Raw genomic sequence first — 144,179 nt, 5'->3', positions numbered from 1 at the left:
GCACTTCTTACATGATGTCACCTCCAGCTGTAATGTAACGTATGCTGCACTTCTTACATGATGTCACCTCCACCTGTAATGTAACGTATGCTGCACTTCTTACATGATATCACCTCCACCTGTAATGTAACATATGCTGCACTTCTTACATGATGTCACCTCCACCTGTAATGTAACGTATGCTGCACTTCTTACATGATGTCACCTCCACCTGTAATGTAACGTATGCTGCACTTCTTACATGATGTCACCTCCAGCTGTAATGTAATGTATGCTGCACTTCTTACATGATGTCACCTCCAGCTGTAATGTAACGTATGCTGCACTTCTTACATGATGTCACCTCCAGCTGTAATGTAACGTATGCTGCACTTCTTACATGATGTCACCTCCACCTGTAATGTAACGTATGCTGCACTTCTTACATGATGTCACCTCCACCTGTAATGTAACGTATGCTGCACTTCTTACATGATGTCACCTCCAGCTGTAATGTAATGTATGCTGCACTTCTTACATGATGTCACCTCGAGCTGTAATGTAACGTATGCTGCACTTCTTACATGATGTCACCTGTAATATAACGTATGCTGCACTTCTTACATGATGTCACCTCCACCTGTAATGTAACGTATGCTGCACTTCTTACATGATGTCACCTCCAGCTGTAATGTAACGTATGCTGCACTTCTTACATGATGTCACCTGTAATGTAACGTATGCTGCACTTCTTACATGATGTCACCTCCAGCTGTAATGTAACGTATGCTGCACTTCTTACATGATGTCACCTCCAGCTGTAATGTAACGTATGCTGCACTTCCTACATGATGTCACCTCCAGCTGTAATGTAACGTATGCTGCACTTCTTACATGTCACCTCCAGCTGTAATGTAACGTATGCTGCACTTCTTACATGATGTCACCTCCACCTGTAATGTAACATATGCTGCACTTCTTACATGATGTCACGTCCACCTGTAATGTAACGTATGCTGCACTTCTTACATGATGTCACCTCCAGCTGTAATGTAACGTATGCTGCACTTCTTACATGATGTCACCTCCACCTGTAATGTAACGTATGCTGCACTTCTAACATGATGTCACCTCCACCTGTAATGTAACGTATGCTGCACTTCTTACATGATGTCACCTCCTCCTGTAATGTAACGTATGCTGCACTTCTTACATGATGTCACCTCCACCTGTAATGTAACGTATGCTGCACTTCTTACATGATGTCACCTCCACCTGTAATGTAACGTATGCTGCACTTCTTATATGATGTCACCTCCAGCTGTAATGTAACGTATGCTGCACTTCTTACATGATGTCACCTGTAATGTAACGTATGGTGCACTTCGTACATGATGTCACTTGTAATGTAACGTATGCTGCACTTCTTACATGATGTCACCTGTAATGTAACGTATGCTGCACTTCTTACATGATGTCACCTCCAGCTGTAATGTAACGTATGCTGCACTTCTTACATGATGTCACCTCCAGCTGTAATGTAACGTATGCTGCACTTCTTACATGATGTCACCTCCAGCTGTAATGTAACATATGCTGCACTTCTTACATGATGTCACCTCCACCTGTAATGTAACGTATGCTGCACTTCTTACATGATGTCACCTCCACCAGTAATGTAACATATGCTGCACTTCTTACATGTCACCTCCACCTGTAATGTAACGTATGCTGCACTTCTTACATGATGTCACCTCCAGCTGTAATGTAACGTATGCTGCACTATTTACATGATGTCACCTCCAGCTGTAATGTAACGTATGCTGCACTTCTTACATGATGTCACCTCCAGCTGTAATGTAACGTATGCTGCACTTCTTACATGATGTCACCTCCACCTGTAATGTAACGTATGCTGCACTTCTTACATGATGTCACCTCCACCTGTAATGTAACGTATGCTGCACTTCTTACATGATGTCACCCTCCACCTGTAATGTAACGTATGCTGCACTTCTTACATGATGTCACCTCCAGCTGTAATGTAACGTATGCTGCACTTCTTACATGATGTCACTTCCAGCTGTAATGTAACGTATGCTGCACTACTTACATGATGTCACATCCACCTGTAATGTAACGTATGCTGCACTTCTAACATTATGCCACCTCCCCCTGTAATGTAACGTATACTGCACTTCTTACATGATGTCACCTCCAGCTGTAATGTAACGTATGCTGCACTTCTTACATGATGTCACCTCCAGCTGTAATGGAACGTATGCTGCACTTCTTACATGATGTCACCTCCACCTGTAATGTAACGTATGCTGCACTTCTTACATGATGTCACCTTCAGCTGTAATGTAACGTATGCTGCACTTCTTACATGATGTCACCTCCAGCTGTAATGTAACGTATGCTGCACTTCTTACATGATGTCACCTCCACCTGTAATGTAACGTATGCTGCACTTCTTACATGTCACCTCCACCTGTAATGTAACGTATGCTGCACTTCTTACATGATGTCACCCTCCAGCTGTAATGTAACGTATGTCGTATCTTAAATCAATACATTAGATTAATCACAGTACAATGAGGTTGTTATCTGGAAGGAGGGAAAGATCATAAGTGATAGAATGGTCTCCTCATCTGACTTCCAATATAGCCAGCAAGGAATAAACGTGCAGTCAAGACCACAGAGTTCGAATTCAAACTCATGTATTTATTGCAGAGAGGCCAAAAGGTGAAAATGCATCAGTTACATACAGGGATTATTCATCATTTTTCATAAGACATGATTGTACAACAAGGTTGATGAGGTTTACATAATCATAGCCCATTCACGGTGGCTCTTCACATCAAGACAAGTTTGCACATAAAACTAGTCATGTTTATCAATGGAATAGACCATCTTACTCTTTGTCACCACATGATTAAACCTGGTCTAAGATAGGCATTTTACTCTATTTATCACAAACAGTGATTATTCTATACAGTTTTACTCATGTAGCGGCAAATAGCAGTACAGTCTGTGGCAGCGGTGGAGACCAGCAGACCCCCTGGTATGGTGGGTGCGTCTGGCGGGCCTCCTGAATTAACACTGTGTTCTGTCTTAAATACTCTGGTTTCCCACCAATCCTAGCACATTCTAATAATACGTTTTGTCCAATTAGATTTCTTGATTCTATATATGGAGTTTTCTCTGTTCCTTGGGTCCCAATTAGATGATCTTCTGGGGGGCGTCCCGCCCCCCTGTCTCTCCTCTGGGTGTGTGCTGTGGTTTCTTGAAGAGCACAGAGTCTTAACTCTAAAACCTTTTCTATATTTGTATGGTTAATGTAATAAGTTACATATATATTCAGCATTTACCCAATGTGGAGTTGTCCATATTTTAATACCAGATTTCCTATATAAAGTATGCTGAATTAATAGTTCCTTGGTTTTAGATTCTAGCAAGCTTTACAACCAGAGTGAAATAGCTTTATTACTTAACCAGTTTGACATTCCTAAATGGTATTCAAATCTTCTTTGCTCTAATACCTCATATAGATTACTATGATCTTGTTATTATTCCAATATTGTTTTTCATTCTAATCTAGTATAATGTAATTATATTTTCCTTAGCCAGTCTGTGACCTCTGATCTCTTGTTAGACCAGCTGTCTCTGCTCCTACATTTACATACAGTCAACTCGAGAAGGTGTTGTTTGTTCTCTAGATTAGTCATTGCTTGAGGGGGGGTTTGGAATGTCCGTCTCTTGTAACGCCAATAATATCACCTTTGGCTGAGCTCTGAAAATCCATTCTGCTTTTGAAAGGTACACCTCCTTTTGCATTTATGGCTTTCTAATATTCACACATATTAGTTATGAAATTCACAGTCAATGTTACCACATTCCTCACTTTGACAATTAACATTGTCATAAACAGTACATTGACTTGATTTCTTTACATACTAACCATACAATATTTTTTCATTTTTAAAAATTAAAATCATACATTTTTTCCAATTTTCTTTTTTCTCAATTTTCTCATTATTCTTTGGTACATACCATCAATGAGCTTTTGCTCCTCAAGGCTCATAGCCAGAGGCCCACCTTTTAAACAACAACTTTGGATTTGTTGAAAATTAAAACAATTTTTTATCTAAAAATTACCAACTAAAATATAATAAATCACATTTAATACCCAGTATTCTTAATCTACATAAAGTTGTTTCCACATTCTTTTATATGATCTGGTTGAGAGAAAACATTAGTATCACAATATTCATTTTACATCAATTTCTTTCTCCTGTTAATTCTTTCTTAAACAATAGTTCAATCACATTCTGCATAATTCATCAATTGGCTCTCCCCTCTATCCTCCCCCCTTTATGACCATATAATGGTCATAATCTTACCACCTTGGTCTCCACAGCTTCAGTTCGGACGGGGAAGCAGACACCCAAAAGAAAAAATTTCACTATCCATCCTCACTTTGACCCTAATCCATCTATGTGTATGTCCTTACCCTGCGTTGTGTTAATCTATCCGCCCTTTGTCTGTGCCTCCTATCAAATCACATGTGCACAAAACAAAGACCATCAGTATCTGTTCAGTCACTTCCCCGTTCCCTACAGTCCAACCAAAACTTCATAATTCCTCAGAGAATCTTGTCCACACATTTTCAGCTCAGCCCTCAGACCGGCTCCGAGCCCCACCTTAGTGCCAAGCAGCCAACGGCTGCAGCCATGTTTCAGGCCAGGTCACATGCTCCAGGTCTAGTCATCTATTATCCCATGACAACCCGTCGTCAGACGATTCTTTTAGCCTGGAAATTTCTCCAAACCACATCTGTTCAGTTATTACAACCTGGCCCCCCCCCTTTATGGGGTTCTGTAGCGGGCGGGGGCAAACGCATACAAGAATCCCCTCACCACAATCTCGCAATTGCCCACCATTGGACTGAAGAGAAGCAGGGAAGATGAAGTTCTACGTTACCGAGTCGTATATTCTAATGTAATGTATTCCATGCGTCCTTGATCTGCATTCCCCCCCTCGACTGAGCTGTGAAGAAACAAAGCACAATGCAAATTCTTTTACACAATATTTCAACATACTTTTAAGAGAAGCCATCTTGATAATCCATACGCAAATGTGATGGAACTACTTAGCTCATTTGACATCCTGTTCTGACGTCCTTCAGCCTCCATCAGTTCTCTCCCCTCTCACCCAGACCATGAAAAAAATGGATTTTAAACACAAAAGAAAAATTTAACAAAGTCAATAACACACACCACTCTGTCGTGGCATCCACACTCATGAAATATCCACGCATATTTAAAAACATTAACGGAATAAAAATAACAAGCTCCAAACATCACATGCACTCATCCTTTTCACTCATCATCATCATACAACTGTTCCATTCAAACATGTCTCTGTGACTTGACAGTGACACCTCTGAGCCCACATCGTCTCCACAGGCACCCCTTCTCCATACAGGCCTCATTCAACCACATCCAGTCCAGAAAATTACAGATAAAAAATAGAAAAGAAATCTAAGAATTTTAATTCAATACCTCATCCATACATAAACTGATTACTCATCAGTGGCTGTTAACTTCTAAGACATTTAAAAGAAACAAAATCAAATGAAAGTAATAAATCAAAATTACCACCGCTTTTAAATTTTTTTAAAAAACAAAATACACTCTTTCATTCAAACAAACGATACCAAATGATAAGCGATAATAATTCCAGTTCTATTTGTAGTATAGACCAAGTGTGTTGATATCCTTCTCATTCTGATAGACAAGATAACAGCCTTACTACTCATTAACATCGTTATTGTTTTATTTTACCTAGATATGACTTATACCAAAAGTGGTCTGCTGGCTCACCCAGCTGACATCTGATCCCGACACAAGATCTAACATCCTGTCTATTATTAGGCCTTAACTAGATAACAGAATCGGTTTACTACCTGTCATCACCAGCCTCAATCATTCACTGAAATCAAAAGGACATAGACACGCACTCACACCCCACTCAACTCATCCTCACATTTCTAGGTAAACACTCAAAGACAAAGCCATTCACGCTTGTTTCACTCATGCATCAAAACTCTCATTCAACATAACGCACAACCACAACAACACATAACTCATTAGTCCTCATTCAATTGTTAGTTGTTTCTTCCTCCCTTCTACCTCTAACTCAGGTTACTCGTTTTCTGCTCCCCTACTCTCATTCCTACGAAGGGTCTAGTACCCCTTCTCAACCTGAAGTCACCCCGGCCTACTAGAACCGCGATAACCTCAGGCTATTCCTTCAATCAAATAGTCAGCCACATCCAACGAAAATAACCGCATCTGAACTGGCTCCTATTCTAATTACTGTGCTCACCCACTCTCCCTGTGTCCTGAATTAGCCCCCTCCTGTCTCACCTTCCTGTCCACTTTCTATGTCCCCTGTTGTAAAAATACCTCTCCTGTTATCTTTCACCAACTGTCCTCCCAATCTTCACCTCTGACCTGTCTTCCTGGCCGTTTAACTGTAACCATCTAACAACAGATCCTACCATCCCCCGTGGCATACCATAAACAACAGTTGCATACCATAAACAACAGTTGCATACCATCCCCCCTGGCTTGTGACCTACGCATACATTCTCTCTTTAGACCCTGTTGGCCCCCCTGTAAACAACAAAAGGGTTAATTACACACGCTTTTCCCCCCCAGGGGCAGCTGTCCCCAGAGTTTAAAAGTAACACATTTGCCTGTACCTGACAACAGCCAAACACAGAAAAACTACGGACTAAATAGCAAATTATTACAATTATTTGTAAACACAATCATTTAGTCATCAAAACAGCATATAAACAAGTCCCCCGTCACTAAATTATCCGGCTTCATGACTGGGCTTGTATCAAATTCCAATATAAAACATCAGCTTATGCAAATCAACAGTGTTATTAAAGATTTAACAAATTACACAAGCATAAACACCACATCACTTCTCTAAACACGTGCACAACCTAAACAGATTTCAACATCACATTTTAACACATCTTTCAAGTAATGTTACAAACACAACATTTCATCAAAGGCCACTCATTCAAGAAATAAAACAACATACCCAGAAGTGGTTTCAAATGTGCTCAAGCCAGGTCTGCCCCGAATGATACTCACACACACATATGTTATGTGATATATATTGTTCCCCTTATTAAACAGATTTGTACTTGGGTTTGACACCTGTATGAATACGCTGGTGTGTCTTTAAGCTAGTAATGTGTCTGAAGCTCTACTCACACTGGTCACAGGGATAGAGCTTCGCTCCTGTATGCATGTTCTGGTGTGTCTTTAAGCTACTAATGTGTCTGAAGCTCTTCGCACACTAGTCACAGGGATAGAGCTTCTCTCCTGTATGCATGTTCTGGTGTGTCTTTAAGCTAGTAATGTGTCTGAAGCTCTTCTCACACTGGTCACAGGGATAGAACTTCGCTCCTGTATGCATGTTCTGGTGTGTCTTTAAGCTACTAATGTGTCTGAAGCTCTTCTCACATTGGTCACAGTGGTAGGGCTTCTCTCCTGTATGAATACGCTGGTGTTTCTTTAAGTGTCCAGACTCTCTGAAGTCTTCCCCACATTGGTCACAGTGGTAGGGCTTCTCTCCTGTATGAATACGCTGGTGTCTTTTTAAGTTTCCAGAGCGACTGAAGCCTTCCCCACATTGGTCACAGTGGTATGGCTTCTCTCCTGTATGAATACGCTGGTGTGTCTTTAAGTGTTCAGAGCGACTGAAGTCTTCCCCACATTGGTCACAGTGGTAGGGCTTATCTCCTGTATGAATACGCTGGTGTCTCTTTAACTCTCCAGACTGTCTGAAGCTCTTCCCACATTGGTCACAGCAGTGAGGCCTTGACTCAGCCATTATTGTATTTGTTGTTGGGGAACAATTGTATCTGGAATAGAGAGAAACATTGCAATGAAGATTTCAGATCTGTAATTCCGTATTGTTTATATATGAAGCTCATCCCACATTGGTCACAGCAGTGAGGCCTCGACTCAGCCATTATTGTATTTGTTCCACACTCAATTACAACCCGCTCATCGGAGCTACTCTGTTTCAAGGATAGAGCCGCAGCACCACCGAGGAATTTACCTAAAGAAATCAGGATTCACAGACGGGGCAATAGAGCTGGTGTGACCGTAAAGGAGAGGAAGACAAGGGAGAAGAGAAGATTCAAGCCTTACCTGCCCTCCGTTGTTATGGGTAACGTGCGGTCGCTGGTCAACAAAATAGATGAGATCTCAGCCCTGGTTAATAACCAGCAGGAATACAGAGAAGCTAGTTTATTGTACTTCACGGAGTCCTGGCTGAACGACAACATCCCGGACAGCAGCGTGGAACAACAGGGGTTCACCATGGTGCGAGCTGACAGGAATAAACAGAGTGGTGTAACCCCGGTCATATCACGGTTAAAGAACGTATATGTTCTCCGGACATTGAGCTGTTGGCCCTGAGCATGAGACCCTATTACCTACCAAGGGAATTTTCACATGTTATCGCAGTCACTGTTTACACCCAGTGCAGCGGCGGCGCAGGCGTGTGACGTCATCCACTCCACTGTCGCGGGGTTACAGACAAAACACAGAGGCATTCATCATTATAAACGGCGACTTCAACTATGTCAGGATATCCAGATCCCTGACCAATTTCATGCAGTATGTCACACAACAAGACAACACCACAGACAACAAGACCCTGGACTTACTGTATGCAAATATCAAGGAAGCATACAGCCACACTGCCCTCCCCCCGCTTGGCAGCTCAGATCACAACCTGGTCAGACTTGATCCAATATATAAGCCTGTGATCAAACGACAGCCAGCAACAACTAGGCTTGTCAAGAGCCATATGAAATCAGTTTTATTATTTTCCAAATTCCATTTTATTTTTTCCCAAATTCCGTTTTTTCCGTTTTAATATTTCAGAATTCTGTATTTTGCTTTTTATGCTCATTTTACCATCAGAAATAGTGTCTAATAAGTGGGAATGAATAAATGTCCACAATTGAATAAGACATAACAGTCCATTTAATGTTTTTAAGTGCTGCAACTCAGAAATACAGTTCAATTTTACACAATATTTGTCTATATCTATTATATTGTGATGAAATATAGTAATGCATAATTTAGGCACCTTTAGTTTAGTTTATTTCATTTACAAAGGACAGTGTATAATGACAATCGTTTGCATTAAACAAATGGATGGGTGCACTAGATTTAGCTAGAAGCTATCATTTCCATCTATAGTCCTTTGTACTGTAACGTTACATAGCTATTTAAGTTTATTTAGATTATAAAGGGCAGTGTATAATAGGGTGACCATATTTTGATTTCCAAAAAAGAGGACATAGCGTGGAATAAACTCGCCGAAACGGTAAAGTGTGCCACGGGCACGCCGTGATTCCGATCCGCGTGAAAATATTTACGACAATATGTGTCTCGAATTTGCTCCCACGCGGCGCGCAAAATCGCGCAAGTCTTGTTTACATCAGGGTCCCCCATTTTCAATTCATCATAAATGTACAGTTCCCTCCCCCTTGTATATATTTACTGTATGTCACAAATGTAACAGTACTGCTTTGAGGTCTTTCTCTGGTCTGCATCCCCTTAACAATTGTGTGTATTGAGCTGTACTGTACCCATTCTGCAATCTGTTAATAAAGTTTTCAATCAATCAATCAATCAAACCCGCAGTGCAATACTCCAATTCAGCCATTGGGTGGGACGGTCACGTGACCCAAATCAGCCAATGGAAGCGAGGGTCCTTAAAGTGTGGGTCCTTAAAGTGTTGCGGTCCTGAGAGTGTTGGTGCTGTCGTCTTGCAGCTGGATACTATTGCCTCACAGCGCGGCCATCAGCGCGCGGCCCAGAGAGCGCCGCTGGCTCTGCGGCTCTGCAGCTGCATGCTTCTCCAGGAGTCCGGTTGGATAAAAAGTTGCATGCCTGACATAATCGGCATGTAACTCGAGAACCGAGGCACGGATTTTGGCGATCCAGATGGCATTCGAACGGCAACGAATAGCGCTTTAATTCGGTAATTTATATGTTAGGCGAAAAATGCAGCCCCGAGCCTTCAGATGCTCGCAAAGGGCCGTGAAACTGAAACTGAAAAACAATGAAACCCCGGACATTTCGATGAATTAATAAACCCCCCCCGGATGCCCAGGACAGGGCGTGAAAAGAGGACATGTCCGGGCAAAAGAGGATGTTTGGTCACCCTAGTGTATAATGACAATCGTTTGCATTAAACAAATGGATGGGTGCACTAGATTTAGCTAGAAGCTATCATTTCCATCTATAGTCCTATAACGTTACATAGCTATTTAAGTGTATTTAGTTTATAAAGGACAGTGTGTAATGACAATCGTTTGCATTAAACAAATGGATGGGTGCACCAGATTTAGCTAGAAGCTATCATGTCCTAATGTTACATAGCCATTTAATCACAATAGTGTCGCAAGTGTTTTTGCGGGTCCAGTCCATGGAACGTTGACAGCATTTGCAAAACACCTTAAGCGACTGAAGCATAAAAGCCATTAGGATACTGCTCTGCTATGAATTTAGGGCTTATTGCGGAATTTCTTAGCTTTTTGACGACATTAACACCGAAGTAGCCAGACGCTTGAGCACTGCTGTGTTGTGTGTAACCCGTTCTAGCGTCCCCACCTCCCCGGTCGCGTGTGCACCAAACGTTCCACCCAAAAACGGAATTTCAGTCCAGATTAGGCCAAATTCTGCAATATTCCACGTTTTGCGGTTGATTCCATTTTTATTGGTTAATTCTGCGATTCCGTCCGTGATTCCGTGAACGCAGATTTCATATGGCTCTAGGCTTGTCCCACAGTGGTCGGAAGATGTTGAGGAAGAGCTAAGGGAGGGCATCAGCTCCACAGACTGACCTGTTCCAACGGACCCACGGTGAGGACATCAATGGACTCACCGAATGTATAACTGATTATATCAGGTTCTGTGAGGAGAGCATCGTACCCACTAAGAAGGTACGCTGCTTTTCTAATAACAAACCCTGGATCAATAGGGACATCAAATACCTCCTGAACAGGAAGAAGAGAGCCTTCATGGCTGGGGACACTGAGGGGGCCAAGATTGTACAGAAGGAGCTCAAAAAAGAACTCCGAGCTGCCAAGCACATCTATAAGGACAAGCTGGAGGGCCAACTACAGGCAAACAACGCTAGAGAGGTGTGGGGAGGGGTCAGGAACTTCCGACAACAGAGCACGGCCGTGGAGGGGCCTTGAACGTGCAAATGAGCTGAACCGGTTTTTCAACCGATTTGACCTGACAAACCCCCCCCACCCACCCATCCGCACCAGTGTCCCCCACCCCCCACCACCACCAGCGATAACAGGCGCACCACCCCACCCCCGCCCACCGCCACCAGCGATGACAGGCGCACCACCCCACCCCCGCTGATTATCACTAATGACCAGGTCCGAAGGCAGCTCTCCAAAATCAGCGTGAACAAAGCCAGAGGACCTGACAACACCAACCCCAGGGTGCTCAAGGCGTGCGCTGGACAACTGGCGGCACCATTCCAGCACATTTTCAACCTCTCCCTGAGACTGGAGAGGGTGCCTCAGCTATGGAAAACCTCCTGCATTGTCCCGGTGCCCAAAAAGGGGCGCCCAAGTGCCCTCAATGACTACAGGCCGGTCGCTCTGATGTCACACGTCATGAAGACCTTTGAGCGGCTGGTCCTGCAGCACCTCAAGCCCCTGGTGAGTGACTCCCTGGACCTCCTGCAGTTTGCTTACCAGGCAAACATTGGTGTGGAGGACGCCATCACCTACATGCTCCACAGGGCCTACACACACCTGGAGAGGCCACGCAGCTCAGTGAGGATCATGTTCTTTGACTTCTCCAGCGCATTCAACACCATCCGGCCACTGCGGCTAGAGGAGAAGCTCACTGGGATGCAGCTGGACCAGGGAATGGTGGCCTGGATCACCGACTACCTCACCAGCAGACCTCAGTACGTGAGACTTCAGGGCAGCCAATCAGAGGTACTGGTGAGCAACACCGGCGCTCCCCAGGGTACCGTGCTGTCACCATTTCTGTTTACCCTCTACACCTCCGACTTCCACTACAACACAAGGACGTGCCACCTGCAGAAGTTCTCCGATGACTCCTCCATGGTCAGCTACATTGTGGATGATGATGAGGCTGAATACAGGGCTCTGGTGGAGAGCTTCGTAGGATGGTCGGACAGTAACCAGCTCCAACTCAACGTCAGCAAGACAAAGGAGCTGGTGGTGGACTATCGGAGAGGTAGGAAGGGTCCCCCTTCTCCCATAATCCTTGGAGGGGAGGAGGTAGAGATGGTGGAGTCCTACAAGTTTCTTGGAGTTCACATGAACAAAAATCTGGACTGGTCGGACAACACTGAGGCCCTCTACAGGAAGGGACAAAGTAGGCTGTTCTTCCTGAGGAGACTCGTTCGACGTGTGCAACGGACTGCTGCTATCTTTCTACCAGTCGGTTGTAGCCAGCGTCCTCTTTTTTGCTGTGGTGTGCTGGGGGGGGCAACATCAACCCGAGGGACTCCAGCAAGCTGACCAAGCTGGTGAAGAAGGCTAGCTCAGTAGTGGGTGGTGAGCTGGATAACCTAGAGGTGGTGGCTGACAGGAGGATGAGGAAAAAGCTAGAAGCCATCTTGGAGAACCCCTCTCACCCCCTCTACGAGGAGCTGCCCAGAATGAAGAGCACTTTCAGCCTAACGGCCCCAGCACACTGCTAACGAATGAACACGGACGGACGGACGGGCGGCTGCCGCTTCACTTCCGCTCCCATGTTAACGGACGCTACTGTGCACACTGGCCGCAAGTGGGAGCGCGGCTCGCGGACGGCAAGCTATCTTTTCTGCTTCAATCGGATTCGAGGCGGCGCGGGAGGTGTGCGCCATGCGCATTGTCACAGAATGCTCTGTTGAATGTGCATTCCTCTGTCCGTGCGCGGCGCCTTATATACGTCGGAGGTGTGCCTGGCCAGGCGCGCGATCCCGCACGGAACCAGTGCGTGAAATTCATGCGCGTTCAATGTGCTACGGCCGTAAGACTCATCCCCCCCCCCCGACACACCACAAACCGCCTGGGCCGGTCCTACAATAAAGGGCTTGGGCGGCCGAAGCGGCCGGTTCTGCTGCCAGGGTTATCACGGTCTCAGCTCGGGACATGAGAACTAGAGACTCACATCAACAACTACCTTGGTTCTATCTTGATTCTTTGCACTAGAGACTTCATAACACTGGTCTATCTTGTGTTTGTACCTTTATATTACTATTTTATAGGGATGCCCCGATCACGTTTTTTTGCCACCGATACCGATCACCGATCGTCTATGAGCCATATCGGCCGATAACGATCGTTTTTGGTATAAAAAATATATATATAATTTAAAAAAAGATTTATAAAAAATATATATTATATAATCATACTTGTAGTTGTATTATCTGCGAGACATCGCCACCACGCAACAAGTCAAAATGCTTGCTATCTGCAAACAGCTCCACTGTCTGTGTGTACTCGAGTAGCCTCCAGCTACGGCCAGGATTCTCCGGCGCTGCAGCTGGACCCTATTGGTATAAATCACATTCAGCATGTCCTCAGCTAGAATACGCATCGAATCAATGTTATAAGACATTGATATCAGGAGCCATCTGTAGCTACTGCTAGCCGGCTAGATAACGTTAAGACAACGCCTCAGTGAACTATTTAGTTTAGAGCTAACGTGAGCTAACGTGAGCTACCGAGTCAACAGAGGTAACTTATCATGCACTCTACTATTGCTGGAGCATTTGTTGATATCAGCAGCTATTAGTAGCTAGCCAGCTAGATAACGTTAGACAATGCCTCATGTATTAAACTAAAAGTGAATAGTTGACTGGGTCATTTAGTTTAAACAGTAACGTTAGCTCGGTAGGTAGCCAACGTTAGCTCACGTCGCATGCACTAGAGCAGACTGTTGCCGGAGGCAGCTGGAGCCTCTTGTTTACATGGGTGCGGGAGGGGCAGGAGGAGGAGGGGCCGTACGCTGCAGGCAGCTCTTGTGTGTCTGAGAGAGAAGTCAGCAGTGAGATCTCCGCTAAGAATTGGATCATGTTTTACGATCGGTTTTGACGATCGGCGAAAATAAAGCATTATCACTAGGGATGCTCGATATTGGCTTTTTTACCGATACCGATATACCGATATTGTCCAACTCTTTTTTTTTTTTATATTTAATTTTTTTGCACAAATCTCTCCAACATTCCAAACATCTCTTTCCACATCATCATATTCAATTTCCAGGATTTGCCTTTTTCTTTTTTGTAAGAACATACAAAACATGTAAAGGACTCATACAAATACATTAATAACTGACATGGAAAATAAAAAAAGACTTACGAAAAAAGAAACATACTATACTATACATTATGCGTATACATTCCTGATATATATACCTTGCATGTAGACCGAACTACCTTCGAGCAGGTATGTGCTGCATCCTCTATCGGGATGCCACCCTCCTCCATATTGCATGTGAGAGAAAGCGCCCCAGACATATGCAGTTGTGCATGATAACATGCATGCACGCATGTCTCCGACACATGTATGTGGGTACGTGTATCACGTAAGCATGTGTACATGCCTCATATGTGTGTGTGTGCATCTTCCTGGTATGTGACTGTACTCCTATCTCTTGTGTGTGTTTCGTATCCATGTGTGCCTCTGCCCCCTATGTGAGTGTATATCTCAGATGTGTATATATATGTGCGTCTCAGCTACGTATGTGTGTGTATCCTATATACATGTGTATCCCCCTTATGTGTCAGTGAAAGCTTATATTTCAACTATGTGTATATGTAGGTATGTGTATGCCTATTTCCTATAAATGAGTATGTGCATGTATGTGTGCCCCTGACGTGTATACCTTATCCTTGTGTATATATTGTCCAACTCTTAATTTACAATACCGATATCAACCGATACCGATATATGCAGGGTTTCCCCCCCCCCAAAAATTTAATAATTTCAGGTAATTAACATTACATATCTCTTGTTGTGGAATTAACAACATTATGCATACTTTTGACAATAAATAAAATCAGAATTTGTTCTTACTTGCTTGCCTGGGTAAATAAAGGTTATAGAATTTTTTTATTTCTTTTTTTTAAACAGATACAGATATTTTCCGATATCACATTTTAATGCCGATATCGGCCGATAATATCGGTAGGCCGATAATATCCGACATCCCTAATTATCACCAATCTCATATTTATACTGAATATCAGCCGATACCAATCGCTGGCCGATCGATCGGGGCATCCCTACTATTTTATATTACTTTATTATTATTTATTATTATTATATTTTATATTACTATTGTACTGTACTGTGAATCTATGCATCCCCCACCCTGTACCCCCCCCCCCCATGCTGCTCTGACACCTGAATTTCCCCTAGTAGTCCATGGGCCAGACCAGATATCGGTGCCACTCAGGGTGAATAAACTTACATATAATTTTTTCAAAGATCTATGTCTGTAGATGATATTTTTGTATGATAGCCCTTCCAGAGTGGTAGCTTTATCATAATTATCAAGTCATGAAGTATACCTACCCCCTCAGGAAATTGCATTTCAGATGCTGGTGCATATCCTGTTTAGACTCATGTAGAGGACATCTGTCAATGTTTCACAATATTGTGTTTGGTATCATTTTAAAGGGGACTATGTCATCTTTCATTCAAGCTAAGATGTGAATCTTTCTGACCAATATAGAGGTCACTGGAGCTCTTTGAACAGTCAACAACACACATTTCTACATGATTTTCGCCTAAATGATATACTATATTTTAGCCTTGTGTCATCTAGGAGCAACAGAGACACAAAATACAATCTACAACACTCTCAGGACCATAAGGATTCAGGAAATGTATAATATGCCTATACTATTTCATTGTTACAGGTCATTGTGAGCCTTAAATTAGAAAAGCAGTATTAGGCTCCTATTAAAGAACAGCCACTATAGTCTAGATGGAAACATAGGTCCACCTGCATAAGGTGGATTTTTTTTCACCACCTGTTTATTAATCCTTGAAGTGTCTATTTTAAGATTCTGACAGGTAACAGGTTGGAATAATGTCCCATGGGGTTTATTTTTAACCCTTTATTACACCTATCCTGAACCAAAACCTGAAAAATAAGAAGAAGAAAACAGCATAACTTTTGAAGTTAACAACATATAGAGACAAATTAAAACATGTTCCCAAACAAGTTTGACCCAAGGAATTCAGTACAATTGTTATTTTTAAGATTCAAACACATCTTGATTACATTTCAGGACAGAAAAAGCAAAAAACGCTGAAAAAACATATCACATCTCTATTTTCCCTTTTTACTGAAATGTAGTGCATTGGACAAGATCGATTTAGGTTAATATTGGAAATAATATTGTAATAAAGATTGTCTCCATGCTGTTATGCCCTAAATATTATAGTTTTGCATAAACAATTATATAGAGACAAATTAACACATTTCCTCATGCGATTTTGATCAGTGATTTATTTATTGTTAAGGTTCAAACTATATGCTTTCATATGCACTGGATACTATGGACTGGATATCTTCTTTGCTGACAACATTCAAGTCTTTTCTTCTATTTGTATTTTGTACCCTAAACTACTAATCATCATCATCATCATCATCATCACTAAAACTATTGTCAAAGTCTATCTCTTCGATCTCCATGAAGTTGGCTCGCTGTACATGTGGGATGAGACAGACCTTGGGGGGAGGCAAGCGTTCAATGTCTACTTTGGAGTTTGCATCCAGGACTTTATCAGCACCCATCATTTTGTGCAGCATCTTGGCTCACACAGCATCAACTGACTTCATCCGACCACTGCCATCCATAATGCATGTGAAGGACTCCATCTCCTGTTGGAGCTCATCTGTTACCAGCGACAATGCGCCAAGCTGACTAAAAGCCTTCTGGAATCTAGGGTTCTTCTGCAGATTATTCAACAGATTCACCTGTCTCTTTCCTTTGAAAGCGCTGGCACAGTCCTCTCCAGAAAAGTCATAGTATCCCAGCAGAGTGCTGCAGTACTCTGAGTCCAGAGACTCAGCCAGTTCGGACACATGTATTAGCTTGCAGTGCCAAGGTGCCAGTGCCGTGGTCCAGGTATCTGGAGAGGTTGATCATGCTGACATGGTAGATGAGGATCATCAGTATATAGAGGTTGGTCATGCTGACATGGTAGAGGAGGATCATCGGTATATAGAGGTTGGTCATGCTGGTAGAGGAGGATCATCAGTATATGGAGAGGTTGGTCATGCTGACATGGTAGAGGAGGATCATCAGTATATAGAGGTTGGTCATGCTGGTAGAGGAGGATCATTAGTATAGAGCAACAATATTCCATGCATCGTATTTTCTTTTCTCATAATCGGGTCTTTTTAATGATAATTTTTACATTATTACATCATTATTGTTATTGTTATTATTAACAATATTATTATGATGGTTGTATCAACCCTAAATCTGAGTTGGGGGGGGAATGCAATGCAGACAAACAGCTGCATACAGTGCGACCATTTCACTCACATTTGCCCATTCATTTTTGGACACATCACACACCATCGAGCTATGTGCTGTCATAGCTCCACCTACAGGCCTAATGGAGAACACCAGGAGAACACCAGGATGTGAATGGAGGGTGAATGTGAGGTATATCATGTAAATAAGTTTTGATTGATCGCAAGACTACACTGTAAAAAAAAGTAATAATAATAAGTTACCAGAACTTAAAAATATTGAGTTCAGTTACTGTGCATTAAGGTTTTCAGTTTTCAATCCATAATAAGTTAACAGAAAAATAAGTACACAACCACATTATTTCAACCTAATAAAACTATGTTTATTGTCATTGTTTTAAGAACACAAGTTGACTTGGTAATACACAAGCAGCATTGTTTTGATAGTCTGGTGGAATCTCTCCAGCGCCCCCTGGGACTCTGGATGGTAGGCAGAGGAAGGGCAATGCTGGATAGACAACTGTTGGAGGACCTGAGCAAAGAGACGGGACATGAAATTAGACCCTTGATCTGACTGAATAACTTTTGGTAGGCCAAAAGTCGAAAAAAAACCTAACCAGAGCTTTGGATATAGCTGGGGCGGTGATCTGGCGTAGAGGAATGGCTTCAGGGAAACGGGTCGCTGCACACATAATAGTCAGAAGGTACTGGTTCCCTGTCTTAGTTCAAGGGAGGGGACCAACACAGTCAATGAGGATCCGCTCAAAAGGTTCCCCAACAGCAGGAATAGGCTGCAGAGGAGCCTGAGGAATCTTCTGGTTCGGTTTACCAACAACCTGACACACATGGCACGGGCGGCAATATTGTGCCACATCTGACCTTAAACCAGGCCAACAAAAATGTCTTAGCACACGATCATAAGTCTTCCTGACTCCCATGTGACCAGCAAGATCATGATCATGTGCTAGATGCAGTATATCAGGACGATACACGGCTGGAACAACAATCTGAAACACACTGCCCCAGTCATCCAGACTGGACAGGTTAGGTTTTGTCCACTTTCTCATGAGCACGTCATTGCTAACAAAGTATCCTTGAGACGTATCCATCATTGCATCCTCTAAAACCGCCTCTTCAAAGAGGGACGACAAGGAGACATCCTTGTTTTGCTCTAGTATCAACTGCTCATGAGACGGTATCACCTTACCAAAACCCTCATCAGGGCCACTTTTCAACTCAACAAAGAACGTGTCACTAAGTGTCATATCACAATCTGAGTTAACAACATCATGGGTGTCACGTTTGACCTTTGACATTGCGCGTGTTACAGCACACACAGGAAACACTCCTGGATGTTTCTGTGCCAGCTCATCAGGAACCTCAGAAACTACAGGGATGGGAATTACAACTGGAGTAGCCAGCACTTTGCCACCGGCCAAATCGTTCCCTAGAATGAAGGACACACCCTTTATGGGGATGTGAGAACACACTCCTACAACAACATTGCCCGATACTAAGGGAGAGTTTAGCGAGACCTCATGCAAAGGGGTATTCACAAAGCCTCCTCCAAAGCCCTGAACAATGGCACCGGAATGCAATGAAGAATCTTCCGAAAATGGCAAAATCCCATCCAGAATGAGAGACTGAAAGCTCCTGTATCTCTCCATATTGTAATAGCCTGCTTTGACCCTAATGCACCAACCAGGGAAACAAATCCATCCATCATAAACGTTGAGGAGCCCTCTAGCTCCCTGTCTGCACCTTTGATACTACGCACCCCACCCTCTAATGTCGGCATAGGTGTCCTGCCCATGATTTCTACCAGAGCCACAGTTTTTACATTCTTCTGCTTAAGCACAGGGCACCCAGCAACGATATGACCAGGCTCCTTACAGTAAAAACAGATAACCCCCTCTGGGAATGCACTAGCAGAGCCACCTTGCCTAGGAGTCGAAGTAAACCGACCAGCAGACACGGGTGCCGGGAACCGGCTCCCCTGAAAAGGACGCCTACCCCTGGACTCAACACGGCCCTCCTCTACAAAGACAGATTTGTGTGTCAACACAAACTCATCAGCCAAGACAGCAGCATCGCCTATCTGCAATACCTTACGCTCATTTAGATGTGTGGAAACGGTATCAGGAACACATCTTTTAAATTCCTCTAGGAGGATCAACTGTCTAAGCTGCTCTCTTGACTCTGCTCTCTGAGAGGTGCACCACCTGTCAAACAGGTTCTCCTTCTCTTTTCCGAATTCAACATACGACTGTCCTTCCGACCTGCGATAGGCTCTAAAACGCTGACGATAGGCCTCGGGGACCAACTCATAAGCCCTCAATATGGAAGCTTTAACAAGCTCATAGTCGGCACTTTGTTCAAGGGACAGAGCAGTATAGGCTTCTTGCGCCTTACAAACAAGAACACACTGCAGCAGCAGCGTCCAGGCCGTATCAGGCCACTTCAACGTGGTTGCCACCCGTTCAAAAAGGGGAAAATACTTTTCCACATCCCTCTCAACGAAAGGAGGCACCATCCTAATATTTTTGCTGAAATCAAAACCGGAACGCGACTCTGAATGCAGAGCACCCGCCTGCAAGACAGCGTGCTTATAATCAAGCTCCTTCTGCGCACGTTCGTGCTCTAAGTCCTTCAAGTAACGCTCTTGTTGTAGCTGCCTCTCCTTAAGCTCACGCTCCTCTCTCCTCTCTCTCTCCTTAAGCTCACGCTCCTCTCTCCTCTCCTCTCCTCACGCTCTTGCTGTAGCTGTCTTTCCTTAAATTCTAACTCTCCAAGCCTCCACTCACCCTCCGCCACCGCAGATAGCAGCGGAGACACGTCAGACAAAGGAGGCTCCTCCACCCCCGCCGCAAGCACCTACTCCCTAACGAGCAAAGCCCTCAAAGCAGTCAAGGCAGTCGGTTTCAAACGCTTCTCACCGGCAGTAAGCTCCACCTTGTAGTGCACAGCAAGCTCCAGAAGCTGTTCCTTGGAAAACCTTTCCAACAACTCATCAGAACAGATCAACAAAATCCTTCACGGAAGCCATCTTTACTGCACCAGTGTCCTGCTTACTTTAGAGTCACCAAAAAACTGCCAAAAGCACCCTAGCATACACACAATCCACCTAAAGAACCACTAAAGAACCACTAAAGAGCCACTAAAGAAACTCTAAAGAACCACTGAAGAACCACTGAAGAACCACGAAGAACCACTGAAGAACCACTAAAGAGCCACTAAAAAACCACTGAAGACACACTACAGAACCACTGAAGAACCACTGAAGAACCATAAAGAATGCTAATGCCAATACTAATAACCACAAGGAGACGCGGTGGAAATGTGTGCTCTACTGAGCGCACCTTTCTAATTTGCAAAAAAAAAAAAAAAAAAAAACCACCCTGAAATAAATAGATGTGCCATATGCGCAGGAGGTCAGGTGCTAACAGGTAGGCTATCCAAACACTCAAAACAAACAAAATAAATAGAACAAACAAATTCAAACAGGTGCCCCTTCTAACCTGATACTTACGCTTCTACATCTAAACTGCAGTCAAAACGGCCCACCACATGTCTACCCTAAAAAACACTAAATCAGGCCCTACCACACTACCTGTGTTTTCTGGCCCCCTATCCTACCTACCCTTAAACTAATGCCCTGTAGACCTAACCCTCTTCAACCACACCTGCTACCAGCCAGAGATCATATTTGACCATCCACCCGTCAAGTACATGGTATGGTACAAGACAAGTAGATGGTACTAATCACTTCTCTGACTGCCCCAGGAGTATGTGGTGCACAGGAAGCTAACCAACAACCAGAAAATAATGTCCCTATCTACATGTGGTGTGCACTGAACTATATATTTTAACAGCATTAAGAAGTCACATCAAATTACAAACAAATAAGGGCATACTCACCTGTTTGATGAACGGCTCCAGCCCCCACGTTACACAATATGTAACGAACACCACCCACACCATAGCACCATGACACACCATGCAAAACCAAAAAAAAAAAACACCAAACTATTTCTAGGGGTAAATATCCCGGACGAGCGCCCAACTGTTACAACCCTGGCTCAAAGGCCTATGAGGAAAACCTCTGTGGAAAACCGACACCAAAACCTGTGTTTAACCCAAAAAGACTACTTTAACAATGAAATACTGATACAAACTAAAGAACCAAGAATAGAAGAACGTGATAACTCTCTGTTAACCCACACTCCTCTAACCACAGACCCTGCATGTGTGACTCAAGGGCTGGTTTTAACCTAACAGCAGGTAACCAATCAGCAGCAATTAGCTAATTAGCAGCCCTCACCTGTATGCCCAGTGACACAGGAGGAATCAGGCTCATGGTACATAACAACTACAACAAGTCATTAACTCTGCATCTCTTTGTTAACTACAACAAGCTGCCGTTTGTTATTTAAGATGAGGTCGGACTCGGCACTGACAGATTCAACTTCAACTTCAAATTACTTTATTTTCCTTTCGGAACTTCATTAGTGCAGTGGTTAAAATACAAACATACAGTCACAATACATACACTCACTACTATAAAAAAACACCAGCTTCGTTAAAACTACAGTAAAAAGACCACTATATAAAAGAAAACACCAACTACATTAAAACTACAGTACTTAAAGCATGATAAAATCAGGGGTGCACCGATATATCGGTCGGGTATTTGACTGCCATCGGCCTATAAGCTCAAATTTGCCGATGCCAGTGGCCGATAAATGTCCGTCAATTTGTGTCGCGTCAATCTGGTACACACGTTCAAACTTTGAAAAAATTAAAGCAACTAACTGCCTACTCCCCCGCCCCGACGTTCTGCAAACTGTCACAAGCATTCTGGCACTAGCTGAATCTGAATTAGATTATTCGTTCTACTCACATCATACATGTAACGTTAAGCTAACGTTTTTCCAACAACGATAGCTAGTTAACCAACACTAGCCAACTACTGCGAAAACTATTGCCAAACTGATGATATCAGGAGCTATCAGTAGCTAGCCAGCTAGATAACGTCATGTATTAAACTAACGTGAATAGTTGACTGCCACTGCGTAATTTTGTTTAAACAGTAACGTTAGCTCGAGGTGCACTCGACTGTTGCCGGAGCATTTGTTGTTATATAGTTACACGTTCAATAACATCAGCCAGCATTGTTGGTCATTCAAGAGCCCGTACTGAATTGTACCCATTCTGCAATCTGTTCATAAAGTTTTCAATCAGACAAATGTATAGAAAAGCTTTTATTATAACATTCTTTGCAGTAAAATCATTATGCCTCGTTTGGTACTCCTGCGGACGCTGGTATCCTACTCGTGAGCGGCGGGGAGCTAACGTTATTAGCTACGGTATGGTTGTTGTTGATCTCTCGTGTAAATCAATGGCGGACTTTCCGGAAGTAAAAAAAAATTATAAACGCTTGACAATTGGTGGTAAGAAAAGCAGGGCGGGTGCAAGCGGTGTGACGTAATTGGCAGAATCGACTGTCAATCAAAATTGTTCTGTTTGATTGATTGACTGATTGAAAACTTTATTAACAGATTGCAGAATGGGTACAATACAGTACAGCTCAATACAACAACAGTGGACTGGAGGATGAAGACCAGAAAAAGACTTACATAAGGGTCCTCCATTTTCAATTCAGCAAAACATTTAGAGACATACAAATATACAGTAGTTTCATAAAAATGCTAAAATGCTAAATATATGCAATATATAATCTAATAATCCAATAATCTAAATCTAATATATAATATAAAAATGCTAAATGCATGGGTCTTTTAATGTTAGCTTGCAAACTCAAATACTGTCTTGGTAAGCCTCATAATGAATTGTTGGGAAAAAAGGAAAAACATTGTGATGTGTATCATGTATCGCCGAAAGGTCAGAAAATATCGTGATATCATATTTAGGCCATATTGCCCAGCCCTAATCGACGGCCTGAGGGCATTCGTTTGTAATGGATGTGAAGGGTGTGTTGTCTTCAACTATTTGGGAGGCCTTCTTAACTGTCCGTTTCTTGTGGATGCTGCTGATTGGCTCCTGGTCCTTCCCAATGATCTTACCGCTGATTAATGGAAAGTTCGGACCACAAAGCGCCTGGAAGGGTTAAAGAATGACGCACTTCCAATTGGTAACGGCGATGGTCTACCGGCAGCTGAACCAGTTAGAGTTAAGTCAGCTACGTTACTTGTATCTTTTTGTGTGCTAAGTGCCAACGCTAGCGTTTTGAGAGTTATAGCGTCAAGAATTTAAGTACCCTAACTTTTCCGTTTTTAATAGCACTTTATTGTAAATCATCTGTTACGGACTCTGTCCTTATATCATTATGTATGCATGTAATATTATATTGTATGGGGTATTATATATATATATATAATATGTGTTATGTATGTAGGCAGGTTGTATTGTTGTTTTTTTTGTCTCCCTCCTGTGTAACCTATCCATCTCTCAGGGTCAATCACCATCCCACTCCAAACAACAACAACAGCAGCAGAAGCAGCAGCAGCAGCAGCTGAGGCTCATCAGACTAATTAACCTCCACATCCCTTCATATATCCCTGTGTGTGCAGTGTTAGCTAGAGCTCGGTCGGTGTATGTTGGTAACTATATCTGGTGGTGTTGTGGTAGCGCTCTCATTGTTTGGTGTGTGAGCCAGTTAATGCTCTATTGCTCTCATTGTTTGGTGTGTGAGCCAGTTAATGCTCTATTGCTCTCATTGTTTGGTGTGTGAGCTAGTTAATGCTCTATTGCTCTCATGTTTGGTGTGTGAGCTAGTTAATGCTCTATTGCTCTCATGTTTGGTGTGTAAGCCAGTTAATGCTCTATTGCTCTCATTGTTTGGTGTGTGAGCTAGTTAATGCTCTATTGCTCTCATGTTTGGTGTGTGAGCCAGTTAATGCTCTATTGCTCTCATTGTTTGGTGTGTGAGCTAGTTAATGCTCTATTGCTCTCATGTTTGGTGTGTGAGCTAGTTAATGCTCTATTGCTCTCATTGTTTGGTGTGTGAGCTAGTTAATGCTCTGTTGAGCTCATGTTTGTGTAAGAGCTAGTCAAGGCTCTGGTGGTTTAGCCATTTCCTATAGTATTGTACCTTTTGTGATCCTGCCTGTTGTATATTTTCTGTTTACCCATAACCTGTTTTGTGTATTTGTTTATTAATCGTCACTCAGCTTATGGTGATTGTTTTTCTTGTTTGTTAACCTTTTGTTTCGCACACAGGGACATTGAGGACAGGAAGATACCCTGGGTCTACATTTTGCATCACGTAGGTGACCTACTGTTAAAGACACCAGCTTTATAAGTGAGCACCACCACCTGTACTTTGGGGCGTCCGCGCCTGTAAGGGGGGGTGGGCTTTTATTTCTTTTCATTTGGTGCTCACTGGTAAGTCCTCCGTGCTCTCTGTGTTGCTGACCTTGAATTTTGTAAAATAAATATTGTTATTTTGCAAATTGTCTCATGCGTTTTAGTGTCACTGCACCCTCACCTACCCTGTCTGTGCCCTTGTGTTGCGTCTCCCCACAGGGGTACGTAACATAAATGGGGGCTCGGTAGTGGGCAACAGACAGTTGGTGTTGGTGTGCGGTGGGCACGTTGGTTGGTTTGGGTTTTGGTGGTAGTTTGTTCAGTGTTTTTGGTGGGTGTTTGCACTAGTGTGTCTTTGTAGGCATGTCGTCTTTTAGTGTGGAGGAGTTTCTGTGTGATCCCTCAGTTGATCGTTTGGATCAATGTAGGAAGGAAGACTTATGTGCTATCGCCTCGCATTTTCAGGTCACCCTTGCTAAAAGTTTGGCAAAGGCTGACCTGAGAGAGGAGGTGGTGCGCATATTGGTGTATAAAAAGGTGCTCGGTGTAGGTGAGGGGGCATCTTTTATTTCTTCCCCTCATTCTGCCTCGGACGAGGAGCGTGGGGAGGAGGGGGTTGGGGCGGATGCAGAGGGGGGAGAGGATAAGCCTCCCCTTTTGGGTGTCGCGTCTCCGGTGCCCGGTCATGCTTCACCTTTCCCTGGGGGGAATACTGAAGAGGCCAGTCTTCAGTTGAGTTTAGCACGGTTGCAGTTTGAGGAAAGGGAGAGGGAGAGGGGTTACAGGTTGGCTGTCAGGAAAATGGAGCTGGAGGCTGAGACTGAGCGGGAGAACCGCCAGTTGGACGCTGAGGTGAAAATTAAGCAACTGGAGCTCGAGGCTGCTAAAACTGGGAGTCCTGCTCAACCCTCTTCCACGGCTGTGGGGACTTACGATGTGAGTAGATTAATATCTCTTGTACCTCAATTTCGTGAGGCAGAGGTAGACTCCTATTTTAATGCTTTCGAGCGAGTTGCTACCTCATTAAAGTGGCCTAAAGAGGTCTGGGCTCTCTTACTCCAATGTAAGCTCACTGGGAAAGCCCAGGAGATTTTGTCTGCCCTCCCTCTCAGCGACAGTTTGTCTTATGACATAATCAAGACGGCTGTACTTAGAGCCTACGAGTTAGTGCCAGAGGCGTACAGGCAGAAATTTCGCACTCACAGAAAGTTGCCTGGCCGAACTTTTGTGGAGTTTGCTCGTGAGAAGGAATCTCTATTTCATCGGTGGTGTAGGGCTTGTGATGTAGCTGATTTTAATTCTCTGGCTGAGTTGATGTTACTGAAGGAATTTAAAAATAGTCTGAATGACCGTTTGGTAACATATCTCAATGAGCAGAAAGTTGAGACGTTGGCACAGGCGGCGGTGCTCGCTGATGAGTTTGTGCTTACTCATAGACAGTCATTTGGTACTTTAAGACAAGAGGATAGAGGTTTTTATCCCTCTGCTCAGACTCCAGCTAAGGTGCACATTAGCCCACCACGTTTATTATCTCCCCGCTACAGGGAAGAGCGAGAATGTTTTCATTGTCATCGGGTGGGTCACATTAGGGAGGACTGTCATGCGTTCAAACACAAGCAGTCTACGCCAAATAGACGACCAAAGGAGGTTGGTTTGGTGCAGACGGTGATAGCTCCGCAGTCGGTAGTCCCCACAAAAATGTGTGACGGCCTGGAGCCCAGTTACGAACCGTTTATGTTGGACGGCATGGTTTCTCTCAGTGGTAGTGAGTTGGACCAGCGTCCGGTGCGCATACTGAGAGATACTGGGGCAGCACAGTCTTTTATCTTGTCAGACGTGCTTCCGTTTAGTCATGAGTCGTCAAATGGCTCAAGTGTGTTGGTGCAGGGGATCGAAATGGGTTTTGTGTCGGTGCCCCTCCATCTGATACATTTAAACTGTGGTTTAGCACAGGGGGTGTTCAAGGTGGGCATACGCCCGTCGTTACCGGTGAGAGGTGTCACTTTCCTGTTGGGGAATGACATCGCTGGTGGCAGAGTTATGCCCATTTTGGAGGTTTTGGAGCGCCCTGAGGTTTTGCGTCCAGATGTGTTGGCGCAACAGTTCCCTGAGGTGTTTACAGTTTGTGCAGTCACCCGTGCTCAAGCACGTAAGTTGGATGAGGTAGTTGACCTGTCGGAGACTGTGCTAGCTACTAAGTTGTCTGGCGCGCCTATTTCCCCACTTATGTTTGCTCAACCTGCTGTTGAGACGAGTGACAGTAATGCGCTTCAGCAGGATACGCTCACCTCTGAGACAACGCATTTACCCATGACTAGAGGTAATCTGATCGTTGCTCAGAAGGAGGATGCTAGTTTAGCCACATGTTTTGCTGCTGCTCTTGCCCCAGAGACAGCTAAGAACAAGGAAGTGGCCTATTTTGTTGAGAGTGATGTGCTAATGCGGAGGTGGAGATCACGGATGGATTTTGATAATGAGTGGAGTTATGTTACACAGATTGTTGTGCCTACACAGTATCGACAGTCTGTTTTGTCTTTAGCTCATGATCATCCTTGGTCAGGACATCTAGGCATCACCAAGTCCTATGACAGGGTTTTAAAGCATTTTTTTTGGCCCGGGTTAAAGAGGGATGTGACCAGATTCTGTAATACTTGTCGTGTGTGTCAAGTTACAGGGAAGCCTAATCAGGTTATTAAACCTGCCCCGCTTCACCCAATCCCAGCTATGGGGGAGCCGTTTGAGCATGTGCTAGTGGATTGTGTTGGTCCCATGCCGAAAACGAAGTCTGGTAACGAGTTCCTTTTAACAATTATGTGTGTAGCAACACGGTACCCTGAGGCTATTCCTCTTAGAAAGATAACATCTCAGTCTGTAGTGAAAGCTCTGATCAAGTTTTTTTCTACGTTCGGGCTGCCAAAAGTGGTACAAACCGACCAAGGTACTAACTTCCTTTCAGGAATATTTGAACAGGTGTTATCGTCATTGTCTATTTCTCACAGGATCTCAAGTGCGTATCACCCTGAGTCGCAAGGTGCCCTGGAGAGGTGGCATCAGACCTTCAAGTCAGTGTTGCGCAAGTATTGTATGGAGAGCGGTAGAGACTGGGATGAAGGTGTTCCCCTAGCTCTGTTTGCTGTGCGAGAAACGGTTCAGGAGTCACTGGGTTTTAGCCCAGCAGAGCTGGTGTTTGGGCATTCAGTGAGAGGTCCTTTAAGGGTATTAAAGGATCAACTTATGGGGGAGGCTCTGCACACCATACCTCCAAAGAGAGGGGTTTTGAACTATGTGTGTAGGTTTAAGGAGTAGCTGCATGAGGCGTGTAGTATCGCTAGGGAGAGTCTCTCTGCTGCTCAGGGTTCAATGAAATGGCAGTTTGACAAAAAAGCGCTTCCACGTTCTTTCCAGTCTGATGACTTGGTTTTAGTTTTGTTGCCCATCCCTGGCTCTTCTTTGAGTGCTCGTTTTTTTGGCCCTTATGCTATCGAGAAGAAGTTGAGTGATACTGACTATGTTGTCAGGACGCCTGATAGGCGAAAGAAAACCCGTGTGTGTCACATTAATATGTTGAAGCGTTATCTTCCCAGGGACAACCTGCAGCTGGAGAAACAAAGTACGCCCCCAGGGGCCGCTGTGGGAGCTGCAGTACCAGTGACTGTGATTTCTGTTCCTTCTACTCTGCCAATGGGTGATGAGGATGGTTTGAGTGGTTGTAAGGTCCAGCAACAAACTCCTTGCTTGTGCAACTCGGAGATGTTGTTGATCCTTCCCTCCCTGATGCCACACTTGGGTAAGGAGCAGGAAGCTGACATGGTGGCGCTCATTCGCAGTTATCCTGTTTTGTTTGGAGATGTCCCAACCCGCACTACCGTTCTGGAACACGACATTGATGTCGGTAATGCAAGGCCAGTCAAACAGCATCCTTATAGGGTAAATGCGGTGAAAAGGGAAATAATGAAGCAGGAGGTGGCATATTTATTGGAGCATGATTTGGCACATCACAGTTTGAGCCCATGGAGCTCACCATGCCTGTTGGTTCCAAAACCAGACACCACTCATCGGTTTTGCACTGATTATCGAAAAGTAAATGCAGTAACCATTCCTGATTCTTTTCCTATGCCACGCATCGACGATTGTGTGGATACCATTGGGTCAGCCCGGTATGTGACGAAATTGGATCTTTTAAAAGGTTACTGGCAGGTGCCACTCTCACCAAGGGCCTCTGAAATATCTGCGTTTGCTACGCCCAATGCTTTCCTGCAGTATTCTGTGATGGCGTTCGGGATGCGAAACGCACCGGCAACGTTTCAAAGACTGGTCAACATAGTGTTGGGAGATGTGCCCAACTGTACGGCATACCTGGACGATGTGGTGGTGCATTCATTGAGTTGGTCTGCTCACGTGAGCTCGCTGAGAACCGTGTTCCAGCGGTTGGCAGACGCTTCTCTGACCCTGAACTTGGCAAAATGCGAGTTCGGTAAGGCGACAGTGACCTACCTGGGAAAACAGGTGGGCGGTGGTAAGGTGCGTCCTCTTGAGGCCAAGATAGAGGCCATAACCTTATTCCCAGTACCGACCACACGGCGGGAGCTACGTCGTTTTCTCGGGATGACAGGTTACTACAGGGGGTTCTGTAAGAATTTCTCCTTAGTTGCAGCCCCTCTGACTGACCTGATCAGTCCCTTGGTGTCTTATGTGTGGACAGACAAGTGTCAAGCGGCTTTTGAAAGCTGTAAGGCCCTTTTGTGTAGTGCTCCAGTCCTTAATGCTCATGATTTTAGTAGACCTTTCTCTGTTGAGGTTGATGCGAGTTGTGTTGGTGCTGGTGCGGTTCTGACGCAGGTGGATTCGGAGGGTTTGGTCCATCCTGTGGGCTACTTCTCGAAGAAGTTTAGTGGCAGCCAGACACGCTACTCTACAATAGAGCAGGAGACGTTGGCATTGCTGCTTGCGCTCCAATTTTTTGAGGTTTATGTGGGGTCAAGTGTGGAGCCTGTGGTGGTCCACACAGACCACAACCCACTTGTTTTTTTGCACCGCATGTATAACCACAACCAGCGGTTGATGCGGTGGTCTCTGCTTATGCAGGGGTATAACGTTGTGGTCCGTCACAAGAAGGGCACAGATAATGTGTTTGCCGATGCCCTTTCTCGAGGTTAGCTCGTTAGGAGGTGTTTTGCTGTTCGGGACGGTTGAGTGTTTATTTTTATGGTGCTGATGGTGTTATGTTTTGGTCAGCCATGGGCTGACTCCTTGGGGGGGGAAGTGTTACGGACTCTGTCCTTATATCATTATGTATGCATGTAATATTATATTGTATGGGGTATTATATATAATATGTAGGCTCATCAGACTAATTAACCTCCACATCCCTTCATATATCCCTGTGTGTGCAGTGTTAGCTAGAGCTCGGTCGGTGTATGTTGGTAACTATATCTGGTGGTGTTGTGGTAGCGCTCTCATTGTTTGGTGTGTGAGCCAGTTATTGCTCTATTGCTCTCATTGTTTGGTGTGTGAGTCAGTTAATGCTCTATTGCTCTCATTGTTTGGTGTGTGAGCTAGTTAATGCTCTATTGCTCTCATGTTTGGTGTGTGAGCCAGTTAATGCTCTATTGCTCTCATTGTTTGGTGTGTGAGCTAGTTAATGCTCTATTGCTCTCATGTTTGGTGTGTGAGCCAGTTAATGCTCTATTGCTCTCATTGTTTGGTGTGTGAGCTAGTTAATGCTCTATTGCTCTCATGTTTGGTGTGTGAGCTAGTTCTGTTTCGTAATGGCTCTCGCTCGGCGTCACTCTCTGCACTGTACCTCGCTCGTGCACGCGCACTGAATAAAAAATTCCATAATGTACCTTTACATCCCAACATTCGTCTGACCACACCCCTATCAGCTTACCTTCATAAGCAGGTGTGTGGCCACCTACTCGCCTCCTTCTTCGCTTTCACCACAAGGAAGTGCCTTCGGTAGATCCCCACTTGACGAGGTTGCTAGTAGAAGAAAGTTGGAAAACAAGAGATACGTTGACATCATATCTTTATTTTGTCTCTCACTATTTTCGAGAAAATACCGCGATATTGTCTTCGTTACTGGAGTGTCTGGAAGATGATGATCATTCTACACCTCCACCGGGTTTTTTTGTATTAGGAGCTCACGCTGCTGACATGCTTCCCAACTACAATCCTCCTTGCTGCGGCTGAGGGGGTAAGACCCTCCAGCAACACAGCTGAACTGTAGGATGCACCGATTGTTGTGAGAAGCGGTGGGTTCCAGGTTGGGTGAGTAATGTTGGCTTGCGAGCACCACTTGTCTGTTAGTGCTATGGGGGCTAGCTGACAATGTTTACGAAAACCGGCCCCAGATTAGGGTCCTTTGTTCAGCCTTTTAGGCGACGGCGGAGGATCTTGGTTTGAAGCCCATTATTGTCACCGTGTAGGCCCCATCTTTCATATACAAATGAGAGTATACCCTAAACGAGGAAATGTGGGCATGGATGTTCGTTATCGGTAGATCCATGTTCAAGTCGGCTACAGCCCAGATGGGACTTGTGCTGGCTCCGCCGGATGTCTGGTAAAATCACCGTTGTAAACTGTGTTGACATCCCGTTTTCTCTTCTCTCTTAAAAGGTGAGGAGGGTTTCAGAACGGCGGCCTGTCTGATGTGTGGCTTGTTATATCGTTGTGTACAAGTTCAGGTGATAGCTGCTTAGCTTGCATGCTAGTTGTGGCCTACCTGTTAGCCAGTCAGCTGTTAGCTGCGGCGCTAGCCCGTTGTGTCACTAGGCTAGGAAACGTTAGCTTGCTGCTATCGGTCGAGAGCGGCTGTTAGCTTGATGCTACACTGTTGAACATTGCTATGACTATAACATGCCTTGAAACACTCTGACTACGACGTCATCTTTGACAGAGGATGTTAGTCGAACCTACCCTGAGCCCGGCCAGCGAGGACTGCGTCAACAAGGAGAACCGTAGCGGCGGGATGGAGCAGCGACGCTGCCCGTGTCGCCAACACGGGAATGCTGTGTTTACTGTCGTGCCATGTTAGAGACTGCAGTTCGCTTGGTCTGCGCTCACGGTAGGAAAAGTCCCGACCGGACCTTACACACTTCTTCTTTCCTTCCCTTCTAAATGTTTTGTAAATAACGATGTTTTCCAAAACGAGGGTTGCTGCACTACATTTAGGATACAACGCGAGTTGTGTGTGAATTGTCTTGTCACTGGTATTAGCTTCTCCATGCAAATCGGGTTGTTTGTTACAGATGTAAAAATGATCTGATTTGTTGTGTTGAGAAACATGTGTGTTCATGTACTGTGTACTCACAACTAAGGGGGTTAATTTAACCTATAAAGCTATGCTCAGTGACATGAGTGAAGAATGAATTCTTTTCTCAGCCTGTAATGACAATGAACAGTGTGTTCACATATTAACGGGTTTACCTGTTCAACTGGCCGTATTAAGGGTAAGGTAGGAGGAGTGTTCCCCCCGGTTCCCTGGGCTTCCCCCCCTCCTATCAGACATGTTGTTTACAATATATTGTGTCACTGTGTTGTAGGGATACGATGTAACCTTGCTAGACTATCCATTGATGTGTTTGGGTCTCGACGCATACATAGTGCTGGCTCAGGTGTGTTTTTATGACAGAATCACACAGGGGCTAAGTGCGCCTTGGTTGCTTGTTAAAACAGCGTTTTTATAGGGCAACTGGGATGGAGTTTTGTCTCTTCCGAACGCCAGTTTACTAGGTTGTCTCGATGAATTCTCGTTCATATCTGGGGGATGTTAACGAAATAGATCTGAACATAGGTAGAGGGGTCTCACGCCCTTGGGGTGGGCCACTGAGCACGGTCTAAATGGGGAGCGTCTGGGTGGCGCCCTCTTTTCATGTTTTAGAGTTTTTTCTTGATGGGTTATAGGAACAACCACCGCATAGGGTAACGACAGGGTGGTTGGTACCCTGGTGTGTTGGAGCAGAGTCAACTCCCGAGTTACCCGGTTGAGTGTGCCCCTGCATGTTCATGACGTCTGCCAATCATGTCAGCCTTCTCTGCCTCATACCCTCTGTTTTTTTTTTTAAAGGAGGCTTTGTCATGGTGATCAACAACGCCAGCATACGCCCCTTCCGCCGGGGCGGCTGTTTTCAGCTGACTCCTTTGGCGCCTGTCTCGTCCGCAGTGCTCCAGGCTCAGGTTACAGCCTGTTGCCTGGTTTCCCCGGTGCGCTGCCTGCTTCCGTTGGTTAACCTTTTTTGTGTGCTTACGGCCATGCTGACTGCCTGTTCTGCAGGGTCAGTGTGCCAGGCGGTGTGCTATTGGGGGGAAAGGGCCCGCTCTTGAGAGGGGCCTTATCCGAATACGCTGGCGATGTGGGGGGCGGTGTCACTAAGTGACCACCTGGTGGGGTCTTGATGCCTGGCGTCATTGACCTCTCCGGGCCCCCGTTTTCCAGGGGATCCAGTCCCTTCAGTGGGTCTGGGTCTTCCTTCGCGCTCCGCTGCTACGGCCTTGCCACAGGGTTGGGTTTGCTCTTGACCCCGTGATTTCTGGGGGCTGTAACGAGGTTGTTCCTTCCGTTCGTTCCCGGGTGGCATGCGGGTTGTGCGTGTGTGTAGTCGTGGGGTCAGGCCACGGTCTGCTCACCCTGTGCGTTGAGTTGCTTCAGTGCCTCTTCGCACGGTCGGATCCGTCGCCCTCCCGTGATCCTCCTATAGGGGGGGTGCCCTCCATTAGGGGGGGTCGGGGGGGCTCGGTTCTCCCTGATCTGATGGTTGTGGGGGGCCTCAGCGGGGTACATTTGTCGGCCGATGGCTCTCGCTCGGCCTCCCTTGTGCAGAGAGTGACGCCGAGCGAGAGCCATTACGAAACAGAACGATGGGTTATAACTATAACCAAGTTCTGTGAGTAATGGTGACGCTCGGCGTCCGACGCCGCTGCAGCCCTTGATCTCACCTTGTGGTGAAAGCTTGGGAAGGAGGCGAGTAGGTGGCCACACACCTGCTTATGAAGGTAAGCTGATAGGGGTGTGGTCAGACGAATGTTGGGATGTAAAGGTACATTGTGGAATTTTTTATTCAGTGCGCGTGCACGAGCGAGGTACAGTGCAGAGAGTGACGCCGAGCGTCACCATTACTCACAGAACTTGGTTATAGTTATAACCCATCGTTAATGCTCTATTGCTCTCATTGTTTGGTGTGTGAGCTAGTTAATGCTCTGTTGAGCTCATGTTTTTGTAAGAGCTAGTCAAGGCTCTGGTGGTTTAGCCATTTCCTATAGTATTGTACCTTGTGTGATCCTGCCTGTTGTATATTTTCTGTTTACCCATAACCTGTTTTGTGTATTTGTTTATTAATCGTCACCCAGCTTATGGTGATTGTTTTTCTTGTTTGTTAACCTTTTGTTTCGCACACAGGGACATTGAGGACAGGAAGATACCCTGGGTCTACATTTTGCATCACGTAGGTGACCTACTGTTAAAGACACCAGCTTTATAAGTGAGCACCACCACCTGTACTTTGGGGCGCCCGCGCCTGTAAGGGGGGGTGGGCTTTTATTTCTTTTTGATATTTAATTTGGTGCTCACTGGTAAGTCCTCCGTGCTCTCTGTGTTGCTGACCTTGAATTTTGTAAAATAAATAGTTATTTTGCAAATTGTCGCGTTTTAGTGTCACTGCACCCTCACCTACCCTGTGGTGGTCTGTGGCCTTGTGTTGCCCCTCCCCACAGGGGTACGTAACATCATCCCTCAGGGCAAAACGACGTTGTTTAGTCACATTTCTAGGAATTGTGTGCCTTCATTTTATTTAAACAAAACATGAAACAAGTATATAGGCTACTGTAGGCTTACTGAACAGATATTGAATAATTAATTGACAGAAGCATCATACGGATGCCCAACTATTTCACGTTTCAAAACATATATTGTTTGTTTATCACGCCTTTTTCGGAGATGCGCTGCTGTGTATAAATGTCCGTTCTATATAGGGGTGCACGATATTGATTTTTTGACCCCGATACCGATAACTTTATGCTCCTCAAGCCGATAACCGATACGATAACCGATATTTATTATATTATTGTGGTGGACACTAGATGGAGGTGTCTCACTTCAGAATGGACACTGATTGAGTGACAGGAGGGAGTTGACTTAAGGGTGTGGCTGTACCTTGGTTCTGTTGGATTTGTTTGGAAGTAAAGTTCAGAGACTCGATACTCCGTCTGCTCGTCTCATTGATTCACTTCCACAGTGGTGACCCTAAACGTGTGAAATATGAGCAATAACGAGAATCCACCGGCTGTGGTTCCCGCAGTGTATGCAGCTACAGTCAAGTTGCCAGAGTTTTGGCAGCATGACCCGGCCCTGTGGTTTCAGCACATCGAGGCACAATTTCACCTCCGCGGAATAACGTCGGATGAGACGAAATATTATCATGTTGTCGCGGCATTGGATTCCTCCACTACACGCCGGCTGATGGGATGCCTGAGAGAGCCGCCAGCAGCCGGCAAATACGACGCGCTCAGAGAACAGCTGTTGCGCATTTTCCAGCTGTCAGATGCAGAGCGCGCAGAGCGCCTATTGTCCCTCAACGGATTGGGGGACAGTAAACCAACAGAACTGATGGAGAACATGCTGGCACTGCTTGGTTCAGGTGACGCTACATTTATTTTTGTGCAGCTGTTCCTGCGTCAACTCCCGACTCCGGTGCGCACGGCTCTGGCCAGCTCGCCTCTCGTGCGCACCAAGGATTACCGGGGATTGGCAGAGGAGGCGGACAGAATACTACTGGCCTCCCGTCAGTACTGTGTGGCTGCTGTGTCTGATCGGGTGGCTGATCGCAGGGATCAGACACAGAGGGATGATAGAGGGCTTTGTTATTATCATCGCCGTTTTGGCAACAAAGCGAAGAGCTGTGTTCCACCATGCACCTTTGGTAACCAGGGAAACGCGAGAGCCGGCGCTCGTTAGCGGCTATGAGCGCTGGCGTCAATATCAACGAGCTGTTGTTTATCGAGGACACGTTGTCTGGAAGGCGTCTGTTGGTGGATTCTGGCGCCCAGAGGAGCATCCTGCCTGCGTCGGCCACGGACGCCTTGGGAAACGGACATGGACCACCCCTGGACGCGGCTAATGGGACTTCCATCCGTACGTTTGGTACCAGGTACGTGACTATGTGTTTACATGGACAGCAGTTTAGCTGGGAATTTATTATTGCTTCAGTGTCTGTGCCTATACTGGGCGCAGATTTTTTGTGTGCTCACAGACTGTTAGTGGACGTTGCGAACCGTAGGCTGATTGGCTCTGTGTCCTTTGACACATACCCCTGCACACTGGGGGGGCCGGGGCCGCCTGCCCTGGCCAATATGCTCGCCACAGGCAATATGTACCAGCGCCTCCTCGCTGAGTTTCCTGCTCTGACTGTCCCCACTTTCTCTGCCTCTGTCGCCAAGCATGGGGTGGAACATTACATCCCAACGGTGGGCCCGCCAGTTTATGCACGGGCGCGCCGCCTGGATGCTGCTAAACTGGCAATAGCCAGGGAGGAGTTTGCCACAATGGAACGGCTCGGCATTGTGCGCCGGTCCAACAGTCCTTGGGCCTCCCCACTACACATGGTCCCCAAGGCGGACGGGAAGTGGCGTCCGTGTGGTGATTTCCGTCGCCTAAATAACATCACCACTCATGACCGGTACCCAGTGCCACATATCCAGGATTTCTCTGCCCACCTGGCGGGCGCCACCATTTTTTCTAAAATATATTTGGTGCGTGGCTACCACCAGGTACCGGTCCATCCGCTCGACGTGCCCAAGACTGCCATTATCACCCCGTTTGGACTGTTTGAATTCCAGCGCATGCCATTCGGCCTTAAAGGGGCAGCGCAAACATTCCAGCGGCTGATGGACTCTGTGCTGCGAGGCCTGTCATTTTTGGAGCATCGGGGACATCTCCGTCAACTGTTCGAGCGGCTCAACGAGCATGGGCTGATCGTGAACCCGGCCAAATGTCAGTTTGGCCTGCCGGCCATGGATTTCCTGGGCCACCATGTCTCTTCCCAGGGAGCTGTTCCTCTACCCGCCAAGGTGGAGGCAATTGCTGCTTTCCCCCGCCCCCTCACCATCAAACCTCTCCAGGAGTTCCTGGGGATGGTTAATTTTTACAATAGGTTTATAGCCCATGCGGCTCACCTGATGAGACCTCTGTACGAGGCGTTGAAGGGGAAGAGAGCCAACGATGACGTGGGCTGGTCCCCGGAGCGGGTCCAGGCATTTGAGGGCTCTAAGGCTGCCCTTGCCAACGCTGCCATGCTGGCACACCCATCTCCTGCTGCTCCTATAGCCCTCACCACCGATGCCTCCGATTATGCAGTAGGTGCGGTGTGCGAGCAGTGGGTGGCTGGCGCCTGGCAGCCTCTGGCCTTCTTCAGTAGGAAGCTGCGTGACAACGAGAGGAAGTATAGTACATTCGACAGGGAGCTCCTGGCCCTCTTCCTCGCCATACGTCACTTCAGGTTCTTGCTGGAGAGCCGCAAGTTCACAGTTTTTGTCGACCACAAGCCCCTAACGTTTGCCATGGCCAAGACCACGGAGCCATGGTCGGGGCGGCAGCAGCGCCAACTTTCCGCCATATCGGAGTTCACTACCGACATCCAGCATGTAGCCGGTAAAGACAACCAGGTGGCGGACTGCCTCTCCCGGGCGCGCGTCAGTCCTGTGCACCTGGGCATTGACTATGTTGCCATGGCTGCTGACCAGCTCACCGACTCAGACCTTCAGGCGTTCAGGACGGCTGTGACAGGACTTCGACTTGAGGATGTGGTGTTTCACGACAGCGGCGCCACGCTCCTCTGTGACGTCTCCACTGGCCAGCCCCGCCCCATGGTTCCAACTGACTGGCGCCACCGGGTATTTGACACCATTCATGCCCTTTCACACCCTGGGGTAAAGGCGTCGGTCAAGCTGGTAGCGGCCAAGTTCGTCTGGCCGGGCCTTAGGAAGGACGTCAAAGTATGGGCGGCCTCCTGTGTGGCGTGCCAGCGTGCCAAGGTACATCGTCACACTAAGGCCCCCCTGGAGCCGTTTCTCATTCCAGAGAGGCGGTTTGACCATGTCCACGTGGAACTGGTGGGCCCACTTCCCCAGTCTCAGGGTTTCACACACCTCCTCACTATGGTGGACAGGACCACCAGGTGGCCGGAGGTTGTTCCCCTGTCATCAACAACGGCTGCGGAGGTGGCTCGGGCGTTTATCTTCGGCTGGGTCACTCGGTTTGGCACGCCATTGGACCTGACTTCGGACAGGGGATCCCAGTTCACTTCTGAGCTGTGGAGCACCGTGGCTGAGAGACTTGGGGTGAAACTCCATCGTACCACAGCATACAACCCAAAGGCCAACGGCATGTGTGAGCGTTTTCACAGATCCATGAAGGCCGCTCTCCGGGCCACGCTCACAGATGGCAACTGGGTCGACCGTCTTCCGTGGGTCATGTTGGGCCTGCGTACTGCCCCTAAAGAAGACCTGCAGGCCTCTTCAGCCGAATTGGTTTTTGGTCAACCGCTGAGGGTCCCAGGGGAGTTCCTTCCTGGTTCCTCTGCCCCTTGGTCCACTACAGCTCACCGATCTGCCTTCCAGGACGCAGCGAGGGTGTTTGCCCCAGTTCCCACACATCACTGCTTTCCCCAGCCCTTCCGCGTCCTCGAGCCGGGCCCCAAGTACTTTGTGGTGGACATGGGGGGGAATAAGGAGCAGATCTCAGTCGATCGTCTTAAGCCTGCTCATGTGGTCCCAAATGGGCCGGTGGAGCTGGCTCAGCCCCGGCGTCGGGGCCGGCCACCCAAGTTTTCCCCTGTCCCATGCCCTCCGGCCGTTGTTACCCCTACCTTTCCACCGACGAAGCCTCGGCGGCGGCGGGGACGGCCCCCTGCCCCTACCCCTACCCTTTCCCCTTCCACGTTCCCTGTGACTGTTAAATACAGTCGTTATGGCCGCGTGGTCAGACCTCCTAAAAGAGACTGAAGACACTGGGTGCACTGTTTTTGTTTGTTTTTGTTTTTGTTTGTTGTGTTCAGTTCTGTTTGTTTGGTGTTGCACTGAATGTCAATTCTGAATGTTCGGGGGGGGCCTGTGTGGTGGACACTAGATGGAGGTGTCTCACTTCAGAATGGACACTGATTGAGTGACAGGAGGGAGTTGACTTAAGGGTGTGGCTGTACCTTGGTTCTGTTGGATTTGTTTGGAAGTAAAGTTCAGAGACTCGATACTCCGTCTGCTCGTCTCATTGATTCACTTCCACATTATAATTTTTTTTTAAATGTATATTCCTGTAGTTTTGACCTAACCAGATTTATCATGACATGAGCGTTACTATGAACAAAACAAAGCCAAGACAACAGTTTTGACTGATAAAGTGACCATATTTATTTTTCCAAATGAAAATTCACAATCCGTCAATAACTTATAATACATCCAACCTAACAAGTCACCTGCAACATCACCACCGCTACGATGGTGTGTTAAAAGCCTACGACGACGTGCAAGCAGGTAAAGGTGCTGTGAATCCAAAGCCAGCTACAAAGGAACCCGCGGCGATTGAACCTATTGACGAGGCATTTGATAAATTAAAGAAGTTTGACAGAAATGACCCAAGGGCTCAAGCCGCTAGCTTTTAAGCAGAGCAATAAGTGGCTGCGTATTCAACCAAGGTTTGCATCACAGTCATGAAAGGGGCTAGATTTGCAGCAGCTTTAGCTGCTTGCGTGTCGTCGTAGGCTTTTAACACAATAACACACCATCGTAGCGGTGGTGATGTTGCAGGTGACTTGTTAGGTTGGATGTATTATAAGCTGTTGCCCTTTTCCCTCCTCGTGGAACTTCTGCATTGCATTTGTTACAAATAGCAAGCAAACTTTTTTCCTCTGAAACTATTCCCACACAACCGACGCCATCTTTGTTTACAACCGCGCTGCTTCAGAAACTTACGTGGCTACGTCACAGCCAAGAAAGGGAGCGCTGGATTTGTGTAAAACGCCCTCTTCCTAAACCACACGCTATCAGTCGTACCACAGTACTGGCAAAACGGGAGGAGCCTACAGTAAAAACAAACGCCCTTCATCCCAATTCACCCACACCGCATTTTTTTTTACCAAAAAATATATTATATTATCGGAGCTATTAATAACGTTATCGGGTTTATCGGGATGACGTCATAATTGCTGATATCGGCCCGATAATTATCGTGCATCCCTAGTTCTATATACCATGAACTTTCATTAATTTGATCTTGCTCCGAGAGACAGACCCTTCTGAGAGATTGAGATTATACATTATTCTATTTGTATGCTGGTGACACGGTGTAGGTATGTTGATATTTATTTTGTTTAAATAAATTACCTATAGCCTACTAGTTATGTCTCCTGTTGTATTGGTTTGCCCTCTTGTGGACATATGCGCAACATGGTTGGAACCTATGTTTTTTATTTTTTTTAGAAGGAATATTCTAATGTCATTTTTGGCAAGTTTTTTTACAGCCCTACGGGGATGCGACACATCCCATGATCTCCAACGTTACGCGGCTAGTTTGATCCACTGTGTCCGCCCGACTACGTGTTTTAAATCCCTTTCTATGGTTAGTATCCATTTGTTGGATAGACAAGAGTTGACATTATGTTCTAATTAAAAAATAAACCAACAGACAGTAATACCATCCGTCAATTTTCTATCCAACGCACAGCACTTCCCTGGCTCGCATTAGGCCTGGCAATTTTTGTTTGCCATGCTATTTTCTATACATTAGTTTCTTGTTTGAATGCATTTATTTCTATTAGACCAGTGGTGCCCAACCAGTCGGCCGTGGTCGACCAGTAGATCAATGACATGTAATATAATTGCCACGAACGATGGGATAATGTTAGCTGCTAGACAGGCTAAGCTAACTAGCATTAGCTGTTAGCTTAGCGTTAACGTTAACCCTGCAAAACGCTCAAAAGCGGACTCTACAACAGAGTTCCATTCGTGAGAAAAGAGGCAGAACACACAGTGAATGTATCCGTTTTGTTTATTGCACGTTCTTTGCTGAAAAGAAAAAGTGCTACAGGCTATACTAGACTAGGCTAAGCTAACTAGCGTTAACCGTTAGCTTAGCGTTAGCCCTGGGAAACGCTCAAAAGCGAACTCTACAACACCATCCATTCGTGATAAAATGGGGTGGGTTATATTGACAAGGCTTGACAACAGAGGTTCAAATATAACTTCATATTTATTGCTTATTTATTCATTTTATATCAGCATCCAGTCTCCTACGCCATGTTAACACTTCCTGTGTTTACATTTTCGAACGTGACATCATCGCCTAGTACGCCTACGGCAAGCGTAAACGCTCAAAAGGCAAACCGTAAACAGAACCCGGAACGAAACAAGACTGCAGTGTGTACGCAAACTAGAGGGGTGAGAGGGGGGGGGGGGGAGTTCGCATCAGATCTCGGAACGGGCCAGAACGGAACGAAATAGAAACGAATAGGGTGAGTGAGAAACGGCCCTAAGGCTCCTCCTCTCCGCCACCCTCGCTAGGGAGTCCAGCTCCACCCCAACCACGCTACTGGCCTTCCTGACCAGCTTATCCAGTCTGGTTGTGTCCCCTGCTCTAAGTCCACTGCCCCAGCAGGTCACAGTGTACAAGAAGGCGCCCGCCACCACCGACTCATAGAACATCCTCAACATCCTTGTACAGACATTGAAGGATCTCAGCCTTCTGAGGAAGTAGAGTCGGCTCTGACCCTTCTTGTACAGTGCCTCTGCGTGTTTTGACCCGTTCAGTTTGTTGTCGATGTGCACACCGAGATATTTGTACACCTCAACCATGTCCACATCAACTCCCCTGATGGAAACAGGGGTCACAGGTGCACTCCTCCTCCTCCCCAGCTCCACAACCAGTTCCTTGGTCTTCGCCACATTTAGCTGCAGGTGGTTTTTATCACACCATGTGATGAAGTCCACTACCAGTTCCCGGTATTCCCTCTCGTCACAGTCCTTTATACATCCCACTATCGCAGAGTCATCAGAAAACTTCTGAAGGTGGCAGGACTCTGACCGATAGTGGAAGTCGTTGGTGTAGACAGTGAAGAGGAAGGGAGAGAGGACTGTCCCCTGCGGGGCCCCGGTGTTGCTGACCAGTCTGTCTGACACACAGCTCCGTAGGCGCACGTACTGTGGTCTGCCCGTCAGATAGTCCACAACCCAGGACACCAGGGGGGCCTCTACCTGCATCGCCTCCAACTTCTCACCCAGCAGCCCAGGCCTTATGGTATCAAAAGCACTGGAGAAGTCAAAGAACATGACTCTAACAGTGCTCCCCGGCTTGTCTAGGTGAGTGTAGGCTCGGTTCAGCAGGTAGATGACAGCATCCTCTAGGGGTGGGACGGTTCACAAAACCCACGGTTCGGTACGTACCTCGGTTTTGTGGTCACGGTTTTCGGTTCGGTTCGGTATATTGTTTTTTTATAAAAACAATTTAATTACTCCAAAAATACCAGAATCAGCATAAAATATATATAGCCTAAAAATAATCCAACTTTTCAGTTATTCTCAAGGACATAGTCATGCAAAAACTGAAAGAATGAGGCAGTTTGACATCAGGCACATCATTTTACCACGAGGAGGAAGTGTTTACAGCAGGGGTGCCCAACCTTTTTTGAACCAAGATCTACTTTTTAATTTGCCACCTAGCCGAGAGCTACCAGCCCAAATTTGTCCTACTCTCGGCTAAGATAAGATAAAATATTCCTTTATTGATCCCCTTGGGGAAATTCAAGCATAATAGCAGCATGGGGGAAGGGGGGGGGGGGGGGTACAGGTAGTAAAAACAACACAAGCAGTGTAAACAAATAGGTCAATATAATTTACTATCTAACTAACTGAAAAATATATTCACAGTATTCACAGTGTCATAAGGTGCATAAGGCTAGTAAGGCTGTCTTAAATACTTCGAAGCTTCGTTCGATGGCACAAGCTTCGAACATTAAAAAAAAATCGAAGTTTTTTTTACTTCGATTTGTGTGTGTGTGTGTGCGTGTGTGTGTGTGTGTGTGTGTGTGTGTGTGTGTGTGTGTGTGTGTGTGTGTGTGTGTGTGTGTGTGTGAGAACTACCCATCCCAGTTAGGACAGCCGAATCCCGTCCAATCTTTCGCCGTCGACTAAAGACTCACTTCTTCAACCATTATCTGAAATGATTAAAAAAAATATATATATCTAACCGTGACTAACCTTACTGTTGGAGCCAAAATGCCCTTCTGTTTATTTAGTTTTATTTTTACTCACGGTACAGAGGTTTGGCTTTATCAGTCACCATGGCAACCACCACAGGGGGTGGTTGTCCCTATTATATACTGATCAGTGGGTGACGAGCCCCAGGTGCGCAAGGGGAATAGCCATACAGTTTTTGACCGTGTCTTGTCGTGTTCGTGTATGTGCCGTATAGGTCGGCCGTCAGTGTTATTAGTAAAAAGAGTTTTTGTATATATATTTTTGGTTGATAAGTCAATAAAAGGATTGGCATATCCAAAATGATAAGAGCTCTCTGGACATTCAATTCTTCAAGCACGCGTCTAACTAAAGCCAGTCCACTTGCCCCTCGCAGTAGGCTTATGTAAAGGAGTCTACATTAGTAAAAAACTAAGGCTCTTCGTTTGAAAGGGACAATTGCCTTTGTTACTTATTGGAAGACGAGGATAATCGCGCCATATAAAAAACAAATGTGTGCACACAGGGTCAATTGAGAAAAATATAAAAAGGGAAAATTCCAATGCATTGGTGGTATATGATTGTGCAACCCGTTCGTGTGTGTCAAGGTTTGGTTAGAACATCATGTGATGATTAACTGTGGGTTTGTTTATTGTGATTTAACCAAAGGTACCGTTTCATATTGAATCTGTTGGTCTTATATTGCTGATATGAATTCTGATAAAGGTGTTCAGAATCCAACAAAGACCAGCGTTATGGTTGAAAAGCCAGCCACGGCCGAAACTCATTGTAAAGAACCTTCATTGGTTGAAAAGTCACAGCCCACACCCACAGTGGCTGAAACACAGTCCGAGGTGGACACAGGTCAAATCACACACAATGTTGATACCGATCAGCAGGTCACAAAACGCAAGAGCAAATTAACACCAAAAGCCCTATTGGATAAAATTGACACATTACATAAATTACATAAATCTAAATTTAACAAGGCTTCTAACTTGCAAAAAACGATTTTGGGGTTAATGCAAAGTGGATGCAAACAGGAGGTGCAATGCGCATTTATGCAATATCTCCACATATGCAAGGAAGCAGAAGCAAACCAGGAGGCTCTGTTGCCAATAGTACCTCCTGAGGAAAGGGGAAAACATGACATTTGGTTCAAAGCCAAAATGATCAATGTCAATGACTTTATTGATCACATGAATGCATGGACAAAAATGACACAACCTGTGGAAAGTGTTAATGAGGATGAGGAGGATGTGCAAAATCTAATTAATCCAAATGACAGCATTTCTAATGTGGAAAGTGTTAATAAGGATGAGGAGGACGTGCAACATCTAATTAATCCAAATGACAGCATTTCTAATGTGGGAAGTAAAAAATCTGCTCACAAAGGTCACACAAGGTCTGGTACCAGCAGGTCCAGCAGGTCCAGCAGATCTTCTACCTCAGCAGCTCGCTTACAGGCCGAGGCAGATAGAGCTTCACTTGTGATTCGCGCTGCAGCGTTAAAGGATAAACACGCTCTGGAGGAGCAGGAACAAATTCTAAAAAAGGATAAACACGCTCTGGAAGAGCAGGAACAGATCCTGAAACACGCCCTGAAAAAGGATAAACACGCTCTGGAAGAGCAGGAACAGATCCTGAAAAAGAAAAAGGAAACGATGGAGCTTGATGCACAACTGGCAGCTACCAACGCAAGAATAGCAGTATTTCAATCCCCCAGTCACCAAGCTCTTTCACTCACACAGTCCGATGGAATGGACTCCTACTACAGGAAAGGAACAAGGTTAAAGGAACCCTCAGTCACTCTCAATCCTCATGCAAAAGAATATACATCACTACCACAGCAACCGTCTATGCAACCACCAGAACTGCAGCAACCATCTGCACAGCAATCATATGTGCAACAACCATCACTATGGAAACCACAAGCTATGCAACAGCAACAAGCACCCATTCAACAACCACCACCCTGGCAAATACCACAAGCTATGCAACAGCAACAAGCACCCATTCAACAACCACCACCCTGGCAAATACCACAAGCTATGCAACAGCAACAAGCACTCATTCAACAACCACCACCCTGGCAAATACAACAACCTATGCACTTGATGCAGCCAACACCCATTCAACAGCCCCCATTTTGGCAAAGACAACAATCTATGTTGTTACAGCCAACTCTCATTCAAACACAACCGCCATCTTTACAAAGACAACATGTGTCTTGGGATGGAGCACAGGACAATACAACTCACATGGAAGCTCCTGTGCAGCTAACGACCCCAACTGTAATTTCACCCCAAAGCAATGAAACCTCAGTTGTATGTAACCTATTAAAAAGGCAAAATGAGATAACAGCAATGCTAGTGGAGCAGCAAACAACTCACTTACTGCCACCAAGAGAGATTCCATATTTTGATGGGGATCCTCTGCAGTACAGAACCTTTGTCAGAGCCTTTGTTCATTGTGTGGAGAAGAACACGAGAAACGGAGGTGATTGTTTGTACTTCTTGGAGAAGTACACCAGGGGTCAGCCTAAAGAGCTTGTACGTAGCTGTCAACACATGGCTCCAGACAGAGGCTATGATATGGCAAAGTACCTACTTGAACAACACTTTGGAGATGAATATAAAATCACAGCAGCTTACATGGAGAAGATGCTCAACTGGCCGCTAGTGAAGGCTGAAGACATAAAATCTCTTCAAGCCTATGCTCTTTTCCTTCGGGAGTGCTGTAATGCTATGGAGAATGTCCAGTACATGAGGGAACTCGATATGCCAGCGAACATGAAAGTATTGATTTCAAAGCTTCCATACAAGCTCAGAGAGAATTGGAGAGTCTCTGTATGTTCGATAATGGAAAAACACCATCGCAGACCACAATTCATGGATATTGTCACATTCATTGAGCGCCAGGTAAAGATTGTCTCAGACCCAGTCTTCGGAGACATTCAAAATACACCACCAAGTACAGGAAGTAGACCTATGAACATGAACAGAATGAAGTCACAAATTAAACCCAAATTCAAAGGAGACAGTTTTGCAACCACAGTTACTACCATCGAAACCCCTGCAAAGCAAAGAAATGAATCTGCTCACAACACCAACACTTGTGTATGTTGCTCTAAAAATCACACTCTGGATCAATGTCCTCAGATGGAGGAGAAGACACACAGGGACAAGATTACTTTTATAAGGCAAAAAGGAATCTGTTTTGGCTGCCTTCGCATTGGACATCTTAGCAGGAATTGCGAGAAGCGCTTGACTTGCAAGGTGTGCAGCCAAAACCATCCCAGTGTTCTTCATATTAATCAGAAGGAGAGAGCAAGCAACACAAACCAGCCAAAGAAACCTTCGGTGAGTAACGCACAGATCTCTTTGCAAACATGTGGACAAACAGGGGCCGGAGGCAGCAATGGGACTCTGTCAATCTTGCCTGTACAGGTGAAGTCCAGCAAGGGAGACAAAATCATCACAACATATGCATTTTTAGATCCAGGCAGCACTGACACATTTTGTTCAGAATCCCTAATGAGAAGGCTGAACCTTACAGGAAGGAAAACACAAATCAGCTTACATACCATGGGTCCAAAGGCATCTGTATCCAGCTACATACTGACAGACTTGGAGATCTCCAGCCTCACTGGGAGGCAGTTCTATGACCTGCCCAAGGTCTACACCCAGAAGAGGATGCCTGTAACCACGAGTAACATCATTAGCCAAGAGGAGTTGGCTAAGTGGCCATACTTAGATGGGGTTGCCCTTCCTCTGATTCAAGCTGATGTGGAGTTATTGATAGGTACCAATGCCTCCAAATTGCTTGAACCTTGGGAAATTGTGAATAGTCATGGCAATGGGCCATATGCCATTAAGACCCTATTGGGGTGGGTCGTTAATGGTCCCCTATCAGGCTACAGTGAGCAGCGGAGTGAGAATGTCAACCCCGCTGCTATTGTTAATAGGATCTCTATAACAAATCTGGAGGAGTTGCTGAACAATCAGTACAACCATGATTTTAATGAAAGGTCATCAGAAGACAAAGAGGAAATGTCGAGGGATGATATGAAGTTCATGGAAATCATGACTGATTCATGCAAACTGCAAGATGGACATTACACCTTGGAGCTTCCCTTTAAAAGGAAAGAAGTGTCTCTGCCAAACAATCAGTTTGTTGCTAGGCAACGCATCCTTGGACTGAAAAGGAAGTTTGGGAGAGATGAGAAGTTCCACCGAGAATACACCAACTTTCTCGACGACGTAATCAGTAAAGGATATGCTGAACGTGTTCCTGAACATCAAGTGGAACGGTGTGATGGAAAAGTGTGGTACATTCCACACCATGGAGTGTACCATCCCAGGAAGGGCAATCTGCGTGTCGTATTTGACTGTGGAGCAGAGTATAGAGGAAAATCTCTCAATAAGGAGCTTCTACAAGGCCCTTACCTCACCAGCACCTTGTTAGGAGTCCTCACACGTTTCCGGCAAGAACCTGTAGCCTTAATGACTGATGTTAAAGCGATGTTCCATCAGGTCAATGTGGCACAGAAAGACAGAGATTTTCTTCGGTTCTTGTGGTGGCCTGACGGCGACGTATCCCAAGAACTGGTCGAATATAGGATGACTGTGCATCTCTTTGGGGCAGTGTCTTCTCCTAGCTGTGCTTGTCATGCCCTCCGAAAGACAGCAGAAGATAACCACAACAGTTTCCCTGCTGAGGTACTTGACACGGTCAACAGCAACTTCTACATGGATGACTGTCTTAAGAGCTTGCCATCAGAAGAGGAGGCTGTTAAAATGGTCAAGGATTTGACAGATGTTTGTCAAAAAGGAGGCTTCCATTTGACAAAATGGATTAGCAATAACCGTGGAGTGCTGCTATCCATCCCAGAGGAAGACCGATCCAAGAATTTGCTTGACTTGGATCTCGACAGAGACCAACTGCCAGTGGAGAGGGCCCTTGGACTTCATTGGTGTGTTGATACAGACACTTTTAAGTTCAAGTTGGCACTCAAAGAACAGCCTCATACTCGACGTGGGATTCTATCGATGGTCAGCTCAATCTATGATCCTTTAGGATTTCTTGCCCCACTCACACTTCCAGCCAAGCTCATACTGCAAGATATGTGTAGGAGGAACTATGGATGGGATGATCAAATTCACCCAATTCTCCAACAGCAGTGGACGAAATGGTTGAGAGACCTGGAAAGAGTGATGGCATTCAAAGTTGAAAGATGCCTCAAGCCGGCAGATTTTGGAGAAACCATTCGTGGTCAACTACATCACTTCTCTGATGCCAGCGAAAGTGGATATGGCACTGTGACCTATCTGAAGATATGGAACAACAGCAACAGGTGTCATGTCTCTTTTCTGTTAGGTAAAGCCAGAGTTTGCCCACTAAAGCAAGTCACCATTCCACGCTTGGAACTCACTGCAGCTGTTCTTGCTGTTCGTGTGGACACCATGCTCAGAGGCGAAATTCAGCTTTGCCTTGAGAAATCTTGTTTCTGGACTGACAGTACTTCAGTTTTAAAGTACATCAGAAATGAAGACAAGAGATTTCACACCTTTGTGGCAAATAGGATTTCTACCATCCGAAGAACATCTGAAGTCACGCAGTGGAGGTACATTCATACCACTCAGAACCCTGCTGACAAAGCCTCAAGGGGAGTTACGGTGGATGATTTGCTGACCAACAGAAGTTGGATTGAAGGCCCTGAGTTTCTTTGGAAACCAGAGGAAGAGTGGCCAGATAGTATCTTGGAGTACAACATTGCTGCTGATGACCCTGAGGTCAAAAAGGATCTCGCCATCAACGCAGTAATTGTCGATGCACCAAGTGCCACACACCAACTGATCACCTACTTTTCTGACTGGAAAAGGTTGAAAAGGTCCGTTGCTTGGATCCTGAAATTACGAAAGACTCTATTGGAGATGAGTCGTAAAAGAAGCCAACTGAGTCATGAAGATGCAGACAAAGTGGAACAGGAAATGCAACAAAGTAGAGCTGCATTGGGAAACCAGAACTTAACACCAGATGATCTTTCTACAGCTGAGTCTGCCATCATTCGCTTCACTCAACAGCAAAGGTTCCCTGATGAACTTGCTGTGTTGACATCTGGAAAGGGTGAAGTAAAGAAAGACAGTCCCATCTATAAACTGGACCCCATTCTGGAGGATGGCTTGCTTAGAGTTGGAGGGAGGTTGAGTAGGGCAGCAATGTCTGAGGAATCTAAACATCCTGTTATCCTCTCGAAAGACCTCCATGTATCGACTCTCATACTAAAGCACATCCACGAACAGATGGGTCATGGTGGGAGAAACCATGTTCTCTCCAGATTGCGCCGAAAATATTGGATCACTAGTGCCAATGCAGCAACAAGAAAGGTCCTGTCTGACTGTGTCTTCTGCAAACGCCATAGAGGAAAGTTGGGTGAGCAGAAGATGTCAGACTTGCCTCTAGAGCGAATCGTTGCTGATCTTCCTCCATTTACCAATGTTGGAGTTGATTATTTCGGCCCGATTGAGGTCAAGAGGGGACGTTCCTTTGAAAAGCGCTATGGAGTCATTTTCACCTGTATGGCAAGTAGAGCAGTCCATTTGGAAGTCGCTTATTCATTGGATACGGACTCCTGTATAAATGCTCTACGCAGGTTTGTTTGTAGAAGAGGACCCATCTCTCATTTAAGATCGGACAATGGAACCAATTTTGTTGGTGCTAAAAGAGAGTTGAGGGAAGCTCTCGCTGCTTTAAACCACAGCAAAATACAATCAGCTGTTCTGGAAGAAGGAATTCAGTGGAGCTTCAACCCACCAACAGCTTCTCATCATGGAGGTGCATGGGAGCGCATCATACGGATGATTCGACGAATACTAACATCAGTTCTACACCAGCAAACCTTGAATGACGAAGGATTTCATACAGTGCTGTGTGAAGTCGAAGCCATTCTTAATGATCGCCCCATAACTAAGTTGTCTGGAGATCCCAACGATCTGGAAGCTCTCACTCCCAATCACATTCTCACAATGAAAAGAATTCCAATCTTGCCACCTGGATTGTTTGAGGAGTCTGACCTCTACCTCAAAAGGAGATGGAGACAAGTCCAATACATCTCAGACCTTTTTTGGAAACGCTGGCTGAGAGAATACTTACCTTTGCTACACGAGCGGCAGAGGTGGAGTAAGGAGAGACGAAGTCTTGTCCCTGGAGACATTGTATTGATCGCAGACGCTACAGCTCCACGTGGTTCCTGGTTACTTGGAAGAGTCCTGGAGACCTATCCTGACAGGAAAGGACTGGTGCGTTCTGCACGAGTGAAGACAAAAACGAGCACACTGGATAGACCAGTAACTAAACTTTGCTTGCTTCAAGAAGCTGCAATTTAAAGCTTCTAATTCAAATAATTGTTTTTTGAGTTCTTTTGTATACATTTATTGGCTCCATTATGTAAATATTATTTTGAATTGTTCCTGGCCTCCTGCCATTCTCAATTAGGGGCCGGTGTGTTGGAGCCAAAATGCCCTTCTGTTTATTTAGTTTTATTTTTACTCACGGTACAGAGGTTTGGCTTTATCAGTCACCATGGCAACCACCACAGGGGGTGGTTGTCCCTATTATATACTGATCAGTGGGTGACGAGCCCCAGGTGCGCAAGGGGAATAGCCATACAGTTTTTGACCGTGTCTTGTCGTGTTCGTGTATGTGCCGTATAGGTCGGCCGTCAGTGTTATTAGTAAAAAGAGTTTTTGTATATATATTTTTGGTTGATAAGTCAATAAAAGGATTGGCATATCCAAAATGATAAGAGCTCTCTGGACATTCAATTCTTCAAGCACGCGTCTAACTAAAGCCAGTCCACTTGCCCCTCGCAGTAGGCTTATGTAAAGGAGTCTACACTTACTGTCATGCACTTTTCCTAATAAACTAACCTACACTGTAACACGCAACACTTTGATAAACATTGTTACTCAGCTGATAGAGTTGTACCCTTCTTGCTGTCTTGTCGTACAGAACTTGTAAGTCGCTTTGGATAAAAGCGTCAGCTAAATGACTAAATGTAAATGTGTAAATGTGTGTGTGTGTGTGTGTGTGTGTGTGTGTGTGTGTGTGTGTGTGTGTGTGTGTGTGTGTGTGTGTGTGTGTGTGTGTATGTGTGTGTGTGTGTGTGTGTGTGTGTGTGTGTGTGTGTGTGTGTGTGTGTGTGTGTGTGTGTGTGTGTGTGTGTCGCATGGGGCCATTGGGTGGGGCCGGGGGACAAATACACTGGAGGAAAGTAACCCAGCTCAGCACTGCCCAAATTATATCATCACTATTGCCTGTTTGAAGGATATCATCCTCAAATACATATACACCTACATGCCTTGTAGAATTCCACACATAAGAAAGAAAGATACTGGGATGAATAAACAAAATAGGAAATCAAATTTAGATAAGGTGCTACTGAGATGTTTTGGTGAGTTCTTTGTTTTTTTGTGGAAGTTGCCCTTCTTAAAAATGCATGAACATTCACTGATAATTGGTCTGTAGTGGAGTCTACAAGGTCTACATTGCCGGACCATGTAGAATCCGGACCTTGTAGACTGACATAATTCTGTGCATAGTTTAGTCTACACAGGCCATATTTCAAATAATCAAAATCTTACTTCATTCATCTTAAACATTCTTGATTTGGGGGATTGGTAGTTCCCATGAAATCTGAAGTTGTTCAAACGACAACAGCGATCCACCTTGAATTAAATCACACAGCTGAGTGAAACCTTGTTGGCTCAGTCACGAAAGGGGCTACTTAATTAATTAATCCAACCCACTTTATTTATAGAGCACATTTAAAAACAACAAAGTTTATGAAAGTGCTGTACAAGTCCCACAACATAAGATACAAAAAAAAAATAAAAAAAATCGAAGCTTCGAATTAAAATCGAAGCTCGGCCCCGAAGCTTCGATTGCCAAAAAAAGCTTCGAAGGTCAGCCCTAAAGGCTAGTATTAGTAGTAATAGTATTACCCATTCAATATGCACATGACAGAAAATATTATATGGCATATAATATTTTCTGTCATGTGCATATTGAATGGGTATATAATATAATATGCTATTTTATATATCATTGTAACAGTGTAGTGTAGGAATTACAAGAATGACAAGACTGTAACTGTAACTTCTCACGTTTATTTCACACTAGGGGTGGACAGTATGGTCTAAAATTTATATCACGGTATAATTTGAAGCATAGACGGTAACGGTATATATCACAGTATTTTTTTGCCTGATAGGCAGGCTATATAAAGAATGACATCCTCAAGGCATGTAGATTTATAATATTTTAACTTAAAACTAGGCTACTTTTGCATACAGTCATTAGATTCCAAATAAAATAAGTCCCGAGTCGAGACTCCGTGCTGCTCCCAACGAATCCCAATAGTATGCAACTGCAGAGCTGCAGAGCAGGGGCGCTTTCAGGTCCGGTCACAGGCCCGCTCAAAAGCGCCCCCCACCCAACGGCTGAATTGCCAAAGGCTGAATTGGAGTATTGCACTGTGCGGGCACAACTGTCCAGCTCTGCGGCTCTGCAGCTGCATGCTTCTCACAAAATCCAGCATCCAGCTCCCGCTGCCCAGCCGTCGTTATCAGAACACTACACACATATCATAATGTGAAAAGTAGCGTCCTCTGAATGAACCTCTTTTTAGCTGGTGGTGTTCCATTCATCTTGCAGTTTCGAGTGACTCAAGGCTGGTCTCAGAGCCATGTTTATACTGTACCTGCCAGGTGATGGGCCCGACCCCCACTCATGCCACTCCATGAAAACAAAGGCATCAATTTGCATCCCTATGGGTGAAGCTCGCTGTACGGAATGTAGACGGTATCGATTGGCTCAGGCTGCCTGACTGCCTGTTATACACAGGACTGCTCGAACGTTTGTTGTCCTCCCCTCCAAATCAAATCAAATTAAATGATTTTCCAAAATAATCTCGCTGTCTACTTGAAACCAGTGCGCGATCTACCGGTCGATCGCGATCGACTGGTTGGGCACGACTGGTTTACAGCCTTAAATAATTTTTGGCACACAAAGACCGAACTGACAGCATACATCAAACTAACACACACACACTGTACTGTTTAAAAACAACACTGCTCTGTTCATTCTATTTTTAAAATACGTACATTATCTGTCTACATTTATTTAGACTAACATTATTTAAATATTGAGTGCAACTGTGGTTGATTACGTAATTCGGTGAGTTGGAACTATCTATGGGTTGGCGCGGGTCCCCACAGACATTTTAGCGTGTGGGACCATCAGCTTAGGAGGAGTTCATAACATCAACAAGCAGCACGAAAGCAGCAATAGTCCCGGTTGGAGTTAGTAAAACACAGTTGTATGTTCTTGGATGTTGAATAAACGCCTATCATGGTCTTTAAACACCCCGCCTCTCAGACTCTCATTTCTTCCTCTGCTAGCTAGTACTAGCTACGGTAACATTTCGTTGACTGTATTAGCTGGGGCTAGCGGGGCTACCATAGTTCAACATGCGTTGTGTTGTACAAACTGCTAACGCTATGGCAAGATGTGTGTAGGCCTATGTAATGTTAATGGCTATGTTTTTAAAGTCGTAATGAAGATTGATTTATATTGTGCTTGCCATTTTTACACAAACTGACTAGCACCTGGCTGCAGTGCTGCTGCTGCTGCTGCTGCTGCCTGCAGCCAGCGCTCACCTCTCCCGGCTCTGCCAAATGATTTTTTTTTTTAAATTTGCGCATCCCCGGAACCGTACAATACACAGACCCCCCGAACCGTGGAGGTCGTGCCGAATGGTACACGGTTCGGTTGCGTACCGTCCCACCCCTAGCATCCTCTACCCCCAGTCGGGGCTGGTAGGCGAACTGGAGTGGGTCTAGGTGGGGTTTGGTCACCGGGCGGAGTTGCTCCAGGACTAACCTCTCCATGGTCTTCATTATGTGAGAGGTTAGAGCCACCGGCCTGTAGTCCTTGGACGTGCTGGGACTTGGGCACTTAGGGACAGGGACCACACAGGAGGTTTTCCACAGTGTCGGGACTCTCTGCAGCCTCAGGCTCATATTGAATATGAGCTGGAGCACATCACACAGCTGAGAGGCACAGGTTTTGAGTACCTTTGGGCTCACCCCATCAGGACCTGCAGCCTTGCCTGCGTGTAACTTGCTCAGCTGTGTACTCACCTGGTCTGCAGAGAGCCACACTGTGGGGGTCGCAGGTGTTGGGGGGGAGGAGCGGGTCTTCAAGCCCCAGAATAGGCACACTAGCCTTGCTCTAGTGACTCTAGTGCTCTAGACGCTACTGCTGTGTGCTGTTGATCCGAGCCGAGCGGATACGACACTCCATGGGATTTTCAAAATAAGAGTATCGCAATATGAATCGATCTTTTTACGTTGCATCGATCCTATTTGATTATTGATAATAGATCGATATATCGATCTGGATCGAATCTGTATTGTCCCACCGCTAGCTGGTAATGTACTCTGTGGATGAAGCCTAACACAGTAACAGTAACACCGACTACCGTGGCATGCCTACGGTTGAACACAACATCAACCACGGAATAAGATGGAAGGCAGCATTGCTTTGCATCGTGCGTCTCAGAACTATAGAGGGGGGGAAACGGGAGCGAATACATATGGGCATCGTCGTTATGCAAGATGGATACTCTCCTTCAGCCGAGAATGGACGCACCTTAATAGTATAGTATTACACCTCAAGTTTAACTTAACACCCCCCCAGGACGAGGTCATCCGCTGTAATGGGTTGACTTGTTGAACCCTAGTCTATCAGTGAGCTGGATGCAATCCTACCTGGAGGGGAGAGAGCAGATGGTGGAGGTATATGGTACCCTACCCCCCCCTCACAGTAAGCTGTGGTGTTCCACAAGGAAGCATACTAGGTCCGCTACTGTTCCTAATTTATGCAAATTACATGTCGTCAGCTTGTGACTGCAACCTGTTCCTGTTTGCGGACGACTCAGCCCTGCTGGTCTCTGACAAGAACAAGTTACAGGTTGAAAAAACCCTCAGCTCAGAACTAGGCAAAATCTGCATATGATAACAAACTATCATTACACATGGGCAAAACAGAGTCCATTCTCTTCGGTTCAAATAACAAACTCAGCAAGACCGACGGCTTCTCAGTTACAGTTGGTGACAATATTGTCACAAGGAAAGAAGATATTACCTACCTGGGTTCCATCCTAGAGGCAAATCTTTCCTGTGACACAATGGCATCCAATGTAATAAAAAAAGTCAACCAACGAACTCGATTCTTGTACCGGATCTCCTCACTTACTTACTTACTTACGCCTATCGCTCCTTTTGGGGGAGCATAGGCCGTCGACAACAGTTCGCCAGGGTCCTCTGTCCTGTGCTTTGCTTTCCAGCTGTTTCCATGTCAGTCTGCTCTGTGTGATGTCTGTCTCCAAGTCCCTGCGCCAGGTGTTCTTGGGCCGGCCTCTCTTCCTTTTGCCTTGGGGGTTCCATCTAAGGGCCTGTCTGGTGGTGCTGGTGTTTGGTTTGCGTAGTGTGTGGCCGATCCATCCCCACTTTCTTTTCTTGATTTGTTCTTCCACTGGTTGTTCGCCCGTTCTCTGCCAGAGATCATTGTTACTGATGGTATCTGGCCAGTGGATGTTCAGGATCCGCCTCAGGCATCTGTTGATGAATGACTGCACTCTAGTCATTGTGATCTTGGTTGTCCTCCACGTCTCTGATCCGTATAAGAGTACTGGCTTGATGTTGGATTTGAATAGTCTGATCTTTGTCTGCTGACTGATAACCTTGGAGCTCCAGATGTTCTTTAGTTGGATGTATGAGGCCCTTGCCTTGCTGATTCTTGCTCTGACATCTGCCTCCGTGCCACCCTTCTTATCTATGATGCTACCTAGGTAGGTGAAGGATTCTACTTCCTCAAGTGCTGTTCCCTCCAGGTTTACTGGGTCTTTGTTGTTTGTGTTGATCTTGAGTATTTTGGTTTTTCCTTGGTGGATTTTGAGGCCTAGTTGTGTTGAGGTGTCTGCCAGTATGTTAGTCTTCTCCTGCATCTGTTGTCGACTGTGGGATAGTAGGGCAAGGTCGTCTGCGAAGTCTAGGTCGTCCAGTTGTGTTGTGAGTGTCCACTGGATCCCGTTTCTCCTCTGTGCTGTTGTGGTCTTCAATATCCAGTCGATGGCCAGGAGGAAGAGGAAAGGGGACAGGATACCACCATGCCTTACTCCGGTCTTCACTTGGAAGCTTCGTGTGAGCTGTCCACTGTGTATGACTCTGCAGGTCATACCTTCATAGGAGTTCCTCATGATGTTGACAAGCTTTTCTGGTATGCCATAGTGTCGAAGCAGTTTCCAGAGGGTGTTTCTGTGGAGGCTGTCAAATGCCTTCTCATAGTCTACGAAGTTGATGTATAGTGGAGAGTTCCATTCCAATGATTGCTCGACTATGATTCGGAGGGTTGCAATCTGGTCCACACATGATCCTGTGTTCCGGAAGCCTGCCTGCTGGTCTCTTAGCTGCGGATCCACCGGTTTCTTTATTCGTTCGAGGAGGATTCTGTTGAAGATTTTTCCTGGCACTGATAAAAGCATGATTCCTCTGTAGTTGTGGCATTGGCTGAGGTCTCCTTTCTTAGGTATTTTGACCAAGTAGCCTTCTTTCCAATCTGTTGGCCCTTCCTCTTTCTCCCAGATCTTCTCAAACAGAGGGTGTAGCATCTCTACCGAGGTGTCTATGTCTGCCTTCAGTGCCTCTGCAGGGATGTTGTCTGGTCCTGCTGCCTTACTATTCTTTAGTTGTGCAATGGCCTGTTGGATTTCCTGCTTGCTGGGCTTTCCACAGTTGATGACTATGTCAGTCTCCGCAGGTTGAATGTCCGGGGGGTTAGGTGGTGCCGGTCTATTCAGTAGTTCTTCAAAATACTCTGCCCATCCCTCTTGCTGTTGGTCCAGTCTTGTGATGGTCTTTCCTTCCTTGTTTTTGATTGGTCGTTCTGGTCTGCTGAACTTTCCGGACAGTTTCTTGGTGGTGTCATACAGTTCCTTCATGTTTCCTTTTGCTGCTGCCTCTTCTGCTTCTTTAGCCAGGTTGTCGATGTAGTTTCGCTTGTCCTTCTTGGCATTTCTTTTGACCTTTCTGTTTGCCTGAGTGTACTCTCTTTGCGCTTTTGCCTTGGTTGCCCTTGTTCTGCTGTTGTTAACTTCTGCCTTTTTCTGTCTCCTTTCTTCTATGTTGCGTAGTGTTTCTGCTGATATCCACTCTTTATGGTGTCTCTTCTTTATTCCTATCACTTCCTTACATGTTGTTGTGAGAGTTTCCCTTATCCTTTCCCATTGGTATTGCTGGTCTCCTTCGTCACTGCTTAGATCTTGCAAGGCTTGATATCTATTCTTCAGCTTCAGTGTGAACACTTCTCTTATCTGTGTGTCTTTTAAGAGGTGGACATTGGATCTCCTCACTGGTAAACAAGAATACCTGAAGACTCTGGCAGGAGCACTCATTCAAGGGTACTACGACTATGCTTGCACCTCATGGTACCAAAGCACCTCAAAGGCGCTAAAAACAAAATTACAAATGTAGCCCATGCTATTTTCTTGTCTAGCTGAAACATTCATTATGGACTGTGAATTGGGTGACGCTCCCTGGAAGAGTGTAATTTGTTGACGCTCCCTGGAAGAGTGTAATTTGTTGACGCTCCCCTGAGATTTACGTGGTACAGCCTGCTTGTGAGCAGCGTGTTGAAAACTGTTCCTGGCTGCAAGCTAGAGACAGACTATTGGAGCAGTTGGAGAATATTAGAAAAGTGACAAAACGGTATACTTGAACAGAACTACTTGGACAGAAGAACTACTTGGACAGAAGATGAAAGATAGAGGATACAGAGAGGATTCCGTGCTGGAACTGGACAAGAAAGAGAGAAGAAAAGACTAGCTGACTTGAAGACCGAATTGGAGGAGAAACCATTGCCAATTGAAAGACTGATAAACAAATGGAAGAATCCTGATTGGTTTTTGTTACCCCCTTCAGTGAACACGGATCTGCATCAACTGAAGTGGTCTTCTTCATTGACCTTCTCCACTCACCATCACCCAACGGTCGGCTGGTGACGTTCCCTTTTTGTTTAATTGAGTGCACTCAAAACAGACTTTATTGGGTACCCTTTTTATTTCATTTATTATTTTCTATAAATGTGGACCATTGCATGGAAGCTATGATGTTGTAATATGTACTGAACCTGGTGAACCCTTTTAAGTTATATAAAAGGTAAAACATAGATCACGGTGCCTGTGTATTTTTTCTTAGAGCCAGTCTCCTTGAACCTATAGTTGATAGTTGTACCACTGCAGAAAGAACTGATAGTGTTGAATTACAGTAGGTTACATAAAGTGGCGAGCTAGCCAGGAGACTGGTAATACAAAATGGAATATTGTAACCATTATAAAATGCATGAGCAGGGCTGCCTTTTTGTCTCCAATATCGATGATAAATATTTAGAAATTGACATTGCTAATGTCTTTAAGACACATGGAGAAGTAGTGAAATGTGTACGAGTCCCTAATGAACCAGGTAAACCTAAAGGCAGGGCTCTGGTCCAATATAAAGATGAAAGAGTAATACCTTGTATCGATCCAGCGTTCTTCACTGAACCATTCATTTCTGATGATGCCACATGGTACATCACCACCATACAAAACGAGACAGTTCAGGAAACAGAAGAACAAGAAAACGTTGATGAACAAAAGTTTGCTGCAGCAGTAGCAGGTCTAAGCAAGACCAGTCAAATCCAGATGCTCCAAACTTATCTTTCTAAACTTCAGATGACTGATAGTGACACAGCAGGTGAAGAGACAATTGAAACTCTGGCGCCTGAGTCCCCTCGAACACCGCCATGTCTGGATGAGAGCCTCATCAACCCCCCCAGTGTTCAGAAAGTAGTTGTGGAGCATGTAATAAAAACTGAACATAAATCTTCACATGTCAGCAAAATCCGCACCTTCTCAGGAAGAACACCAAAACCCAGTGGAGAAGTTGATTATGAGACGTGGCACACTCAAGTTGAACTGTTACTGAGTGATCCTTCCAGCTCGGATACTCAGAAGGTCAGAAGGATTTTAGAGAGCTTACTGAGCCCAGCAAGTGACCTAGTCAAAAGCCTTGGTATTGACTCCTCGCCCTCACAGTATCTCAATCAGCTTGATGCAGCTTTTGGGGCAGTAGCAGATGGAGAAGAGCTATATGCAGCATTCCTGGGTGCAAATCAAAATGCCGGAGAGAAATCCTCAGATTACTTGAATCGCCTACACCTGATGCTGGAGAAAGCTGTTACTGGAGGAGGGGTGTCTGCTGAAAATTCCCAGAAGCAACTTCTCAGGCAGTTTTGTAGGGGTTGCTGGGACCAGGCCATGCTCATTGAGCTCCAGCTTGAGGAAAAGAAGGCCAATCCCCCATCCTTCCCTGAGCTACTACTGCTATTGAGGAAACAGGAGGATAGACGACAAACAAAATTCAACAGGATGAAGAAACACCTTGGGAGCAATAAAGCTATGTCACATATGCATACAGTCTATGGCCTGCCCCAATGTGAAGAGCTGGAAGAGACAGAACCTGTTGCAAGCGAGAAGGAAGTGAAAAAACATCTCACGGAGACCCAAAGGCTTGCTCAGGAAGTGGCGGAGCTAAAGAAGCAGCTTGCTTTAAGAGCAGTTGGACCCCAGAATGTAAACAACCCCGGTGGCGAGAATGCGGTTAGGGGGAACTGTATGGCCTCTAATGCGACAAGCCGCAAGATGAACAGGAACACCTCCGACATGCCCCGAGCATGGTTCTGTTTTAGATGTGGAGAAGACGGCCACATTGCTGCCCAATGTTCGAACGAGCCAAACCCTGCCGCTGTACGGCAAAAGAACTTTGAACTCAGAGAAAGGCGTGAGCGGTGGAACATGCAGCACCAGGGCCAGCCCGAGTTCCCTTTAAACATGTAGTGGCCCCTGTTGTGGGGCAATCAGGAGCCATGAACCCCCCTTTATCTAGTCCCATGCAAGACTTAGAAGTTAATGTAGTTAGGGCCACAAACTATGCTCAGAATGGCCCACCCTGTAACTATAGACCCTTACCCAGTGGTCTTGTGGGGCCATGTTGCACCTTGACTGTGCTTGTTGAAAGCCTCCCATGTAAATGTCTTCTAGATACTGGATCACAGGTTAGTACAGTCTCAGAGACCTATTACTCAGAACACCTCTCATCATTCCCTGTTGAACCCATTAATGCACTACTTGAGATTACAGGCGCAGGGGGTCAGCTAGTCCCTTACATAGGCTACACCCAGGTCTTTTTAACTCTCCCTAAGAGTGTTACTGGCATAGAAGAAAATGTGTCTTCCCTAGTTCTCATTGTACCCGACTGTGACCTAAGCCGTGAGATCCCTCTGTTGATAGGGACAAATGTACTTAATAGATTGTACGAAAAAGGAGTTACCCGAGAAGGGCAGAAATTCCTACAGGGGTGTGAACTAAGTGCTGAGTGTGTCATGCTATTTCAGCACATTGCTCAGACTCACAATGAAAAAGTAGGAACAAGACCGGTGAAGTTGATTGGGCGTCACCCGGTCATCGTTCCAGCTGGACAGAAAGTGCGTGTGCTAGGAGGCGTTAGGATGGGCGCATCCTCAGATCAAACCTCATGTGCAGTAGAGGCTCCAATGAACTCCCCTCTGCCCGGTGGCATCTTCGTAGTACCAACACTACTGGATGTTCCTTATCAGTCCTTCAGCAAAGTTCCTGTTCTTCTCTGCAATATGAGTGCACACGACGTCACACTACACCCAAACCGTGTGATAGCAGAAATGACGGCAGCTCAGTGTGTGATACCTATGAAATCCGATGACACCCCCATCTTGTGTGGTCTTCAGACGTTTGACACAGAAACCCCCCTGAGTGACAAAGTAACATGCAGCCTAGCAGACTCTCCCATTCCAGCCGATTGGAAGAAACGCATCATGGACAAGTTGAATGCCCTACCTGAAGTGTTCGCAGTTGACGACTTAACCCATGGGTGTACCTCTGCTGTCAAACACAGGATAAGACTAAAAGATGAAACCCCCTTCAAGGAGAGGTCCCGACCAATTCATCCATGTGATAGGGAAGCTGTGAAGCAACATATTAGGGAGTTGCTGGAGGCTGGGATCATCAGAGAATCGGAGAGTCCATTTGCTTCCCCTATAGTTGTTGTGAAAAAGAAAAACGGAAAGATCCGACTATGCGTGGACTATCGAAAACTGAACCTGCACACTGTTAAAGATGCCTATGCCCTCCCCAACATCGAGGAAACCTTTTCGGCTCTTAGTGGAGCTAGATGGTTCTCTGTGATGGACCTTAAGTCAGGTTACTATCAGGTGGAAATGGCTGAAGAAGACAAACACAAGACCGCGTTCACATGCCCGCTGGGTTTTTGGGAATTTAACCGCATGCCACAGGGCATTACTAATGCACCCTCAACATTTCAGCGATTGATGGAGAAGTGCGTTGGAGACTTGCACCTGAATGAAGTCTTGGTTTTTCTGGATGACCTGATAGTTTTCTCAGATACCTTGGAGGAGCATGAAACCAGACTGATGAAGGTTTTGAACAGACTCAAGGACTACGGGCTGAAGTTGTCCCCTGATAAATGTCACTTTTTTCAGTCCTCCGTAAGATACCTGGGCCACATTGTAGACGCTAGCGGTGTCCATACTGATCCCGAAAAGACCTCAGCCTTAAAAGACTGGCCAAGGCCCACCAATCGCAAAGAGCTTAAGTGCTTTTTGGGATTTGCGGGGTACTACCGCTGTTTCGTGCAAGGCTACTCAAAGATAGCAAAGCCATTGAATGCCCTCACAGCTGGCTACGTGGCTCCAAGGAAAAGAGGGAAGGACTATAGTAGGCCGAAACTTCAGATGTCAGTGAGCCCCAGTCAGTCTTTTGGAAGTGAGTGGACACAGGACTGTGAAACCGCTTTCAGAATGCTCATTGACAAGTTAACATCAGCACCTGTCTTGGCTTTTGCCAACCCCAACCTCCCTTACATTCTCCACACGGATGCCTGCGGAGAGGGCCTTGGTGCAGCCCTTTACCAAGAGCAAGAAGGGAAACTAAGGGCCATAGCCTACGCCAGTCGAGGGCTGTCCAAGAGCGAACAAAACTATCCAACACACAAGCTTGAATACTTAGCACTGAAGTGGGCTGTGTGTGAGAAGTTCCATGATTATCTTTATGGAGCAGAATTCACAGTTCTTACAGATAATAACCCTCTCACTTATGTGTTGACCTCTGCAAAACTCGATGCGGCAGGCCACCGCTGGCTAGCAGCCCTGTCAACATACCGATTTGAGATAAAGTATCGGCCTGGTAATACAAACCAAGATGCAGATGGGTTGTCAAGGCGCCCTCAGGAACCCTCACCAGAAGACCATGCTTTTCTCGAGGAAAGAGAAAGGATCCGCGAGCTCCGTCAACGTGTTCTGGATGGAGATCACAAAGTGCTTTCAAAGGACACCTTCACTGCCCTTTGCCAAAGACACGCAGTGCGGATGGAGCCCTGTGAATACTTCCAGGAAACCATCGTTTTAGCAGAATCCCTAGCGGTGGCCCCCTCTGCCATTCCCCCAAGTTACACCTGCCTCGCCCAAGGAACAGTTCCAGGGATGTCTCAAGCGGACTGGTATAAGTCTCAGAGGGCAGACCCACCCATAAGGCGCATCATTGAACTCATAGAGAGAGAAGCTAAACCCTCGTACAGAGAGGCTAAGTTAGAGCTACCGGAGGTGAGGTGCTTCCTCAGAGAATGGAACCGACTTGAACTCAAGGAGGGAGTTCTGTTCAGGAGATGTGGACAGAGGAACAGAGGGCTACCAGTTAGTCTTACCTGAGAAATACAGAGCCAAAGCACTAGAAGGGGTGCATGATGAAGTTGGCCACCTTGGGTTTGAGCGTGCCCTTAACTTGGCCCGCACCCGATTCTACTGGCCAAAGATGGCTCAAGCGATTGATGTGAAGTCACACATGCGAGAGGTGCTTCAGAAGGAAAGCAAATCCCGAGAGGGCTGCTCCCATGATGAACATCAGTACAAGTTACCCCCTTGAGTTGGTTTGTATGGACTATTTGTCCATTGAACCCGACAGCAGAGATACACGAAATGTATTAGTGATTACAGACCATTTCACTAAATTTGCTGTGGCTGTTCCCACAAGGGATCAAAAAGCAAAGACCGTAGCCAAGGCACTCTGGGAGAACTTCATTGTTCACTACGGGTTCCCTGCTCGCCTTCACAGTGATCAGGGGAGGGATTTTGAAAGTCACACCATCAAAGAGCTGTGTTCCCTGATGGGAGCAAAAAAAGTGAGGACTACCCCGTACCACCCCCGCGGGAACCCAGTTGAAAGATTTAACAGAACCCTGCTTGGCATGCTTGGAACACTGGAGGACAAAGATAAGTACCACTGGAGAGACTTTGTAAAACCACTCGTTCATGCATACAATTGCACGAGGAACAACACTACTGGATACTCTCCTTATGAACTGATGTTCGGCAGGCAACCGACTCTTCCCATTGACCTTGTCCTGGGACTCCAGCCACAAGGGAATCCTGCCAGGACTCACTCTGAGTATGTAAAGGCCCTTCGAGAGAAGCTTCGGGAAAGCTATGCTCTAGCTGCAGAGAGTGCACGGGAGATGGGGGAAAAGAACAAGACAAGGTTCAACTCCAAGGTCAGAGCTGCAGAACTAAGGGCAGGTGACAGAGTCTTGGTACGGAACGTAAACATCAGAGGAAAGCACAAGCTGGCGGACAGATGGGAGAGAGAGATTTATGTAGTGGAGAAGAGGATGGGAGATGGACCAGTGTACGTTGTGAAGCCAGAAAAGGGGATTGGGCCTGTACGCACCCTCCACAGAGACCTCCTCTTACCGTGTGGGTTCCTACCCATCACAGAGGAGAAGGAAACCGAACAAAAAAGGTCCACTAAGAGGATGAAGTTGAGATCCCGGGAGCAGCCGGTGATGGATACAGGAGGCAACACGCTGAGCCATGAAGAGGATGATGTCTGTAGCAGCTGCGACGAAGAGGAATATACAGTTGTCTACAGGCCCGAAGTCACTGTGATGGAACCTCTCATCGAAACTCTGGAGATGGGAGCCAAGAGGAGACCCTCCAGACAAGAAACAGACATAGATCAGACTCCTACTGCTGGGACCTGTGGCAACCCCAAGCCACCCCTGGGCTTGGTGATTGATGGGCGCTATGTGGCGACCCAATGGCTGGGCGCTGCCCATGTTTGGGCGTCCGCTTCCGGACGCACCTGTCACTAAATACCCATCAGAGTGATTACCTGATTAGCGAATCACGGCGCGGTGCGCCTGTTGGAGAGGGGGGACTTAATGGAGCCGAGGAGCCTCCTCTCAGTCCCCCGTAGCAGCGCAAGGCAAAAGGCCACAGAGCGGAGACGCCGCCCGGCCGACAGCAAACCGTTATTATTTGACTAAGAAAATAAAGAGTATGATTTTGGGAACTGCAACCTGTCTGTGTGTTGTTTATTCTGCCACCCCTACACCTGGAATTGCCACAGTGGTGGAGAATGCGGGCATAGTCTACTGGCAATCAGGGGTGCAGAATAAACAACAATAGACTTTATCAGAATAGAATAAAAGAAATTAAAAAAAAAATATATATATATATAAATGTAATAACGGAAAAAGCATGGACGCGCTGGTGCAGCAGCTTGTACAGGCGAGCATGGAACAACAGACCCGGCACGAAGAGGCCCTGCACGAACAGAGGAAACAGACGGGGATGATCCACGCGGAGCTCCAGCGGATGGCCGCTCACCGGCAGGAGGAAGGGGCCGCCGGGACGCGGCCTAACCCCGGGCGCTTCATCCCCAAGCTGACGGAGCAGGAGGATATAGAAGCCTATCTCCTGGCGTTTGAGCGCACCGCCGGCCGGGAGGGCTGGCCCGAAGACGACTGGGGGGGACTGCTGGCCCCCTTCCTGTCGGGTAGTGCACAAAAGGCCTACCAGGACCTGCCACCGGAGCAAGCCGGGAACTACACTCGGCTAAAGCAGGAAATTCTGTCCCGGTACGGCCATAGTCTGCAGTCCCGCGCGCAGCGGTTCCATGACTGGGTGTATGACGCACAGGCCTCCCCGCGCTCCCAGATGCACGACCTGGTCCGCACAAGCCGAGCCTGGCTAATGACTGACCCCGGAGGGCCCACGGTTTTGGAACGGATTGTTATGGACCGCTTTGTCCGAGCCCTCCCCTATGACTCGAAGAAGCAGGCGAGTCAAGCGGACCCCCGCTCCGTGGAGCAGCTGGTGAATATTGTGGAGGCCCACCAGGTAACACTGGAGTTACTCAAAGGGGGGCGAGGGGAAAAGCCAGAGCGGCCGAGAACAAGGAGGGGTCCCGACGAGCCCAGCCCAAGGGGCCGGGTAGGGAACGCAGGTGAGCCCGAACTACCCCGAAGAAGACCGCTGTTCGACCAGGACCAAAGACGCTGCTACGACTGCGGCGAGCCCGGGCATCTCTCGTGGAACTGCCCAGGCCGGGATGTGTCCATGTCATCGGCGGCAGCTTCAGACCCCCGCGGAAAGACGTGCAACTATGGCGCAGCCTGTTGGGCCCATAAGGAAACATCGGCGACACTTTTACCCGTGCGCGTCAACGACAAAGATGCCGTAGCGCTCCTGGACTCGGGTAGTGCCATAACGCTGGTTCAGCCCCATTTGGCACACTGCGACGCAGAGGCTCCGCAAGTGTCAGTGTCCTGTGTGCACGGGGACACAAAGTTGTATCCTACAGCGCCGATCACCCTGACAACCACCAAGGGGGTCTGCTCGATGACAACCGGCGTCATACCTAACCTGCCGGTAGCGCTGCTGATTGGTCGAGACTGCCCCCTGTATCGCCAGCTGTGCTCAGCCGTCATCTCCCTGCGCACCCCACCCTCTACGGGTAAACCGAGGAAGAAGAAAGGGTTACGTCAGCCGAAGGTGTGTGCTCTGAACGTAACGGGGAGTGAGACTGAGACGGCCTCAGATGTAGGTGACGACGCGCCGGAACCCCTGGATATACCGGGGAGTGAGACAGAGACGGCATCAGGTGTGGGTGACGACGCGCCAGCGCCCCAAGCGGGCCCCGAGACGGATAACAGTGACGAGGACCCCTTTGCGGAGTTCCCCCAGGCGGACGAGGTGGGGAGGGACCTGGCGGGTCAGTTCGGAACGGCCCAGCTGGAAGACCCAAACCTAACGCAGGCCCGGGCGAATATCAAGACCATAGATGGAAATCCCGTGGAGGGGGTGAGTAACCTGCCATATCCTCACTTTGCAATAAAAAGACAATTGCTGTACCAAGTTGTAAAAAAGAATGATGAGGTTAGGGATCTATTGCTGGTACCGAAGTTCTTTATTCCCACTGTACTCCAGCTGGCGCATTCACATATCCTCGGAGCGCACCTGGGCGTGGACAAAACCATGGAGCGCATAAGGGCGCGTTTCCATTGGCCGGGCATGAAGAGAGCGGTAGAGGACTATTGCCGGAGCTGCCCAGAGTGTCAACGCGCAGCACCAAAGGTACAATATAAAAGTCCTCTGATCCCGCTGCCCATCATTGAGACCCCATTCTCAAGAATTGCCCTCGACGTAGTGGGCCCTCTAGTTAAATCGTCCCGAGGCCACCAGTATATACTGGTAATCATAGATTATGCTACCCGTTACCCCGAAGCCATCCCGTTACGCACGGTGACGGCCAAAATTGTGGCACGGGAGCTCTTTCATTTGTTTAGTCGGGTGGGAATTGCCGACTCTATTCTCACGGATCAGGGCTCGTGCTTTATGTCGCGGGTCATGAAAGAAATGTGCAAACTAATGAAAGTGGAACAGCTACGAACCTCCATATACCATCCACAGACGGATGGACTGTGCGAGCGCTTTAACAAGACCCTGAAAAGCATGCTAAGGAAGGTGATGGAGAAGGATGGGAAGAATTGGGATCAGTTGTTGCCCTTTCTGATGTTCTCTGTGCGTGAGGTCCCACAGGCCTCCACTGGCTTCTCGCCATTTGAGCTGCTCTACGCCCGCAAGCCGCGGGGTCTCCTGGACATCGCAAAGGAGATTTGGGAGGAACAGCCGTCGCCCCACCGGTCTCTCATAGAGCATGTGCAGGTAATGAGAGACAGGATGAAGGCGCTCTGGCCAGTGGTGAGAGAACACATGCAACAGGCCCAAGACGCACAGAAGCGCATTTATGACCGGGGCGCACAGCCACGGGAGTTTAATGTGGGGGACCGAGTCCTAGTACTGGTACCGACAGCAGAGTGCAAATTCCTAGCCAAATGGCAGGGACCCTACGACATAATCGAGAAAGTGGGTCCCGTCAACTACAAGGTCCACCAGCCCGACCGTAGGAAGCATCGACAGTTATACCATGTTAACCTGTTGAAGAAATGGCATGCCCGGGATGTGTTGCTCTCGCCCCCCCCTCTTCCCCCTTTTGCGCAGCAGGTGGCAGAGGCGGCCGATGTTCCCATCGGGGAACAGTTGTCCCCGACCCAACGGCAGGAGCTTCGGGAGCTGGTCCAACAGAACCGGGACGTGTTCTCGGCCACGCCGGGCCGCACCACATTGGCCCAGCACCACATCATTACCAGCCCGGGAGACAAGGTAAAGCTGAAGCCCTATCGTATCCCAGAGGCAAAAAGAGAGGCAGTCAGAAGAGAAGTGCGGGTCATGCTGGAGATGGGAGTAATTGAGGAGTCTCATAGCGGGTGGTCCAGTCCTATTGTTTTAGTGCCAAAACCCGACTCAACAACCAGGTTCTGTAATGATTTCAGGAAGCTTAATGAAATTTCAAAGTTTGACGCCTATCCCATGCCTAGAGTGGATGAGCTCATTGACAGACTGGGCCTGGCCAGATTTATCACGACACTAGACCTAACGAAGGGTTATTGGCAAGTCCCTCTGGCCCCCGCCTCAAGGGAGAAGACGGCTTTCTCCACCCCAGATGGGCTGTTCCATTATAAAGTTCTCCCGTTTGGCCTGCATGGGGCGCCATCTACCTTTCAGAGGCTGATGGACAGAGTACTACGGCCCCATCGGGAGTATGCAGCCGCATATCTCGATGACATTATCATCCACTCGTCAGATTGGGACACCCACCTCCAAAAGGTGAGAGCGGTGTTGGGGGCCCTCCGGGAGGCGGGTCTCACCGCCAACCCAAAGAAATGCAGGCTGGGATTAGAAGAGGCAGAGTACCTGGGGTTCACAATAGGCCGGGGCAATGTGAAACCGCAGAAGAGGAAGATTGATGCAATAAGGGAGTGGCCTCGCCCTTTAACCAAGAAGCAGGTCAGGACATTTAATGGGCTAGCGAGCTATTATAGGAGGTTTATCCCTAACTTTGCTGCTCGCGCTGCTCCCCTCACAGATCTGACCCAGGCGCGGCGGCCGTTCACGGTGAAGTGGACACCGGAGGCGGAGGCGGCGTTCGAGGACCTCAAGACTGCCCTCTGTTCGGGACCGGTGCTGATCTCCCCGAACTTCGACAAGGAGATGACGGTACAAACAGACGCATCAGAGGTGGGACTGGGAGCGGTCCTCTCCCAGCAACTGGAGGGTGAGGAACATCCGATTTTATATGTGAGCAGGAAGCTGCTGCCACACGAGCGCAACTATTCTGCGGTGGAGCGCGAAGGTCTGGCAATTAAGTGGGCACTGGAGACGCTCCGCTATTATCTGCTGGGGAGGCGTTTCACGCTGGTGACGGATCACGCCCCCCTAGTCTGGATGGCCAAGACAAAGGGGACCAATGCCAGGGTGACTCGATGGTTTCTGGAGTTACAGTCATTTAACTTTTCTGTCATTCACAGGTCAGGGGTGGCGCATGGCAACGCAGACGCCCTCTCCAGGAAGGATGCCTGTTGGGCGTCGGACGCTCTTCCCCGACGGTCGGAGCTGGAGGGGGGGTACTGTGGCAACCCCAAGCCACCCCTGGGCTTGGTGATTGATGGGCGCTATGTGGCGACCCAATGGCTGGGCGCTGCCCATGTTTGGGCGTCCGCTTCCGGACGCACCTGTCACTAAATACCCATCAGAGTGATTACCTGATTAGCGAATCACGGCGCGGTGCGCCTGTTGGAGAGGGGGGACTTAATGGAGCCGAGGAGCCTCCTCTCAGTCCCCCGTAGCAGCGCAAGGCAAAAGGCCACAGAGCGGAGACGCCGCCCGGCCGACAGCAAACCGTTATTATTTGACTAAGAAAATAAAGAGTATGATTTTGGGAACTGCAACCTGTCTGTGTGTTGTTTATTCTGCCACCCCTACACCTGGAATTGCCACAGACCCTAGAAGCTGATGTTGACAGTGTCTGCAGTGACCAAAGTGATTCACTCCAAGGTGACTGTCAGGAACATGCAATGGAACCTCTTACCAATGCTGAGCCTGTGGACGAAGATCAACATGAACGGAATGAAAGATCAGACCACTCAGCCGTAGAAGATGTGGCAGCAGCCATCGATCCTGTGTCTCAAGCTGAACAGTCGGGCAACCTAGAGCCACAAGCTGAAGTCAGAAGGTCAAGTAGATCACGGCAACAGCCTGATAGACTACACTATGAGAGTCTTGGGAGACCCCTGATTCTGGCAATTGTTGCATTCTGCAAGAGTTTGGAAGGCCTCCTCCCAGAACCTGAGAGGTGGTAAGCGCATGAAGGGACTCAAGCGTTCTAGGGGGGGAGTATGTAGCCCATGCTATTTTCTTGTCTAGCTGAAACATTCATTATGGACTGTGAATTGGGTGACGCTCCCTGGAAGAGTGTAATTTTTTGACGCTCCCTGGAAGAGTGTAATTTGTTGACGCTCCCCTGAGATTTACGTGGTACAGCCTGCTTGTGAGCAGCGTGTTGAAAACTGTTCCTGGCTGCAAGCTAGAGACAGACTATTGGAGCAGTTGGAGAATATTAGAAAAGTGACAAAACGGTATACTTGAACAGAACTACTTGGACAGAAGAACTACTTGGACAGAAGATGAAAGATAGAGGATAAAGAGAGGATTCCGTGCTGGAACTGGACAAGAAAGAGAGAAGAAAAGACTAGCTGACTTGAAGACCGAATTGGAGGAGAAACCATTGCCAATTGAAAGACTGATAAACAAATGGAAGAATCCTGATTGGTTTTTGTTACCCCCTTCAGTGAACACGGATCTGCATCAACTGAAGTGGTCTTCTTCATTGACCTTCTCCACTCACCATCACCCAACGGTCGGCTGGTGACGTTCCCTTTTTGTTTAATTGAGTGCACTCAAAACAGACTTTATTGGGTACCCTTTTTATTTCATTTATTATTTTCTATAAATGTGGACCATTGCATGGAAGCTATGATGTTGTAATATGTACTGAACCTGGTGAACCCTTTTAAGTTATATAAAAGGTAAAACGTAGATCACGGTGCCTGTGTATTTTTTCTTAGAGCCAGTCTCCTTGAACCTATAGTTGATAGTTGTACCACTGCAGAAAGAACTGATAGTGTTGAATTACAGTAGGTTACACAAACATCTCAAAACAAACTGGTCAGACTACTGCTTGACCTTAGTCCTAGAACCCACCTCACCCTTGCCCACTTTGACAACCTAGGATGGCTTAGAGTAGACGACAGAGTACAGCAACTTGCAATGGGCCTGGTCTACAAGATACACTACACGACCAAGGTACCCATGTACATGTCAAAATACTTCCCAAAGGTCAGTGAATACCACGATCACAACACCAGAGGGAGCTCCACAAATCATGTTAAACCCAGATTCGGCTCAAACAAGGGACTAAACACGTTTCGCAATTATGCCACATCAATGTGGAACGCCCTACCCAAAGCTGTAAACAGGGCTGTACAGTGCGACATATATATCGCACGTGCTACAGCAACAGCGGTCTGTGCGATGAATGGATTAATTCAGTAGCACTGGTGCGATAGGCATTCGGTTCATATTGATACTCTTATTTTGAAAATCCTGTCACAGGTCTCATTTCCGCCTAAGCGCAGTTCCAGTCATGATATATCTGGGCTCCGGCAGCTAGCAACAGTCAGGTTCATATGATACTCTTATTTTGAAAAAACCCATAGCAACTCTGTGATGTCATATCCGCCCCAGACCGTGCTTCTGCCTTCTGCTCTCAGCCGAGCGGAGCGGAGCTGCACAGCAGACTGCGGCTATTTTGCGATCCGAAATAAGTCTGTGGTGTTTTTTTTTCTCACAACGGGTCAAATGCATCTAACACGCTTTGCATCGTCGCCATTCCTTTATGCCCACATCGCCCGAAATGAACGTTACATTAGCATAAGCTAACAAGCTAATCCTGATCAGAGGCAGAGCCATAGAGAATTAGAGACAGTGTGGACTGGGGAAAGGGTGTGTGTGTGTGTGTGTGTGTGTGTGTGTGTGTGTGTGTGTGTGTGTGTGTGTGTGTTGTGAGGAGTGGAAGTTTGAAGACAGACTAGAAGACTACAATATGATGCGGGGGTGGTGAGTTGAAACAGTGTGAATGAATGAAAACTTTATTTAACAGATTGCAGAATGGGTACAATACAGTACGGCTCAATACACACAATTGTTAAGGAGTGCAGACCAGAGAAAGACTTTCGTCTTGTTTACATCAGGGTTCCCCATTGTGTGTGTGTGTGTGTGTCCCAACCGACCCCACTTCTATGTTTCAATAAATTATTTGCATTTAAAACTATTAACGCTGACTCATTCCTTCAGTCCACTCAAAATTATGCTAATATTCCTTATGTTGTTTATGATATTAATTGAAAATAGCATATGAGAGTATTATAGTAATAATAACACATGGCGATATACTAAAAAGCTATTTATAATTTTTGGCTGGTAAAAAATCTGCCTTTTTTAAATCTACCAGCCAAATGGCTGGTAAGTCAAAAAGTTAAGTTTGTTCCCTGACTGCAACTAAATAACACAAATACAATAGGCACATTTGTGACTGTTACAAATATAACACGTTTTATACTTGTGCTACAAGATTTTGGCCAGTGCTACAAAACTATCAACCTCTGTAGCACCAGTGCTATGTGCAAAAAAAGTTAACGTACAGCCCTGCTGTAAAGGAATGTGAATCACTACCCACTTTCAAAAACACTCTCAAAAAACACCTAAGGGAGACTGCAACTCGAAACTGGCCCCTGTAAATGTCCGAACACAACCCCACCTCCAATGTACAGTAAATTACCAAGTATGGTCTTGTCAATATTCCAATGTACAGTTTTGTTTGTACAGTTGTACAGTGTCCCCCTCCTACCCAACCTCCCCCCCCCCACTCCTACCCAACCCCCCCCCCCCCCCCCCCCCCACCCACCCAACCACCTCCAATGTACAGTCCCCCCCACCCCACCTACCCAATCCAATGTACAGTTTCTACGTCAAATGTATACTCTTTTTTCTGGACTCTTTTTGTATCACAAACAGTACTGTATTTGCAAATCTGGTATGTCATAAATGTATAGATGTAGCAGTACTGTCTATCTGTATGTCATGTATGTCATATATGTTACGATGAATTGAAAATGGGGGACCCTGATGTAAACAAGACGAAAGTCTTTCTCTGGTCTGCATCCCCTTAACAATTGTATGTATTGAGCTGTACTGTACTGTACCCATTCTGCAATCTGTTAATAAAGTTTTCAATCAATCAATCAATTCAATCCCTGGTAGTGTGAGACTTGACGAGAATATAGAAATGACAAAAAGAAAGGAGGTATTTAGACTATTGAGCCACAGTCCACCACCCACAGCAGGCCCAGCTCGCCTCACAGCTAGGGATGGGTACCGAATTCGGTACTTTTGAGGTACCGAACCGAAACACGTCGGTACTACCGAGTATCGAATCAAGTGAGAAACCGAGAAAAAAAAAAAAAAAAAATATTATTATTATTATTATTTTTTTTTTTACTTTTTTCTTTTCATGTCAACGTTCACACGCACAATATAAGCTTACCTAGGATTTGACTTGATTCAACAACAAAGCAGTCAGAGCAATGACAAGCCGAAAACTGTCGAAATTGTAGTTATTTGAAGTTTGGATTTTTTTTTTACGACTGAGGTAGGTAAATTAAATTTCTTGAGACTAAAGTACCGAAAAAAGGTACCGTTGGGTACCGGTATCGATTCACAGGTACCGGTACCGGTATCGGTTCAAATGTGAAAGGTACCCATCCCTACTCACAGCACCATGACTCACTTCCTGACGGGGCATGTGTGTAGAAAATGCACATTCACATATTGTCATCTGTCTCCACTCATTCTCCATAGACAACAAGGGTCAAAGTTGGGAGGGGGGTTGGGGGGGGCTATCAAATCATCTGGATGTTTTCTAAGTAGGTTCAACAAATTTATCCGAGTTGGGGCAGAAAAGTTCAAAATGTTTCATCTACAGTTCAATACTGCAAAATTAAAGTGACCGGTTACTGGAACTCCTGCCACTTGCAGGGCTGTACAGTGCGACGAAGTTATCGCAAATTGCCCCTATTTATGGCCTGTGCAAGTGGAGAGAAATATTTGGGGGCACCTTTGCGAGTAGTGATTTCAACCCTTGCATTTGCATTTTACTCCTAAATTTATCCAAGGCGTGTGATGACACGATGACGTCACTCACGCGAGCTGAGCACTCAGGTATGATCAGCGGGAGCAATCGACTGAGCACTCACTCTGATTGTGCACGCAGCTGCCAGTCTGATTTAGCTACTAGGCTAAAATGAAGAAAAGTAAAGTTAGTATTGCTTCATATTTTCGACTCGTTGGACCTCCTAGTGAGCCGTCGAATGAAAAAGTGACCGTCGAGAACAGTGAGCCAGCAGTGGCAGTAGCATCCGTTACAGCAGGTATGGCTAACGTCATTAGCGACAGCAACACTAGTATCGTTAGCACTGAGTCTGCCGACGTTACTAGCGATGAAGATGGCGAGATAGCTGCACCCGCCAGTGCCACCACTGTCGCAACTAAAAGGTCCCCAAGCCCAAGTTCAGGTCGGATTGGATGAAACTATTCCCCTGGCTAGTATTTGAGAATGACCTAATGTTTTGCAAATACTGCAAGGGACAGAAGCAGGCGGGGAAAACGGCGTTTCCGAGGCGGATCAACGGAGGCAGCTTAAAATGAATATCGCCTACTTCATCGCCAAGGAAGAGGAGCCGTTCATTAAGTTTGGGCCACTCATTACTCTTCACAAGAAGAATGGCGTTGATATAAATCCAACATACGACAACCATGTCAGGTAATATTTTTCCAATAGTAATACCTTGCATTTCAATTATTTGTTTTTCAAATGTCAAGTTAGACCGCGCTCTCAAGATTCGACACTGAAATCCCATTAAGTATTATATAAAAAAGAAGCAGTGAAGCTAGACCAGCACTCTCAGGTTCAAGTATTTAATGGCAGCCTGAAACAAACATGTTTCGGAATTACATATTCCTTCGTCAGTGTTATAGCAAGCTGACGAAGGAATATGTAATTCCGAAACATGTTTGTTTCAGGCTGCCATTAAATACTTGAACCTGAGAGTGCTGGTCTAGCTTCACTGCTTCTTTTTTATATAATTATTTGTTTTTCTAAATGCTACCCAAAACAATGTAATGGCATCTTAGGATGCGAGTGTACCATGATTAGTAGGGATGCCCCGATCGATCGGCCAGCGATCGGTATCGGCCGATAATCAGTATAAATATGAGATCGGTGAATTCCGATAATGCTTTATTTTCGCTGATCGTGAAAACCGATCGAAGACGCGCGGAGTTCTCACTCGCTGACTTCTCTCTCAGGCACACAGCTGCTGCTGCAGCGCACTGCCCCTCTCCCTCCCCCTCCCAGACTCCTCATGTCAACAAGCTCCGCCAATAGTCTGCATGAGCAGCTCCGTTAGCTAGGTAGCTAACGTTAGGAGAGTGAAATGCACATGGTTTCCTCTCCCTTCACCTGCAATGTGGATAATGCACCCAGTGATGTTCAGATGGAACTCATTGACCTGCAGTCTGACACACTTCTGGCAGAGCACTTCAGGTCAGGCTCACTGCTGGATTTCTACTCTTCTCTCAAAGAGGAGAACTTTCCACACATGAGGAGGCATGCTCAGAAGATTCTAGTCCTCTTTGGATCTACCTACATATCGCTGCTGTCGGGACAAAACCTCATAACTCCAAAAACCCAACTTTTCAGCAGATGAAAAAAACTAACACAGATTTGAGGGTGAATAGAGTTAGGAGGTTTAGACAGATGATCGGTTTAATGCTTTCCCATTGTTTAAACTTTGTAAAACCCACACACACATATGGAGGATGATCTACGGAGTTGATTTATATAATAAAAAATAATTAAAAAAATTGAGTTATGAGGTTTTGTCCCGACAGCAGCGATATGTGACCAGACATTCTCAGTGATGAAGTTCAACAAATCCAGATCCTCTATCACTGATGATCACCTCTCAGATGTCCTTCGCATATCCACCTCAGACATGCAGCCAGATTTCAATGGACTTGTTCAAGCCCAAGCCAGACTGGATTTCTCTCACTGAACAAGTAAAAAGTTACACATAGGCCTACTGTACACAGGGTTTTAATATGCTGCAAAACATCTCTTCAGTGTTTGTGAAGATTCATTAGTTGAAGATAAAATGGAACACTGATGTAATGATTGTTTTAGTTTTTACTGTTTATTACTTCTATATTTCTATATGTTTATTGAATCTTCTGATTACTAGTAGCAGCTAATCAAAATATATAATCCCTCCTATAGTTACACATACACATCAGCGTTTCCGTTAGCCGGTAATTACATATTTGACCGGCAAAATATGTTGAAGTCCGAATATTTAAATCTCTACGGTCTTAATGTCCGGTGAAAATAATTCCTCTAAGCACAATTTTATTATTTGAATTGTATTAAAATAGGCTAAAATTAAATAGCCTATGCGATGAACGAAACAATCATTACATTTGTTTCATTGTTGCTTCACTCTGATAAAGCGCGGATGGCGCCGCTCAGATGTGAATCTTTTTTTTCTTTCTTTTTTTGAGCCTGTCTGGCCACCATAACGACAAACAGGTATACGAGCGAGAGAGAGAGAGATGGCCAAACAAGCTAAGCTTAACAAATATTTCATGAAACCAAGCACAAGCAGGTCTAATAATAATGACAACGAAGATGAGTCTACTGAAGTCACAGAGACCGCCGATGTCGTGGTGGCTCCCGCGGAAAAGAAACCGAAATGTCGAGCGTTCAGGCCCGAGTGGAAAGTTAAATTCTCCTGGCTGAGGTGCGATATTATAGTCTAGTAGTCTAGCCTCTATGATGTACGAGAGATAACATTGATTGAACGTACACAAAGTACACTTTATTGATTGAACCACAAAGAGCATCCCCAGTCTGCTGCTACCGTTGCGAGCCTCGCAGACGTCCACCTGTTCCAATGGGGATATCAAAGTCGAACCAACCGTTACCAGACGACCCCGCTGTTCTCGCAGGTACAAAACGGATAGGCACAACAAGAGACGGGGTGAGTGAGTGTTGAAATGTTTTAATCATATGCAACTGTTGGTCGACTGCCGTGTCACATAGTAATGCATATTATTGATTATAACTAAATGTAGGCTATAATGAAATCAACAAATGCGTTACGCGCATGTGGCTCGTCCTCTCTGCATGTGGCGACGAGCTAGCAAACGAGGCAATGTGATGATCAACTACAGTTTGCTGTGTGTGAAGTTGAACATTATGATATGTGTGACGTGTCTGATACAACGAGGTGAAGCGATGTCGACTCGAGATTCATTTGGGGGTGCCTGTGACAGCTGCTGCAGCGCAAGCCTGCGGGGCGGGAGCTTGATGCTGGATTAGCGTATCGCACTAACTTGGGAGGCGAGAGATAGTAATTTGATTCTGCAAATCAATTTCTCATTCTTCGCTTGATGTAATTAATACAAATGTCCAATATAACGGAATTCGTTAGCTCATAAAAATTTGATTATAACAGACTGCTGTTTAAAACTCTAACCGGAATTTCTCGAATATGTCCGGGGATAGAAATCTTGCAGGACACCCAGACCGGCACGAATATGTTCTAACGGAAACGCTGATACACATAGTCCTCATATCCCTCCTAGTTACTCATACAAGTAAAAAGAACTGAAGAAAATCTAAAGCATGTATTGCTTTTTGTATAAAGTTTATAAATTGCATGTCTTTTAACATACTGCAAAACATCTCTTCAGTGTTTGTGAAGATTAACAAGTTGAAAATAAAATGGAACACTGATGTAATGATTAGGGCTGACCTTCGAAGCTTTTATTTTTTTTATTTTTTATTTTTTTTATCTTATGGCACTTGTACAGCACTTTGGTAAACTTTGTTGTTTTTAAATGTGCTCTATAAATAAAGTGGATTGGATTAATTAATTAAGTAGCCCCTTTCGTGACTGACGCAGCCAACAAGGTTTCACTCGGCTGGGCTGCCTGGGTGCAGTGTTGCTGCTCTCACAGCCAACGACATGACATTACATAATTATGTTGCAACCTTCGTCTATCAAGCAAACAATTATATAAATATTTATATGTAGTTGATAGAGACAAAGGCAGAATTCGACTTAATTAAGCACGTTTTATTAAGACATATTTTTATATGGGTCGGGACACTTTAAAAAAGCAGCACAATGAACACAAATCTGTCCGACATAGTCATAAATAACAAACGGCATTGCTTCGCTTCTTCGTCGACATGTCTGCTGCACATGTCCTTGTTGTTTTCAACACAGATAATCTCCACGTGCTTGTTGTAGAGAGGTGGAGTCGAGGCGCCGCTTACTTTCGTTTCATTGGAATGGAGGCGCAAGATTTGAGGGGATTTTCTTTTTAAATGTATATATATTATATATATATAATTTTTTTTTACTTCGATAAATTTTTTTATGTTCGAAGCTTGTGCCATCGAACGAAGCTTCGAAGCTTCGAAGTATTTAAGACAGCCCTAGTAATGATTGTTTTAGTTTTTACTGTTTATTACTTCTATATTTCTATATGTTTATTGAATCTTCTGATTACCAGTAGCAGCTAATCAAAATATATAATTGACTACTTTTTACAATGGGAGATAATGAATATTGAGCAGAATTAAATTCAAGTTATCATTGGCTCGGCCCTCTAACACAGTTTATTTTTCTAATTTTGGCCCCTTGTAAAAATGAATTGCCCACCCCTGGTGTAGTATGAACTCGACATAACGTTAATGTTACTCCGTTTCCATGAAGTGTTTAATAAGTCCATGGAGTTTCCAGTGTTCCTGCCACTGTTGCGTCGCAGATGGATGGTACACTCTGTTAGCTACTTAGCTCCATAGCTAATCCGCTCCTAGACTACCGATAGCAGAACCGATAACGTCTGAGTTTATCAATACTCTGTTTTTTTCTAATTTAGTACCGGTTCCTGTTTAGAACCGGGTTTCGGGGGGCATCCTTGTACCCATTCTGCAAATCGGTTAATAAAATGTTCAATCAATCAATACTATGACATGACATTATTTATCATTACATACATACTGTAGCTAAATGCTGTTTTTCAGTCAGGGAACCAAATTTACTTTGTAGCATTAAATAAAAAAAATTACCAGCCAGAGATATTTTTACGGGCCAAACATTTTAAATAGCTTTTTAGTTATTATATTATTATTTAGTTATTATATCTATTGTGTTTTATCTCTCCACTCCACGCTATGGTAGTGCTTGTGCCAGCACAGGAGATACGATAATTTTTTTTATATATAGGCTATAAACATATTTGAATCAATCAAATCTTCCTTTTGAATGAAATAGGCTCAGGAATCAGGATCGTTAAAGCTAATTAGCCTAATCCATGTAAAAAAAATTAAAAGAGTAGCCAAAAGTACATGAACTCTTGGTTTCTTCCCAGGCCTGACAGGACAGCTATCTGGGAGGGAGATAGTGATGGATAAGTGTATCAGAGGAAGGAGAGAAAGAGAATTGGTGATTTAGTTTCTATGTAAGAGGGTTAGAGATTTAACTATGGTAGTATAATAGAAGGAGATTCTGGCCTTTCAAATGATGCCTCACTTGACCCTATAAAGCCTATTATAGGCCTGGCATTTTATTATTATATTAATATTGCATGTGTCCGGATGGCAAAATGTTGTACTGCATCTACAAAAGCCCCTTGGATAAAAGTGTCAGCTAAATGACTAAATGTAAATGTTCTGCCCATTGTTCATTTGTTTAGATATCGACTATACAGAGTCCTTCCCAACCTTTGATGGGCATTCCCCCTGACTTTGATTCCAGTCATACGCTATGCTGCCTTGAAAACGTCTCACTTAGTGCCCTCTCTAAACTGGTTGGCGCGGCTAAACCTTCAACCTGTCTGTTTGACCCTCTCCCAGCAACTCTCATCAAAAAACTCTTCCCAACTCTAGGCCCTGCCCTACTCAATATCTTCAACACCTCTTTGTCTACTGGCGTGGTGCCCCTGGCCTTTAAATCAGCCGTCATTAAACCACTACTTAAAAAACCGAACCTCGACCCTCTAATCTTGAAAAATTACAGACCTATCTCCAATCTTCCATTCCTATCCAAAGTGTTAGAACGGATCGTCGCAACGCAACTTACTGACCATTTATCAAACAATAATCTTAATGAATCATTTCAATCTGGCTTTAGAGCCTTACACTCCACCGAAACGGCGGTTACCAAAGTCACAAATGACTTACTGCTCTCTCTTGACTCAAACCTCACTTCTGTGCTCTTATTGCTTGATCTCAGTGCAGCCTTTGACACTATCGATCACTCGATTCTTCTAGGTCGGCTTGAGAATCATGTTGGCATTCGGGGTCTCGCACTAGCTTGGTTTAAATCCTATTTAACTGATAGAACACACTGCGTGGTCTATAATGATTTAACATCTGAGACCCTCCCAGTGCAATGTGGTGTCCCACAAGGCTCTGTCCTGGGCCCTTTGCTATTTTCGATTTACATGCTACCCCTCGGCGATATCATACGCAAATTTGGCATAAACTTTCACTTTTACGCTGATGACACCCAATTATATATACCTATTAAGCCAAATGATTCCTCCCAACTTCAAAACCTTGAGGCCTGCTTGCTTGCCGTCAAAAAATGGATGTCGCAAAACTTTCTACTCCTTAATGCAGATAAAACTGAGATGTTAATTGTTGGCCCCCCAAACCACAGAGGCCTGTTTCAGGACATCTCCCTCAACTTTGATACCTGTCATGTATCCCAGAGCTCCACCATAAAAAACCTCTGAGTCATTTTTGATTCCTCCCTCTCATTTAATGCACATATAAAAAATGTCACCAAAATTGCATTCTTCCATCTTCGTAATATCGCAAAAATACGCCCCATTTTAACTCTGGCTGATGCTGAAACCCTGATTCATGCTTTTGTCTCATCACGTCTGGACTACTGTAATGCACTTTTTTCAGGCCTACCTAATTCAAGCATCAAAAATCTTCAACTCGTGCAAAATGCGGCTGCACGGATACTAACTAGAACTAGAAAATTTGATCACATCACACCAGTTTTGTCCGCCCTACACTGGCTTCCTATCCAAGCCCGTTCTGACTTTAAAGTGCTACTCCTCACCTACAAAATTTTAAATGGGCTTGCACCGCTCTATCTATCCGATCTCATCTCCCGATACTCGCCCGCTCGTGCTCTGCGCTCACAAAATGCGGGGCTTCTATCGACCCCTAGGGTTAAAAAGAAATCCGCCGGCCACAGAGCCTTTGTCTACCGCGCTCCCTACCTGTGGAACAAATTACCTGCCGTCATCAGGGGCGCCTGCTCTGTCGAAGCTTTTAAATCCCTGCTTAAGACTCATCTTTTCTCTCTCTCCTTCAACCTACCCTGATCTCACCTGGTCGGGGACTGACCTTTAGATTAATCTGTGTAGTTTAGTTATGGTACAGGGTACTACATGGTACCACTGGGTAGTTTACTACAGGGTAGTTTAGTTAGGGTACAGGGTACTACATGGTACTACATGGTACTACATGGCACTACAGGGTTCTACATGGCTCTACATGGCTCTACGTGGCACTACAGGGTACCACAGGGCACTACAGGGTACTACATGACACTACAGGGTACTGCAGGGTACTACAGGGTACTACATGGCACTACATGGCACTACAGGGTACTATAGGGTACTACATGGCACTACGGGGTACTACATGGTACTACATGGCACTACAGGGTACTACATGTCTGCTCCTTTGCAGCACCACAAACATGGGAACTCTCTAACTCTTCCCCCCCCCCCCCTTCCCCCCCCCCCCCCCCCCCCCCCCCCCCCTTCTCTCTGAGTGCCCGTCTCCTGGCGCTGACTAAGGTGATGGATGCCTCGGGGTCTTGGCCAAGATTGTAGTGACTGCTCTACATGCACCTCCGAGGCCTTGGATCAGTTATTCACCGCCGTCTGTCCGTGGTCCTGTCAACTGATTAACAGTATTAACAGACTGTTAACAGATTAACAGTCAATGCGGTTTCATTGCTGGGTTAAGTACTTCCATTTCTATTCACATAATACGCCTACTTCATATATCTACTCCTTTCACATATATGCCTACCACTTGTATCTATTGCTATGTCCGCCTACTACAATCTCATGAGCCGTCTAACGCCTGTCCCGTCTCCCTGTCTCCCTATGACTTGCTGTCCTGGAGTGTTGACCGGAGTGTTGGACGTCCCGTGACGAAGGCCGGGAGGTTGCGACCCCCTCTGCGTGCCCCCCTGTCTCCGGAGGTCTTGTAGTGGTGACCGGAGTGCCGGATGTCCCGCGATGATGTCGGGGAGTTCGTGACCCTCTCTGCACCGCCCCTATCTCCCTGTCTCCGGCTGTCCCTGAGCAACGACCGGAGTGTTAAATGTCCCTTGACTAAGACGGGGAGGACGTGACCCTCTTTGCGCCGCCCCTGTGCCTCAAATAGATTGCTATCAGCTCTATCTTTAATCTTTCAAAATGTTCAGTTGCTATCGCTATTAGCTCTATCTTTAATTTTTCAAAATGTACAGTTGCTATTGCATGCACTCATCTGTGTTCCACTACACACATGAGTGCATGCTTACCAACTGTCCGTCTGCAACACTACTATCACCAACATCTAAGAAGGGAGATCCCCCCTTGAATGGCCCTTCTAAGGTTTCTCTCCTCCACACTGCCTGTGGAGCTTTTTTTCCCTATTGTTAGGTTTTAGTGAGTTTTTCCTTACCTTCGCGTGGGGTATGTCTGGGAGTGCTTGCATTCTTTCATTTATTTGCATCCATCTAAAAATGTTTGCACCTTATGGTGTTCTTGTTCTGTTCTTGACTTATTGTTATGTTTTCTTCTTGACTTGTTTAAAGAAGATCTGTACGGCCCATGGGGACATTAACGTGTGTTGTTGGGCCCTATAAATAAATTTGATTTGATTTGATTTGATTTACTTGATCTTAAGAAGTAGCTGAATGAGCTCAGTGGCATCTTTGAGCTTTTTAGTAATTGTCAGCATGGTTATTCACCGTTAAAGATGAAAAAATATATTCTATTCTCCTTTGGTTCATTACAATTTACTAGAGCTGTCACGATTCGTCTACCATGAAATTTCATTGATTTGCATATTCATGATCGACGCATCGAATTGTTGTTATTTGTATGCCTTTTGCGGTGGAAATAGAAGACGTTCAAAGTCATAACATTCGCAACGTGTAATCTAACTAGTGCACAATGAATCACGTTCTAAATATAAATAACCTCTTAACAGGTGCCCCAAAAAGTGGCCATTTCAGTTTTCGTTTTTGAGGACTGCATACCAAAATACTATACTTTATACTTATAGCACATGCATAAGCCTGGTCTCTTTTGAAAGAGAACATTCTGAAGTTTGAGATACAATAAAGAAAGATCACTTTTAGTACTAATGAAATTGAGTAATATAGGTCTGGTCTGGAGAGCGATGGATGTAGGAAGGAAGGAGAGCTTGTAGCGGTTGCTCTTATATCTACTTGCTCTGAACAGTCTCCCTGAGGGAAGAACTTCATATTCGTAGAGCCATATGAAATCCACGTTCACGGAATCGCGGAATTGACCAATAAAAATGGAATCAACTGCAAAATGTGGAATATTGCAGAATTTGGCCTAATCTGGACTGCAATTCGGTTTTTGGGTGGAACGTTTGTTGCAAAGCAAACATGACCGGGGAGGCGGGGACGCTACAGCGGGTTACACACAACACAGCAGTGTCCAAGCGTCTCGCTGCTTCGGTGTTAACGCCGTCAAGAAGCTAAGAAATTCCGCAATAAGCCCTAAATTCAGAGCAGAGCAGTATCCTAATGACTTTTATGCCTCCGGCGATAAGGTGTTTTGCAAATTCTGTCAACGTACCGCGGACTGGACCCGCAAAAACACGCGTGACACTATTGTGATTAAATAGCTATGTAACGTTACAGTACATGGGACTATAGATGGAAATGATAGCTTCTTGCTAAATCTAGTGCACCCATCTATTTGTTTAATGCAAACGATTGTCATTGTCAGCGACTTCGGGTTATTGAGAAGCGCTATATAAATTAAACGAATTATTATTATTATTATTATTATTACACAGTAACTGTCCTTTATAAACGAAATAAACTTAAATAGCTATGTAACGTTACAGTACATGGAAATGATAGCTTCTTGCTAAATCTAGTGCACCCATCTATTTGTTTAATGCAAACGATTGTCATTACACACTGTCCTTTATAAACGAAATAAACTAAACTAAAGGTGCCTAAATTATGCATTACTATATTTCATCACAATATAATAGATATAGGCTACTGACATTGTCATTGTGATCATGTCAGTAGTAGCTGTATCTATTGTTTACACTTGAAATGTGTATTTTTATTTTGTGTGCATTTTTATTTTGTCACAATATTATTTGAAAAATATTGTGTAAAATTGAACTGTATTTCTGAGTTGCAACATTAAATGGACTGTTATATCGTATTCAATTGTGGACATTTATTAATTCCCACTTATTAGACACTATTTCTGATGGTAAAATGAGCATAAAAAGCTAAATACAGAATTCTGAAATATTAAAACGGAAAAAAATGAATTTGGTAAAAGATCAAATGGAATTTGGAAAATAATAAAACGGATTTCATATGGCTCTATGGGATAAAGATTAGGAGAAGGGTCCTGTAAGATTCTCTGTGCCTGGCTGACCACTACTTTCTCGAAGATGGATTGGAGTGACGGATACTTGGTGTTTCCGGTCACCTTTATCGCTGCTTTAACTAGCCTTTCAAGCTTCGACTTACACTGTACTGTGAGCGTACCAAACCACGCCCCATCTCATCAGGCTTTCTAGGACAGCTTTATAAAATGTGGTCATGATCGCTGTGCTCACACCAAACAGTCTGAGTCTACGGAGGAAGTGCAGTCGTTGGGCTAGTTTGGAACACAGAACATCCCATTTCAGTAGATTATCCATGTGGATTCCTAGGTATTTATATGATGCAACCTGCTCTATATCACAGTCGCCAATTACCACAGGGTCATGTACTCTCACTTCTCTGGGGTCATAGATCATCTCTTTGGTTTTGGTGGTATTGAGAATGAGATGATGTCTCTCACCAGGCGCGGACATCCCACGGGGGACAGGGGGGACATGTCCCCCCCATCCTGAGAAAAATATGATATGTCCCCCCCAATATATCACTGTAAACATAACTATGTAATTTCAATACAATTAATAATACACAATGAAAGAACTTGTGCTGATTATAGCGAGTTTTTAAGTTTCCAAAGATTGCGACCCCCCCCGCATTTCCCTCACAATGGTTTGATCAACTGCCTCCAAGCATGCAGTCAGTGGTGCATGATCAGTGTGCGAACCATACCATTATTTTCGGGGGAGCTCCCGGGTGTGTGGTGGGGTGGGGGGGGGGGGGAAGCTCAGAGCGCTTTTTCCTGGGTCTCACGACTGCCGCAAAAACGCGAGGCGCGGCGCTGGGAAAAGGAACGCGCCGGCAGCGTCTGTGGCATAGAAATGAATGACAGACAGGAGCTGACAACTCATAAAACGTCCCCGGTCGACACGGGCCCTATTAGGCTATAGGTATGAGCAGAGTCATAGAATATGACTCTGGGTATGAGTAACGTTACAGAACCACACATAGTCCACACCACACAGGTCTGCAGGCATGATGGAGACGCACATATTAAAATACACATGCTCAGATTAACCCCTCTGATCCAACACTAAAATTCACACACAACAGTCCTATTTACACATAAACACACGGATGAACCAATACCGAACAACAAGTCCACGACCAAACACATTGAGTCTAACATTATTATAGTAGTAGGCAAATGCAACATTATCGCCACCGACCTGATGGTGAAGATTTGCCCAATTCTCAAAATCTGCATGTGACAGAAGTAGTCCCCGCAGCAGGCTGCTTCGCATTCTTCTTTGATATTTCATTTAACTTTCGACATTACGCTTGTTTGATGAAGTTTGATTTGTGCCTGCAGGCTGCAGTGCCGCCACGCTCCGAATGGTAAACGCAAGAATAGCATGTTGCCATCTATTACGAGTAGGGTATATCTGCAGTGCCGATATAGGGTATATCTGCAGTGCATATTTATGCTATTGTCTATTACAGTGAATTAGTGCGCAAATCATTAATGATACATCAAAATAGCATAATTTTATTATTATACACAATGATGATACAGATAATTACAGAAAAATTAGAAATGCATGGCAAAAATAGCATTTATTTTCAGTAATTTAGAGACCCCCCAAAAATTCACAAATCATGTTTTCAGGGGAGCTGATGTCTGATCTAGGTAGTGTTGTCAAAAATATCGAAGTATCGATACATATCGATACTGAATATTTAAAACGGCTTCGATACTCATTTCCCGAAGTACCGATACTTTCTGCAGTATCGGTACCAGCTGGCGAGTGTTCTCAGCGTGCTTGCCCCCCGGCTCCTCCAAGTCCAGCCCTCCCCCTCACAGAGTCACAGAGAGCCGTCTTCTTCAGTTAGTAAACAAACATTTTAGCTGAAGATGGTAAATGCAGAGCCTCCGCAACTTGTGCTTGTGGATAAAGAAAACAGCAGAAGTGCTGTTTGGAGGTACTTCGGGTTTCAAGTAAACAACGAAGGACAAGCTACAAATGCCCCAATGCTATTTGCAAGCGGTGTTAGAGCAGTGCCAGCGCCGATCTCCATAAAGAAATGAAAGAGGTTCGTGACAGCTGCTCTTTCAACATCACTGTGACTGAAGCATTAAACCATTAACTCTAGTTTAATACATGATACGTTGTCTACTGATGGCGCATAATATCAACAGCTGTTTCGTTGTAACGTTACAGCTACCAGCTAACGTTAGCTACTGCTAGCTCCGTTAGCTTAGCTGGCTACTTGTATAATTACTGGTATGGTAACGGAGTAACGTTAACGTTTAAACGTTATGTCGAGGTCATACAATACTACAGTCGACATAAGGTTAACGTTACCCCGTTTCCATCAAGTGTTTAAATAGCAGCAATCTTGTTGAAAATGTAACGTTACTAAAATGCTCCGAGCATAGCCTCTCTCTCTCTCTCTCTCTCTCTATCTACCGCTACCTCTCTCTCTCTCTCTCTCTACCGCCCTCTCTCTCTCGTTATCTTTAAATAAAAACGAAACTGTTACTAACTGTAATATAAACAGTTCAGTTTGTCAGGTACATGCAACACAGATTACAGTGTTTACATCTGTCTGCTTGAGAAAATACCATGTTCTGCATTTGCAATAAAAATGATTGAAGTGAGATGAACAGTTATTTTTAAATGTGTGATCTAAAGATAAACAAAGGGTTTTAAAATTGTTATATTTATCTTCTCTTATAGTACCAGAGAGAAGCTAAATTTGAAGCTAAATTTGTTTAAAAAAAAAATATATATATATATATATATATATATATATATATATATATTTTTTTTTATATATCGAAATAATATCGAAGTATCGATACTTTTCAAGGTATCGTATCGAAGTCGAAATTCCAGTATCGTGACAAGACTAGATCTAGGGGAGCCATGGCTGCCCCAGCTCCCCCATGATTCGCACCCTGTGCATGATGCAGGTATATAGGCTACAGTCCATGTGGGAATATCACTGTGACCGAGTCTGTCATTGGTGGCAGACCTTTCCAGTAAGTTGTTCAAACAAAGGATATGTTTGTGTCTTTACTTCTACCACTCAATACAATAAAACACATTTATAATCATCACCTTCTCTTCATTTTCGCTGCATTGAATTACAGGTCACTCTTTACAGTATGTTAGCTAGTGGTTAGCTGACGTTGCTAGCTGCTAGTCATTTCAACCAGTGTTTGTGTGTTTGACTAGCTACTGTAGCTACCTGGTATATCGAAGTCCATTATAGAATGATAGAAGATAATATGATAGAAGCCCATCTCCTACTGTAAATAACCTGCACACTGTGTGTGTAGCCAGCCAGCCAGGTAGAACATGGCAGAAAAGAAGAAAAAAAAACACAGACATCAGCGCCTTTTTCAGTACACCAAAACACAAAGTAAGAACCCTAGTAGCCTAATATCTCAAAGACTAGTTGAAAAATGTTCATACAAAAGAGGTGAAATGCTAATGGAATGTTTCATAATGATGTCATTAGGCAGAGCAGGCAAGAAATGGTATACAGAGAGCAGAGCTGGGGACAGATAGGCAGGAACAGACTGGCAGAGACAGGGGCCCTCATTTATCAACAATTCTTAGAAAGTGTTCTATTTTCGTTCTTAAGCACAGAATTTAGAATGTGTGTACGCACAGAAAAATCGGGATTTATCACACATGCGTAGACGTGTCCCACGCACACCTGCAAGTACTCTGTGTTGATAAATACCATTCGTTCTATATTCCACGCTCGTGCACGGTTTTACGTATATTTGCATATAGAACCCCCCGTAATTAACCATATATGGTAATGAACACCCTCATGAATTGTGGAAAAATAGACTATACCGAGCGAACGCCTGGGAGAAATACGCGACAGGCTGACAGACATGTTGTACACGGTGATGTTGGAAACAGTCGGATATCTATTACCTTCCTAAAGACCAGCTGCCTGGGCAGCGCAAACACTAATAAAGACTGTTAACCACTGTTTGCCATTGGTGTCATTAATAACCATGCTGGAATATGACTGCTTTTTCTTCTATTAATACCCAGGGATTAAAGTTCTCCGTCAATTTCATTCCAAATCGCGACGGATTTTCCGTAAATTTTCTACCTGCATATGATTTGTAGAGGCATACAATCTATTTTGATGTCGGTATTAGGTAGCCTATATAAACAATAATACGAGAGCATATACAAGAACCTTTCTATTCACATAACTGCATTTGTGATGGAGCTTTGACAGCTACATGGGTGGTACAGTAACAGTCTATTGCTCGATCCATCTCCAATATCACGATGGACCGTGCCGGTGGAGACTGACTTGAATGTGCATGGGGATGGCATGTGCGTTTTGTTCCACGCTCCAATTTCGATCTCAAATTGCTGTACAAATGAAGGAGGTGTCTCGGGTATAGCGGACTCTAATTCATATTTTTTATGTTCTCTCCGCAATTAGACTGCCCCTCATTCATTCATTCATTCCTATCTGCTATCTCTGAAAACAGTTCCCCATGGAGCCCAGTCAGTGAACCCCATTTATTCCGATAACCCTATATATAAACCATGCTGCATTCATTCGGAAAGAAAGACTTATTCCAACTGCTATATTTATAGGGTTTGACAATAATTACACTACTGTCGCTATTTTACAGTGAACTATAATGAATTACGGGTCATACAGTGTTGCGTTCCTCATATCAACACTGATTGCACGCACGCTAATGACGCCACATGCACGTGCGCTCCGGGGCGCATGCGTGCGCTCCCGCCCATGCGCATAAATGTTCCCTCGCTTAAGCACAGACTAAAGACAATGCCTAATTGCCTCTACAAATGGAATGTAACACATTTCATTCACAAGGTCTGTGTGAATGTATCTGAGAACGTATTTAACACACCTGACGACCGGCGCTATTGATATGCAAAGTAGCCCAGGTGGGTACTAGCGAGTTGGCGAGTGCAGCGCATTCCTGTGTGCACGCGCGTGCCGTGCACATCCAGATTCAGATTCAGACAACTTTATTGATCCCGCTTCATACGCAACAAGCAACAAAGACAAACAAACAACAAAACATCTCAACGACAGCACGGCAAAAAAAAAAAAAAGAGAGAAAGACTCCATGTGATACACAATCCAGCAAAGTAAAAGTAAAAACAGACAACCAAGTGCAAAAGGCTACTTAAAATGACTACTGTCTGTGTTTAAAAGTCTGATAGCCGAGGTGACAAAAGATTTGGGGTAGCGTTTGGTCCTACTTGGTGGGACGTCATAACGGCGGCCAGAAGGCAACAGTGAAAACCGCTGAGACAGAGCGTGGAGGGGTTGATTAGTGATGCTCGTCCCCTTCTTGACCACCTGGTCCGTCCAGAGAGAACATAGGTCTCTCTGTTTTACTCCAATTATTTTGGAGCACACTTTCACTATGTACTGTAGGCTGTTCCTATCTTTAATAGACAGGCCACTGAACCAGCAGATAAAAGAAAAGGTTAGGAGGCTTTCAATAAAATAACTATAAAAAGTGCTCAGGATCTTCGCACTAACATTAAAAGAGTTCAGCTTTCTCAGCAGGTAGATCCTCTGCTGACCTTTTTTAACAATAGACTCTGTATTTAAGTTGAACTTCAGTTTACAGTCAAACACAGTTCCCAGGTATTTGTACGAGAGAGAGAGAGAGAGAGAGAGAGAGAGAGAGAGAGAGAGAGAGAGAGAGAGAGAGAGAGAGAGAGAGAGAGAGAGAGAGAGAGAGAGAGAGAGAGAGAGAGAGAGAGAGAGAGAGAGAGAGAGAGAGAGAGAGAGAGAGAGAGAGAGAGAGAGAGAGAGAGAGAGAGATTCCTGCTCGCCGCGGGGCTGTATAACAGAATATAGGGAGGGCTCCCACTGTCCTGTGGAGGGCGGCAATACGATTAGACACATAGTCCGCCGGAAATATACAAGAAGAAGAAGAAGAAGAGAGAGAGCGATAGAGAGAGCGTGTTTGAGCGTTCTAATGTGCCGTAGCTAACCACATAGATATCTATGGCTAACCACACCAGGATTGCATTGTCAACACAGTTGGAACCTGGAAGTAGTGATGGCGAGATGAAGCTTCATGAAGCATTGAGGCTTTCCATCCAATAGTACCACACATGTGTCGAAGCTTCATGGTGCATTTGCTCTACTATGCCATCAAGTGGACAATAAATGTAGAACAGGCAGAGTGATGATGATGCCAATAAACAAATAATAATGTGTCTGTTTTTCTAACAGAATGATGGCAGGGACAGAGGAGAAAGTGCTTGTGTTACTACAACATTCTATAATTTAATATAGTGTGTTTTTCTAACAGAATGATGGCAGGGACAAGTGCTTGCTTCATTCATTTTTATTCAGAAAAAGCAACTCAAAATCGACATGCCATCCTGCATTTGGATCATACAGATGTGATCAGATTAGGCACAGCAAGTTAGACATTACAGCAAGTTTATATTTAACGGAGATGATATCATATGGTCACCTTTTTTGCGTTGTGTTTAACTTTCTTCGATGCCCCGAGGGAGTTTAGAACCCGGGTCTGCCGTGACACGGGCGACAGGTGACAGCACAGACCGCTACACCAAGGTGAATTCACTCTTTATGACGTGTAAAGTGTGTCTTTTTAAGTGGAGTGAGTTTAACTCGCAGTACCGCTACTCGCCAGTCACTTCACAACGCTTGAAGTCCATCGTGACTGACAGTGCCTCGCGCTACCATCTGTTATATATATGTTGGGATTATTAGGATACACATTTATTTGTCTTTCCCAGTACTCCACGGGATTCTCCAACGCAAAGAAACTCGTAATGAATTCCTATGTCGACACTTGTGTTGCGGGGATGTTCCGGGGAACATAGGGATGATCCCGTGTTGGAGACGCGTTGCGCACCAACCCCGAAGCCATTTCCTGAATCAGTGACGCGGAGTGAGGCTTCGGGGGCGGTACCCACCGGAGTGGGGCTTCGGGGGCGGTACCCCCCGGACCGAGGCTTCGGACGGCATCAGTACGTCACCTGATACGCGCTTCGATACAGGCTCCACTTAAAAAAAGCTGGATTGCTCGACACAAGCTCCGGAGCCTCGCTTCAAACGTCACATCACTACCTGGAAGCGATATAAAGAAACAAATTGCCAATAGAAGTGAAGTTATCTTTGGACCTCTGCTGTCAAGCCTCGTCAATATACCCGCCCCATTTCCTCACTAATGAAACTGGTATTGGTGAGTCATGTTAGTTAGATAGTTTAGCGTTAGCTAAATGGCTAACGTTAGCCAGCGGCTAATGTTAGCCAGTTGGTCAATTCAATTCAATTGCATGCCATTGAAGGTCTGAGCTGGTATGTGTCTAATGAAATGACAATTGCTCATCATTGAAGGTCCGCGCTGGTCTGTGTATATAATGAAATGAGGAAAACGCTGCACTAAAGTAAGTCGTCCGTGTTGATCGTTTGTTTTTAGCCGCGGCGGCTAGCTGACGGCTAATACTCGATGTTCACGATATAGTAATTTACTACATCTCACGTAGAACAAGCCACGATACATCGAGTATACTCGATATATCGCCCAGCCCTAAGTTACACTGGCTTGATGATCGGGGTTGTGTCTGAAGTCAATTATCATGTCCTTAGTCTTAGAGACATTGAGGTCCAAGTAATTCTCATCACACCAATTCACAAAGTCGTGAAGTACAGGTCCGTGATCAGTTTCGGAGCGCTGCAGTAGGGATACCAGGACAGTGTCATCTGAAAACGTAACCAGATGCCTTTGGTCATTAAGCGATCTGCAGCTGTCCGTGTACATAATAAATAAAAGGGGAGACAAAACGCAACCTTGGGGGGAGCCAGTGTTGGAAATCGACATGTTGGACATCTGCCCATTGACAAAGACTTGCTGGATCCTCTCAGTGAGGACATTTAAAATCAGCATGAGAAGCTGGTGTGGGAGACTAAAATAAGAGTCAAGCCTCTCAATTAAAATGTGGGGCTGCATTTTATTAAAAGCAGGGGAGAAATCTGCAAATAAAAGTCTAGCATGAGCTCCAGGTGTTTCCAGGTGTTTATACACAATGTCCAAGATGAAGAGCATAGCATCCTCCACCCCTTTACCTGGCTGATATGCGAATTGAAGGGGATCTAATTTACCCTCAATAAAAGACATAGTAGTGTTTTTTTAAAACGTCTCATCCGTGCGTGTGCGTGCACACGCTTCTGCTCACAAAACTTTGGCTGCACTGCGTGCAACCCCGTCCCGATGAGGAGCGCATCACTGGTCATACACAGAACACGCCAGTGTTGAAACTAATGTACGGAAGCTTATTTCCGCATTGCAATAATAATATTCTACCACCGGGCGGCAGGTACGCACAGTCGGAGCTGTGCGTAAATATACGCACAAAGTCAAGCACACGTTCAAATTGATAAGTCACACACTTTGCTTAGAAATGATCGTACGCACGGGTTACGCACATATCTGTGCGTACGCACCATTGATAAATGAGGGCCCTGGTCTGTGTGCCCGTCTGCCAGTTCTTCAAGCCAGTGGCCATCAGGCTCCACAACCGGGGGCACAGACTGCTGCCAGCAGCTGGAGAACTAATGGCTGCAGAACTTGAGAACCATTAGGAATGTCTGACTCTTAACCACCAAGCCCTGCATGGACTATAACGCATATTATGACCGATAGACAGACCATCATCTGCACCTTTGTGTGTACTGTATACTTTGTCATATTTTATATTGCCTATATTTGTTTATTGCTTATATGTATTGCTCTCTTATTACCCTGACCATACCTGGACCCCCTGCTGCTATGACGACTGAATCTCCCCAAGTAGATCACTAAAGGAATCTCCTGTCCAGTCCAGAGGAGAGAATGTGTTCCTCTCTGCGTGGAGAGACCTGTTTGCTGCTATCTCCTCCATCCAACCTCCTCCTCAAGTAAAGTGACACAGTGGCTGAAATGCTCAACAGTTGAGATGTTCGGTCATTATTAGTAATGAGCTGAATAAACGCACATTTCTCTCTATACATAGAGTCGCACCAGCTTCTGACCTAACGTCACACATTCTCACAGACTCGGTAGTAGCATTAGCATTAGCATAGCAGCTTAGCTTGTTAGCTGCTCCAGCTAACTTACCTCTGGTCAAGGCCCAGTCTGTGTGGAAACGTGGCAGAAACGCCCAACAGATCAGATGTGCGGTCAGTAGATTAATAAAAGCAGATGTTACTGTAACAAAACGGAGGTCGACATGAACCTACTATCATGTATTAAAAAAACTTACCGGACCACGAAGTAACGTTAGACGTTTGATTCCAACCAACTGACGTCACCACAACGCTTGACGGCACAGCAGCCTGTCGTAAAACCACTGCGCCGCTTTGATTGATCGATTGATTGATTGAAAATGTTATTAACAGATTGCAGAATGGGTACAATACAGTACAGCCAGGGCCGGACTGGGGAAATAATTCATACCGGGAGATATAGCGCGAAATATAGCCCCAGTCAGGCCACTTTTTAAGCGGGGGGTCTGGGGGTCCCCCACCAGGACATTTTTTGTTACAAATACTTAATTTCCTGCATTCTGGTGAATTTTAGTGCATGTGAATCACAAACTAATGAGCCAACAATTGCTTAGTACAATGTACTGTTATGGACCTCAAATAAAACTGTTGTGGCACTAGCAATGCTACTCTCTCCACCTTCAAAAAGAAAAAAAGCAAGAGCACAACATATTTTTCTATTTACTATTATAATACAGTTAACCACTCTCTCCTGTAAGGGCCTTTCTTTTTCTTTGTTTTATCCCTCTCTCCTCCACCCTTTCTCTTTCTTCCACTGTCCATCTTGACATCAACGTTAATTGACTTTCGCTCTACTGTATCTCTCCCGAGTCCCTCACTACCTGGCTCATTGCCTGGCTGTTATTCTGCATCGGAGTGCCGTCTGCCATTCCATTCGCCGCCTCCGCTGTCAATCAGTTGTATCGCCTGGTCCCGCCTCCACCAATCACAAGCGGCAGCACGGCTCCATTGTGTGTGTGATCCGCGTGAGAGAGAGTCAGATAGTTCTCCAACTCTGTCGCAGACAGTGAAATCCTGGTTGTTCCCCACCCATCTAGGTTATCTAACTATCGCGCCGCGCCGCCGCCACAACTAGAAACAATGGCCTGGCAAAAATAAATAAAAAAATAATAATAATTTTTTTTTTTTTTATATATAATTTTTTTTTGTAATCTGTGCAGGCCAGGCCACCGGGAAAACTCCCGGTGCTCCCGATGGCCAGTCCGGGCCTGAGTACAGCTCAATACATACAATTGTTAATGGGATGCAGACCAGAGAAATACTTTCGTCTTGTTTACATCAGGGTCCCCCATTTTCAATTCATAGTGACATTAATGACATAACATACAGTTCTTGACATTTCTGACATATACATGATGACATACAGGTATACAGTACTGTTACATTTGTGACATACAAGATATGCAAATATACAGTACTGTTATCCTAACAGCAAATCCTAACAGATAATATACATACGAGGGGGAGGGAACTGTACATTAGGAGGGGGTGGGTGGGTGGGTTTGTACATTTACGGGGGCCATACAGATATATATCATGACATTTATGACAATACATGACATACAGGTATACAGTACTGTTACATTTGTGACATACAAGATATGCAAATATACAGTACTGTTTAACAGAGATCCTAACAGATAATACGAGGGGGAGGAAACTGTACATAAGGAGGTGGTGGGTGGGTGGGAGGGGTTGGGTTTAGACATTGGATGGAGGTAATTATCAAAGCTTAAAATATACTCCATCTCAGAGGTAGTACAGTTCTTACCGTATGTAAATCGTATTCACAGAACAACCTGCTTGAATATTGGAACATTTCAACAAGGTGAACAAGGTATGTAAGTCAGCCATTTCAATAAAGATTAGTAAGTCAGCCATTTCAATAAACATTAGTAAGTCAGCCATTTCAATAAACATTAGTATTTAAGTTAAATTTTTATTTTTTTATTTTTTTTAGGGCAGTGATCCGCCTACACCCTGTACATTCACAGGTCTAGTATATCCCGAGGCTTTACTGCTCGGCCTGACCTGGTGTGGTATGAAGCTGAGTTTGCTTCTGAGTCATCTGACAGTTCAGGGGTGTTGGTATCAGGTGAGTGATCTATGCCTTCTGTGTCTGGCAGACCGTTGCTTGCCTAACAGTGTTCTTCTTTTGTGTCCCGTAGGTGCTTGCGGTCACGGTGGTACTCGTGTCCATCTTGGGTGCGAACGTGGTATGAACACAGTGTCAGCTGGCTGGATGACTACTGCTGGCCTCCAGCGTCCATACTCTTGGAGTCTGACAGACTCTCCACTGTGTAGTGGGGGCAGTGGTCTAGCTGACTTGTCGTAGTATCTCTTTTGGTGCTGTTGTCTCTGCACTCGCTTGTCATGTCCATCTTTGGGGCTGACTACCCCTGGCTGCAGCTGTTGGTTGCTGCTTGGGAGGGTTGAGCGCAGCCTGCGGCTCATCAACAGCTGTGCTGGCGACTTGAAGTTGTCGACTGGGGTGTTACGGTATTCAAGGAGACTTAGGTAAGGGTCTCTTAGACAGACAAGCAGACAGACAGACAGACAGACAGACAGACAGGCAGGCAGGCAGACAGACAGGCAGGCAGGCAGGCACGCAGGCAGGCAGACAGACAGACAGACAGACAGACAGACAGACAGACAGACAGACAGACAGACAGACAGACAGACAGACAGACAGACAGGCAGGCAGGCAGACAGGCAGGCACGCAGGCAGACAGACAGACAGACAGACAGACAGACAGACAGACAGACAGACAGACAGACAGACAGACAGACAGACAGACAGACAGACAGACAGACAGACAGACAGACAGACAGACAGACAGACAGACAGACAGCAGTAGTAGCAGCAGCATAGATAGACAGACAGAGACCAGCTAAGGTCTGAGTTACACCGTAATGCCTCCTCTAGTGTCAGTTTGAGGAGTTGTGTCAATAAAATGCATCATTCTTAAAGAAGCAGGCAACACCCTAATCTTACAACCCCCCATCCCCCCCTCCCCCTCCACTCTGGATGGCAAATAATTAACATAATAACATTCCAGCACCCTAATGACTATACACAATATATCCCAAACAGATGACGTTTTCTTCCTTTTTGAACACCCCTTGAGTCTCTGGATTCTTTTGAGCTCGGGCCTTGAGGTACTTTCCGCTGGGGCGGGGACTTCCTCAAAACGGTCGGACCAACTCTAATTTTGCCAACAGATGGCGCTTGAAGTGCAGTAAGTGTAAAATGAAGTGCAGTAAATGGGAGGTTTGCACAAAACACTGACTAACTAAAGTAATTTTTGGAGCATATGCTTTATTTTCTCTAAACAGACACACTGACTCTCACAACAAACGTCCTAGATCAGATTAGATTAAGATTTATTGTCATCATACCGCACAAGTTCAGTAGAATGAAAATAAGTTCTAACCAGAGCACACCACTTATTCCAGCGCATGCCCTCAGGTCGCTACAGGTCTATTCTAACCAGACACACACGCTTCACAAACAGTTTTTTCCCCACAGCAGTCCGAACACTGAACACCCTGGCCCGCCCCCCTTTGCACAGACGGGCAAGCATCCGTCACTGACTGACACTGTTACATGTGACTGTCCTGTATGTATTTATGTATATATTTATTTATTGTGGGGAGTGGGAGGTGGGAGGGGGGCGTTTGATGTCTGATGTTTCATGTTGATGTCCCAGTGCTTAACAAACTGTACCGCAAACAATTACCACCAACCATCGTTGTGTGGCATTAAAGTATCTTGTAAATGTAACAGATAAAGTATATATACAGTGTACAGAATTGTACTATACAGGTACTGTATACCGGTATATGCAGATATATCCATACTGATATAGATAAATGTATACGGTGTATACAGTGTTGCAGTCTCTGGACAGAGGTCCCACCTCTTCTCTGCCAGCGGGATCGACTGCAGAGAAACATGCAGGAGCTCCACAGCAGTCTGGAGCTGATGGACAAACTTCAACATAAGATCTTGGAGGAGGTGGAGCGTGTCCAGCCTCTGTGGTCATCCAGCCAGTCTCCTACAAGCTGGAGAAAGAGGGACAGAGCTTTGCCCAGACCCTGGACACTAAAGACTTCTCCCCAGAGGAGCTGTCTGTCAAGCAGGTGGGCAGGAAGCTGAGGTGCTTGTTACACTAGTGTTTTTGTGGTCGTTTTTTGAATACGTTTGAATACGTTTGATGTCCCTTTTACACAGAAATGCGTTTTTTGGCGGGTACGTTGTGGCCCTAGCTGAAACGCTAAATTGTGTTTGCGTTTTGGAGTAGTGCCAAAAACTCGCCGACAACAGTCGTGTAGTCTGCACGGAGCCGTTGTTGCGAAAACGCCCATGCGCAGTAGATACCATCTGCGTGCCCTTCCGGTGACAGCAGAGCTGTCCCAAATAGCTGCAGCTACTATGTGTTGTCAAGTTATTGTTATAAGGACCCCAGTCCAAGCTACAACAGTCTGCATTCCCTTAAAGGGGAACTATTTTACTATTTCTTTCACTATTTGGGCACTTTTACACAATTCCTGTGAGTCTATGGAACACCTCTGTAATATATATATTTTTTTTATTCATTGTTTTGTATTTCTAATCAAGTCCTCAAAAACAGCATTTTTCTACCTCAAGATCTCGAGCCGTTTTGAGCCTGGGCTCCTAAACCACTGCGCCGTGCCGGCGCCGCCTGAACATTATCATGCAGCGGAGTCTCTCTGACATCACATATCGCGCACATTTTCAAATGACTCAGTTCAGTGAGGGTGAATATTGTGAGAGGAGAATTGGAAGAATGCGCCAATATGAGAATTTTGAGACATAGATCATATTAATATAAGTTCACATAGCTAGGAAACAATGCTAAACACTCAAAAAGGCCATTTATAAGATAGTTCCCCTTTAACAATTGTTTGTATTGAGCCGTATTGTATTGTACCCATATGCAATATGTTAAATAAAGTTTACATCCATTCATTCTGCTAGCATTACCGATTGGCACTGCCACTGGCTAACATGAGCTAGTGTTAGCTATCAGACCCTGTTAGCTCAAAGCTCCTCTTTCAACTTAACAAGCATTAAACAAAATGGCCCAGTCATCTATTCACCTTTGTTTAATACACACAGCGTTGTCTCTAATGTTATCTAACTACTGATAGCTCCCGATATCATCAGTTTGGTGCTGGCTAACTAGCGTGAGCTAACGTTAGCTTCTAGCCACAATGCTATACTGTTATAATGGCAAATTCCATTGACGTTAGCATGCAGCTAACAATGTAGCTACCGATCTTTTTTTAGACTAAACTATCCGCTCTTGGTGGTCACTTGTGTTGATGTTAGTTTTGTTTCATCAACAAATGACAGGCAGAACACACAGTGAATGTATCCGTTTTGTTTATTGCACTTTTATTAGACTTTGCTGAAAAAGAATTGCTGCATTGGGTAAATAGGCAAAAGATGGTGGCGCCCATAGGCGCCCGCCTTGTTGACATTTTCTTTTGCAGGTTTTGCAGGAAGTGTATTGGCACATTCAAGTTCTGATTGGTTGAAATTGCCTTCATGTTCGCCACCTACTGCCACCTACTGCTTTGGCAGTGTACTACATCACTGTGCTCAGGTGACAAAAACGAAAGTGTGACTCGAGGCTGCTACGTTGCGGCGAAACTCATCTGACAATGAAACGAAAATGAAACGAAAGGTGTAACCGTCGCCTCAGTCAGTGGGAAGACAGAGAAGAAGCAGGGGGAGGGGAAAAGCTCCTACTCTTACAGACAGCAGGAGTTCAGACAGGAGTTTGATCTGTCTGAAGGGGTGGATCCTGAGGCCGTCACCTGCTCCCTGGCTCAGGACGGGAGGCTCCACATCCAGGCAGCAAAGCCTCCATCTGCTGAGGAGGCTGAGAGAGAGGTTGCCATCAGATGTTGCCTGGAGAAGAAGACACCAACACCACAGTTCCTCAGCACACAGACAGAGGGAAGCACCACACAGACTGACTCTGGAAACAAACAGGACACTGCTGAAAAGATCAACTCATAATTGTTTATGTCTCTGACCAAATGTGTACAAATGTGTATTTCATAACTTCTACTGTATCCAAACAATGACATCATTTAGTTTTTATATGATTGCATTCGATGAATAAACATTCTGGAAATGTACCATGTGCTTCCCGTTGTTTGACTCACTTCCCACTAATAAATCAAAATAGCTTCAGCTTATAGGACTCCAACATCCTAGACTTGTAACACTGTAAGCCTTGGGGTTTCTTTTAAACATTGAAGCGTGACTGGTACTATTACAAGTAAAAGAGTCAGATGATGGGCTGACCTTAGGGGAGGTCCCAGCACAACACACCTGGGGCTGATGACCTCTCATGCACACTGACACTACCAAGTGTATCTACATAATACTTTTATTTCTCTTCATTAAGCAAACTCATTCCATATGGTGGAGTTACTAAATCCTTCATCCACAGGCCTAATACCATAATATATACTTCAGTGAGAGAAATATGCATCTAAAAGATGGGTGTACACATGTATGATTTCAGGAACAGTGGTTGATCTAATTCAGCTCAAAGTTGCACGATGAGTCATTTCCTAGATCAGGATGCTGAGAGAAAACTTCAGAATAAAATATTAAAATAACACATCAACATTTTGGGAAATACACTTATTTGCCATCTTCCCCAGAGTCAGACAAGGAGATTGATATCAATTACATCTCTGTGTGTCTAGTAGCCCAAGAGAGAGGTACAGGTGCATGCTAGCCTAGCTTAGCACAATGACTGGAAGCAGTAGGGAGCAGCTAGCCTAGCTCAATCAAAAGTGAAGAAATACAACTTCCAACAACTCCAAAACTGACACACAGAGATGAAATCCATATATTCTTGTCTGACTGTGAGGAAGATGGCAAATAAGTGTATTTCCCAAAATATTGGAGTGTTCCTTTAAATAGGATTTTCACCCTGATCTTCAAATGTATTGTAGGATGACTCTTATCAAAGTCTCCTGTCGTGCCTACATCCTTATATCTGATGGTCCTCGTTTGTCACCTGGTGGTAGAGTGAAGGCTAGGCTTCTTTACTTGACTGGTTTTAACCTGCTGAAGATGGAGTGATGGATTGTTCTCTTCTCTTTCAGATTAACTCTCTTCTGTCTCCACATCAGTCAGTAGTCTTGCAGAGTAAAGAGTGTTGGATATTAATTCCCATAATTAAATGTTTACTAAATAAACTACTCACTGTAATTAATAACTGAGGCACATTTACTGTTTAGTGAAAAATAACTTAGAATTAAGGGGTAAAAGGTTTTGACTGTTTGCAATGAGAAGGTTTATAGATCTGGCTAATATTTTCATACTAAGGTTAAAAATGAATAGAACAGTCATCATGCTGTATGTATAAGTCTGTACTTTAAATAAATAAGAACATGACTCCTAGTCCAACTGTATAACTGTGACATCATGACTATTTGGTCACACAGGGTCTTCAATATTGTGATTCAAAAAGTATTTCTGAACACACACACACTACTAATAATAGCATAAACATTATGTGCTAGTACACAATCTACACATGATATACTTGACTAGGTCATTCTGGACCATTCCAATTTTAGAAGATGAAGAGTGGTTTGTTTACATCACCTGCAGTGAGGCTGCCACCCAGTGGAAACTTGTAGTAATGACAGGAACATTCCTGCAGACATTGGAACTCCCAGAGGCAGAATATAAAAGCTAAGACAGTCCCACTGCTGAGACACAACGCAACATAAGCAACACTGAACACACTCCAGCCTTCCATCACAACAAGAGGACTCAACAGTCAGTGAAGATGCTGTGCTACCGTGGATTCCAGCCTTGACTCAGCCCCTTCATGGACTTCTATTGGCCTGTGAGCAGTCTCTGGACAGAGGTCTCACCTCTTCTCTGCCAGCGGGATAGACTGCAGAGAAACATGCAGACGCTCCACAGCAGTCTGGAGCTTTTGGACAAACTTCAACAGAAGATCTTGGAGGAGGTGGAGCGTGTCCCAGCCGCTGTGGCCATCCAGTCAGTCTCCTACAAGCTGGGGAAAGAGGGAGACAGCTTTGCCCTGACCCTGGACACTAAAGACTTCTCCCCAGAGGAGCTGTCTGTCAAGCAGGTGGGCAGGAATCTGAGAGTCAGTGGGAAGACAGAGAAGAAGCAGGGGGAGGGGAAAAGCTCCTACTCTTACAGATGGCAGGAGTTCAGACAGGAGTTTGATCTGCCTGAAGGGGTGGATCCTGAGGCCGTCACCTGCTCCCTGGCTCAGGACGGGAGGCTCCACATCCAGGCAGCAAAGCCTCCATCTGCTGAGGAGGCTGAGAGAGAGGTTGCCATCAGATGTTGCCTGGAGAAGAAGACACCAACACCACAGTTCCTCAGCACACAGACAGAGGGAAGCACCACACAGACTGTCAACAAACAGGATACTGCTGAAAAGATCGACTTGTAATGTTTTATGTCTCTGACCAAATTTGTACAAATGTGTATTTCATAACTTCTGTAAACTACTGAGGAGTTGGTCACAGTCAACCAGCATCAGCTAATGGGCCAAACCCTTTAGCTCAGCTGGTTAGTGCGGCCAACTGTGGACCCAGTGGTCCCAATTTCAAATCTACATGGTTACACTTCTACTTTATCCAAACAATGACATATTTTCTTTTTACATGATTGTATTTGATCAATAAATGTTCTGGAAATTTACCTATTTCCCTTTCTTTTACTAATGTCGCACAGAATCCTCTAACAAAACAAAATAGCTTATGGGACTCCAACATCCTAGATTTGTGAAACTGTAAGCCTTTCCAATTAGTCGTGATGTCACAGTTATGCAGGTGGACTAGGAGTCATGGCCTTACATCAGATATAAGGATGTAGGCACGGCAGAAGATTGAAAGTTGAACAAATGATCAACTGAATATTGACACTTCGTTCCATTGGCGTGACCAAGGTAGTGTCATAACAAACTTTTTCCACGTCTTTACATTACGAGCATTTGTTTTCTGCCCTATGGAATTTTCACCCAAACTCATACTATGCGGTTGATCATAGTAGTGGTTTGGTATTCCAGCTAACAGGGGTTGTGCTTATAGGGACTGCTACCTTAGCATTTCACTGAGCTGTAATACTTCTGAGATCCAAATGTTCTCTCAACTGTGGCCGTGGACGTTTGATTTAAAACATGGCACGAGTAATCAACCGGAGGGACAGTTGTTGGAAAGCTAAAGAAATTGACAACGATGTCAGAAATAAATCCCACTGGGAACGGATGTATCAGGAGATAAGTTCCCTTTGGAGGTACAGATACAGACGACACCGGGAACCAATATGGATGTCAACTCAGTTATTAAAATATCGCAACCCTAAGGGCGGTTAGGTGGCCGAGCGGAGATTGCATTCGTCACCAACCCCGGATTCGCCTGTTCGAATCCAGCTCACAGCTCCGGGGTTGTCACCAGCTTGGCTGGCCGTCTGCACTAATACAATTGGCTGTATTAGAGGGTGGGAGAAGCTGGCGGGGTGGGTCCGGGTCGTTGTAAACAGCGACTCCTACAGTTCGGTCGGGGCGCCTGCTAAGCGCGGATAGGACTTGAGGGGGATAGTGTGGTCCTCCCACACGCTACGCCCTCTCGATGAGAATCCGCGCTGCCAGGTGAAAAGAAGCGGTGATTGGCTGGACGTGTGTCGGAGGAAGCACGTGGTAGCCTCCACTCTCCCAGATGATCTGACTGTGGGGGGTAAGTGCGCAGCGACCAGGAAGGGACTGGGAATTGGCATACGACTAACATTGGGATGGGAGAAAATCGGAGGAAAATGGAGGGGGAAAAAGATAAAAAAAAAAAAAAATATCGCAACCCTTTTTGTTTATTTTATTTGTAAATTTTATTTGATTATTTTCATTTTTTGCCCTTCCCACCAACTACATTTGTTAACTCTTTCTGGTACACGAGTCTTTCACTGGTCTTTCATGGGTCTTTCAAATAATTGGTTGTTGAAGGTCACACAGAATAGCAACTTGAATGGTAATGTCTCTTTATTTATCCATGCAAGATCAACACAATCAAAGAGAGAGAAAAATCATAAAGGTTATATCATGATACAGTAGGAGGCAAATGTCCTCTTGAAGTAAACAGAGATATTGTTGACATCAATCTCATCCACAGCTGGCTCTGTTGCCTCCTCTCCCTTTCTGTGGAGAAATCCAAATATTTGATATTAATAATCATGCAGTGCTATAATGAATATTGAATATTGTAGCAGCCAATGGGATCATGGACTCTGATGATACTGACAGGCATGCAGTGGCAGGTAACATCAGGTAACATACAGTACCAAGAATACACTGTTCACTATGTGTGTGAGGTACATTTGGCAATAGTGAGGAGATGCGCAGTGTCTTTGTTGGGGCTCCCCATGTGGTGACTGCTGGCTAGTCGTCGTATCAGCGCGGCACGGGCGGTTGTTTTTCCCCTGGCACCTTCCAGGTGTTGTTTGAATGACAGTGTTCTGTCAAGCTTCACACCGAGGTATGTGGGGGTATGTTGGTACTGTAGCCGGACGTTATCCACAAACGCTCATCTCACAGGTCGCTTCCCTGTTGTTGAGGTGGAACATTGTAGACATTGTCTTTCCCATGCTGAGTTGAGACACCAGTTCCTCAGGTATGAAGACAGGATGTTCATATCTTCAGTGAGGCCCTCTTCGGCTGCTTCCCAAGTTGGCTTGCTGAGTAGGATGGCTATATATTATGGCTGAACACAGCTCTTCTGCTCAACGTTGACACCCTGACCCTCCAGATGTGTTCTGCACATTTACCACTAGAGGGCAGAATGTCCCCATGTATCACCTGCACGTGAATGAATGAATGAATGAAAACTTTATTTAACAGATTGCAGAATGGGTACAATACAGTACGGCTCAATACATACAATTGTTAAGGGGATGCAGACCTGAGAAAGACGTTTGTCTTGTTTCCATCAGGGTCCCCCATTTTCAATTCAAGTCACTCCTTATTACAGTGATACAGGTATAAAGACACTATTGTAATAGTAGCTGATCTAGGGACGTGTTGGCACAGGGTGAATGAAAGTGAGGGTGAGCAGAGAAGAGTCACGGTCAGATGACTGGTCAGGTTTGAAGACAGGAGAGAGTTCCACTTTAAACTCTCAGTGGGTTTTATTCATCACGGAAATGGTGGGGAAATGTGTGTACTGTATGTGTGTGTGTGCTGCAACAGACAGAAATATTGATCAATTAATGGATACAACTCATATAATCTCAGTCTTAAATGCAAATAATAGTTATATAATAATAGGCTAATTATATACTTTAAATATCTCTTACCAAATAAAATAAGTATAAGGCTTTATTTGTCATCAGATGAACACAAACACACATGCGATGGGAGACCCACAGGAACACACATGCACTGAGTCGCTGATGAAATGTTCTCTGCACCTCCCATCCCGTCGTCCGTCCCCCCAAGGGAAGCTGGGAGCAGACAAGGGCTGCAGCGAGCGCCGCGCCCGGGGACCAATCCAAGTGCTCCTGTCCGTCTTCGTCAGGGACACGACAGCGTTAGCGATCTGTTGTGCATGTTTTTCCATTGGGTTTATCTTATTGGGTAAGCCTTGCTAGCACGGGGAGAACATGCAAACTCCACACAGAAAGGCCCGGGAGATACCCCACCTGGGTAACTGGCAACCTGGTCCCCAAGCAGGATTCGAACCTACAACCTTCTAGCTCTGAGTTAACCACTATACCACCGTTTGTTTTATGTATGATATTGTGAGGAAGGGGCAGGACTAGATAAGTAATTGCTTCCTTCTGCTCCTTCTCGAACTAATTTGTTTATCATTTAATGAAGAATGGAATTATTTTGTTTATCCATTTTATTGTTTTTATATGGTTGATTGTTCGAGATAAAATAAACTCAACTCAATTCTCTGGGGCTCATACAGAACCAAGCATTTCCCTGTAATGTACATATGTACTTTATACGTGACAAATAAAAGCAAACTTGAAACTTGAAACTACTGGGTAATAGTGCTAATCAGTAAGCCATACTGGCCAGCTGTGTAACTAGCGAGAGTAGGTAAGGGATATGTACAGATATATCTACTGTGGCGTTGGGGCAACACAACACAGACACTGTATTTAAGGGGCAAACACCATGTTTATTGTCCATAGGGGAGAGAGAAGAATTGAGGGCAAATTAGACAAATTATAAATATAATGAAGGGGAATATCTACTGCTTTCTACAACTAGCCTACACTGTAATCATAACTAGTATTAATTCAGAAATAAGGTTATAGAAAGAAGTAGCCCTGGCACTCTTAATTAGATTGTTAAATTCAGATGTAAACTCTTTGAGATAGAGAAGGTGTACTTGGAGGTTGGAAGATTTCCATTGCCTCTCTGTTTTGCGACACAGATGTCGTAATTCAACCAAGGGGAGGAGTCTACGGGGTGACCGGAGCGCGTGTAGTCTTTTACCAACACACTTGCAGTTCCGCGTTCGGGTTCTGCGATCTGATTGGCCACTGACGTTTCTCTCTGCGCCAATCCGCTTCCATTAATTTGTACTAAGAGGCCAGGCTATCTTGCAGTGGATAAGCTTTCTACTGAACGCAGAATAGATAATAATAATAATAATAATAATAATAATAATAATAATAATAATAATAATAACTTTATTTGTATAGCACTTTTCATACAGAGGTTGCAGTTCAAAGTGCTTCACAACAGTAAAAAATACAGGCATAAGCGAGCATATAAATAAAAAATGTAAATACAGAGAGATAGAGAGGTAGCAAGGTTAGGCAAATCACAGTTCTTCAACAATACAAATAATAAAATAGAATAGATTAGATAGAGTAAAAAAGTGCGGTTTGATTCAGTTTAAAATAGGCTAAGAATAATAAGATAGAACGGACAGTAAAAAGTGTGATAAGATTGTTCAATAAAGAAAAAAAATATATAACAACAGAGCAGTGTATCGCTCTTAGTACTTTGAGTTTCCATCGCTCTTAACACTTTGAGTTTCTTTACAAAGTACAGTTCTAAGTTACCTTATAGAACAACAGAGCAGTGTGTCGCTCACAACAACAGAGCATCACTCTAACACCATAGAACCGACATATGAATTTCATTGGAAGTGTATGAAAGTAGGTAGGGTAAGAATATAGCAAGGTATGGTAAATCACAGTGTTTCACATTAGGATCTAGCATCCCAATAGGCTCTCTGTTTACAGTTTGATTCAGTAATACAAATAATAAAAAGTTTAAAATGATTCAGTTTAAAAATAGTTATCAGTAAGAAGTAAAAAGTGTGATAAAATAGTTCTCTTAAAATTACAGTGCATACAGTAGGAGGTAGTGAGATAAAATTAGCATAGAACAGACCCATGAATTTGATAGGCAGTGTATAAAAGTATGCAGGGTAAGAATAGTGCATGTAACCCAGGTTTCAGATTCATAACTATTTAGTTATAAGAACATAAATAGTTAATGCCATTGGATAAGAACATAAGCAGTAAAAGTATATTATGTAAGAACATAAGTAGTTAATATTACTGGGTACCTTTGAATTACAATATTGGCCTTTAATCCGCGTCATGACGTGAGTGAGATAGATGTCACGACAGCCACGCCTTGCTTTACAGCAGGTGAATCTTGCTACTGCGCAGATGCAGACACAGATCCAGGGAGATCGACACGCAGCTGAACGTTGCTGCTGCCGAGAAGAAATAGCATGATAAAAACAGTTATCAAACAGTTATAAAAGATTACCCCAGTTGCAAAACCGAAGAAGTGTTGCAGTAAAGTAACTGTAGCCTGCGGTTTTGGTGAGTTAAATCAATATTGTGTGCTATTCAATTGTCGAGTGTAAAGAATGGTTAGCTTCATGCTACATGCTAATAACGTTAAACGTAGTTTCATTCTGAATCATGCACAAACTGCCCAAAGCTCAATTTGGTTAAAGGAACTATTTCAGAAGTACTTATAATTGTATTGATATGCTGTACGATAAGAACAAGGTCTATATACATTTTGAATGTTTATGAGAGTTTAATATGGAACGTGAGGAATGTCCCATATGCTAGCGCACTTTAGCCTAACTTAGCATGGGACAGGTGGACATTCCCACGTGCTGAGATGAGACAGCCTACTTTAGCTTAGCATAGTTAAAAGTAACCTGATTGATTATTCATTCTGAAATGAAATGAAAAGATGGTGATTTGATAAAGATGGTAAATAGCTTTTATTTTCTGAATGCCTGCTCACATGCAGGCCAGGTTCCACCCTGGGAGCAGTTCCAGGAGTCCATCCATCACCACGTGTGCCCACGAGGGGAGGAAGCGGTGTGCTTGACGATACAAGATGGCGAGCCAACCCACTGAACCTCTGATATAGCTCAAGGCTAATGCCAGCCTGATTTGAATACCCCTGTTGCTCAACTCCTGTTGCCTCAACGGTCCGGTAGGATTGAACTGATTGAACTTGAATTATAGGAACTTCCACGGATTCAACTGATTGAACTTGAATTATAGGAACTTCCACGGATTGAACTGATTGAACGAGAACACAAGGACATTCCAAGGGCTTCGACCCTGTTCACCTTTTGTTATTTTGATATTGTATTTTGTATTTGATTTGATTTAACTTGATATATGGGTACTGATTTTTCTCCTATAAGAAGGGAGACTTAAAGGGTAAATACACCCAGTAAGCTACTAGAGCCACTGATAAGATATGAGAACCACTGATAAGCTACTAGAACCACTGATGGTTCTCATGTAAAGAAAGAAGGTTTAATGGGTAATTTCACCTAAAAGGTATTTGCATTCCCATAACCTAGAATATTGATGACATTGATTATAGTTGAATCGCTGATGGTTCTCCTGTAAAGAAAGAAGGTTTAAAGGGTAATTTCACCTAAAAAGGTAATTGTATTCCCATAACCTAGAATATTCCATGGTACTTTTGTTGTGTTACACCTTCCAAAGAAGGGTTTAAAGGAGCATTTCACCTATTAAGGTATTTGCGTTCCCTGCACATTTAAAGGTTTAAATTAATATGTTTAAACATTTACCCATTGAAATGATAAACTGAAATAGTTTACTGATGATAAAAGGATACGTCTAAATATCCAAATCATGAATCTAGCTTTTAGCTAGAGATAACCTCAGAGACGTCTAGAACCTAGAACTGTGCCCGTGGCGAACAGCTGTTACAAGTAGGTGACACAAGTGCTACATGCAGGTAAGTACAATTTGTTTCAGGATATCCCTGATGTTTCTATAATAATATTTCCCCTTGCCACTAGGTGGTAGCAGATATCTATCTTCAAATATTTGCCTGCATTACCCCACAGTGAAATGCCTGAGCAAAGAGATAGGTTTTAAGCTGTCTTTTAAAGATGTCTAGCAAGTTGGCTTCTCTGATGTTTTGGGGTAGTTTGTTCCACAGTTTTGGGGCATAGTTGATAAAGGCTGCATTACCGATCCTCTTTTGACTGTTTCTGGGAGCCTCTAGTAGTCCAGCAGCTGATGATCGCAGTGTTCTTGCTGGTGTGTAAGAACCAATCTTATTGTCTATCTTATTGTCTCACTCTGGAGAAGACTGTTCCCTTTAAATGCTGTACTCACTTTTATTACAGCTTACAAATTAATGGAAGCGGATTGGCGCAGAGAGAAACGTCAGTCTTGGCTTAACGTTGAAAATAGATTGTCTTTTAATATACTTGTGCTGTTCAAGTTGGTCATGTAAAAAACTGTTTTTATACATAATCAGATTGTTTTTAGTAATACTGTGCACGAGCATTACACTAGAGGTTCCAGTAGTGGGCAGCTTGAATTGCCAGGTCCTAGAACCAGCGCTTTGGGGAGATCTTTTATTTTTAGAGCATTAACTCTTTGGAATGAAGGGGAACTTCTACATAGACAAATAGAGCTGGCAACCTATGGTATATCATGAATTTAGCCTTAGGCAATCAAAGTGTTAAGATAGCTAAAATTACATTAGTGTAAAACACAAACAAAATTACTTTACAGTGTTAAAAACAATTTAAAAACATTTTAAAAATAATCTTAAATTGTTTTTAAATTGTTTTTAACACTGTAAAGTAATTTTTTGTTTGTGTTTTACACTAATGTAATTTTAGCTATCTTAACACTTTGATTGCCTAAGGCTAAATTCATGATATACCATAGGTTGCCAGTTCTATTTGTCTATGTAGAACAGGGGTGGCCAACCCGCGGCTCGCGAGCCGCATGCGGCTCTTTGCCCGTCAATGTGCGGCTCTTCCATCCATAAAAAAAAATAAAAAAAAATAAAAAAAACATTTTTTTTTTTTACTTTTTTTTTTCTTTTTTTTTTTGTACTTTTTTTTTTTTTTTTTTTTGTACTTTTTTTTTTTTTTATGTCACTCATTCCATAAGGACGTAGAATAAACATTTACATTCTTTTTTTTAAATGGTCCATTTGCAAGTTCTTGGTATCTGAATCTAGGGACATATATGGATCAGTTTCAGAAATAGTGTGTCTGTTACTAGGCTTGAGTAAATTGTAATGAACCATAGGAGAATATCAATTCTATTTAAAAAAAATGTATCTTTGACTGTAAATAACACAATGCTAAAATTGACCAGACCTGAAAAATCTAAGCAAATGAATAAAGGGAAGATGATTAAACAGAAGGTTTTGTAGATACAGTACTGAATTCTGCCATCTTTTTTATAATGTAAATTTCTCCAGCATTTTTCATCATATTGCAACACCGTTTTTTGCAAGACGTTCACAGAAAGGTAGAGAAACTAACTGCGTTCTGTTTTATGGCAATAACGTTCAGGTTTGTGGGAGATAATCCCAAAAAATAAGAGAAATTAAAAAGTAAATCCAGAAGTCAGATGATTGACAGGGGCTGGTGTGAGCTGGGCAGGGTAGTTTTTTGAAATTTGAAAGCCCTGAGTCTCTTCCTTCAAAAGACTACACTCACTTTTGGCTGTGCCACTTCCTCCTGTCAATATGCGCCGGTTTCCGACTCAATGCCCTGAGATTTCTATAATCTTATATTTCACTAATAACAGTTAAAATAATTGGTAAACAAACGTAATGCTGAAAATATACACTTTTACTGTATATCTCGGGCTTAAGAGGTTAACCCTGTGAGGCCCAAATTAAAAAGAAATTAGCAACTTCAGAGGCCAGAGGGTGGGACATATAAACACATTTACTATCAAATAGCATTGTGAGGCTGAACAACAGGACCAATTGACTATACATGTGCTTAAAGGGGAACTATCTTATAAATGGCTTTTTTCAGTGTTTACCATTGTTTCTTAGCTATGTGGACTTATATTAATAGGATATATGTCTCTAATTCTCATATTGGCAAATTCTTCCAATTCTCCTCTCACAATATTCACCCTCACTGAACTGAGTCATCTGAAAATGTGCATATCTGTGATGTCAGAGATTTCTCAGCTGCATAATAATGTGGCAGTTGATGTGGCAGTTGGCACCAGGCCACACAGTGGTTGGAGCCCAGCCTCATAACGGCTTAAGATCTTGAGGTAGAAAAATGCGGTTTTTAGTACTTGATTAGAAATACAAAACAATGCATTTTTTTTGAAAAAAACCTAGGTGTTCCATAGACTCACAGGAATTGTGTAAAAGTGCCCAAATAGTGAAAGAAATAGTAAAATAGTTCCCCTTTAACATTTTTTAAATAAACATTATTTTTTTAAATGGCTAAAAGTGATTTTGTAATTTTGCAACGGTGGGTCTCACAGGGTACTTTTAACCCTGTGAGGCCCAAATAAAAAAGACATTAGCAACTTCAGAGGCCAGAGGGTGAGACATATAAACACATGAAGGGTGCCGTGACTGAAAAAAAAGGTTGAGAAACGCTGGTATATGGTGTGGCTCTTTGTGGTACCACAGTAATTTTTGTGGCTCTTAGTCTCTGACTGGTTGGCCACCCCTGATGTAGAAGTTCCCCTTCTTTGCAGGGCTATAACTTTTTAAATTCTATTGCTAAATTGCCATTATTAGGGCCCATTCAATGTCTTATATGTATTGTTCAGGGTGTATGAAAGTTAAACTTTTTCATTCACATATTCATACTAAAATATGATCTAAAGTATAAGTATGTTTTCATCTATTTCTGCAGCTTTCTCCAGAACGTGATTTATAGCCCCAAATGCATTATATTGATGATCAAATACAGTTTGATAGCAATCGGCGCGATATAAAAAAATCCAACTGGACGGACTTCTGGAAGTTACTACACGTAATCTGATGTTGACCGGATGGCCGAGGGGGCGTTTATAATTCCGTGGGCAGCGTTATACCATTCATCTAATGTGGGTCAAATGTTCATCATAGCAGTTAGTATCGTACACATTGAAAAATAACGCTGAATCTTACCGTATCTTCCTCGCGCCGTTGGGCGATGAGCGTGGAACAGACATTTTCCTATTATGGGATATAGAAATATCCGGTCCATTTCCAGGTTGTATAATAATATATACGTCCAAATCATGTTGTTTTTTCGAGTTATTTGCAGCGATCGATGTTCACTGTGTGAAGACTGAGTCTCTCTAACACTAGCGAGTGCCCGGACCCCATATGGAGTGAGTCCTACCGGGTTAAAGGTAACATCCGTTTTTTCGATCTGCCGATCGGCCACCAGATGGCGGTCTTGAACCGCTAGAGGATTGAGAGGAGATCACACTTGTGTCTCAGGGCCCCGGAAAGGAAATATGATTCCGATCACAGATTTTTGAAATATTGATATCAAAGACGAGTTACGGCGTCTTCGGCAACTTGAGCATGGCGGGGAAGGACGCCTAAAAGCGTCTTCCGGCAGTTAAAGTGTTAATTGTTACAGTAGTTTCATTATGCATTGTGTGTACTGACTTTTAATAATTTTGTTTTTGCAATTGTGATTGTTTTTGTATGTTTTTTTGTGTGTGGACCCCAGGAAGACTAGCTGGTTGCTATCGCACCAGCTAATGGGGATCCCTAATAAAATCAAATCAATCAATCAGATCGTAGAACCCGAACGCGGAACTGCAAGTGTGTTGGTAAAAGACTACACGCGCTCCGGTTCTTATCAACCAAGGGAACGTAGCATGTGGCTGCAGCCCCGGAGACCATCGTTTTTTCGCGACATCGACACCTACCGGATTGGAAGACCAAGGGCAGCGTTACCATGGACTTGATTGATTGAAAACGTTATGGGTACAATACAGTAGGCTACAGCTCAATACACAATTGTTAAGGGGATGCAGACCAGAGAAAGACTTTCGGACGACAATCAGAGTGTTTGAGTACCTGAATGTGAATTTGAAGTTTTATTTGTTTAACGTTAAAAACCATTCCGAGGTGCGTAGAAGTTCAACAACCATGGTAAACGTTTGCAAACTATTTCAAACGTTAGATTTGTGTTCGCCGCAAACCTTTGTTCAAATCAAGTTTTGTTTTATTTGTCACATATAAAGTACATTATTATTACAGTGAAATGCTTGGTTCTGGATGAGCCCCCTGAGAATGTGCTTCGGTTGATATCAGTATCGGAAATTAAGAGTTGGACAATATCGGTATATTGGATATCGGTAAAAAAGCCAATATCAAACATCCCTAATAATTATATTATATAATTATATAATATATTTATACAATATAAAATTATACTGACCAAAACAAACAGCTCTGACTTGTTTTAACATGATGAATTATACTGACCAAAACAAACAGCACTGTGACTTGTTTTAACATGATGAATTATACTGACCAAAACAAACAGTACTGTGACTTGTTTTAACATGATGAATTATACTGACCCAAACAAACAGTACAGCTCTGTGACTTGAATAGAATAGAATCTTTATTGTCATTGTTGGTACAACAAAATTGAGTTTAGAGCATCACCACTGGCATACAAACATACCGAATATAGTATGTGCAAAATAATAATATCAATAATAATAATATAATATCAATGTCCCAATGTCCTCAATAATAATAATATAACATCAATGTCCCAAGTGCAATAGTGCTAGTGCAAATAAATAGTACAGTGACAGTCCAGTTGAGTTAATGGATGGAGGGGGGGGGGGGGGGGGGGGGAGCGTTGGCTTGCAATGGATGGAATAGTGTATAGTGCAGCAATGCAAGTCCGGTTCACAATTATTGCTGTAATGTAGAAGTGGGAGTTATGTCACCGGGGGTTGGGGATGGGGGGTGCGAGGGGGAGTGAGGGCAAGTTGATCGTTGAGCAGCCTGACAGCCCGTGGATAGAGGCTACTCAGTCTGCTAGTACCGGACTGGATGGATCTGTACCTTCGACCAGAGGGCAGCAGTTGAAAAAGATGGTGTGCTGGGTGCTACTGGTCCTGTAGGATGTTATTCACACGACGTAGGCAGCGGGAGGTGAAGACTGTGGAGATATCTGGAAGGCTAGCTCCAGTGTTTAACATGATGAATTATAAGTCTTTTAAGTGCCACGCCTGGTTTTCCGTTTTACCGCTTGAATGCCACCATCGGCGCCAATGTTAACGTTAATATCGCCTAATCTATGTTTTAAATTATGGCTATGTGTCTAATCTGCCCATCGCATTATCAAAGACTATTTTCCAGTCAGTGCTGTTGTTACATCCCAATGTATATATTCCCCAGTGTGTGTCTCCATGTGTGTGTGTTCTCCATTTTGTTTCCTCCCTCCAGCCATTGTTCCCTTCACCATTGGTCCCTGCCAGGCCTGCCCTTCCATTATAGCAACACAGCACCGATTGGTGGATGGCTTTCCAGACTCCAACACTCAATCCACACCACCCAATCATGGATCACCCCACACCTGTTAAAACATGGCTTCTCACTTCAGTCTTTCTCTCTCTCTGGCATGAGGCTAGGCCTGTTGTGATTTTGTAAACCTGTAACTTTGACAATATTGCATTTCGTTTATTGGCCTTTGGTGCTTAGTAGAAATTTCCTTGTGTGTGTATGGCCACAGAGAGAGCATTGTTAGTTATAGTTTGTTTTTGTATATATTCTGCCTTTGTTTCTGTATAATTAATGTGTTTTTCTCTCTTTCTCAGGAAGCACAGATGGGGTGAGCTGCCATTTCCTTTGGATATTGTTTTCTCCTGTTTTGGTTAGGTAAGAGTAGTTTAGGTAATGTAATCTCTTTTACCATAGATTAGATTTGGGTTTATTTGGAGTATAGTGGTGTTTGTTTGTTGTTTTGGCCTGGGCTCACCCCTGAGCTACATGTGCTTCCTTTGCATCTATTCAATAAATATCATTGTTGTTTACAAACGTGGTCCATCTTTTCTGTCAACCAACTGTTATGTTACAGCCCTTTACCCTTAGACTCACAGGGGTCGTAACATAAATGGGGGCTCGTCCGGGATTTTGTAACCCGTGTTCAATTGTTGGTTGATGGATTTGGTGAACTGTGTTTGTTTACACTTGTATAGTTATTAATTAATTGATTTGTGTGTAAAAATGGCATTTGTGTAAAAAATAAAATAATGGCAGTTAGTACTTTTGATCTGGGGAAATTCTTGAGCAATCCTACTTGGGAAGCGCTAGATAGCTGCCGCAAGGCAGACTTAGTGGAGATTGCCACACATTTTCAACTCTCGGTTCAACAAAAGCATCTTAAGCAGGATATCAGGTGTCTTGTGGTAGATAAGCTGTTGGAGCAGGGGACGCTTGTTTTACCTGTGGTCTCTGATGAACATGCAAGTCCTCCTGGTGAACCTACGGAAGCACAGCCTTCTGAGGAGCAAGCCCATGGTGCTGAAAAGGCAGGTGTGAACGTCACATTGCCACATTTTCACTTGACCTCTCCTGTGTCAACTGGGTCTCGAGAAGGGGCCCAGGTCAAGGTTAGAATAGCCCGTCTCCAGATGGAGGCTCAGGAGAAGGCACAAGCACGTGAGGCGGAGTATCGGCTTCGTAAAATGGAGCTTGAGGCGGAAAATGAAAGGGCTGTTAACATCCGTAGGTTGGAGCTTGAGGTGGAAAAAGAGCTCAGACTGCGGGAGTTGGAGCTGGGAGACCAAAGGAGTGGATCCAACTCTGCTACACCGACTCCTCCACAAGGCCCGGGTATGTCCTCCTCCACAGCTTATTCATCACACACTTTTGATATAAGTAAACACATTGCTTTGGTGCCTCCGTTCCGAGAGACAGAAGTTGATACTTATTTTAATGTGTTTGAGCGTATTGCTGCTTCATTGCGCTGGCCAAGAGAGGTCTGGCCTTTGTTGCTTCAATGCAAATTGACTGGTAAAGCCCAAGATGTTTGTTCAACACTTTCCCTAGAAGATAGTTTACTGTATGATACTGTGAAGGCTGCCATCGTTCGTGCATATGAGCTTGTGCCCGAAGCTTATAGGCAGAGGTTTCGCAGTCACAAGAGAGCTGTCAACCAGACCTTTGTAGAGTTTGCTAGAGAGAAGGGAACTCTCTTTGATAAATGGTGTGCAGCAAGCAAGGCCTCAGATCTTAACTCTCTCAGAGAACTCATTCTATTAGAAGAGTTTAAGAATCGTTTGCCAGAGCGTATTGTAATTTACCTGAGTGAGCAGAAAGTGTCCACTCTGCAGCAAGCTGCTGTATTAGCTGATGAGTTTGCGCTAACCCATAAAACTGTGTTTGTAGATAGGCGTGACTCGTTTCTCCCCCATGATTTCTCTCAGAAACATTCTGTCCCCAACCATTCAGAATTCACACACCCCCGACCAAGAATGTCACCTCCACGCTCAAAAGAGGAGCGGACATGTTACTACTGTCATAAGCCTGGTCATGTTATTTCTGACTGTTTAACATTGAAACGTAAGCAGCAACCGTCCTCTCAGAACTTTAGACAAGCCAAAGGGGTTGGTCTGATTAAAATGGTACCTGATTCCGATCAACAGATGCACAATGATCAGGATGTTCTCGATCCTTGTTTCAGGCCATTTACTTCCAAGGGTTTAGTTTCCTTGACAGGGGATCCAAAAGATCAGTGTACAGTTCAGATCTTACGAGATACTGGAGCCTCACAATCCTTTATCCTCTCTGATGTACTACCTCTGTCTGATAAATCTTCCTGTGGTTCTAGTGTCCTAGTTCAAGGTATTGAGATGGGTTTCGTGCCAGCCCCGTTACACTGTATTCATGTACAATCTGATTTAGTCACTGGTTTCTTTAAAATAGGGGTGAGACCTTCCTTGCCAGTTAAAGGCATTTCCTTTATCATGGGAAATGATTTAGCTGGAGGACAGGTGAACGCTGTGCTGGAAGTGTTGGATCACCCAGACACAGATTCTCTGCCTGATGACTTGTCACAGAACTTCCCTGAAGTTTTTTCTGCAAGTGTTGTCACTCGGGCTCAATTGAAAAAGAGAGGTGATGAAATTAATTTGTCTGACTCTGTTTTTGCTTCAGCTTTGTCAGGGAGGAGTTGCTGGCTCCAACTTCTGATACCGCTGACAAACCACCGACTCATAGTAAGGTACCCCCACAGACAACTGTAACTAGTTCCGACGCATTGAAGTTACCCGTTACTCGTGAAATGCTAATTACTGCCCAGAAGGCTGACCCTTCTCTTGCAAAATGTTTCTCTTCTCTTGAAACAGAACAGAGGAGAGAGTTGCATTCTTATTTTGTGGATGAAGGAGTTTTGATGCGTACATGGAGGTCCCATGGTACTAGACTGGCAGAGCATGCACAATCGGAGATAGGGCTACCAGATCAGGTACCAGACTGGAGCACTGTTTATCAGATTGTTGTCCCTGCAGTTTATCGTCAGCATGTACTGTTCTTGGCCCATGACCACCCTTGGTCTGGACACTTGGGAGTCACTAAAACATACAACAGAATACTTCAACATTTCTTTTGGCCCGGTTTGAAGTCCGATGTAGCACAGTACTGTCGTACCTGTAGTACTTGTCAGATCACCGGAAAGCCAAACCAGGTAATTCCACCTGCTCCCCTCTGTCCTATACCAGCGGTCGGTGAACCATTTGAACATGTCATAGTTGACTGTGTTGGTCCGTTGCCAAAGACCAAAGCCGGCAATCAGTTTGTTGACAATAATGTGTACCGCCACCCGTTTCCCTGAGGCTATCCCTCTTCGCAGAATTACAGCGCCTGTAATAATTAAGGCTTTGACTAAGTTCTTCTCCACGTTTGGACTGCCTAAGGTAGTACAAACGGACCAAGGCACCAACTTCCTGTCTAGGTTATTTGAGCAAGTGTTACAGTCCCTGGGTATCCGACATATAGTGTCCAGTGCCTACCACCCTGAAACTCAGGGGGCTCTAGAACGTTGGCATCAGACCTTAAAGTCCATGCTGCGTAAATATTGCTTAGACACAGAGAAAGATTGGGATGAGGGTGTCCCCCTTGTTCTATTTGCTGCGCGAGAGACCATACAGGAGTCTCTTGGTTTCAGTCCTGCTGAGCTCGTTTTTGGGCACACTGTTAGAGGGCCTCTGAAAGTTCTTAAAGAACGGTTCATGTCAAAGGGTGCCAGCACACCCACTAATGTTCTAGATTTTGTTAGCCAGTTTCGAGAGCGACTGCATCAGGCGTGCTCTCTCGCAAAAGAAGCGCTCTCTTCTTCCCAGAGAACTATGAAACGGCACTATGACGAGAAAGCTGTTTCTCGATCTTTCCAGCCAGGTGATAAAGTTCTAGTCCTGTTACCTATCCTTGGTTCTGCTCTTTCCGCTCGTTTTTCCGGACCGTATGCAATAGACAAGATGATAAGTGATACAGACTATGTGGTTCGCACCCCTGATCGTAAACGTCACTCTCGTGTTTGCCACATCAATATGCTTAAACCATATTTTTCCAGAGATAGTGTGCAGGTGAAGACCTCAGACCAGACAGCCGGACTGGCCGTCTCTGCTGTTGCCTCAACTCCAATAGTTCCGGACTCTCCTGACGTTAGTGGTGAGGATGTAGATGGCTTAGAGTTGTGCAATGCAGCCCATCAGGGTGCTAGATTGTCCAACACTGAGATGTTATTGAACCTGCCCACTCACTTAGCACACTTACCTGAGGAGCAGCGAGAGGACATCACAAATTTGATTCAGGCCTACATGGCTCTGTTTGGTGATGTTCCCTCCTGTACTTCTGTATTGGCCCATGATATTAATGTTAACAATGCTGTGCCTATCAAGCAACATGCATACCGTGTTAACATCACCAAGAGGGCCATGATGCAACAGGAGGTTGACTATTTGTTAAAACATGGTTTAGCCAAGCCAAGTTGCAGTCCCTGGAGTTCACCTTGCTTGTTAGCTCCCAAATCGGATGGAACTCCTAGATTTTGTACTGATTTCCGAAAGGTAAATGCTGTCACCGTGCCCGATTCCTTCCCACTGCCCCGCATGGAAGATTGTATTGACAACCTTGGATCTGCCACCTATGTTAGCAAACTAGATTTGTTAAAGGGTTACTGGCAGGTCCCTTTGACCCCCCGTGCCTCGGAAATCTCGGCGTTTGTTACTCCTGACAATTTTTTGCAATATACTGTAATGCCTTTTGGAATGCGTAATGCCCCGGCCACTTTCCAGCGACTGGTGACCCTAGTCCTGGCTGGTGTTCCAAATTGTAATGCCTATCTCGATGACCTGGTTGTCTATTCGACCAACTGGCGTGACCACATGACAACCTTGCAAACTGTCTTTGACCGCTTGGCTGGAGCCTCCCTGACCCTTAACCTTGCCAAGTGTGAGTTCGGCAAGGCTACGGTTACCTATCTTGGTAAGCAGGTAGGACAAGACCAAGTGCGTCCGGTGGATGCAAAAATATCTGCAATCACAACTTTTCCAGTGCCTACTACTAGGCGGGAATTGCGTAGATTCCTTGGGATGGCTGGGTATTACCGTGGTTTTTGCCGGAACTTTTCTTCTGTCGTCACTTCTCTCACTAGCCTGTGTAGCCCGTCCAAACCATTCATTTGGACAGCTGATTGTCAAAATGCATTTGATGGTGTTAAAGCTCTCTTATGCAGTTCCCCTGTTCTCTCTGCTCCAGATTTCTCCCTGCCGTTCCAGCTGGAGGTGGATGCCAGCGGGGTGGGAGCTGGAGGGGTGTTATTACAGGAAGATCACGATGGTGTCAGTCACCCGGTTTGTTATTTCTCCCGGAAATTTAACAAACATCAACTAAACTATTCCACTATTGAAAAGGAGACTTTGGCTATGTTGTATGCGTTGCAACATTTTGAGGTGTATGTCGGTTCGAGCGTATTACCAGTGGTAGTATACACCGACCACAACCCATTGATTTTTCTGTCGCGGATGTACAACCACAATCAGCGCCTCATGCGTTGGGCGCTCATAGTGCAAAATTATAACCTCAGCATAAAGCATAAGAAGGGGTCTGAGAATGTGTTGGCGGATGCTCTATCTCGGAGTTAAATCTCTGTTGCTGTCGACTCGTTGTCTGTTGCTGTCAACTCGTTCTACTGTATATTGCTGTCGACTTGTTCTATTTTGCTGTCTACTCAGTCTATGTTGCTGTGGACTCGTTTTATGTTGCTGTCGACTCAGTCTCTCTTGCCGTCAACTCGTTTTGTCATTGTTGACCCGTGTGGTTGTACCAACTGCTAGTTTTTTCATAGCTCTTTGTTTTGGAGTACATGTTATCTCGTTGTTAAAAAAAAAAAAAAAAAAACATGTTTAGTTGGTGTTAGGTGTCAAACATGTTTTTGTCTTATGGGGGTGTTACATCCCAATGTATATATTCCCCAGTGTGTGTCTCCCTGTGTGTGTGTTCCCTTCACCATTGGTCCCTGCCAGGCCTGCCCTTCAATTATAGCAACACAGCACCGATTGGTGGATGGCTTTCCAGACTCCAACACTCAATCCACACCACCCAATCATGGATCACCCCACACCTGTTAAAACATGGCTTCTCACTTCAGTCTTTCTCTCTCTCTGGCATGAGGCTAGGCCTGTTGTGATTTTGTAAACCTGTAACTTTGACAATATTGCATTTCGTTTATTGGCCTTTGGTGCTTAGTAGAAATTTCCTTGTGTGTGTATGGCCACAGAGAGAGCATTGTTAGTTATAGTTTGTTTTTGTATATATTCTGCCTTTGTTTCTGTATAATTAATGTGTTTTTCTCTCTTTCTCAGGAAGCACAGATGGGGTGAGCTGCCATTTCCTTTGGATATTGTTTTCTCCTGTTTTGGTTAGGTAAGAGTAGTTTAGGTAATGTAATCTCTTTTACCATAGATTAGATTTGGGTTTATTTGGAGTATAGTGGTGTTTGTTTGTTGTTTTGGCCTGGGCTCACCCCTGAGCTACATGTGTTTCCTTTGCATCTATTCAATAAATATCATTGTTGTTTACAAACGTGGTCCATCTTTTCTGTCAACCAACTGTTATGTTACAGCCCTTTACCCTTAGACTCACAGGGGTCGTAACAGCTGTGAAGACAGATTGTTTTTTTATCGCGTCGTTTCCATTTCAGAGCAGTTAGAAAAGCCCCCGTTTTGATATAAAAAACAGCTCATTCTGGAGCATTCTATGAAAATCGTCTTTTAGTGGAATATTCCACAACGTTGATATTCGTCGGCCTTTTTATGAATCGTTTTCAAATAAACGCTAGATGATCTATATTATACGTGCACGCAAGCACATTACGGCCGCGCACTGATAATCGCTCCGTTGATTACCTCACGGAGTTTTACAGTGAAACCGAAAGAAGACATTTCACAAAACAGCTTATAACTTCATCAAACTTACTCCGATTATCCTACCACTGATAACATAGAGTCCTTACCTGACATCAGATGGTATCCAACTGGTATATTCCAATTCCTGATCACCATTCGAAAAAATCGATACGTGTATGGATCCAACGCGACACAGTAGATCTCTATGATCCGCGGGGATCTGAGGCTCCAGAATGAACTCTGGTAACCCCGGCTGGATCAGTGAACTAGAAAATGTGGAGTACCGGATTTTTTTCCCCATTCATTTTCATTGAGTCCATTCTCATCTGGGAGACGACAGGGGGCGCTTTTTTCCACAGTGATCGTCGGCGCCCCTCGGCTATACTCGGGTAGGCTCGGGTGATGCAATAATTTTTCAGATCGCAAAAAAAAAAAAAAAAAAAAGAATCCGAGAAATCTCGTGAGTGGCTAGCAACCACCTATAAAAAAACATGAGAAATCTCGTGAGTGGCACTGAAAGAGTTAAGAGGAATTGTTGGCACACATGAGTTGTTGTTGCCAACAACAAGAGGACCTTATCTGACCACGTTACATCCCAATGACTTTTCTTCCTCAGTGCTTGTTTGTCCATCTTGTTTCATTCCTCCAGTCAAGAATACCAGTAAGCCACCATTCGTCACTGCTGTTCCTGCCCCTCGATTGGTGGATTACCTTTCCAAACCTCACCCGATTGGTCGATGGGTTTCAGGATCCCTGCACTCAACCCTGGATTACCACACCCTTCATAAACCCTGGCAGATAATTTCTCTCACTCTCTCTTGCATGTGATTAGGCCTCTGTTGTGGTTCCTTTTGTTTGTTTCTGTTATTTGGTCTTTGTTGACCTGTTGTTTAGGGACCATAGAGCTGGAGTTATTTGACGTATTTGACTTTGATTGTTTTTGCTTTACATTTAGTTGGCAGTTGTTTTCTGTTCTTTCATATCTTTGTATTATATGACTAATGTGTGTTTTTCTCGTTTTCAGGAAGCACCGATGGGGTGAGCCGCCATTTCATTTGAGTATTGTTTCCTCCTGTTTTTGTTAGTTAATGGTTTAAGTTACTGAATGTATTTTCCTTTACCATGGGTTAGGTTGGTTTGTTTTTAGATAGTGGTGGCTCACCTGTGCTTCCTTTTATGTTAACACTATGATCGCAGATGACGAGTTTACACGTCATTCCTAGCCATGCTCATTCTGCCGAAGACGCCGTAACTCGTCTTTGATGTCAATAATTAAAAAATCTGTGATCGAAATCATATTTCTCCTCCGGAGCCATGAGGTGTACTGGTGAGCTCCACTCAACTGTCTAACGGATCGAGAGCGCCATCTGGTGGCCGATCGGCAGATCGGCCAAGAGGGAGGGGCGCGCCAAACAGGAATGAATGAATGAATGAAAACTTTATTTAACAGATTGCAGAATGGGTACAATACAGTACGGCTCAATACATACAATTGTTAAGGGGATGCAGACCTGAGAAAGACGTTTGTCTTGTTTCCATCAGGGTCCCCCATTTTCAATTCATATAGACATTTATGACATACACAACATACATGACATTTATGGCATAGGGACATATAGGTATTTAGTACTGATACATTTGTGACATAGGCAGTATTCAAATATACAGTACTGTTACCCCTAGATCCTGACAGAGTATATACATATGATGGGGAGGGGACTGTACATTAGGAGGGGGTGGGTGGGTGGGAGGGAAATATACATGCGGCGGGGAGGGAATATATACATGCGGTGGGGAGGAGACTGTCTATTAGGAGGTGGTGGGGGTTTTGGGCATTTACGGTGGCCAGTTTCGAATTGCAGCCTCCCGTAGGTGCTCTTTAAGGGCGGTTTTGAATGTGGGCAGGGATTCACATTCCTTTACAGCTTTGGGTAGGGCGTTCCACATTGTTGTGGCATAATTGCGAAACGTGTTTAGTCCCTTGTTTGAGCCGAATCTGGGTTTAACATGATTTGTTGAGCTTCCTCTGGTGTAGTGGTTGTGGTATTCACTGACCTTTGGGAAGTATTTTGACATGTACATGGGCACCCCGGTCGTATAGTGTATCTTGTAGACCAGGCCCATTGCAAGTTGCTGTACTCTGTCGTCTACTCTAAGCCATCCTAGGTTGGCAAAGTGGGCAGGGGTGAGGTGGGTTCTGGGGTTCAGGTCAAGTAGTAGTCTGACCAGTTTGTTTTGAGATGTTTGTAATTTTGTTTTAAGCGCCTTTGAGGTGCTTTGGTACCATGAGGTGCACGCATAGTCATAGTACCCTTGAATGAGTGCTCCTGCCAGAGTCTTCAGGGTATTCTTGTTTACCAGAGAGGAGATCCGGTACAAGAATCTAGTTCGTTGGTTGACTTTTTTTATTACATTGGATGCCATTTTGTCACAGGAAAGATTTGCCTCTAGGATGGAACCCAGGTAGGTAATTTCGTCTTTCCTTGTGACAATATTGTCACCCACTGTAACTGAGAATCCGTCGGTCTTGCTGAGTTTGTTATTTGAACCGAAGAGAATGGACTCTGTTTTGCCCATGTGTAATGATAGTTTGTTATCAGCGAGCCATATGCAGATTTTGCCTAGTTCCGTGCTGAGGGTTTTTTCAACCTGCAATTTGTTCTTGTCAGAGACCAGCAGGGCTGAGTCGTCCGCAAACAGGAACAAGTTGCAGTCACAGGCTGACGACATGTCATTTGCATAAATTAGGAAGAGTAGCGGTCCTAGTATGCTTCCTTGTGGAACACCACAGCTCACTGTGAGGGGGGGGGATAGAGTACCGTTTACCTCTACCATCTGTTCTCTCCCCTCCAGGTAGGATTGCATCCAGCTCACTGATAGGCTATCAAAACCAATTGCTTTTAGCTTGTCCATTAGAATGGAGTGATTGACAGTGTCGAAGGCCTTTTGTAGGTCCAGCATGACCATGCCGCAGTATTTGCCAGCGTCCACCTCTTGTTTGATGTGGTCGTTCAAATAGAGGAGGCATGTGTCAGTGGAGTGGGACGTTCTGAAGCCAGATTGGAATTCGTAGATTAGGTTTTTTTCCGCCAGGTACTTTTCGACCTGTTCGTAGACTATTTTCTCCATGACTTTCGAGATGGAGGTAAGAATAGAAACAGGGCGGTAGTTGCCTGGGTCTAATTTGCTGCCCTTTTTGTGTAGAGGAGTCACTCTCGCAATTTTGAAGTCCTTGGGGACGTGCCCCTGTCTTATAGAGAGGTTTATTATGTGTGTGATGACTGGGGTGATGGCGGCTGCTGTGTCTCTGAGGAATTTGGAGGGGATGTTGTCATGGCCAGTGGCCTTGTTAGGTTGGAGGGCGCTCAATTTTTTGAGTACCTCATCGGTTGTTACCATTTCAAGTTTGAAGTCGTCTTTGTGGACCCCTAGGTTTTTGTAGTATGCTACTATGTGTTCTACCCCATAATGCCCTGAGTGGGAGGGTAGTTTGTTTACCAGTGTTGTGGCTATGTTTGTGAAGAAGATGTTTAAGTAATTGGCTACATCCAGCTTGTCTGTGATGAGCGTGTTGTCCGTCTTTATGTTTATGTTTGAGAATCTGGTTTTAAGTTTTTTACTGCAGCCTAGTTGATTATTGAGTAATTTCCAAAGTTCGCGGGGTTTGTTTTTGTTTTCCTCAGTTTTGTCGTTGATGAAATTTCTTTTTGCGGTTCTGATCATGGTGTTTACGTCATTTCTTAGTCTGTTTCTTTGGATTTTTAGTTCAACCACGTGGGCTTGGAGTTCACTGTTTGAGCTTTTGGAAAGCTTTGTCTGACTTTTATGAAGTTCAGAGCATTTTTTGTCTCTGGTTTTCATAGCGGCCAGTATTTCAGTGTGCATCCATGCCTCAGCGCGATTTTTAACCCTGGTGGTTCTTATCGGTGCCATGTTGTTGAGTATTGCTGTGAATTTGGTTTTGAATCCAAGCCATGTTTCTTCAACCTGCGTACCACTGAGCTCATCTGACCAGTCCAAGCTCCCCAGTTCTAGGTTAAAGGCCTCTCTAGAGTAAGTTTTGAGGTCTCTAGATGTGACTGTTTTGTGACAGCCGGCCTTCTGTTTTAGCTTTTTGCGAGTACAGAAAATCATATAATGATCACTTAACCCGCATGCTATCACCCCTTTACTGGAGATCATGGACTTGTCAGAGGTCAAAATGAGGTCAATGGTGGTTTGTGTCGAATCGCATACCCTTGTGGGTTGTGTGATTAGCTGGCTGAAACCGTGCAGGTCAGAAAATCTACTGAAGGCCTTGAAGACGGGTGCTGATTTACGCAGCATATCCGTGTTCCAGTCCCCAATAAGAATTTTTTCTACCCCCTCCACCCCAGCTAAACACCCATCAAGTGTGTCATAAAAGCCACTCTGTTCTGGTGGTCTATAGATTGTGCCTACTAGTACTGGTTTCGCCCTGTCTAATAAGATTTCAATCCAAACAGTTTCAATTTCATCATGGTTAAGGTCAGTACGGTTGATGTATTTGGTATCCTTGTGTATATACACACAGACGCCACCTCCATACTGGTTCCTATCCCTCCTGACTATTGAGTAGTTTTCAATTTCAATCTCTGGATCCTGTACAGATGAGTCTAATTTTGTTTCTGTGAAACACAATATGTTAGCCTTACCGTTTAAAAACAACTGTTTGATTTCAGCCAGTTTAGGTCTCAGGCTATTTGTATTTAGATGAAATATGTGAAGTCCATTTTTGCTTGTAATAAGATTGACGTCGTCACAGTTGAGGTAACTCTGTTCAATTGTGTCCTGTCCTGTGGTGGGGGGAGGGGGGGCGTTGTTGCTGTTTGTGCCGTGGGTGGGGAGGGGGGGAGGGGGTGATGCTTTGTCCTTTGCTGGAGTCTGTATTCCTTTGTGTGAAAGCCCGCGATGTGGGGGGGGGGGGGCTGGTTGATTACAGATATGTCTGATTGTACTCGATTGTGGGGGAGGGGGGTGCCTTTTGTCCTGGCCTCGGCCCGGGTAGACTAGCTGGCATGGCGGCCTTGGCGGGGCCAGCCAAGCTAACAGTCGGGTCCTTGGTGACCTTGATGTTCCGCGCCGCTCTCCCTTTAGCCACTCGCCGAGTCCGCTGGGGCTTCTGTGAGGGTATGTCGCCGCTTGCTGGTCGGCTGGTGCAACTGCTGGCTGAAGCGTCAATTGCGTGGATGCTGTTGATCTCCGGCGCCGGTGTGAGGAGCGATGCCTCGCTGTTTTGTCCCCGCGACGTGCTGGGCGCCTCGGTTGTGAACCCCGGTTCCTTCCCTCTCGCTGTGGCCTCTCGTGGGTTCTTTTGCAGAGGTGGCAGAGGAGGAATGTTGCCGTTGATCATGTCGTTAGCCGCAGTATGTGTGGGTAGCCGTTGATCTGTTGTGCTGGCTGCTGCTTCTTGGGTCAGCAGATTTGACTGTAGTCTCTGGTTCCGTGTCATTACGGGACCAGGGTTCTGATGAATGTCACCCGACATGAGCAGATATAATAGAAACATTGATCTCTTATTACACTTGCCTGCCGGGGGTAATTTCTTTCGTTCCGGATTTGCAGTAAGTACTGTGTGGATGGTCGTGGCTCCGAAGGCTGGATGTTTCCTCTCCGAGCCCGTTAACAAATAGAAGTCGCAATGGGACTGCTGTTTTACGTTTTCGCTACCCTCCACTTCTGTCTGGAGTTGCTGCTTGAGTTGTGAATTCAGGTACAAATCCATAATCCACAGGAGGGAAAGTAGAAAATGCGCAAAGTACTTTTTTGTTGTTGCTCTGTTGCGTTGGTTACGGGAGCTACGTAAAATGTGACCGTCCATGTTGAAGCCGGAACTGAATGTGAAGTGCTCATCCATGTGGTCCGGGCTCTCGCGATCGGTAGCCGGACTCCATCTCAACACACTGGGTGATCAATCGCTCGCCCTAACTCAATAAACAACGTTATTTGGACGTATATAGTATTATACAACCTGGAAATGGTTCATCAGGATCAACATCCCATAATCGAAAACGGTCTACTCCACGCTGATCGTCCAACGGCGCGAGGAACATACGGTAAGATCCAGCGTTATTTTCTAACGTATTCCATATAAACTGCTATGATGAACATAATGACCCACTCTGGATGAATCATCTAACGCTGCCCATGGAATTATAAACGATCCCCCGCCCATCCGGTCATCATCAGATCATACGTAGATCATTCTAGAAGTACGTCCAGTTGAAATTTTTTATCTCGCGCCGATTGCTATCAAACTGTATTTCATCCTCAATATAATGCATTTGGAGTTATAAATCAAGTTCTGGAGAAAGCTGCAGAAAACAATAAAAACATACTTATACTTTAGACCATATTTTAGTATGAATATGTGAATGAAAAAGTTTAACGTTGCTACACCCTGAACAATACATATAGGACATTGAATGGGCCATAATAATGGCAATTTAGCAATAGAATTTAAAAAGTTATAGCCCTGCAAAGAAGGGGAACTTCTCCATAGACAAATAGAGCTGGCAAGGGATGGTAAATTATGAATTTAACCTTATGATATAAGTAAACACATTGCTTTGGTGCCTCCGTTCCGAGAGACAGAAGTTGATACTTATTTTAATGTGTTTGAGCGTATTGCTGCTTCATTGCGCTGGCCAAGAGAGGTCTGGCCTTTGTTGCTTCAATGCAAATTGACTGGTAAAGCCCAAGATGTTTGTTCAACACTTTCCCTAGAAGATAGTTTACTGTATGATACTGTGAAGGCTGCCATCGTTCGTGCATATGAGCTTGTGCCCGAAGCTTATAGGCAGAGGTTTCGCAGTCACAAGAGAGCTGTCAACCAGACCTTTGTAGAGTTTGCTAGAGAGAAGGGAACTCTCTTTGATAAATGGTGTGCAGCAAGCAAGGCCTCAGATCTTAACTCTCTCAGAGAACTCATTCTATTAGAAGAGTTTAAGAATCGTTTGCCAGAGCGTATTGTAATTTACCTGAGTGAGCAGAAAGTGTCCACTCTGCAGCAAGCTGCTGTATTAGCTGATGAGTTTGCGCTAACCCATAAAACTGTGTTTGTAGATAGGCGTGACTCGTTTCTCCCCCATGATTTCTCTCAGAAACATTCTGTCCCCAACCATTCAGAATTCACACACCCCCGACCAAGAATGTCACCTCCACGCTCAAAAGAGGAGCGGACATGTTACTACTGTCATAAGCCTGGTCATGTTATTTCTGACTGTTTAACATTGAAACGTAAGCAGCAACCGTCCTCTCAGAACTTTAGACAAGCCAAAGGGGTTGGTCTGATTAAAATGGTACCTGATTCCGATCAACAGATGCACAATGATCAGGATGTTCTCGATCCTTGTTTCAGGCCATTTACTTCCAAGGGTTTAGTTTCCTTGACAGGGGATCCAAAAGATCAGTGTACAGTTCAGATCTTACGAGATACTGGAGCCTCACAATCCTTTATCCTCTCTGATGTACTACCTCTGTCTGATAAATCTTCCTGTGGTTCTAGTGTCCTAGTTCAAGGTATTGAGATGGGTTTCGTGCCAGCCCCGTTACACTGTATTCATGTACAATCTGATTTAGTCACTGGTTTCTTTAAAATAGGGGTGAGACCTTCCTTGCCAGTTAAAGGCATTTCCTTTATCATGGGAAATGATTTAGCTGGAGGACAGGTGAACGCTGTGCTGGAAGTGTTGGATCACCCAGACACAGATTCTCTGCCTGATGACTTGTCACAGAACTTCCCTGAAGTTTTTTCTGCAAGTGTTGTCACTCGGGCTCAATTGAAAAAGAGAGGTGATGAAATTAATTTGTCTGACTCTGTTTTTGCTTCAGCTTTGTCAGGGAGGAGTTGCTGGCTCCAACTTCTGATACCGCTGACAAACCACCGACTCATAGTAAGGTACCCCCACAGACAACTGTAACTAGTTCCGACGCATTGAAGTTACCCGTTACTCGTGAAATGCTAATTACTGCCCAGAAGGCTGACCCTTCTCTTGCAAAATGTTTCTCTTCTCTTGAAACAGAACAGAGGAGAGAGTTGCATTCTTATTTTGTGGATGAAGGAGTTTTGATGCGTACATGGAGGTCCCATGGTACTAGACTGGCAGAGCATGCACAATCGGAGATAGGGCTACCAGATCAGGTACCAGACTGGAGCACTGTTTATCAGATTGTTGTCCCTGCAGTTTATCGTCAGCATGTACTGTTCTTGGCCCATGACCACCCTTGGTCTGGACACTTGGGAGTCACTAAAACATACAACAGAATACTTCAACATTTCTTTTGGCCCGGTTTGAAGTCCGATGTAGCACAGTACTGTCGTACCTGTAGTACTTGTCAGATCACCGGAAAGCCAAACCAGGTAATTCCACCTGCTCCCCTCTGTCCTATACCAGCGGTCGGTGAACCATTTGAACATGTCATAGTTGACTGTGTTGGTCCGTTGCCAAAGACCAAAGCCGGCAATCAGTTTGTTGACAATAATGTGTACCGCCACCCGTTTCCCTGAGGCTATCCCTCTTCGCAGAATTACAGCGCCTGTAATAATTAAGGCTTTGACTAAGTTCTTCTCCACGTTTGGACTGCCTAAGGTAGTACAAACGGACCAAGGCACCAACTTCCTGTCTAGGTTATTTGAGCAAGTGTTACAGTCCCTGGGTATCCGACATATAGTGTCCAGTGCCTACCACCCTGAAACTCAGGGGGCTCTAGAACGTTGGCATCAGACCTTAAAGTCCATGCTGCGTAAATATTGCTTAGACACAGAGAAAGATTGGGATGAGGGTGTCCCCCTTGTTCTATTTGCTGCGCGAGAGACCATACAGGAGTCTCTTGGTTTCAGTCCTGCTGAGCTCGTTTTTGGGCACACTGTTAGAGGGCCTCTGAAAGTTCTTAAAGAACGGTTCATGTCAAAGGGTGCCAGCACACCCACTAATGTTCTAGATTTTGTTAGCCAGTTTCGAGAGCGACTGCATCAGGCGTGCTCTCTCGCAAAAGAAGCGCTCTCTTCTTCCCAGAGAACTATGAAACGGCACTATGACGAGAAAGCTGTTTCTCGATCTTTCCAGCCAGGTGATAAAGTTCTAGTCCTGTTACCTATCCTTGGTTCTGCTCTTTCCGCTCGTTTTTCCGGACCGTATGCAATAGACAAGATGATAAGTGATACAGACTATGTGGTTCGCACCCCTGATCGTAAACGTCACTCTCGTGTTTGCCACATCAATATGCTTAAACCATATTTTTCCAGAGATAGTGTGCAGGTGAAGACCTCAGACCAGACAGCCGGACTGGCCGTCTCTGCTGTTGCCTCAACTCCAATAGTTCCGGACTCTCCTGACGTTAGTGGTGAGGATGTAGATGGCTTAGAGTTGTGCAATGCAGCCCATCAGGGTGCTAGATTGTCCAACACTGAGATGTTATTGAACCTGCCCACTCACTTAGCACACTTACCTGAGGAGCAGCGAGAGGACATCACAAATTTGATTCAGGCCTACATGGCTCTGTTTGGTGATGTTCCCTCCTGTACTTCTGTATTGGCCCATGATATTAATGTTAACAATGCTGTGCCTATCAAGCAACATGCATACCGTGTTAACATCACCAAGAGGGCCATGATGCAACAGGAGGTTGACTATTTGTTAAAACATGGTTTAGCCAAGCCAAGTTGCAGTCCCTGGAGTTCACCTTGCTTGTTAGCTCCCAAATCGGATGGAACTCCTAGATTTTGTACTGATTTCCGAAAGGTAAATGCTGTCACCGTGCCCGATTCCTTCCCACTGCCCCGCATGGAAGATTGTATTGACAACCTTGGATCTGCCACCTATGTTAGCAAACTAGATTTGTTAAAGGGTTACTGGCAGGTCCCTTTGACCCCCCGTGCCTCGGAAATCTCGGCGTTTGTTACTCCTGACAATTTTTTGCAATATACTGTAATGCCTTTTGGAATGCGTAATGCCCCGGCCACTTTCCAGCGACTGGTGACCCTAGTCCTGGCTGGTGTTCCAAATTGTAATGCCTATCTCGATGACCTGGTTGTCTATTCGACCAACTGGCGTGACCACATGACAACCTTGCAAACTGTCTTTGACCGCTTGGCTGGAGCCTCCCTGACCCTTAACCTTGCCAAGTGTGAGTTCGGCAAGGCTACGGTTACCTATCTTGGTAAGCAGGTAGGACAAGACCAAGTGCGTCCGGTGGATGCAAAAATATCTGCAATCACAACTTTTCCAGTGCCTACTACTAGGCGGGAATTGCGTAGATTCCTTGGGATGGCTGGGTATTACCGTGGTTTTTGCCGGAACTTTTCTTCTGTCGTCACTTCTCTCACTAGCCTGTGTAGCCCGTCCAAACCATTCATTTGGACAGCTGATTGTCAAAATGCATTTGATGGTGTTAAAGCTCTCTTATGCAGTTCCCCTGTTCTCTCTGCTCCAGATTTCTCCCTGCCGTTCCAGCTGGAGGTGGATGCCAGCGGGGTGGGAGCTGGAGGGGTGTTATTACAGGAAGATCACGATGGTGTCAGTCACCCGGTTTGTTATTTCTCCCGGAAATTTAACAAACATCAACTAAACTATTCCACTATTGAAAAGGAGACTTTGGCTATGTTGTATGCGTTGCAACATTTTGAGGTGTATGTCGGTTCGAGCGTATTACCAGTGGTAGTATACACCGACCACAACCCATTGATTTTTCTGTCGCGGATGTACAACCACAATCAGCGCCTCATGCGTTGGGCGCTCATAGTGCAAAATTATAACCTCAGCATAAAGCATAAGAAGGGGTCTGAGAATGTGTTGGCGGATGCTCTATCTCGGAGTTAAATCTCTGTTGCTGTCGACTCGTTGTCTGTTGCTGTCAACTCGTTCTACTGTATATTGCTGTCGACTTGTTCTATTTTGCTGTCTACTCAGTCTATGTTGCTGTGGACTCGTTTTATGTTGCTGTCGACTCAGTCTCTCTTGCCGTCAACTCGTTTTGTCATTGTTGACCCGTGTGGTTGTACCAACTGCTAGTTTTTTCATAGCTCTTTGTTTTGGAGTACATGTTATCTCGTTGTAAAAAAAAAAAAAAAAAAAACATGTTTAGTTGGTGTTAGGTGTCAAACATGTTTTTGTCTTATGGGGGTGTTACATCCCAATGTATATATTCCCCAGTGTGTGTCTCCCTGTGTGTGTGTTCCCTTCACCATTGGTCCCTGCCAGGCCTGCCCTTCAATTATAGCAACACAGCACCGATTGGTGGATGGCTTTCCAGACTCCAACACTCAATCCACACCACCCAATCATGGATCACCCCACACCTGTTAAAACATGGCTTCTCACTTCAGTCTTTCTCTCTCTCTGGCATGAGGCTAGGCCTGTTGTGATTTTGTAAACCTGTAACTTTGACAATATTGCATTTCGTTTATTGGCCTTTGGTGCTTAGTAGAAATTTCCTTGTGTGTGTATGGCCACAGAGAGAGCATTGTTAGTTATAGTTTGTTTTTGTATATATTCTGCCTTTGTTTCTGTATAATTAATGTGTTTTTCTCTCTTTCTCAGGAAGCACAGATGGGGTGAGCTGCCATTTCCTTTGGATATTGTTTTCTCCTGTTTTGGTTAGGTAAGAGTAGTTTAGGTAATGTAATCTCTTTTACCATAGATTAGATTTGGGTTTATTTGGAGTATAGTGGTGTTTGTTTGTTGTTTTGGCCTGGGCTCACCCCTGAGCTACATGTGTTTCCTTTGCATCTATTCAATAAATATCATTGTTGTTTACAAACGTGGTCCATCTTTTCTGTCAACCAACTGTTATGTTACAGCCCTTTACCCTTAGACTCACAGGGGTCGTAACAGCTGTGAAGACAGATTGTTTTTTTATCGCGTCGTTTCCATTTCAGAGCAGTTAGAAAAGCCCCCGTTTTGATATAAAAAACAGCTCATTCTGGAGCATTCTATGAAAATCGTCTTTTAGTGGAATATTCCACAACGTTGATATTCGTCGGCCTTTTTATGAATCGTTTTCAAATAAACGCTAGATGATCTATATTATACGTGCACGCAAGCACATTACGGCCGCGCACTGATAATCGCTCCGTTGATTACCTCACGGAGTTTTACAGTGAAACCGAAAGAAGACATTTCACAAAACAGCTTATAACTTCATCAAACTTACTCCGATTATCCTACCACTGATAACATAGAGTCCTTACCTGACATCAGATGGTATCCAACTGGTATATTCCAATTCCTGATCACCATTCAAAAAAATCGATACGTGTATGGATCCAACGCGACACAGTAGATCTCTATGATCCGCGGGGATCTGAGGCTCCAGAATGAACTCTGGTAACCCCGGCTGGATCAGTGAACTAGAAAATGTGGAGTACCGGATTTTTTTCCCCATTCATTTTCATTGAGTCCATTCTCATCTGGGAGACGACAGGGGGCGCTTTTTTCCACAGTGATCGTCGGCGCCCCTCGGCTATACTCGGGTAGGCTCGGGTGATGCAATAATTTTTCAGATCGCAAAAAAAAAAAAAAAAAAAAGAATCCGAGAAATCTCGTGAGTGGCTAGCAACCACCTATAAAAAAACATGAGAAATCTCGTGAGTGGCACTGAAAGAGTTAAGAGGAATTGTTGGCACACATGAGTTGTTGTTGCCAACAACAAGAGGACCTTATCTGACCACGTTACATCCCAATGACTTTTCTTCCTCAGTGCTTGTTTGTCCATCTTGTTTCATTCCTCCAGTCAAGAATACCAGTAAGCCACCATTCGTCACTGCTGTTCCTGCCCCTCGATTGGTGGATTACCTTTCCAAACCTCACCCGATTGGTCGATGGGTTTCAGGATCCCTGCACTCAACCCTGGATTACCACACCCTTCATAAACCCTGGCAGATAATTTCTCTCACTCTCTCTTGCATGTGATTAGGCCTCTGTTGTGGTTCCTTTTGTTTGTTTCTGTTATTTGGTCTTTGTTGACCTGTTGTTTAGGGACCATAGAGCTGGAGTTATTTGACGTATTTGACTTTGATTGTTTTTGCTTTACATTTAGTTGGCAGTTGTTTTCTGTTCTTTCATATCTTTGTATTATATGACTAATGTGTGTTTTTCTCGTTTTCAGGAAGCACCGATGGGGTGAGCCGCCATTTCATTTGAGTATTGTTTCCTCCTGTTTTTGTTAGTTAATGGTTTAAGTTACTGAATGTATTTTCCTTTACCATGGGTTAGGTTGGTTTGTTTTTAGATAGTGGTGGCTCACCTGTGCTTCCTTTTATGTTAACACTATGATCGCAGATGACGAGTTTACACGTCATTCCTAGCCATGCTCATTCTGCCGAAGACGCCGTAACTCGTCTTTGATGTCAATAATTAAAAAATCTGTGATCGAAATCATATTTCTCCTCCGGAGCCATGAGGTGTACTGGTGAGCTCCACTCAACTGTCTAACGGATCGAGAGCGCCATCTGGTGGCCGATCGGCAGATCGGCCAAGAGGGAGGGGCGCGCCAAACAGGAATGAATGAATGAATGAAAACTTTATTTAACAGATTGCAGAATGGGTACAATACAGTACGGCTCAATACATACAATTGTTAAGGGGATGCAGACCTGAGAAAGACGTTTGTCTTGTTTCCATCAGGGTCCCCCATTTTCAATTCATATAGACATTTATGACATACACAACATACATGACATTTATGGCATAGGGACATATAGGTATTTAGTACTGATACATTTGTGACATAGGCAGTATTCAAATATACAGTACTGTTACCCCTAGATCCTGACAGAGTATATACATATGATGGGGAGGGGACTGTACATTAGGAGGGGGTGGGTGGGTGGGAGGGAAATATACATGCGGCGGGGAGGGAATATATACATGCGGTGGGGAGGAGACTGTCTATTAGGAGGTGGTGGGGGTTTTGGGCATTTACGGTGGCCAGTTTCGAATTGCAGCCTCCCGTAGGTGCTCTTTAAGGGCGGTTTTGAATGTGGGCAGGGATTCACATTCCTTTACAGCTTTGGGTAGGGCGTTCCACATTGTTGTGGCATAATTGCGAAACGTGTTTAGTCCCTTGTTTGAGCCGAATCTGGGTTTAACATGATTTGTTGAGCTTCCTCTGGTGTAGTGGTTGTGGTATTCACTGACCTTTGGGAAGTATTTTGACATGTACATGGGCACCCCGGTCGTATAGTGTATCTTGTAGACCAGGCCCATTGCAAGTTGCTGTACTCTGTCGTCTACTCTAAGCCATCCTAGGTTGGCAAAGTGGGCAGGGGTGAGGTGGGTTCTGGGGTTCAGGTCAAGTAGTAGTCTGACCAGTTTGTTTTGAGATGTTTGTAATTTTGTTTTAAGCGCCTTTGAGGTGCTTTGGTACCATGAGGTGCACGCATAGTCATAGTACCCTTGAATGAGTGCTCCTGCCAGAGTCTTCAGGGTATTCTTGTTTACCAGAGAGGAGATCCGGTACAAGAATCTAGTTCGTTGGTTGACTTTTTTTATTACATTGGATGCCATTTTGTCACAGGAAAGATTTGCCTCTAGGATGGAACCCAGGTAGGTAATTTCGTCTTTCCTTGTGACAATATTGTCACCCACTGTAACTGAGAATCCGTCGGTCTTGCTGAGTTTGTTATTTGAACCGAAGAGAATGGACTCTGTTTTGCCCATGTGTAATGATAGTTTGTTATCAGCGAGCCATATGCAGATTTTGCCTAGTTCCGTGCTGAGGGTTTTTTCAACCTGCAATTTGTTCTTGTCAGAGACCAGCAGGGCTGAGTCGTCCGCAAACAGGAACAAGTTGCAGTCACAGGCTGACGACATGTCATTTGCATAAATTAGGAAGAGTAGCGGTCCTAGTATGCTTCCTTGTGGAACACCACAGCTCACTGTGAGGGGGGGGGATAGAGTACCGTTTACCTCTACCATCTGTTCTCTCCCCTCCAGGTAGGATTGCATCCAGCTCACTGATAGGCTATCAAAACCAATTGCTTTTAGCTTGTCCATTAGAATGGAGTGATTGACAGTGTCGAAGGCCTTTTGTAGGTCCAGCATGACCATGCCGCAGTATTTGCCAGCGTCCACCTCTTGTTTGATGTGGTCGTTCAAATAGAGGAGGCATGTGTCAGTGGAGTGGGACGTTCTGAAGCCAGATTGGAATTCGTAGATTAGGTTTTTTTCCGCCAGGTACTTTTCGACCTGTTCGTAGACTATTTTCTCCATGACTTTCGAGATGGAGGTAAGAATAGAAACAGGGCGGTAGTTGCCTGGGTCTAATTTGCTGCCCTTTTTGTGTAGAGGAGTCACTCTCGCAATTTTGAAGTCCTTGGGGACGTGCCCCTGTCTTATAGAGAGGTTTATTATGTGTGTGATGACTGGGGTGATGGCGGCTGCTGTGTCTCTGAGGAATTTGGAGGGGATGTTGTCATGGCCAGTGGCCTTGTTAGGTTGGAGGGCGCTCAATTTTTTGAGTACCTCATCGGTTGTTACCATTTCAAGTTTGAAGTCGTCTTTGTGGACCCCTAGGTTTTTGTAGTATGCTACTATGTGTTCTACCCCATAATGCCCTGAGTGGGAGGGTAGTTTGTTTACCAGTGTTGTGGCTATGTTTGTGAAGAAGATGTTTAAGTAATTGGCTACATCCAGCTTGTCTGTGATGAGCGTGTTGTCCGTCTTTATGTTTATGTTTGAGAATCTGGTTTTAAGTTTTTTACTGCAGCCTAGTTGATTATTGAGTAATTTCCAAAGTTCGCGGGGTTTGTTTTTGTTTTCCTCAGTTTTGTCGTTGATGAAATTTCTTTTTGCGGTTCTGATCATGGTGTTTACGTCATTTCTTAGTCTGTTTCTTTGGATTTTTAGTTCAACCACGTGGGCTTGGAGTTCACTGTTTGAGCTTTTGGAAAGCTTTGTCTGACTTTTATGAAGTTCAGAGCATTTTTTGTCTCTGGTTTTCATAGCGGCCAGTATTTCAGTGTGCATCCATGCCTCAGCGCGATTTTTAACCCTGGTGGTTCTTATCGGTGCCATGTTGTTGAGTATTGCTGTGAATTTGGTTTTGAATCCAAGCCATGTTTCTTCAACCTGCGTACCACTGAGCTCATCTGACCAGTCCAAGCTCCCCAGTTCTAGGTTAAAGGCCTCTCTAGAGTAAGTTTTGAGGTCTCTAGATGTGACTGTTTTGTGACAGCCGGCCTTCTGTTTTAGCTTTTTGCGAGTACAGAAAATCATATAATGATCACTTAACCCGCATGCTATCACCCCTTTACTGGAGATCATGGACTTGTCAGAGGTCAAAATGAGGTCAATGGTGGTTTGTGTCGAATCGCATACCCTTGTGGGTTGTGTGATTAGCTGGCTGAAACCGTGCAGGTCAGAAAATCTACTGAAGGCCTTGAAGACGGGTGCTGATTTACGCAGCATATCCGTGTTCCAGTCCCCAATAAGAATTTTTTCTACCCCCTCCACCCCAGCTAAACACCCATCAAGTGTGTCATAAAAGCCACTCTGTTCTGGTGGTCTATAGATTGTGCCTACTAGTACTGGTTTCGCCCTGTCTAATAAGATTTCAATCCAAACAGTTTCAATTTCATCATGGTTAAGGTCAGTACGGTTGATGTATTTGGTATCCTTGTGTATATACACACAGACGCCACCTCCATACTGGTTCCTATCCCTCCTGACTATTGAGTAGTTTTCAATTTCAATCTCTGGATCCTGTACAGATGAGTCTAATTTTGTTTCTGTGAAACACAATATGTTAGCCTTACCGTTTAAAAACAACTGTTTGATTTCAGCCAGTTTAGGTCTCAGGCTATTTGTATTTAGATGAAATATGTGAAGTCCATTTTTGCTTGTAATAAGATTGACGTCGTCACAGTTGAGGTAACTCTGTTCAATTGTGTCCTGTCCTGTGGTGGGGGGAGGGGGGGCGTTGTTGCTGTTTGTGCCGTGGGTGGGGAGGGGGGGAGGGGGTGATGCTTTGTCCTTTGCTGGAGTCTGTATTCCTTTGTGTGAAAGCCCGCGATGTGGGGGGGGGGGGGCTGGTTGATTACAGATATGTCTGATTGTACTCGATTGTGGGGGAGGGGGGTGCCTTTTGTCCTGGCCTCGGCCCGGGTAGACTAGCTGGCATGGCGGCCTTGGCGGGGCCAGCCAAGCTAACAGTCGGGTCCTTGGTGACCTTGATGTTCCGCGCCGCTCTCCCTTTAGCCACTCGCCGAGTCCGCTGGGGCTTCTGTGAGGGTATGTCGCCGCTTGCTGGTCGGCTGGTGCAACTGCTGGCTGAAGCGTCAATTGCGTGGATGCTGTTGATCTCCGGCGCCGGTGTGAGGAGCGATGCCTCGCTGTTTTGTCCCCGCGACGTGCTGGGCGCCTCGGTTGTGAACCCCGGTTCCTTCCCTCTCGCTGTGGCCTCTCGTGGGTTCTTTTGCAGAGGTGGCAGAGGAGGAATGTTGCCGTTGATCATGTCGTTAGCCGCAGTATGTGTGGGTAGCCGTTGATCTGTTGTGCTGGCTGCTGCTTCTTGGGTCAGCAGATTTGACTGTAGTCTCTGGTTCCGTGTCATTACGGGACCAGGGTTCTGATGAATGTCACCCGACATGAGCAGATATAATAGAAACATTGATCTCTTATTACACTTGCCTGCCGGGGGTAATTTCTTTCGTTCCGGATTTGCAGTAAGTACTGTGTGGATGGTCGTGGCTCCGAAGGCTGGATGTTTCCTCTCCGAGCCCGTTAACAAATAGAAGTCGCAATGGGACTGCTGTTTTACGTTTTCGCTACCCTCCACTTCTGTCTGGAGTTGCTGCTTGAGTTGTGAATTCAGGTACAAATCCATAATCCACAGGAGGGAAAGTAGAAAATGCGCAAAGTACTTTTTTGTTGTTGCTCTGTTGCGTTGGTTACGGGAGCTACGTAAAATGTGACCGTCCATGTTGAAGCCGGAACTGAATGTGAAGTGCTCATCCATGTGGTCCGGGCTCTCGCGATCGGTAGCCGGACTCCATCTCAACACACTGGGTGATCAATCGCTCGCCCTAACTCAATAAACAACGTTATTTGGACGTATATAGTATTATACAACCTGGAAATGGTTCATCAGGATCAACATCCCATAATCGAAAACGGTCTACTCCACGCTGATCGTCCAACGGCGCGAGGAACATACGGTAAGATCCAGCGTTATTTTCTAACGTATTCCATATAAACTGCTATGATGAACATAATGACCCACTCTGGATGAATCATCTAACGCTGCCCATGGAATTATAAACGATCCCCCGCCCATCCGGTCATCATCAGATCATACGTAGATCATTCTAGAAGTACGTCCAGTTGAAATTTTTTATCTCGCGCCGATTGCTATCAAACTGTATTTCATCCTCAATATAATGCATTTGGAGTTATAAATCAAGTTCTGGAGAAAGCTGCAGAAAACAATAAAAACATACTTATACTTTAGACCATATTTTAGTATGAATATGTGAATGAAAAAGTTTAACGTTGCTACACCCTGAACAATACATATAGGACATTGAATGGGCCATAATAATGGCAATTTAGCAATAGAATTTAAAAAGTTATAGCCCTGCAAAGAAGGGGAACTTCTCCATAGACAAATAGAGCTGGCAAGGGATGGTAAATTATGAATTTAACCCATGGCGATCAAAGTGTTCATAAATATCCTTTTTGTTTACAAACCTGGTCATCATTTCTGTCAACCAATTTTTATGTTACAGCCCTTTACCCTTAGACCTTGGGGGTCGTAACAGACCACATCCTGGCTGGTGTCAGTATTCAGGGGTCGTAACAGACCTGGCTGCTGTCAGTATTCAGGGATCGTAACAGACCTGGCTGGTGTCAGTATTCAGGGGTCGTAACAAACCTGGCTGGTGTCAGTATTCAGGGGTCGTAACAAACCACATCCTCGCTGGTGTCAGTATTCAGGAGTCGTAACAGACCTGGCTGGTGTCAGTATTCAGGAGTCGTAACAGACCTGGCTGGTGTCAGTATTCAGGGGTCGTAACAGACCACATCCTGGCTGGTGTCAGTATTCAGTGTTGCTTGTTTGTCTGTTTTACAGCTTCTCAAAATGGCGTCCGAGGGTTCCAGGGGGTCCCCAACAAAATAGTTTAATTTCACTATAATTTAATTCACTAGAAATTAATCCCAATGAATGACAATTAAGATCGTATAGGATTCACTCACGCTGTTATCTGCCCTACAGTACAGACGGTTATGGACTCATTCTGCACAAAATCACATCTAACTAGTCTTCTCAGATGGCCCCCTGGGATAGAATTGTATCATTATGCACCAATATGGTGGTTCTTGACATGCTGAGACTAGAGAACCACTGTACATTTACAGTGTAAACCAACAAGCCTTGCTATAACATCTCCACTCCACTAGGTGTCACTGTAGCACTCATTATTGGATTCCATTTTCAACACAACTCAAGCATGTGATGGGACCTATGGATGGGACTTGTCTTGTAGTGTTTCTCTGTATCCAGTAGAAGAACGGTAAACACCATGCAGGACACACATCTCAGCCATCACACAACTGAAGAGTGGACATTGTAACTGGAGACACAGAGGACCTTGCTGATGGACGCTGGCACAGATCTCCTAGTCAACATGTTATCATTTTTGTAGGTTCTATTTTGATGTTTTCCTTGTTAGGTTAGGACTAGGAGTGTTAAGGTTAGGCTATGGACAAGGTTAGGCTATGGACAAGGAGTGTTAAGGTTAGGCTATGGACACGGTTAGGTTAAGGTTAGGCTATAGACAAGGAGTGTTACGGTTAGGTTATGGTTAGGCTATGAACAAGGAGTGTTAAAGGGGACATGCATTGCTATTCCTAGCACTATTTGGGCAACTTTACACAATTCCTGTGAGTCTATGGAAGACATCTGTAAGGTTTATTTAAAAAAAATCAGTTTTATATTTCTAATGGAGTACTCAAAAGCATCATTTTCCAGCCTCAAGATTTCAGCCTGTTATTGGCTGGGCTCCGCCCATAAGCACTTTCAGTGACAATCATCCACACAGTCTACGAGTGGCAGACAGAGAGAGAGAGAGAGAGCACTGTGTAAACACAGCTGCGTGCAAGATACGCAGGTCCCCTTCTCTTTCTCTCTCTCCCTCTTCCGTTTGAGGAAGTCTTCCACTGTGCCGCGCGCTACAGCTATATACGGGGCGTTAGTTATGCTCCCGAATCGAGAGAGAGATAGAGATAGAGAGGGGGAGAGAGAGACAGACCAAGAGACGACAGCGCGATGCGCGTGTGTGCTCTGTCGCGAGGGTCTATCTGATTCTCCCTCTCTCTCTCGCTCGCTCTCTGTCAAACCCCGTTTGGTGCGCTACAACCAGAGCCAATCGGATCACTATCCGCTCCATCCTCACCATGTGACGTCACCATGCGAGTCAAATCAGAACGACCTGATTAAAATGGAGCAGGAAATTAATGACCTGAATGACGGCAATCCGCCAATATGGTATTTAGAGACACAGACACATTGATACTAACTCCTATTACTATAATACAATGCTAGACACTGAAAAAAGACATTTATAATGCATGTCACCTTTAAGGTTAGGCTATGGACAAGGTTAGGTTATGGTTAGGCCATGGACAAGGAGTGTTATAGTTAGGTTATGGACAAGGTTGGGCCATGGACAAGGAGTGTTAAGGTTAGGCCATGGACAAGGAGTGTTATAGTTAGGTTATGGACAAGGTTAGGTTATGGACAAGGAGTGTTAAGGTTAAGTTATGGACAAGGTTAGGCTATGGACAAGGAGTGTTAAGATTAGGTGGTAACACTTTATAATAGCACTCAGTTATAAGACCTTTATAAGGTATTTGTAGATAATTAACTAATCATGAACAAACCATTTATATACCGTAAATTATTATTAAATCATGTATAACTATATTTGTATAACATTTACAAATTAGTTCTACATTATTTATAACTCATTATCAACATTGTTTCTACTTGATTTGTTCATCATTAAATAATGTTGTTTAATGTGTAGTAACACTTTTGTAGATGCTTTGAAAAATGGATATGAAAAAACGACTATTGTATCTCCATTTATTTGTTCAACAAATGATTTGTTAAGACATTTATAAAACATCTATAAATCATTTGCAGATGCTATTGTGTGCTCTAATCTGAAGTGAAACCTATTTATCATTAACAAATGTCTAATAGTTAATTATTTGTTAACTTTTTCATCACCTGTTACAAATGTTGTAGACAGCTTTCGGATACACCCTTCTTTGTGACATCAAACAGTGACAAAATTAGGACTATAGATAAATGAAATTTTTGTGGGCAGTGGCTAGTTTTAGCAAAAGCCGAACTAGAATGGAGAAGTAAGACAACTCCTTCCCTCCACTAGTCTAAGGGTCCACCTTGGGCAAGTGTTAGTACCCTCTCTAGCCTCCCTACCTAGGGATACAGGGGGCAGATGGGGCTCATAGCCATGCAAGGCAACCCATCTAGGAGAAGGACACTCCGAACAACCACCGTCTACCACCTGGAGGCATTGGAGTGAAGGGCGGATAAGGGATCATGCCTAAAACGGCCAAAGTAGGACTACGAGGAGTTGCGCCCCAGTCTTTAAATTGCGCATTGTAAGGCCTAGATGGGCCCGTCCGAGGACGACCTATAGATAACATATAGTGTAACGTGGGGGGGCACTAGGACCCAGGAGTACGCTGGCCAAGGTATTGAAGAGTATCTCTAGAGGAAGTCGACTTCGACGTGTGTTGCCGTCTGTTTGAATGGAAGCACGATACACTAGCAGAGCCAAGTTATTCGTGCTGCCCCATGCTTTTAATAAGGTACGAGCAGGTTAAACACCTTTTTTGTCCATCATTTCCGACCTACAACTCTTATATATTGTGTAGACGTACTTGATGTGGTGGGCACCAACGTTACATTTGAATTATGTGTTTGTTCCTAATGTGTGCTCAGTATATTGCGGTATGTGATGAACACGAGGGTAATAATTATTTGTATTTTCAGGCTGTATAGGTGCCGATACAGCCTGAAAATACAAATAATTATTACCCTTGTGTGTTGTGTCATCATGACATACCGCAATATACTGAGCACACATTAGGAACAAACACATAATTCAAATGTAACGTTAGCGCCTACCACATCAAGTACGTCTACACAACATAAGAGTTGTTTGTAGGTCAGAAATGATGGAATAGATTTACCTGCTTTAACCTAAAATCAATGTTCATTCCGATCCCAAAGACCGGAAGAGCCACAGAATGCAACAATTACAGGACTATCAGTTTGATATCTCATGCATCAAAAGTACTCCTGAAAATAATCAAGAACAGAATAGAACCCATAATTGAACATCAGCTCTCGGATAGCCAAATGGGTTTTCGCAAAGGAGGTAAGATGCAATCTGCCAACTCAGAATCATTGGTGAAAAATCGATAGACCAACAGAAGAAGCTGTATATTTGCTTCATCGATTTCACGAAGGCCTTCGACAGAGTTGAACATACAACATTGATGAGAACAATGGAAGAATTCAAAATACCAGTTTCTGACCGAAGAATAATTGCCAACTTATACTGGAGGCAGAAGGCTAATGTTAGAATAGGAAAGGAGAAATCAAGAGACTTCCCGGTGGAGAAGGGTGTAAGACAAGGATGCATCTTGTCCCCTGTACTCTTTAATATGTACAGTGAATCACTGATGAAAAAAGGTCTGAGAGGAGGGAAAGGAGTAAAACTTGGCGAAGAGAACATCACCAATATAAGATACGCGGATGACACGGCTATAGTCTGCAACTGTCAAGAAGATCTACAGGACATGATGAATACGCTGAATGTCGAATGCAAAAACTATGGAATGTCGCTAAACACAAAGAAAACTAAAGTAATGATCA

At 44.8% G+C, this 144,179-nt stretch overlaps 2 pseudogenes across 2 annotated transcripts; both read left to right on the top strand.

The window, feature by feature from the left end:
* The first annotated feature begins 62,529 nt into the window (after nt 1–62,529).
* LOC311229502 (heat shock protein 30-like) lies at nt 62,530–99,560 on the top strand (annotated as a pseudogene). The gene is made up of 3 exons: nt 62,530–62,645; nt 97,409–97,674; nt 99,245–99,560. The product of its transcript is annotated as a heat shock protein 30-like (transcript).
* A 1,798-nt stretch (nt 99,561–101,358) lies between these two features.
* Nucleotides 101,359–102,003, top strand: LOC311229501 (heat shock protein 30-like; annotated as a pseudogene). The gene has a single exon. The product of its transcript is annotated as a heat shock protein 30-like (transcript).
* The last annotated feature ends 42,176 nt before the right edge of the window (nt 102,004–144,179 follow it).

This window comes from Notolepis coatsorum, assembly GCF_963971535.1.
Source record: "Notolepis coatsorum genome assembly, chromosome: 6".
Taxonomy (NCBI): domain Eukaryota; kingdom Metazoa; phylum Chordata; class Actinopteri; order Aulopiformes; family Paralepididae; genus Notolepis; species Notolepis coatsorum.
This window is presented reverse-complemented; position numbering and strand designations above follow the sequence as displayed.